Source organism: Seriola aureovittata, chromosome 22, assembly GCF_021018895.1.
Source record: "Seriola aureovittata isolate HTS-2021-v1 ecotype China chromosome 22, ASM2101889v1, whole genome shotgun sequence".
NCBI classification, from domain to species: Eukaryota; Metazoa; Chordata; class Actinopteri; order Carangiformes; family Carangidae; genus Seriola; species Seriola aureovittata.
In genome coordinates, this window is record NC_079385.1 from 10,238,021 (window position 1) to 10,382,199 (window position 144,179).

Consider the following 144,179-nt stretch of genomic DNA (forward strand, 5'->3'; position numbering starts at 1 on the left):
GTCAGTGTCACGCCTCATTATTTATAGTGCTTTGCTCATAGATAATAACAATCACTTTAAATATGTATAAAGACTTGTCCTGTCCTGACCTATCAAGCTTTCTGTTCTAGCACGGTGCATAGGCAGTTTACGATAACAGAGGCAGATTTACCTCTCAGTATTGTAATCTCAAACAATTTGGGTCAGGGATTTTACACAGGGGTTTACAAAAGCAGGCTTCTGATTTCTAGCCAGCGTCGGTTGATTTTGCCAGTTGCAATGACAATCGCAGATAGCAAAATGAAACTTCTGGCCCAACAAATGCCTTGGTCCTCGGTCTGAGTCTGGCCCATATACTTCCATATCTGGGCAGACTCCGGCTGTTATCCTCTGGTGTTGGCTGACGGCCGGAAGATTTTCTGTGTGTGTGCCAGAATTGGTCCAGATGCGGATGTAGCATCTGAGAGTCATGCTGTATATGGGCCAGACTGGGGCCATGGACCTGGGCGTATATTGAACCACACAACACACAAGCACGTGGCACAAGTATAGGCTGGATGTATTTCGCCATCTTGGAACTGCGGCTGGCAGATTTTGTTTTAGCTGTGGTAGCTAGCTAAATGATGTTAATGTCGTCCCAGGTCAGGGCCTAAAGCTACATGTCCAGGGCAAAAAGACATTATCCTCACCAGCTGATGATCATGTACAATACATAGAAACAAATAAGAGCAGCTATGTTTTTCTATTTTTTTTTTTTTTTTTTATGGATTCTCAGTGTTACGCCCTGTGTGGATACTTATACAAAGGAATACTACGGCTTATAATACAGTTCCATTCTTTTGCTGTTTTGTAATGTAAGGTAATGAATTTGGCGGGGGTTGTAAGTGTACTTGCCCAAATTCAGTACTGAGCTGGCCACAGCTGCCAATGTTAGACTCAACTCTAATATAATAGCATCAAGTACTGGCTCCCACTCAGTGGATGTGTCAGTCCTGAGTAGGGACTTTTTAACGTAACCTTTAACCCAACATATTTCATTAGCTAATGACACTCTTTGGCCTTAGTTAGAGGGGGGTTAGCTAGCTTGGTGGGCATGCTAATCAGAGCAGCTTATGTTAGAACTATATTAAATGCATCATTTAATGCATTCTTTATAGTTTTACAAAGTGTTGTGTTGATTTTTGGAAATTGAACAACCAGTGTTAGTGGGAGGGTTTTAGCAAATGGTCAGTTGATGATCAGTAACACACATAACACATAATCTTATCACCATCTTGCTTCATTTGTCTTTAAATTAGGGTATGAGTGAGGTAGTGCATGTTTTTAATTGATACATTCTGTAGTAGTGAATCTAGCCTAAAGGTTGGTAAAGGGTGCCTCTGTGTAAAAATCTGCCGGTTTGAAACTCTACACCTTGCGGGAAAACCTCAATGCTAAATGAGTAATAGCCCCTCCTACCTCTAGCTGCTACCGCTCAGGTGCCCTTGAGCATGGCAATTTACCCCCAATTGCTCCAGTGAAGTTGGTAAGTGGTAAACAGCGTAAGCCTGTGGTTATACTGGGTTGCTCCCAGGTATGAATGTGTTTCACTAAATTAATTTGAGGAGGGGACTACCGAAAAGACGCAAAATTAGGTGGGAAATAAGAGTCTCCAATACAAACTCTCTTTCCATCATACTCCATGTGTTGTGTGTATTGTAGAATGAGCGTCCTGCAGATGTTGATTTGATCAATCAGTGATGTTGTCAACAGCTAAGTCTGTCACATATGTAGCACCATCAAGACTTATTATGGAATAAATGACTGATTAAGGTTTTGGTAATGACTGATAATTTTCCATTCATTAAATTTCTATTTATGGCCTCAATTATATGCAAATGGCTCATTGAGACTTCTATTTAGCAAAATGGATATTTTTTTCACTGTCCTTTCCCCTTAAAGGACAATTAACTATAGTGCTGTGGAACGTTAGTCACTTTCAAACTCAGAAATTTCACCACTATCACTACATGTAGATGATATTAAACACCCAAAAATGAAGCATGCCATTCTGAAATACCAAAATAAGTTATATTGTATGCAACCATATGTTCACTGAAGACCAGAAAACCTCAGTTTATGCATATTTTCTGCTTCACTAAACCTCATATTTCTTTCAGTGTAGATCAGTAGTTAGTTTGAGTCTACCTTTAGCAAAGTGTCTGTTAAACATCTGCCTTCAAAGACCACGCAGCATAAAGAGATGATATTTTAGATTGAAAACTCATGCTGAGCTGTAACAGCAACACTAACGATTGCTCAACTCGTGCGTAATGAGCGAGATGAAATATTCAAAGCCCCGGCCCCAATGCAGATTTAACACTTGAGATAATTGGAAGCGGATACGTAGAGAAGAGGTAGTGGGGAAGAAAAAGGCTGTAACTGTTCCTCTGTGGGACGGTGGAGGGAGATGATGTTATATGAATGAGGGGTGCCAACAGTCGTCTAGGATTCTGTTGAGTGTGGCACAGTAGGTGTGTGTTTTGGAGAATATTGCACAACTCATGGTTCCCTTTTGGTTCTTGTAATTTCACCTGAGTTATTACATGTTCCTCAATGGCAGGTTGATGAACCTCTAAAAACCCGCAACAGGGTTGAATGGAGAAAAAAAATGCCCAAAAACAAGCTGCTTTTTCTTAAATCTTGAAAACCTGACAAAATGATGAAGAATTAAATCACATTCTGAAGCGTTGTAGTGCAGTTGTTATGTTTTAAGAGTTTTGCGTCAAATGTTCCAAGATGTGAGAAAACAAATAAAACAAAAACAAAATGACGATTTATAAAATATATATGTTTTTTTTTGGTTTTTTTTTTTTTTTTTGTAGCCACCTTATGTACAAGCCATGTAATATCAACATAATGCTTCAGCAGCAGTGACAATAGCGATGGCGGTTGCAGCTGGTTTCATAATCCAGCCAATCTGACACCTGGTTTATCCTGAGAGACAAACATATTCTGTTTCAGTGTCTCCTGTGGGGCGAAGGCTTTGATTAGCTAGTGATGTGCTCAACTATTGATCTGGCTGACTGCTCCTTATCTTGCTCAGTTATTACTGGTTTACTGCAGGCGTCCTGGTGGGCTCAGTGGTTTAGAGTGTTGTGCTGGGAATACCATCTCCCCCCTGCTTTGGGGGGGTCCAAAGCTCCCTTGAGTAGAAAACTTAGGAAAACAGCTTTTCCACAAACTAGTTTTCTCAAATATTCTAATGAAGGAGCATTGAACAACAAGCGTGTCCAAGCCAGGTTTATGTTTTTTTGTGTGTGTCCCCTGGAAACCATGTTGTTTGGTTTTGTTGTGGGGAATCTGTTGTCAAACTGATGAAAATGTTTTTGTTTTTTTTCTTGTGTTTCATCTATTTCCATGTTTTTTCTAAAGTTACAGTGCACTGAACTCTCTCAGCCACCGTAGCAAACTGGTTGCTAAGGTAATTCCGATATATGACATGAATGCGGCATAAACACCAGCGTGTTCGCATGCCGACATTTAGCTAACTGACTGTACTACTAAGCTAGCTTGACTGCAGACTCTAACGCTAACACTTAATTGTTCCACAGTCCGTTGTATTGTCATTGTATTCTTACAAATATATTATCAATGCAGTTGATTGAATCTCTGATTAGGTTTTTTGGGTGAAAAGTTGTTGCTATATTTTAGAGAATACACAAATGGGTTTTTGGACCATAAATGGATACAAACAAGTCAAATAAATGAGAAAAAGCATTAGTGGATAAATAAATATGCACTTTATATAAAAGGTATATAATTTTCACATTTTAAGAGATGTAATTAGTGTGTGCTTTTCTTTTAATCCTTTTAGCAAAGGCTGTTGACCATACAGATCACTGGATATTGAAGTGTTTTCACCAAGTTGCTCCATCCTCCATGAATAGCTCCCTGAATATCCTACTTGGAAATGGAAGCCCTAACCAAGTGTCATTACGCCTGATGAAAGCAAATTGATTTCAGTGACAAGAGGATTTCCGAAAGAACAAGTGCCTCCATGAGATTATCTTAAACACGGAGAGAACATGTTTTCTTTTTATTGTTTGGGCAAAGGTGCGCAGATGGTGCTCCCCGCTTATACAGCCCCTGTGAAGCTGTGAAAAATGAACACAGGAAATGAGACAAAAATCAGGTCCCACTCGGAGCAATTGATCTGGCTTTATGAGAAGCTGCACTGTGAAGTGTCAGTTCAGTCACTGTGGGGGCAGTGGCCCAATCATGCTGAGAATAATTAGGCTACTTAAAGCTGCACTATACAAATCTGTCTTAAGTATGGCAAATTAAAATTAGAGCAATAAACGGTGCTCAATATGAGCTGGCCGTTTATTTGTGATAAAATTACTTATTCAAATGAGAAAAATGTATTTTCATAGAGATTCAAATATACACCATCAAAATAAAGAACACATAAAAGTAAAATTGAAAAACAACTGACCATTTTCTCAGCCCCACCAACTGTAGTTACTGTTGTTACCGCTGTCAGGACCCGTTCGGACATTGTATGTGCTGTTTGCAATCTGCAGATTTACTATTTGAAATTTAAAGTAAACATTTGGTCTTCAATTTCCCAAAACCATGAACTTTTTTGGCTGAAATGATTTTCTTTCTCAAGCTTGTTGCCTTTGGAAATAATGGTTTTACTACTGTCAGTACTGAACTAGTTAGTTGGGCGATTGTAGCTAACACATAAACTCACAGTTCAATCAATTTCTTATGTTTTTACTTTAGTTTTTGGTTTTCTGTGGGCTAAAAAATTCATCACCCTCCAGACTCTTTCATATCAAGCATCACTGTGGAAAAATCCAAAGCTTTACAGCTTGACGTAAGTACAGCTACCAGATTAGACAATCTGTAGAGGCGTCTTTAGCAAACAGTCACGGTCACTTCAAAAAATATAATCAGATGCAAAAACTTCTTGAAGTCAAACTGAAAGAGAGAATCCAAGGAGCTCCACAGAACACAGCTCTCTCTCATTTGATGAAAGCGGAAAATTTCATTTTCCATTGTTCCTTTCCATCATTCATCCATTTAATTATTCATTTATGAAGTCATCCAAGAGGATTTCAGAAATGTTTCCCCATCTCTCCTCTATCAAAGTGCCCTCAGCAAATCTGAAAAAAAAAAAGAAAGACTTAAAGGATATGTACCGTAGATCCTCTAAAAAAGATGTTACATACTGACAAAGTTGCTGTATGTTGCTGCCTCCGTTTTCTGAGTGTATATGACTTATTTAGTCATAAAGGTTGAAAACAGGCTCTAACTTTTCAAAACATATAAAGTACACCTCTAGACTTCCACAGCAAAGGGAAGACAGTGTTTTGAGGGTTGAAATCAATAAAAGATTCATCTGAACGAGGAAAGTAAGTTGGTGTGGAAAAAAAAAAAACTAAAGAAAAGAAAACGCAAGAAACATCGAGGGATATCTATAAAAACAGCTTAACACCAAAGTGCCTTATTTGACAGCATGACAGAGAAGTGGATGCCTTGGGATCGATTACGCTAATTAACTGTATCACACAGCAGAGCTCTGTAAATATCAACTGAAAAAAAAACAGTTAATAAAGACAAACTCACTGCACTCTGCATCTTGCGTGTGTCTCCCCCGCTGACTTAACTAACTTACATTTGCTTCGTGCGCTGATCGATTTAGTGGTTTTATGAGAAAATTTGTCACACGAGTCATCACCACTCGGCTGCATCGACACATTTCAGTTACAGGCCCCTCTCGTGATCTGATGGAGTAGATGTCGCATAAGTAATTGCCATTTGACAAAGTGCGACTGAGTGGGGGGAAAAAGATGCACATGAGCTCCAGAAATGGCTGTGGGCGAGACACTGTAGCAAACACGGGTTAGAAATGCATGTTATGTATTTCCAGGCAATAAGATGCTCTCCTTGTGCTTGGAAACATCAGGCACTCTTAATGTCATAACACTTATACACTTGAGTCAAAACGGCTCTCTTGAGTAAATGGTTTATTGCAATATTCAGGACGACACTTGATTTTGGGGTAAGTTACGTAATTATGAGGGTCAGGGATTCTACGTCTTCATGAATGCCGTGCAAGAGGGTGAAGAGGTCCGGTTTATGGTGCAAGAAAAGCCAAGCCTCGTACCATACAACTGTATGTCCGCTTGCTAACTCATGGCCTGAAGGTCCACTGCGATGTACTGCAAGATCACAGAGCTAAACCGGAGAGAAGCTCTGCAATATCTACTGGATATTTACAATGTGGTTCACATAAAGTGGTTTAAGTGTGGATTTTAAAATCTTCAAGCTGCAGTAATCTTTTGTTTTATATTAACAATGGATCAATTGACTATGTGAAAAGTTGCTGCACCAACATAGCACCAGTGCAGTAACACTGCGTCTTACTCTCAAAAGTTTCTTTCACATCAGTGCACATTGAAGGTGTCCCATCTTCCTTCCTCTGCTCTCTGTATTTTCATGTTTTTCCTTTTCCCTGCTGGTTGCCTCTACTAACACCGAAGCCCCCCTACAGGGCTCTTCATAATCATGTAATCCACCCATTCACTAGATGGAACCTCCTTAAATTCTCCTTATATTTACCTCCATGTTCTCCTCGGGGTGTTGAGGCCTCCTAATGAGCAATAAGCTACAGTGGAGCTAATGCTATGAATCCTCCAATCCTTCATCGCTGATAGGGGAAAGACCTGAGGAAAGCTGTGGGGGAGAGAGATAGACGTGGTTATTAACACTGGACCACCTCAACCATGAGCACGTACAGACATCCATATGTGCATACACACACACACACACACACACACACACACACACACACACACACACACACACACACACACACACACACACACACACACACATACATACATACATACATACAAACACAAACATACTAAGGGCCTCCATAGACAACTTCTATCTCGCGGGCCCTCTCTGTCTGCCTCTGCTTTTCCCCTTCCTATGTCTGATTCACAGGGCCATATGTCTATATTGTGTGTCAACACACAATCTAAATGCAAATGGTTAATCCTCTCTTCTGTAGCCCACAGCCTCCCAGGAATCAACGCACAGCCCCAACTGACATTCATGCCATTATTAGGTTAGTAGGGAAGCGATCACAGGTACGATCAAATAATTAAACTTGCATTTTTTAAAAGCCTCCATCGCTGCGCCTTGCCTCCAAATTGCCAAGGGACACTTTTACTACATTTCTGTGTAAACCATGACTCCAACAAGGGATGCAAGTACCATTTTAAAAGCCTATTACATACCGATGTCTACGGATATTTTGTGTTTGTCATTTTGCAATTTTATGTCTCTATAACTACAGCATTATATAAGGTGGAAGTGGGGTGTAGAATAGTCAAGAATGTATATTTAAGAAGGTATAAATATTTGTTTTTATGTTGGGAGAAAAGGTTAATTACATTTTAATGCCAGTGTGGGTATTTAACGTCGCCTGACACCAGTGCATTAGCCGGTCTCCTTGTTCAGTATAAGCACCAGGGAATAGATCCTCGGAGCCCGAGCAATTATAGGTGGGTAGTTTAAGTCTGTGCTCGCTTCCACGCTGTGGGGAGAGAAGCGAGAGGAGAGTGAGTCCCACATACTGGAGCTTACATGGTAATTATGAGGGCAGAATGCTACAGCACAAGCTGCTTTTTGTGGGTTTTATATCAAGACACAATCTAATATTAAAAGTAAATGTTTCTTCATGTGTAACCCCAAACACCCTCCACTTGATGCTCGTTAAAAGTACTTTCCATTACACTGGACTGAAGCGCGAAGATTCCAACACTGATTAATATTTTATATCCCCAACATTTTAGATGTTTTGTCTATATGATGGGTCATACATTGTGCTTTACCCTGGACTGTGACAAGAGGGAATAACTGAATAATTCTGTTTCCTCTCACTGAAATCCCTTGAGAGAAGGGATTGTGAATATCTCAGACATCTTCTGCATATCCTTCAGCAGACTTAGCCTAGAAATTTAAGTTTAAGTGCACATGATACCGATGATAACCTACATTTTTACAGATAATTTTCGGCTAGTCTAAGGGTGGTGATGTGTTCTTTTGGAGGAGGGGCAATTGGTTTAATGTGCAATTATGCAGGAAAAAAAAAATCAACTCTGGAGCGATCCCTTGAGAGCACTAAACTCAAAGTAAAGGCTACAGCATTCACCCTGTGGCTTGCAGCCTTTTCTTTTTGAATAATTCCCCACTTCCTGCATTAATTATTTCCATCATGATCTTACTGGAAAAAAAAAATCATAATGCTATTGTGTCAAGAAAAAAAAATAACATAACAAAATCCTACAACTTATTGATTTCAATGCTTTGGGCCTTGGACTGCTGTTGATAGGAAAGTGTTTTCAGAGCTGTTTCAGGCCGTATCAGAAAGGCAGGGAGGCAGCTTCCTCCTGCGATACTGTTTTCTTGCATTTTGGCATGAATCCCTAAAGACTGTGAAAAGTGCTGGCTTAGTTAAGGAGCTACCAGAGGGCAAGAGAGTAGTGAGAGAGAGAGAGAGAGAGAGAGAGAGAGAGAGAGAGAGAGAGAGGAGAGAGAGAGAGAGAGAGAGAGAGAGAGAGAGAGAGAGAGAGAGAGAGAGAGTTTAATGTACTTTGAAGCATAAGAAAAACAAACCAGATTGCTGCCGTAAAATTGCTGAGACGCTTCACCATTAAGCTCCCTGCCGCTTTGTTTAAACAACTCGACGCATCACAAAGGCGACTAATTTGCCTGGAGGCGCCGAAAGCGTCTCCTGCTCAAGGCCCCGCCCTTTTTAGTGTATGGTACACATTCTCATGCAGAGCATCTGTCAAAATACATATTCTCCCCGAAGCATTCCCAGACACCTCCATTCCAAGGACAAATCAATTAGCAGTGAAAGACAGGCAGATGGTTTTGAAGGACGTCGCTGCCTCTGCCTCAGGTGAGAGGCATCGGATGGCAGCGAGCAACTGTCAAGTAGGATACTCGTCTGAGTGATTCCCGGATGTCATGCACACACACATACATTTCCCAGAGAGCCTCTGCCAATATCCGACACATGCTTCCACAAAGAGGCAGCTTGCAGCTTACTGTAGGATGCAGAAATCAACGCAGAGAGAGGGAGAGAGAAAGAGGGAGAGAAGTGTGAATATTTCATATACATATTATCAAACTGAATCCTCGATGAGCATTCCTTCAAAATTACCCCAGGTGATGCTAAAGAGGCTCCGTGGAAAGGGTGCTTGAATTTTTTGTGCACCTAGAGAGCAAAAATAGGAGATCAGATTGTGAATAATTCAAAATAAAAAAGATTACAAAGATGCAGGGAAGAAAAAAAAAAAATCAAAAGCATATTGTTAATCCTGAATTTCAGCAGCAAAGTAACCAGCAGAAGGCTAATCTTTCTGCTGATCGTACACTTACAAAGGGACAATACATCAATGTGGGTAATTAGGTGATTTCCCAGCCTCTTTCATTTTACCATCCCACTGATGAGATAACAAGCTAACTGAATTAGCCTAGCTGCTTATCTGCAGGTAACCACGGCGACCGTTTGGTTTGTTAATACTTGAAGCATGGAGTAAGCAGGTACAAAGGCAGCCATTTTGAGAACCTGTGGCGGGGAATGATAGAGAACCTGTAAACTGAGAGAAAGGCCTATCAATTAAAAGGCCCATTATCTCCTATTCAGCCATAATTAAGGCAGACAAAAAGCATAGGATACAGTACACAGTGGCTACCATGGACAGACAAATGGATATAGACAATGCAGCAAAGATAGGAAATCATTAATTATAAAGATAAAGAGGCAGCAGCTAAGAAAAAACACTTGGTTTAGTATAAATACAATCCAAAGCCTGTAGATCAACAGATTTTTATTGTATGAGGGTAAACCTCACTCTTAGCAATCACTGCTAAACGTCTTCCTGAAGTGAAATTGAAATGCCATGTTAAATGCAATGCTGAGACAGTTCTCTGGTGATTTTCAAAAATATTCCCATCACTTCGGTAAATTAACTCTGGCTGACATGCAGGCAGCATCCAATCATGGAAATGGACTCCACATAACTACCAAGATCCTAATGCTTGCTAATTGTGATTCATGGCTTCAAATACCAATCAGATAAAGTGATTAAGTCTTGGCTTGTCCAGATCTTTAAATCATAGCTTCCCCTCCCAGTGCATCATCCTTTGATATAGTCCATGTCTCATCATTTCATTATTAATCTTTCTTTGTTTTGGAGCAGTGTTGCTCCCTCGAGAGCTCAGACTTGGCACAATTAGAAGATGCAATTATTCCTCTGCAGAGCCATAAATCTAAACAATCTATATCTGTTCTCTGTCTTCAATAAGCTTGAAGCATGTGTGTCAGTTCCATACTGTACAGTGTTTTGGGCATGTAGATCGCAATTACAAACATGCCACCATGCATACTGACAGTGAACTGGTCGATTTTTGCCTCAATTTTAGTTTGACTATTGTCTCATACAAATCCATTAATTCAACTGAGTAAACTCAACTGCTGATGAAGACCATGGGATATGATTGACAGCCCCAGAACAGGGGGATTAAAGTCTCAAGAGGGACTGATTAAAGACTATGAAAAAGTAATGACTGCTCCTGTTCAAATTAAATTTTGATGTGGACATGACTAACAAAATACCCTAATGTTTCAACTACTGAATGACAATTCTTTCCCCAAAGTGGTGGACAGACAGATTGACAGACTGATAGATTGACACTGTCATCCCTAGAGCCATGGCGCTATCATTGTTGTGTCCGAGACAAGCAGCTACCTCCGAGGCTGAAAAATGAAGCCAACACGAAGTACCTAAAACTGCAGTTCTCCGAATGGCTCCAAAAGTGAAACTCACCTGTTTAAATTTTACTAAGGCTTAAAGTTATACATAATTGAGGATGTGCCACTATGAGTGACACGTGGGTGAGTGTATCCTTGCCTCAAAACGGTATGTAGCGAAGTCTCAGCTCCAAAAGCCTCCCTCCTCTTTGGCTGGGGGTTGGGTGGAGTCAGGCACTGTCAAGATGGCAACGGCGGAGCAGCCCTCTCCGAGATTCAAAACCACTCTTAAGAAACTTATGGGAGATGTCACGGAGGCTACGCCCATTATTTACAGTCTATGATCTGAAATCACTCACTCATTCACTACTCCCCACTCACTATCTAGGCAGTTTTATGTAGAGGACTATATAGTGAGCCCATGAGCAAAATTTCAGACACTGCTCGGGTCATCTTCTATGCACCGTTTTTCTTTTTTTTTTTTTCAGGGAAAGCACAATGCATGATGGTCTTGCTTGGTCAGTGACGATTCATTGTACACCAATTTTTACGATGCATTGTCCACTATATAGGGTATAATAATTCTCACTATATATTCTGACAGCGCTACAAAATGGCGAACTCACTATATAGGGGACTACAAAGGGAGTAGTGAGTGATTTTGGACACAGCCACATACTCTTCATTGTGAGAAACACTGGAAAATCCAGATAAAAAGAGTTCTTATTGATTTTCCACATATTTTGATATTATATTCTTGGCATTTCACCTCCTTTGGATCATGGACAAATTACACAGGGACAACGTTCAGGAAAGGGTTCAAGTGCCTCACATGGCACATGCACATAGATGAGAGGACTCAACATCTGTAAAATACACCAAATGTACCAAATATTAACAAATACATTGGCTCAAGTTCGTTTCTTTCATTTGCCAGTGTGATTGCTGTTACATACTGAAAGGACGTCAGCGAACGAATAGCGGTCTGTATCATTACCAGGAAGCGGAAATGACCTTGCCCTGCTGTGACAGCTTAATCACTGCTGACCAGTAATGAGAGCCTGAATCATCACTGATCAAAATTTAAAGCTTTAATCACCACCGGCCAATATAACGCTGAAAGTAAGGCTGTAGCTGGCCTGACAAGTGAAATACTGTTCACTTCCACAAAGAGTGTGTCTTTTTATGATGGCACTGAATCAAAAAGGAATTAACCACTTTGCAAACACAACATTACTGCGATGAGCTCGGGGTAAATTATGACTAGAAATTGTCATCGCACTGCATACATGGATCATTTTAGTTGCCATCTGTTTTTATTACTCCCCTGTGAACAAAGAAATGGAGGGGTGTTTATAGTTCGCAGTACAGTGACAGTAAGTAAGTCTTCCACCAGCTGTCAAATGTGAGCTCATATATATGTGGCGTAGTCAAATAATATAATAATGTCTAGGTCAAAGTCTCTGGGCTTTTTCATTTTCAATGCACGATATCCATCAGTACATCTCAGACCAGCTGTGCTATTGAAGACATGACTATCTTTTTGGCACCAAAATGTTAATTAAACCATAAATTGAATCTGGCTGTGAAAAAAGCAACAGCTCATATCTATGATTGGTAATGGAGTTCACTGAAGAAGGGAGGGGTCCATTCATCTTGACTTTGAAGAACATTAGGCTGATGGCTGAGTGCAGTCCATCCCTCTTAACACACACACTCACAGGGAATGTTCCTTTGGACATTAAATTAATTTCACATTTCGTGTCATTAACCTCTTAATGAAGAAAGTGGAATCATTCCACCGGACAGTTAGGGTATTCACGGCATCGATTTCACTTTTATTTCACCATCCGATCAGCGGGTATGCCGATATTCGGAAGTCATCGCGCTGTTGTTTGACCTTGACTGCGGTGTGACTGTTGTGTTAAATTTGAAATGCCCCAGACCTCTCCAACATGCCTCTTCAATTGAAATGTTCCACTTTCAAAACCTGCATGTGTCAGTGTCTTTTTATTTTGCTTTGCTACCCCTGCCTTTCCCCCCAGCGTGTCTCCACATCTGCACTCTCGAAAGCTCGAGCCGCTTCTTTCCCCAAAGTGGCGGTGATCTGAGTGACAGGCTGGGTTCTGTTGCTTACATAAGCTGTCAGTTCTGAGGACCCTGTGTATTCCCAGATCAAAGTGAGGCCTGTCTGAGCAGCTGAAGTGCCCTTAATATGTTCGTCTCAGCAGGAGGATCCATAGACTGGTTCTGTCTGACTGTCTCACTGCTGCCGATTCGTGACTTAGGGGGGGAAAAACAAGTCTCAAAAAGGACAGATTCAAGACCATGAGGAAGAACTAAAATAACCACCCAATGAAAGCATGAAGTTACCAGTGTCCTGCACTTTCCTCCATATGACTTGCACAATCACATGTATGTTGCACCTCCTTTTATTATTATTCATTTCTTTTACTTGTATCTTATTCTATTTTACCATCAGAGCCAATGCTACCACTGAAGACAGCAACGACACGTTCTGTCTCTGGGAATCTGAGGAGGAATTTACATTGCAAAACTAACCATGAATGTATGACATGATGAAATACAAAGAAAACTAGCTGCCAAGTTGCAGGAGATATGGTCAAGATATCCCCTTCCTGAGTTAAAGTGTAAAATGATGGCCAGGATTGTTTTTGCAGAACGTTATGATGTCACATTGAAGTTGACCTTTGACCATTTGATTATGAAATGTTATAACTTCATTTTATCCTTCTAGACATTTGAGTTAAATTGTGTCATAATTTGTGTATGAATTTGAGTTATGGTCAAAAATGTGTTTTGTGAGGTTATAGTGACCTTGACCATTGACCACCAAAATCTAATCAGTTCATCCGTGAGTCCAAATGCATATTTGTGCCAAATTTGAAATAAATCCCTAAAGGCATTACTCAGATATGGCGTTCACAAAGCCAATGACCTTTGAACTTTTACCACAAAAATCTAATCAGTTCTATGAAATGAATGAATGTCTGTCCCATTTTTGTGAATGCGATATCTGAGTAACGCCATGAAAATTTCTTCAAATTTCGCACAGACAACCAAAAACCAATATGCCTCTGGCTGTGGCCGTCGCCGTCATGGAAGCATAAAAAACTAAATAAGATAGATAGATATAAATAAGAATCAAATAGTTTTTGAGGGGGTGGGGTTGTGTTAGAGGACTTTGGACCCATGACCTCAGTTTTTCTAAAATCCTGGCCCTGCATATATACATACTCTTCATTGTGATATTTTTATTTATTTAAGCTATATTTATATCTATTTTACTATGTAAATCACAACAAAGTTACTGCTAATTTAGCGTCATGCTATCCTATAACAGAAAGCTGGTGGGATTTAATTTGGCTCTCAAGCAGTCATTGACAGGAGACGTGACTGTTGAGAGACAAACTGTTGTGAAGCTGTAACTCCTAAACACTTCATTACCTTGTACTGTTTTGGTACTGACCCTTCATTTCACTCCCCCCCCTCCCTTCCCACGTCTCCCCAGACAGTATGAATCCATCTCTGTGGTAGATAATCATGAGTTTCCCCAATTATATCCTTTCACCGTGTTCCTCTGTTAGGACACCTCGTTAGTCCCGTGTGATGCTATCAGTGATTGATCACAACCATCAGCCTCATATCCTGTCTCACATCCTCCGCCCGGATCATCAAGAGAACTAAGTCTGATAAACATCACTGATAAACTCTGAATGCATTTGATTAAGGAGACGTGGAACGCTGCCAAGATGGCTACCCATTAGTCGCTATGTATTTTACTCACTGACATCATTAAGGAGCCACAGGGTAGTCAGTGATGGAGCGTGTACGACGGTGGATCATCTTCATGCGTCACAGCTTTTACCTGGGGAAATAATATAGCTGTAAACAGACTGAGAGACAAAGAAAGCATTTAGAGTCTTTCACTTTAGTCACATTACTGACTCGTGGTATTTGTGTTTGTTCTCCGTGCATGTGTAAGCCCTAATGGCAGCATTCACACTCTAACCTGTCCATCACATAACATAACCGGGAAGTAAAAGGGCTTTAATTAACAGAGTGGATCCTTATCGTCATGGGAACAGATGTGATAGGGTGTTACTGACGTGTTTTGCCACCTTGAGAGGTTGGAGAATTATATGGTGTGAAATGAACACGAACACGAACACACACACACACACACACACACACACACAAACACACCAATGTGTAGCAGACATTTTGTCTCGTCTTAACAGAGCTTTAAAGCCTTACATGTGTGTCCAAGCAGATCAATAGGTGCTCACTATAAAATGGGCGCAGGCTTAAATTAACACACCAGGGAGCAGCCAGAACAAGACACCAGCACAAGATCCACCAGGGTGTAATTTGGACAAATACACTCCTCCCACCTGAGTGCACAACAAGTTGTTGGGAGTGTTGTTTTATTTTCATATTAAAGACAGGAAGTGAGCCTTTTTAATGTGATGTGACTATATTCAACCTCACAAGTGAGTATCTGCAAAGGAGCAAAAACTTCTCCACTTTTCTTGGCACAGCTTTTCTTTGCATTGATCTATTATACATAAAAACACCGCTATTCATTGGTTGTCAAAATATTTAATACATAGTATATTTTCCAGAGCACTGCGACGCTGCTTCTCCGTGCTATTGGATAAATGTAATTATGGTAATCTAACGCCTTGTCATCCACGCTTCACTTCCACTTGTTATTAACTGCTTTAGATAAAATGTCTGAAATCTCCTCTGTGAGTGTTCATGAAAGGAAGTGCGTTCAAAACAAGGCCAACGCAGTAAAAGTGATACATTTCACTCCACATTTGTATTTCGATGCACTGACGTCATCAACGGAATAACAGAAGGGTCACATTTCACAAGCTGTCATGTCTTCCAATTAATGGAAAGGAAATGGAAAGCAGGATGTCACATATTCAAGAACAACGCTACCATCCTTGTTGAGTTGTGCAATTTTTTTTTTCCAGAATTGCTCAACGGGGGGCAACATACTTTTACAGCTGCAATGGAGATGCCTACATGTTGTCAGTTTTTTTTAGAGTATGTCTTTCTCTCAAGAACAGGAGATTTATAAAACTTGTTGTTTTAGGGTATTATCTGAGGGCAGATGCCATGTTTCCCATTAGCAGCTTGTCTTACTTGAAAACACATTTGAAATGAAGCGATGCACCAGCAAAAAGCAGGGAACATCATAATGTTTTATGAATCATGAAAACAAACAAAACTGCACATTACTAGCCAATTCAAATTGTGTGTGATGATGCGTCAAGTTGATTAAACCTCCTTTATCAATCTTAACGTCACATTTTTGCAGAGCGCAGATATACAAGGGCAAATTTCAGTCGCAACTATTTCTGTGCCCTGCTCAGGAGCATTCTGTAAATCACTCCCAAGTTTTCTCGTCGCTGTTTTCTGTTTCCACCTCTTGCTCACAGACAAAACCAAAGCAGGACCTAAAATGTTAACAAAGTGCTTAACAACGTGGAGAACGTGCTGCTCGTAGGCGGCGGCGGCGGCAGTATCTGAGCCACTATGCCCTCCAGGCAAAATGATGATGATGTGCTCCCACTCACGCTGCTCACACACCACCCATGGTCTCACTGGCATAAAATATATACAACCCACGTATTGACAAAGAAAAACTGGTTGATATTATAATGGTAAGCATGAATTCAAGTAAAAATAGATTTTTTTTTAAAAAAAAAACTCCCTCCATCACTGCCACTGAATATTATTAAGTGCAACCTCTTCTTGCATGATGTCCGCTTTGACACACACACACACACACACACACACACACACAATGAACTCTTTAGAGCTGAAATGGGTGTGCACACAAACACACCTGTGTAGACGCACATACAGTGAAGACACATACAGACACAGTCACAGATTCATACACGCACACAAATATATGCATTCAGACAATAGCCTGAAACTCCCCTACAGCCTGGCAGGTAATTGCTGTCTGTGGGGGGACAGGTGCTTCTACAATAGAGCGCCAGTGTCCAGGCAGGCTCTATTCACTGCCATTGTAATTACCTAATTGAAAAGCTCACAGGGGAAAGAGTGTGTGAGTGAGAGAGTGTGGAGTGTAGGGTAGAATGCGGAGAAAGGAAAAGATAAGCTCTGGGCTTTTGGAACATAATAAAGCTATACACTAAACACCGCACACACACACACAGACACTGTACATACACACACAGTCATACACACATATATGCTTCCATAGAAGTTTTTGGACCCATACACAAAAGTTCACATAACCACGTGAAGGACCAGGCACACAGAGAAGCTCACGCTAAGGTTTTTTTTATTTTCTGAATCAGATCATTCTGGCGGTAAATATTCTCGAGCGGTGATTGAGGGATGGAGTGAATGAGGGAGCAGTAATGGGAAATCTATTGTGGCACGTTGAGGATGCGGCGCAGAAAAGAGGAGGAAGGTCAGAGTATGTTGGGATATAAAAGCGGCAGGGTCACTCTCATTTCAGATGTCAGTCCCCTATGCTTGAGCTATAAGTTTTACATGGGATCTGTATACAAGGGAGAGCAGACAGGGTCCATGTGTTAGTGTGATGTGTGTGCGTGCATTTCCTATGTGAATGCACATAGCTTTGAGTTTCCATCCGGCGAATATTCTCTGAAGAAAATGTACTAGAAAAATTTTTATTATGAATAATTCTGCCTTTGCTGCAGCTCTGTCCAAAAGGTGACAACATTTACCTAGGAGCACTTCTTAAGCTCACGAATGAACACTATATGTCATCTATCAAACATTTCTATCTAAAACTAAAGTGTAAAAGTTGTGTTGTGTTTTTAAACTAACAGGCTACTGGCTACAGCTTTGTATTTAACAAATAGATCTTCTCAGCTAGCTAGAAACAGTTAGCTTGGCACTGTCATGGATTGCTCCTGAAAGGATTATATGCTCTCAGCTGCCCAGCTGCATCACCTATTCCAGTGTCGGGGGTCCCATTCGACATCGTCTGTTCCCAAAGTCAGCGGTCCGGCCAACACCTGCTCCTCATTCCCAGTTGGCGGTTTGTTCCGACACCTGCCCTGATCTCCAGTCGGCAGCCCAGCAGGCTCCTGCTCCTGGTTTCCAGCCTGTCGATACGTTACCTGTGTACCTTAACCTTGACAGGCACAGTCCACAAGTAGGAAAAAACACCTACCAGCACCTCTAAAACAGTGATTACCTCACCAATTAATAAAATTTTTATTTGAACAAAACCCAAAAAGTGTAAAAATGACCGTTAAGCCAAGTTAGCCAGCTGCTAGCAGTAGCTTGCCATACACATGACAGTGGTATTCATCAAACTCCCAGTAATGAGGTGAATAAACATGTCCCAAAATGTCATACTTTTCCTTTGAAACAGAAGTGAGGAGCTAATACCCTGGGGAATCGTCAAGCTGTTGCTAGCTTTTATATTATTAGCAAATCCAGAGACTAAAACCACTTCTAACCGCCACTGAACATCCCGTTTTGTTGCAAGCAGCAGCTCAACAACCTGACATGGGTTTAAAAGACAATAACGTCTACTTATTGTCCTTGGAAGCGTTTGTCTTACTGTAACAGCCTTGTTTTGGCTCTCATGTGCGCCTGAGGTCTAGTACAAAGGGAAGGAGCTCATATCCCCGAGGCTAGCGTTACACAGATTCTGACGTTCTTTAAATGTTTGGAGGTGAGAACTTCTGCAACACAATCTGTCTTTGAAAACATTGTGTTACCATTTCTCGAACAGCCAAAAAAAAAAAAAATGAGCATGTTTGATGAGCACATAGGTATTTTTGTATTCACTGTGTGGTTTGTCTTTGGAAGTTTGTGTGCCCTCTGATGGGTGCAGGAGAAAAAGAAATAAGGCATGAGAAACTGGGTCAGACACCGAGGTGGATTTCAAAAGGTGGATTCTTGTAGAAATAATGTGAAGAGGTAGGATTTTAGAAACACAGGAAGAAAATCACAAATGAATACGAAGTAAGAAAATAAACATGCTTACAAAGTGATGAGGACAAAAACAAGGATGTGGACCACATTTGGCAGACAGCCTGATAAGGGTGGGAGATTCCTGAGTGCTGGCTCCCTTGAAAGCAGCAAGATTTACACAGAGAGCTGGGCAGGCATCCTTTGGCTTGGCTTTGTGGCTTTATGCCGTGTCGAATCTGACAAACACACTCGCAGAAAATAAACTGTGAAATAAACAAACCAATCTGTTAAAATATATATGTAATATCATCACTGTCTCTCTTTATATGATGTACGAGTGAATCGCTGAAGCAAATTCGGTGTCAGCGTGAGCAAAGATGTCAAATTCCATCTCACTGGGCATCAAACGTACCCTGGAGTCGCACACATGTAAATAAGAAGTGCAGAACATGACATTCTGTTTGTGGGGAACATTCAGGCCTGTGTGACTCTCTCTCTCTCTCTCATCTTCTACAGCAGTGATATGTAGACCCTATTACAACATGTAAATGACCCCCTGCTGTGCAATCTAAGAGTACGATATGACATACATGCTCAAATGTGCGGAGCAGAAGTCATATATAGATATATATGTGTGGTGCTGCTCCACCTAATTCTTGCTCGCAGTGGATATATGTGTTTGAACATGTGTGCATAATGCATCCATATACTCTGTGTGTGTGTGTCAGATTCAAGCTGTCAACATTAGGTGCTGTCTTGTCTCTCGAAGGCAAACCTTATGAATAAGCGGAACTTTAGATCAAAGTGTGCTCAGTATTAATGACAAATATACACAAGCACAGCCAAAGCTCACAAAGCCCATGTTGAAATAGTCACCACTCCCTGCTTATAAACTTTTAAGGGTTTTTTTATTCTACTAATGCTTTATTAATGGTTAATATAACGGTTTATTAATGCTTTATAGACCAGCAGCAAGTCATTAATAACAATCTCATTAAGGCTCCAATCGACGGTTCGAGAGCCACAGAGCATCTGGAGCACAGTCTTTTTTTTTTTTTCTTTAAAGCTGCCCTAATCATTATATTTATAATCGCATAATGTGATGAATCCACGCAGAATTATTACCCTGTTTTGCACCTTTCACTCAGCTCTATGGATAGTTTTAGCACCTTTAAGCTCATTGTTTTGGTTTTATGGCCCACAACTCTACTGTAAGTTGTCTTCCTCCACTGATTTTACACATCATGGTCTGCTTACAGGTCTTGGAGAGTACAGCCTCAATATTACTCCCTCATGGATGTGCACACGGACACCAAGGACGCATAGTTGTTCTTATTATACTACTTTCTAGTCCACTTGGACTGTCAGCGGTGCCATTGTAGACTGGTACAAGGACGTCTGCACTCAGCCTACCATACACCCTCTGATGATGAAATTCACGTCACCCTGACCCTATTGGACCCTTGGCTAGTATAAAGCTTATTATGGCTCCAGACGGAGTTGCGCAAAACCTGCTGAATTTATCCCGCTCCTCATCCCTGCTTGAGGATAGCAGCTCAAGGCAACATTACATCCATAACACGCCAGAATCCCTGAATGAACTGTCATCTGTCATGGCGGTGCATTGTTGGAAATGTAGACATCAGGTTTTGACAAGAAGGAAGACAAAAGATGGAACTTTTAATAAATCCATTAGTTTACAATGCCTTATTGGAAAGTGAAAGTGACACGGGCATAAAATCAGCCAGAATCTAGGGTATGTTGGTCATGTATTGGCAGGTATAATAGATATAACATCAGAGTGAGACAGGGCATCAAACTAAGTGTCTCTGTGTTTATAGACTCACAGCATCAGTGTAGCCAACATTGGAGTAGCAGGTAAGGTTCTCCCTTGACGAGTGGTGATTTCTCATGCTGCACTTCACCTCTTCAGGTTCTTCTAAAGCTTTTCCATAGCTCAGTGACTGTCACACTTTTCTTCATATTTGTGCTTGTTTACTCTATTTGATTAATGAACACAGTTCTTAATTAGCCCACTATTCATTCACTTCTACACTGTACTTCCACCAAATTGTGCACATGCCTGGAATATGTTTCTTTCTTTAGAAATCTGTTTCTGTTTTCTTTCGGTGACACAATGTTGAGGGCCAACTCTGTTTTCAGGCAAGCAATATCCAAAAGATAGAGCTCTGAAGCAGCAAAGTGCTCTAATTGCTATATTGGCTGTGGCAGCCTTGTTCTTTTCTTTCATCACCAACACACTCCATCAGCCTTTTCTCTGTCCTCCCACTATGTGCTCACCTCTCCTCTTCAACATTTTGTCCTGTTACAATGGGGAGAAAATAGCCAACCTTAGTGGGATTTTTATTTATTTATTTCTCTTTTGTCCATCAAAAAAAACCAGACACTCACACGGATGTACATTTAATTAATCTGTGATGTCTCCATTTTCTCCTCGTCTTCCACTCTGACCCACTCTAAACACCGGAGGTCACATATTTATTTTAAATAGTTTCCCTTTCCAGCCGGGATGGTACAAAAGAAATAATATGAGTTATTTATTACAACATAAAACATGTAGTTTCAGGAAAATGAAACCATGGAGGATGGACGATATTGAATTTTTCACCATGGTGCTCAATTCAAGCCATTGTCTCTCTCTCCCTGGGGACCTGGTCTGTTACGTGTTGCATTTAAGCACACAGGTCAATAAAGGTAATTGATAAGCTCTCATAACGATATATAGTGATGAATGAAGGATGTTTCTGGTCCAATAAATCAAACTAGCTCCAGAACAATAAACAGATGGTTATATCCCCCACCTAATGGGAATAAGCATAAACTCATTCCCTATAGTCAGTGCCATACAGCGTCACAGGCAGGCATCTACGTGGCCGCGCTATTGGTCCATCACTTACACTTTATGAGCACCAAGCTGGGGCAGAGATGGTGCTGCATCTCAGGTGGCCTGGTCATAGATTATTGGCAAGTCCATTGATCAGCCCAAGGAGGTGTTAGAAACACAGCATCAATCTTCTTCAACTTAGATCCTTCTAGAATAAAGTAGCAAAGATGCCTTATATTGGTAAAAAGAGAAAAAAACAAAACAAAAAAACAAACAAGATTTGTATTTGTATTTGTCTGATCCAAACCCATGTAAGTCCCCTGTTACAAGTCTCAAAAGTAAATACTATTAATTCCAAATTCATAAATTGTTTTATGATTATCTGAATGACTTTTCCCTTCGATTCTGTCCATGATAAATTATACTTTCCCTTCCTCAAAACAAATACTCACATTTAATTCAAAAAAGCACTAGTGGACATATGAAAAAATGCTACCCTCTGGTGGTTAAATATAACACAATGCTGTACAAATTTTACAAAACTGATATCATCTTTAATGTAAAAAAAAAAAGAACACTGCAATTTAATTTCTTGACAGTGACATATAAACAAGTAAACACAGTAATGTCACAAAGGATATCCTTACTTATACCATCCTTTCCCATACCAACATAATGTAAACACTGACATTTACTTCCAACATTTCAACCCTTAGTGTTCAAAATACATTCACTGGTGCAAAACCCATAATTAAAGTAATAAAACAAATACTTTGGCATCGGGAGAGAACTTGTAGCTTATTCACATGTTCAATAGCATAGTAGCATTTTTCTGCATTGTCTAGGCTAATGTATGTCAGCTATGCTGTGAATTTTAGATTAACAGAATTTTTATCATATCTGTGTCTAGATTGACGCAACACATCCTTTTAAAAAAGGAGTAGATAGTATCGTATTATTCAGCAATGTCTGAAACATAAGGAAATGTATCGATTCATTTCACAAAACAAAAAAACAAAACATGTAACATGTCATCAGAAAAACAGAGACTGCAAAACCGACATTGTACCACATTAAAAATGACCTTCTCTTTTTTTGCCGCTTAGGTCAAGGTAACCTGTAACATAGCAACGAAAAGACCAAATGTTTACACAGGCAAACAATACTCTGATGGAGGTTTCATATGCTCCACCCATGCCACTGTAGAAATAAAGCCCAGCATTAATTTGCAGAATCACTTTGCACTGAAATAATAAAATATCACTTCACTGTCATTCTCTTAAATGACTGTTCTTCCATGTTGCTGAGTGGTTTCTAAAGGCTGAAAAAAATGGCCCCGCACATACATCTCTCAAAAACAGGCCCTGCAAAAAGCCTTTTGTCCAGTTCTGATATGGTTTGTCTCTTTTTAATAAGAGTGTTTTACAAGTTCATAAATTCTCCAATATGGAAAGTCAAGAGCTTCTCTTCCAAACTTTTACAGATCTCTTGCACCTTCAGTCAGTAGCCAGAGGCTCTGAAAGAAGCAAATTACTATGAGGAAGACACTAGATGCTTTTTGGTTTAAATAAAATCTCCAGTTGTCAGTGAAATATAAAAATGTAATAAAAACCACCCAAAAAAAGAAAAGCTGGACTTAAGGAGAAAAGTTGTAACAATGTGACAAAGTGCAATGCAAACAAACGAATCATGACATACATGAAGCATGTGGCTTTAAGATTTACTAAAGTTTCTGCTGCATTTAAGAGACAAAAAGATGGCGGTGGACATGAACATCAAATCTGTTTGGACCGATGAGGAGACTGTAACGTTCCTCAAATTAATGCATGACACAAATGACTAGAGAATTAGTGCCACCACCTATTTGTAAAATCGAAAAATGGTAATGGATGGAAACATGCAGAAATTCTCATTTTCTTTTGCAGATTTTTCTCGGAATCCAGTGAAAAAAAATTATTGAAATGTTTGGATGGAAATCTAACCAGTGAGCATTAAGCAAATGTTCACCAAAGTAGTCAAAAAAACTCCACTTATTCCACAGTGTCATTTTTTGTATCTCAGTCAAAAAACCCTGCTGTTCAAAGCAGGCAAGCTGCAGTCAGCTTGTAGGATCAGAAGTTAAGAGTTCAATGTCTTGCTCAAGGCCAGCAAGTACGAATGGTTAGCTCCAATAAGCACTGTTCCTTATCTTGGTAGCCGAGCTTGTAAAAATCCTACTGGCCTCTATCCCAGCTTACATTTTGTCACCGTCCACGTGGAGCCTTCCTGTTGGCATTTGCCAGGCTGTGTGCCAGTTTCTTGGTGAAGAGTGCGTGGGATTTACCACAATAAGTATGTGTTGTCTTCAACAGTTCCTCTTCTAAAGGATCCAACAAAGAAGTCACTGGGTCTGCGCCAAATGAGTACTGGAACGACAAAAACAATTTGTTGGTTAGGTTTAATGTGATGACTTGTTTTCAAAATGTGGTTGCAGCTGGTCTAAAGCATCAAGATGGTGAAAGCACAAATACATTTATATTATAAAGTATTAAAACACCGTGGATGAAACACAGCAGCTGCATTTTGTCAACAACAGTCTGTCTCTGCTTTACTAGGTGTTAACTGTAGTTCCAATTATATCTACTTGCCCAAAAAAAGCACCTCATTCTTTGACATTAAATTGTGCTTTGAAGAGCCTCCACAACCTAAATGGCCTCCAGTTGGTAACTCCCTGTATGGACTCTCAAACCCATTTCTTTCATTGAGTTCCATGGTGACTCGAACAAGAGCTTTCTGTTTCTTTTCCTCCTTTTTCAGCTTCTCTGTGACCTCCAAAAGTGCCTCACTTCTTTGAACAGCCTCCAGTTTAGTCGCTCTCTTTTCTCAGATTTGGGTTCCGCTCAATGCTGCCCTGAGACCCTCTGCATGTCATCAAGTTTCTTAAAAAGAGTCTCAGTAATTTCCACAGCCTGTTCAGCCATGGTGAGCTCAAGGGCAAGCATTTGCTCTTCAGCCAAATGATGCCAGGTCCGAACAGGGCCAGAGTGTTTGGAGCTTTGCCTAGAGGGTTATTCCTTTGTCTTATCAGACCAGAGAATCTTCCATTTCACAATTACTGAAGTCACTGTGCTCCTGGGAACAATCACAGCTTTTAAAACAGTTTTATACCCTTGCCCTGATCTATGCCTCACCACAATTATATACTAGTTCCTTGGGCTTCATGACTTTATTTTTGTCCTGACATGCGGTGTGAATTGTGGGACCTTATAGACACAGGTGTGTGCCTTCCCAGACTACGTCCAATAAGTTGAAATTGCTTTAATTAAAGGAAACAGGATGCACCTGATCAGAATTTGTAGTGGCACAAAAAAAGGTCTGATTTCTTTTGTTAATAAGAGATTTCAGTTGTTGTTTTAATACATTTGCAAAAGTTGTTTTCACTTTGTCATTATGGGTTATCGAGAGTAAACTAAAAAAAGATTTTAAAAAACGATAAAAAAGATACTAAATTTAAATGTAAAGATCTGATATAATGAAGCATTGTGATAATAAAGATCTTTTTTGACGAAAAACTACACATTTTTATATCCTATAACAAGGAGTTGTACTGACTATAAGTACTCATACAGTATGAGGGAGACTTTGTTTATCCATCTGGACTCGTGTTGCCAAGTAAGATGATTTGTACTCTTCAAACGCTCCCTGTTTCTTAGGAAAGCTGGAAAATGTGAGTGGTGGTAGCCTAAAGGTGGTAGGCGTATGCCTGAAAACTTAAAATGAGCAGATAAAATCCCAAACTAGTGTCAAAACTCCCCTCAGGACGACTCTCAACCCCCTACTGTTTCAGAGGAATTGATCAGATTCCCTCAGTGAGTAAGCAAAGTGGTGCTCTGGGCAGCATTTGGGCTTGGAAGATATCGTTCCCTGGATAAATTAAAAACTAAATCCGCGAGGCATGCTGAATTCAGACGAGGCTCTAAATCTAATCTGATCGGTCAGTCGGGCAAAACATAAAAGCAGTCCACGTTGTTGTTGGAACCAGTTTTATGCTATAGGCTTACCGTCCAGTGATAACCGGGGATTACAGAAGAAATTTCATGTCTTCCCAATAATGAAGGAGCCTTTACAATGCTCTGAGGAAATCAAAGGGGAATTACCATTTTTTTATGCCAGCTCATTTGCTTGTGGTTGGGTCCCTGATATTGGGTCACAAAGAGAATGGAGTTTTTATGAGCGCGTACTTGCGCACACACATGCGCACGCACGCACACACACACACACACTCACACACACACACACACACTGGTCATAAAGTTGCATTTACAGTTGGTGTATTGATTTTGTGTGGCTGATGGGGCGCTGTTGGTGTGCACACTCTAACTCTAAATGTACCATCGGCTGTAAAATTTTACTGCTGCTTCCTGGGCTCAGCTTTTTTGCAGTGGAGGGAGGGAGGAGATGCTTTATAATGGATAGATTGCTGTGGTCTGCTTGAGACAGAGACAGGCAGACAGACAGGGAGGAGCACTGCTGTTTCTATTCCACTTTCTTTGTATAAGGATACAGGGCACTGACACTAATCTACATTGGTTGCCACTTTAAGGATACAACAAAAATAGACTAACTTTAAAGCTGCAGTTATCATTTGTTTAACATTAAGAATATATAAGTGTGGCACGGAGAAAGCTAGGAAAAGAAAATTATCGGATTAATTGCTTGATAAATGATTTTTGCTGGTTCCAGTTTCTCATGTGCGGAATTGCTGCTTTCAAGCAATCTGAAAACATCAGTCAAATAGCTATTCTCCTCAATTTTCAGATGTCTTTTATGTAATTTAATCAAAAAATTGAAGAATCACCAAAATAAGAACATTTCTTGCAGCCCAACATCAGTGACATGTTTATGCGCCTTTGTCTTAACATTTTTACCATTGGCAGTGGGTCGGTACATGAATTTGGTGAGCAGCAAGCTCAACAATCATGTAAAATTAAACTATCAATATGTGGAAGACAACTTGTTCAAAAAGAATTTCCAGAGATTTGTTTAATGTAGTTGGGCTTCAGGATCAGGGATGAGTGCTGGACTGACCACATAAAATGGCAGCAAGCAGAACTAATACAGGGCTAACAGGGCTGATAACAGGGCTTCGATGTCCCTGTTGTAAAATCAAAAGTCCCAACATGTACATATCATCAAGTCACATGATACGTCACAAAAGTCCGGTCCCAGCCTCTCGCGCTCAATCACTCACCAGGTGCCGTCAATTAAGTCTGACAGGGTTCGGGGCTTAGGCTTTCAGCTCGTCACTCCTCACCTGTGCTCTCAACATCCTCAGTGTGTTTCCCGCCTCAAACCCCTCACCTGACTGGTCACCTGACTACACACCTGCTCCAAATTAGTAATCACACTCCAGTATATATGGGATCTCTAAGCAGTAATCACCATTTTGCCAGATTGTCACTGTTGCCTGTTCATTTTGTTGGCTTTCTGTGGCAGCGTTGCACTTATGCAAAAGTTTAAGAAAACTGCATAAAAGATAAACTTTGTTCTTTTACTTTTGCCTTGTGAGTCTGCATTTGAGGCCTCTTTCTTATGCCAGTTTTCTGAACTGTCATGTTTTTTACTGAGCGGCCGGTGTTGTATTGTCCTCTTTGTTATTCACTTTCATAACACTGCACAGATGGCCTGAGGTTCTGCTGCAGATGAACAAGCTGAAACAGATGAAACTGTCTGTCCAGTAAGATTAAACACTCACAGGATCAATCTATACTCGCCCATCCTCTTGGCAAACCAGACTTAATCACATATCTATTAAAGTATCAATACCTACATAAGGTATTGGGGGGTGGAAATGTGTGTTTTCATGCATGCTGTGGCCCTTGTGTTGGGGTTTCAGGCTCAGCATATTCAGTGCAGGTACATGTGTCGACCGCCACCATTGATCCTGTCGTATAAAGCCACAGTCTTAACTGCAGGCTATAGAAAAAGGTATGGATCAGCCATTGCCCTGATCTATGTTTAATAGGAAAGCAATGAGACAGTGAACATTCATGGCTTCATTAAGCAAATGCCACTCCTGCCATCAATACCATTACACTGCTGGTAAACAACACATAAAGATCCTCATGGGGGAAATTAGCGCTCACTCCAACATTCTGTCCTTGGTGGAGATTAGTGTTTCTCAGTGGAGACAATCTAATGTCACCAACACTCAAGTTCTTTGGGGTCAGCACCAATCCAAAATCTCATCTAGGAGGGTAAAGAAACGGGGCAGTGGAGGGAGAGCAGGTGTGTGACTGGGGTTATAAAAGGTTGTCTCCCATCAGATGTTGCACTAAATTACACCTTCAACACTTTGAAAAGGCTCAACATACTTTGTTTAACCTTCATGTACCCGAGAGACATTAACCGGGTGCAATCGATTCTTTGAGTCACTGTTTTAAAAAGAGGGCAGTTACAGGAAAAACATGAAGGAAACTTACCGACCTCACTTGTAAGGAAAGGAAAAATGATGATGCAATAAAGTGGGTGGTAACAACAAAGCGGGTGTTTCCAATAAAAAAAAAAAAAAGAGTTCCATTCTTTTCTCATGATGAGCTGCGATATTAAACTTCCTTTGCTGCTCCACTTCTACCATCAATTTATACCTGTTAAACTGCTGTGGGTTGTTAAAACATAAAAGTTGAGAACAGAGCCTTTTGAAGACTTAAATTCACAGGGGCAGACACTAAAAACTGACTTTTTTTCCACTTAATATTTTAGATTATTGACATTTTTGGTTATTAAATTTCATTGCACATGCCTTATTTTCACTTGGTCTCAATAATAACAAAAAAAAGATCATTGAGCTGCCAATAAATGCCAGAACATCAAAAGCTTTTTTTTCTCTCTTTTTTTTTTTTTTTTCCCCCCACATGCTTTTCAAAAGGTGGCTATAATGAACTATAAAACGTTATTAATGGAAGTGCAGTTAGTTTTATTCACTGGGGGCAACATTAAATAACATTCAAGCAAATAAATCTAAAGTTTTTTTTCTCCCCTCTTTCATGTAGAGACTTCTGTATTTTAACGCTACCTTTTCCAGTCTGAACAGTGTTTAAATACTGCTGTGTACAATCCATAAACCTGGCTGAACACGGAAGAATGTGTAGAAGAAAATAAGAAGAGCATAATGCATATTGAAAACACAGGGGCTAAATATGGAATAGTGTACTGATGCTTCACTAACCACCCCAAGGCGTTGCCCACCTTTCGTATGGCCTCGTAAACAGCTCTGAAGGCGGGCTGCTTGTGGTCGTGGTAAACCCCTCTGTTTCCATGCATTATGTAGACGCCATCCTCCTCGGCCGAAGCACAGTTACTGCCATAGATACAATGATCCGGACGATAGTTCCACTGGCACGGAAACTCCAGCAACATCTCTGGGGGTGGAAATGCACACAAATGTTTAAGTTAATAAATCAGTGCAACACAGCAGGCGTCCAGTAGATTTTTTTTTTACAGGTCTGATATGCTGATGTCTGACATGTTAAAGCATACATTTGAACAATCGATGGTAATTCCCCTTTTAATTTTCCAATCTGCAGCTAAGTGTTTGTGCTTCTTACCGGGGTTGTGATGGAAAATTATATTGAGAAGGTCCTGGTCCCCCCAGGTTATGTTGAGTTTGTATTTCTGGAGTAGTGGCATCAACAGCTCCTCCCAACGCAGTCCCACAGACGTCATGTCATTCTGTCAATACGCAAATAAGTATTAACCATATTAATCTTTACAGTGTGCACAAATGTTAGTGTTTAAGTGTTGGGAGCTTCAGTTTGCAACAGGAGCCTTGGTGCACAGCAACTGCAGCAGGAGGAGGACATCTTGTGGCCAATAAAGGTGGTACACTAATACACTAAACCAAATATCAGCTGGAAATGTGTCTTCACTGTTCGGGCCTACCTTGAAGAACGTGTTCCTCATCTTCGTCATATTCATGAGCATGACCCCTGAGTTGATGCCCGTCGTGCCGTAGAAGGGGTGGCGGGCGAAGCGGCTATACCAGGCGATGCGGGGCTCCTCGTGCTCTGGGGCCATGGCCGCCAGCTGAGAGGAATTGAAGCGAGACAAGAATGCCCACAGCTGGTCCACGGGCTGCAGGAAGAGGATGTCTGAGTCGACGTACACTATCGAGTCGATGTCCTTCAGGATCAGCTGCACAGATTCAAAGAGACACACAGACATTTGCCACTTGGGACGTGGATGCTCTGTGTTTTGAATAGAGTATGCTATTGGTATGTTCTGCTAAGGTTTAACAAAGTGACAAAGGGAAAATAAATAACTGAAAAGACCTAAATCACGTCAGATATGTATTCTAGTCTATTTGAAACTCACAGGTAAAAAAAGCCTTTGAGAAGCGCAGGGTTTGAAGAGTTTCTTCCACTCGGCTGCATTGTCACTGGGGAAGCTGATGGAGTAGACTGTGTAGTTGAATCTGGAGCGAATAAAGCCAGGCCACGACTCCAGCTGCAGCAAAGACGACACATTAATTGCAACCAGAGATTTACAACACAGGATATGGTAAACACACATTCTCAGTCCTTCAGTCAACAGGAAGCAATGCAGATCAGTTTTGAGACTTTAATACTCACAGCTTCCATGAAGCTAGCGTGTAGCTGATCTTCAGCGAAGATGTGCAGGCAGAGGCGTTTGATGCTGAAAAGTACAGCGGACTTGATCATGGTGAGAGTCTCCTCCAGCCTCTCCCCACAGGCCACTACGGCCAGGTGCATGGGAGGCTCGGGTGTGCTCTGAATGCTGCCACCACCCGCCTCCAGCTGACCCCGCTGACGCATAATGTACCTGAGTGAGAGGATGGAGAGCCGGATAGATCTTATAAGTGATGTTATCAAATTTTCTGAGTCATGCTCTGAGGTGCTTTTTCCACCTGTAGGAAGCATACAAAGATATTTTTAAATTTAAAGCATCCCATGGCCCTCTCCTGAGTATAAAGATACACTTCTTTATTATGACCTTTGAAACCAAAGGAAACATGATTTTAAAATGTAAAAAAGAAAGAAGCTTTTATTGCATAAAAACACACACTCCAATTTTCTCTTTTGTAAAAGAGATTAACAAAATGTCAAGCTACCAGAGGATGTTTTGACATCAGCATCATGCCATTCAGTGTGTGTGACATATGTGACATATCCTTGAATCTGTCCCGGAAACTGGTCATACTGTTCAACCTTCCAACACCTAGAACTTTTTACGTGTTTACTTTTAAGTACATTTTCTTCATACTTAAATGACTTTTCCTCAGATTAGAGATTGGCTGTGTGACTGACTGTCTTTGAACTGGTTTAAACTAGTCGATTTTTATGCAAAAAATACCATCACACTCCAGGTTCCAGCTTCTCACATGTGACAAATTGACAATTTCCTTTGTCTGATGTCATAGTAAACGCTGTTTTATAATCTGGACTTTCGGTCAAACAATAGTAATTTGAAAATATCACTTCAGTGATTTTTTTTTTCCCTGACCAAACTGAACAATTCATGCAGAGCCGCTACACATATTATGTAGTGGTAGTCTACCCTATGGATTTTGTCTTTCCTCAATGGACCCAGCCTGGCCTACATCCACACTAACAGTAACCTGTGTCTCTTCCTTTGAACTTTATTTGCTACTCCTCCCATTTACCCTTCTCCTCAAATCCGTACATTTGGTGGAGACATAAACAGTCAGGTGTGAAAAACAAAGGTGGATTCGCAACTGCATTACACATATATTACACATACATTAAACATTTAATGATATCATACATGATGAAATGTTCCTTTTACTTTTAAGATAGTCTATCAAATTTACAATGAAAATTTGCCAAAATGTAGGGCTAGTTTGGCCTATGTCAGACATACAGTTGTAGGCCATTTTTCCTATACCTGTATACTTTAGTGACGTATTAATGAATGAATGAATAAACAGGAGGGCTGCAAGTTAAGTCACACACCTGTTTGGATAGGTCTCACGTCATTATAGTCTTCAATTAAGGAAAGTTACGACTGAATGAAGTGTACTTCGTCAGCACGGGGCCGTTCAGTCACATTCCTATACATCACTAGTACCGTACAGAGTAAAAATCTACAACTGTGTCCACGTTTAACATGTGAAATGTAACCTTTTCCAGTTGAGCCCGGTTAGAGCAGTAAAGACGTGAATATCCAGTCCTACCTATTGTACCAGTGTGTGTTTTGGGGCCCAGTTTTGTCCACGGCCCCTCGGCTGGCTCCGGTCACTCTGGGTGGGATGAAACTCCTCTTTGGTCCGTTCCCACCGACCGGTGCGTCCGAGTAAAACAGCTTACTGTAAACATACAGTCCCGAGAACACGGCAAACACCATGCACAGCATCAGTGCACGTATGTAACGCCGCATTATGGAGTGTGTAAACGCAACTCGGAGCTAAAGTCATGACACAAAAACAGGCATACAATAATAATGTGACGCCACACGCAATGTTAACGCACTTCCGGCCAAAGTTTAGAAAATAAAACTCTTACTTGGGTTTAGAAGGCGTCGCAACTACGCCCTCTGGCGACCGTATCGTGGCGCTGCAAACCTTTCCACCCACATTTATTTATCGAGCTTTGGGGAAAATGCTCTAGTAGCTTAATTTATCTGTACGTGTTTCTTCCCTTTATCTGTAGCATGGCATGTTGCAAGGTTCCAATACAATGTAAGAAGTCGAATGTATCAATTTAACAGTCCGAGGGAAGAAAATGTAACAACGCACTGTGGCTACTCTGTGGCCATGGCACTCACATCAGACCCTACAATTTATTCGTCGCTGTGAGACCCAAGTTTTCATTTATGCACAACCTAATTGGAGCCTTTGCTCAATATTAAAAAATGATTTAACTCAACATTGGAACTTCATACTTAACAGTTTATATACAAAACTGACATGGTTCATTTAGTAGCCATTCCTGTCCTTTTGATTGTATTGCACCATCTTCCTTAGCAGACGGATTGGTTCAGATTTCACAGAACAGTATATGTTTAATGAGGACCCTGTCATATTAGCTTAAAAGCCAAAGGTTAATTCTTCTGGTCAGTTGTTTTTTAACAGACGAGGAACAGTCAATGATCACGGTGTCATTTGATTTCATGAAAATGACTGGGAAGCATGGCTAAGGGATATGACAGTTTTACTTTATCTCTGCATGTATAGCCATGTTGGTTTTCCTTAGTGTTTAGCCCTACAATAATAATGAGACAAACTAGCAACAGCTTCTGAAAGACGAGTTTTAAGTTGTATACCTAACATCTTAACTCTATCATGATAATCATTTTCTGATTAATTTTCTGTGGTCCTTTTATGCTTACTTTGATCGAAATAACTTTTTCTATCTCTGTGCACCCACTTTTTCCCTTTACACCATTCTTCACTCTTTTATTTTGAAAGCAAGAACACGCTTCCGGCTGCTCTCTTTGTTCTATTAGTTTCACTTGATGAGCTTCATGCAACAGAAGCAGGAGGTCGAGACCCCCTTACATGGGGGAAGGGTGGGAGCGATAAGCAAAGTTGATTCCTCCCTCTCCCTCCCCCCTCAGGCTCTGTCTGCTGCAACTTTGAATTGATTTCACCTCTGAAAAGACCCATTCAGCCTGGCTTTAAGTGACTAGTCGTCTTTATTGAGGTGGCTGCATTAGACAAACAGACCTGAACGTCAATTGCATTTTCATTTAGTGTGGGGAAAATGAGGTTATTTACTGATGTAGTAGCTAATTAATTAGCATGTAAACCATACCTTATGCTCAACTGCTGCATGCCTAATATATTTATGCCATTTTGATTTTTTTTTTTTTTTGCCTTAAATATTGTGTGGCTAAACACAGTTTTCAAATGAAAAGGTGGGTATGCAGAGTTTTGCATGATGGGCCTGATCTGTTAAGTAAACAATGAAACTGCATGCATTGTTGAAGATAAGTTATCGAGTCATTCAACAGATGGACTTAAAAGACACAATAAAACATACTCTGCATAGAAGGCTACAAACAAATCAAAATACAAAAATGTGTGCGTGCATGAATCTGTATGTAAAAGAGACTGACAAAAATTAAAATTTGTGTGCATAAGAAAAGGACATTTTTGTTTTGAAATTTGTTATTTTCTTATTCAGACATGTAATAAACAAGTTCACACATTTTTAAAACAATTGAGCATGGCAAAGCAAAACAAACAGTAAAGTATCAACAAGTGACACTAACACATTTTAAGTGTCTTCCATTTTTGCCACAACCAAATAACAAATGTCTGTCCGAACAGTTCTCACGAGTCCACACACCTAGTCCCAGCTAGTGTAGTGAACCTATGAGAGTACATCTCTGACACATTAAACAATACTAACTAAGAGACATAGCCTGTCCCACAATATACCGAGACCGCAATATTATCATGCCGTGACAGTTCTCAGGATGTGTGCTAAAATGTTAAAGTAAAAATCTCGACAATAACACTGGTATGATGGATAATACAGCCACATCAAGACATTGTAGTACAATATTTTAGAAATATCAATTATCTGTGTAGTTATTCTACAGGTTTTATAAGTTATTGTGTAGTTAGGTTGATCTATAGTTGTTCTGCTGGGAGTTTAGTATACTCTAAAGCGCCTCCACTTTGTTTTGTCAAAATGGAGGAATTAAAACAGTCTCTGAAGTCCATCGCACTGCAGGATATCCCCTGTACAGCTCATAAATGTGTCCAAAAGTCAGAACTCTTTTTCCGTTGTACAAGCACCATGCTGTATCCAAACTGGGTCCCTTTGTGGCAGCAGAGCAGTATGAAGATCCCCTGGTTTTCCACTTGGTCACCGAGTAGGTACTGCCCTGTTTGTGCAACAGAGATTAAAAGGAGAATACCGGTGTCATTTACAGCTACGGCACCGTTGTCATCTTCTACAGTTGGTTGACGATCGCTCAATCAACATGCAATCAACGTTCCTTTTTCCGTCTCTAAAACAAACTTTACTAAGATAAACCTTGAAATTGGGTCTTGTTTTAAGAAAATAAAAGTGAAAATATAATGTGCATTTGCAAGGCTACAAGAATTGTTGTCTAATTTGACTAGATATCTCTTTTCGATTGACAGGAACCATGGTATAACATTATCGCGAAGAATGTCAAGTTTTGTCTACATCATGTATTTACAATGATTGACAGAAAGAGTCCAGAAAGTTTCACGCCGACTGTGATGAGTTAAAAAGCTTGGAAAATTCTTAAAACTGCATTAAGTTATTTTTTTGACAACTAGAGGGCAGAAAAGACAATATCAACTTTATGAAACACGGCCCTGAGATATCGATTTTAGCTGTTAAAGCTAATACATTGGCAATTTTATAGCAATTTACTAACAATTTTTTTCCATACCTAGCAGACACATACCAACATTAGTGTAACTATTGATGGATGTTTCTGTTGTTTTCAACAATCCAATATTCACCTGACTGTGGTAGCTCTGGTTTGGTCTGCACTTAGCTAGTAGCTAGTTAGTACTGGTTAAGACTGTTATTATCAAGCTACTACGTAACTTAAAACCTGCTTTTTCATGCTACCCAGGTAGCATAACAATACCTTGTCCGAACTACTTTTCTAGTAGCTAGTTAGTTTGTCTACCAGCTACTAGCCAATATCAAGCTTCTGCTGTTGCATGTTAGCCAGGCAGTGTAACAGTAGCTTGTCTGAACTGGTTTGCTGAACGTGGAGGAGCTATGGTTGGTCTGGTCTGTGAGGGTCAGAAAACGAAAAACTGCTTATAGCCAGAGAAGTCTCCATGTTCTAAGTTCAGGTTTTTACATTACCCAAAGTAATTAGATTTATGTTTTGTATCAAAAATATCACTTAATGCAGGTTTATGATTGTGGTTATATAGTGAACAAAATGAATGGCAGCCAAGATAGATAAATAACTTAAGTCCAACTTAGCTGACTGTGGCACAAACTTGAAAAAAAAAAAATAACACCAGTATCAACCTTTTAAAATTACATGCTGTACTTTTCTTCCAAGTGCCATTGTACGGACATAATTAAGCATACCTGAACTAGACAACCTGCTCCAAACATTATGGAAATCACCAAATGGTGACAGAACAAGTATAGCCACTATGCTGTGTCAAAAAAGTCACTCTTCAGCAGAGGCAGTCCAGAAGTAAAAGCTTGGAGTATCAGGAGATCAGGAGCAAAGGTTCACTGTCAGATTGAAGGTTCAGTGTAAGGACACCGAGAAACCGTGTACTAGATTATTCAGGTTTATAACATGTAGGTAAAGAATCCAGATAGTGGCTGAGAATTCCACATGGAGGAAGAAGAGGTCACTCTGCCGGCCACTCAAGATGATACCAAGGGTGGGGCTGCACATTTCGCTTAATAAAAATATCGAAGACAGAAAAATCTTGATAGGTAGGTGCATCTGAAGGAAACCATAGAGGATTTTAAAAAACTGATAGCGTTCAGCACACTGTCCAAACATTTATTTGTAATGTAGATGACAGCAACTTCCAAGATGGAGTAAAAGTTAATTCATATTGCTTTCTAAATGCAGAATTCCAGTGCTGAGGAGAATATTTCAAATGATTAAACATGCCAAATCTGAAGGCTTGGCATCTCGTTCTTTGATAAATAGGTCACAATTCCAGAGGAAAGTAAGCAAAAAACTGTTTTTGTGCAGCTCTAAAGTAGAAGTAGGGTTCCCCTCCAGTGACCTGTGGACTTGCAGATGAGATGTGGCTGGAGGTGGATGGGGGCGTGACTCAGTGGGACTCTCCGTTGACTGAGCTCCCCTCTCCCCGTGGTGAGGAGGAGCGGGAAAGCCCCTTCTCTGTGTTTTCTGAGCTGGAGCCATTCTGGCTGTGGTGGTCGACCAACGACGATGCTGCGCTGGAGGACGTGGCCGAGGTGGACGTGGGCTTGGCCTTCTCCTTAAAGTCCGTTATGATGACCGTCAAGTCCCCAACTGTCACCTCCAGGTGCTGGGCGCTGCTACGGTCGATGTTTTTTAATCTCGGCCTGATGGGTGGGAGAAACGTTCAGGAAAGTGACAAAAAAAACAGACTGTATTTAAGAATATTTGTTTGAAATCCTGCATGACCTAGCTTCAGGTAGCAACATAAACAGCATCTATAGAGTCTGGTGTTTATTCATGCATCCCTGTAATATCTGATTCCTGTTGATCCCCCAACCTGGTGTCAGTTTGTTTACCTCATCTTCTTGTGACTGTTTTTCTTGAGCGCAGGCTCTCTGTCGCTCTTCTCCCTCTCTACCCTCTCCTTTTTTTCCTTTTTGGGCTGCGAGGGCAACACAAACTGCTGCGTTACCTGCTGCTGCGAGACGAGCTGGGAGACGGGACGAGGCTTCCTGATCCAGGAGGAGGAAGTGGGGGAAGGGGAGGGAGGAACAGTGAGTAAAGAGAGAGACATAAAGAGGGAGAGAGAAAGGGGGGAGAGACAGAGTGTGGCAGATTAATGAGAGGGAAAATCACAGTGAACACATGGCTTCATGCTAGCGTACCACCATAATCAAGAGCCAATAATCACTGCCAGTGTTGGTTAGGATGGCGCTACTGAAGTGTTCTTAACACTGGCAGCAAGTGGCAACACACACCGAGTGCATTCAGAATAAAACCCAGGATTCAGCCATCTGTGAGATATGTAGAATACCTGCACCGGCTTGTTTTTAGCACTCGCAGGGATACACATTGACAAGATGAGATTTGTTTTGCTGAAAACAAAGGTGTGATAGGAATTGTAAGTCTGCAAAATACACAGATTTCAGAATGCATAACATGTATGCAAGCTTACTCCAGCAACAAGGCAGCAATCCCTCACCAGCTTCCCATCTGTGATCACCGTGTGTTGTGTAAGCGGCTTCTGTCCTAGAATAATTATGCCTTTCCTGATTTTTATTTATTATTAAAGATTTTGGTTACAGATAATATACAACACACATTAATATGTTTGGAGCCTTGGATTGTTTCAGTACTTGCATCAACATTCATTTAGTCCAGGTTTGTTAATAATGGCAATGCTTGTACCTTCATACACGGGTTCAACACAATGCTAAACGTACATCTGATATCAAATAATAACACAGTGGAACATGCTTCACTAAATGTTCCTCCTCACAGTCACATTTCCACCCTCCATGAGTGTCAACTGTCTCAAAAATGATGCATTATGCAATTGGTCTGGCAACAGTTTGCATGCATGAGGACTGCGATCGTATTTCTCTGTATGTGTGTGTGTGTGTGTGTGTGTGTGTGTTTTGGGGCTGGCAAGAGCCCTAGCTGAAAGGCGAGAGTGTTGAAAAGGCCATCTGTTGAGAGTCGACACACACATCTTGGGCCTAATTCTGCATACACACGCATACAAGCATACAAATAGTCAGTTACATGTATGAAGGCACCTATGCACATCACGGCATGCAGACACTGCACCGACAGCCAAATGGGCACACATGAAAACGTTTGCAATCCAGACGACATGTACACTAAGGCACATGACTGCACACATGAATACGTACACACACACACATACAGACAGCAGTGAGCGGATGAAGCATGAGGGCATGGTGAGGACAGCAGAAGAGCACAGTGTGTGTGTGTGTGTGTGTGTGTGTGTGTTTTCTGAGCCCTGTTGTGAGCACTTGTACTTGTAATCAGAGCTGTTAAAACCAATTTCATCTTTCATGAGCGAGTTTTACAGGTTTTGAAAGATATTTCCCTCACCTCGCCTTGTTGACGCATGACATTTAACCTACTGCTCAGAAAACATAAAATATCTACCATAGAATTTACAAGTATTAATGCTCTTTTCTAATTCCTAAAGCCCTGTTGGTAACACTATACAACAGCTTCACTCGAGTGCACTAACCTGTGTATGAACCCTTTTTGAAAAGTTTTGCAATTACAAAACATTGGCTTCCAGGTGCTTCATGAAAAATGTCCTTCTGTACTTGCCTAATGTAATTATAAGGGTGTAATGCAGTACAAGGACAGCACGTACAAATCTGCTGGACTAAACAGAATCCATCCACAAAATTAGTCTGAGCACCTGGCCAAGAGTTGCGGTGCTGTGTGCCACATTTTTGCCAAAAAGGAGCCTTGGTGGCCTATTTAGTTTTTAATTTAGAGGCTTCAATCTCATTTTCTAGGAGGAAATACTGTGTATGAGGCGAGTCTGCTGGTCTGCTTTCTTGTTCTAAGGGCAAAGTTGTTGTTTAACAGTTCTGGGATGACCTAAATTGGGGCCCAGCTTCAAAAGAGTCTCTCCGAGAGTCAGTTTTTTTTTTTTTTTTTTTTTTTTCCCCGAGTTATCACTGCCTTCACAGAACATGCAGTGATGCTAGTGAGGCTAGAGTGAAATGCAAATGGGTCTCTTGGCCTACATAACTGTCTGATAGGAAGGAGATGTAGAGATCCTCTAATATGTCTGTCTTGTCAGCACGATGCTGCAGAACTGCTGACACTTTTAAATAAAGGCAGAGGCCTCTCAAAGTCCTCTGTTCCCCAGCTCAAGCAATTTGCAGCTCTCCTTGACATCCTTTACCACAGCACTCCTCCTACAGCAACAAAGCAGTGTCTGGTGTTCTGAATTTACTGGAGCTCACACACAAAGCAGCGACTGTCACAACAGAATCGACCGTCCTGCCCTCAGGACAAATGTTAGCAGCTTCCAAAAATAAAAACAAGACTACAGGCTGCCTCATTCATACCCTCCTTTTGGTTTGTGTTTGAGTGATGAATTCAGTTCAAGATGTGGTTTTGCTGTGATTTACTGTACGTAATGAGCAGATGAATTACTGCTGTCTCATTAAAGCAGCAAATGAGCACGGTATGTTTTTGCTTAATGTGCGATCAAGGACAAAAAAAAAAAAAAAAGTCAGCTGAGCCTAATAATGGTCTTTTCTATTTAAAACGAAAAGACTCGCTGTGCCTGAGAGTAATGAGGGCCAACTATAAACATATTTTGTACATCCCATCTTCCTCATGCATTACAATGAAGTAGATTCTCTCTAATAGAGCCAGCTCAATAACCTGGAGGTGAAAGAGGAGACAACCTAATATTACAGTGAGGCAAAGCAGCAAGCCTAAACAGAGCTGCCTCTGTTAACCCAATCAAATGGTTATTATCTTAGCACTTAGGCCTTCGCTGCTGGCCTCAGAAGCTGAGAGGGTGTGTGTGTGTGTGTGTGTGTCTATTGATTCCAACAGGAATTTCTGTGCCTAATGTAACGGCCTATTCTTTCTGACATTAATACTGCGTGTTGGAACTGTTGTTCCAATCGATATTTGCTCCACTCATGCCATCTATTCTACAGCAGCTAATGGAGTCCCACACTGGGAAATTAGGATGTTACGAGGAGGGCTTAAACACATCGAATTGTATTTCCTTGAAAAGGGGGAGAGTAAAGACAACAATGGATGTTAGTTACAATCTCTTTGATTTCTGGCTTTTAATTCACAGAATGTGATCGGGAAAACATGTTGTCTATCTATGAGGACAATAGGGAGACTATACAGACATGTTCCTTGCTATCAGTTCCACCGGTTTTCTTCTCAGTAAGAACATCCCTAATTTTCTAAAGCATAAGTGCAAAGCACAAAACAAGCATAACTCTCTCTCTCTGAACCGTTCCAGCTCACGATCTTTTACAGCTTTAAGACAAACTCGTCTAGTCCTGCAAGCTAGAAACGCCGGAAAGTACAAATGCTGTCACTGATCCCTCACTGCTTCACGGACAGGGGAACTCTGGCTGACCCCTTCCCAAGTATGTCACACACACATATGCACACACACATATGCGCACACACACACACACACACACACACACACACACACACACATCTATCGCTATCTCACTCCTCTACCCTTTTGCACTCTTCTCCCTCCTTCTGGTGCACCCACTGACCTCACACTCTTCAACCTCTGGCCTGTGCTCAAAAAACAGAGGAAAATAAGTAAATAAAGCACTCGATGAACCAGCACACTACTAGAAAATTAACTCCTCTGGTCCTGATCGGGTCACAGTTTGGAATTAAGTGTTTCTACGTGGCAGATTCAGTAGGCGGTCAAATTATGAAACGGTTATGTTTCTGCCACAGTGGACAAACAGGTCAACACTACTGCTTGATGTGACTCAGCAGTTAAAACAGATGGTGTGGTCGTGTGTTTGAGCCAGAATTTCTCTTATAGACAAATATGGTATCAACAGAATTTATAATAAACCACTTCGCAAAGTACACCTAGCAACTGTTTTATTGAGTTTCCTTATATTTTTGGGTGGACAGATCCAAATAAAACTCAACACTGGTACCATAATGAATCCATAAACTTCACTGCAGGCAGTAACTCAGGAGGTGAAATGTCTATACAAGGACATGAAGGTCTACAAATGTGGTGCACTGATGTCAGATGTAAAAATCAAGTGTCTTGCTTTGAAAGTCAAGGCAGTCTTTTGGAGAAAGAGTCATAGCTCTGCGACCGTGTTTTTTTTTTTTTTTATATTTTAAAATATTTTTTAAAGGTCAAAAAGGTGTCTCTAGTCTTGACATGACAGCTCTGGCCCATTATTCCAGGCAGTTTAAAATGTTGAAGAAGTCATGTGTTGCATCCAAAAGGCGGCAGCAGCAGCGGCGGCGGCGGCACAGGGTTGTGCAGATGTTTGGACTGCTCGCTAACATTTGTCCAGGACGTTGTGTGATGAGCAAACAGCCCACAGGACAGCTGATGGACTGCAAATAAGCACTGTATTGTGTGTGCAGCTATAAACAAATCTCATCTCACTGTTCTGTGATGATTGTAAGATCATTGTGAAATATTGTTTTTTTCCCTGTTGAACACCCCTCAGTTCAGGTGTAGGTGTGTGTCTGTGTGTGTGTGTGTCAGGTTTTCTATCAGCAGGTTGTAGGCTGCTCCTGGGAGCTCCTCCAACCCGATGATTAATGTCTCTCCCTGCCTGTACATGCTACCACCGTGTATGTATGTATGTGTGTGTGTGTGTGTGTGTGTTTGTGTGTGTGTGTATGGAAGAGAGAGAGAGAGAGAGAGACAGATGGCTCTCCACGTCCTGTGGTTTATGACACCTTCTACAGCCTGCTAGCCATACTCTACCACATTCTCCTCTCACACACAAAGGCCCGCCCGCACCCGCACACACACGCACACAGAGCAGTATGTCATGCATCAATGTCACTGTAGTAATTACAGGCTTATCATGTAGCCATAATCTTCAGCCACAGTGACGTGATAACAGCCAGCTTCATTGTCCCCGGTGTACACTCAGTGGTTGTAGGCTGTGTGAACACTAACACCAGTAACCCACACGACTGAGCCCACTGTGTGACTTATTAGACGGTGTAATATTTTAGATGGGATTATAAAACACTGATTGGTTTGTTTTACATGCATCATGTTTATAGATGCAATTTACATCAGTCATTTTACTTCCTTTTTTAAATTGGTTGCAATAATAATCCCCGCTTTACTCTACTGCAGATTTGACCCAGCTCATAAAACTTGTTTATCAGTATCTGCTGTTGCCTGTTCTAATGATCTCATTTGACATAATCACTCGTGATCTGAGTACTATTTCAAAATCAAAGAGCGCACACAAGCAAGAATGGCTGAAAATACCTGGATGTATTTCATAATACTTTTCCCGAGGAGACTTGACTCAACGTTAAGCACCAAAGCTGTTGTGGAACATTAAAAACAAACCCTGCGTTTTCATTATCGGCACTTAAAGTGAATGAAAACACACCGACTCTAAGGTGAGAGTCAAATGTGTTGCTCTCTGCTAGTAGCGCGTTTTGTGTAATCAGAGTGGGAAATTAACACTGGCATTAACACAGCAGCCAAATAGGGGTTCATTTTTGTTGTGTCTAGTAAATTAGCTTTCACCCACACACCTTTACAGCTTTTTACAGATTACATTCAGAGAAATAACCTGTTTTTTTTCGCTGCAAAGTGAATGGAGGAGGGAAAACCTTACTAAGAAGCTAATAATACACCTAATAGACATGTAAGCATAGAGCAACTGGTTTTATTGCCAAAAAGAACATCTTCAGTCATGCATTCATGTCTTGTAAGTATAACTGCGAACACAGGCAGTGGAACAGTACACAAATACAGCTATTTCACATGTTACACTATGAATTTCAATGATACATTTTTCTCCAGGCAGCATTTAATGTATGCATATACAGCGTTGTATTGTATATAACTATTCTACAGCAGTTGCACTTATTTTTTACCAATGCAGCTATTTTGAGAGAATAGAAAAAAAGAAATAATTAATCCTGTTCCTTTTTTGCATTTGAAGTTATTCTCACCCCAAATTTTAGAACCAGCTCGGTGCCACAGCTCAATTGCACATAAACAGACAGCTCCAGCAGGCTGATTGTTATCTCATATTTATAATGCATATCTACTGAAACCAATCACTGGCTGGCTTCATGCAAAAGCTTTGAAATGGCAACAACAAATGGCAACTATATATGTAAAATTGTATATTGTCAACATCTGCATCTGAACTTTGGGATTTGTGAGAGCTTTTATTTCACTCATCTTGTTTACATGTGACTGATCACTGTCTCCTTTTTTGGTAGCGCTGAAAGGATTAGATGATGGGCAGAGAATTATTGTGCAAATATTTTGATAATCCATTGATCTTTTCCACCATGTCTCAAGCAAAAAAATGCTCACAATTGACTGGCCAGGCCAAATCTCAAGATTGATAAGACTAAACAACACATTTGATGATGTCTGCTTGGACTTTGGGAGACTGGTAGACAATTTTTGGACTAAACAGTAAATCCAGAAAACAATCTGAGGATTAATAAATTATTAAGTTAGAGCCCTACTTGTAGGTACTGGTTTTATAGATACTTGCCCACTGTTCTTCCTCAGGTTTTTTTATTCATATGTATCAATAAACTCACCAGTTATGCTGCATTCGTGCTTCTGATAATTCAGACTGTATCATACTGAAAGCTACATTTTTTTTTTTTTTTTACAGTGACTAAACTAACTGCAGTTAGACCAATTTTGAGTGTGAGCACTGCACATGAACTGTGAGGGCGAGCTTGTGTGGAGGATGATAAAACAACATCTAAACAGCCAAATGCTGACAAGTTTCCAGCCAGCCAGAAAAGCTTGTGCTTGTTTAGGTGGAGCCGGTGAAACCTGCACATCAGTCAACCTGTCACCGAGAGACGCCCTAGGTTAAGTTCAACTTCTGGAGAGAGAGAGAGAAAGAGAGGGAGGGAGAGACAGAAAAGATCGCTGAGAGGAAGAACGGATAAAGGTAGGGAGAGGGAGCAAACGCAAACAAGAGAGAGAGAACTAATAGGAACATGATCAAGCTCACTGTCCTGACCTGTAGAAATATAATGCTGCCAAACATGCTCTTGAAAGCAGAGCATGCACACACTGAGTGTTTCCCTGGTGGGCCTGACTTGTCAGAGCTCAGCTCAGTGAACAGATGCAGATAGTGGAGGCGAGACACCAGAGAAGGTCACACACACACACACACACACACACACACACACACACACACACACACACACACACACACACACACCGCTCTATTACACCCAGCAGTATTTGCCTAAGGATGGTGTTTAGGTTTGGGTTTAATAGCTGTCTGTCGGCACCACTTCACATGACATTTTCAGCTTTCAGTCCAAACACCTGACAGGTGCATTAACTCTGAAACATGTCTGATCCTTCATCTTATATTTTAAACATTAGGGTGACACTCTAATCCAGGACAAATTTTGATGGGTGCACTGGGAGGCCTTTGGTGTCTTGCTCAAGGACGCTCTGCCTGGGTATTCCAGCTGATGAAGGAATCAAACCTGTGACCTTGCACTTATCAAACAGCCTGTTTTCTAAGTACCCCCCCACTGTACCATGACTTTCATCCATCACGCTGGTTATCAAAGGCTGGGACTGAGGCCAAAGAGTCACAGGAAGATAAAATGGCCACTTTTTCTCAGAAAAGTCTTAAGGTAATGAGCCTGTGTTGTGATCCAAAAGCTCCTCTAAGATAGCTTTAATTAAATACTCTACGCTTGCAGCTCGCCGTAGAAGAGCACCATATTTTTTCACATTAATTTGCACAAATGACTAGGTGTAGAGAGAATATTTAAACACACATTTCTGTTTTATGCCTTGATCCACTTATGTTTCTTTACATTTGACTTCCTAGCTGCAGAACTTTTCCGAGCCACTCGCAGAATTAGCAGAACGTCGGCCAGTTCCCTCTTTGTCAATCCATTTCTCTCTTCCATTTCCCTCCACCTCCGACGATAAGTGAGTCCAATCTCGCTGATGTATCCCTGTCTCCAGTCAAACTCCCAGCCTCAACAGCGTGCGCTCAATCAGCCCGCCGGCTTGGGGCCCCTGCAGTAGATCATCTCTCCACATCAGTCGGATCAAGGCGGCAAGATCTGCTAAACCTCGACTTCATAAAACATTCATCTTCATCTCCTGACGGCTATCTAGATGCAAACTCTTTCTCCTAAAATATTGCTCTACCTTGTCCTAAAACTTTCCCTTTTTTTATTTATTTATTTATTTTTTAGCTTTCGTAACCTTTAGCACTGGCTGAAAAGACACAGATCCCGTCAGCAAAAGTGAAATTCAATGTGTTGAGTTAGACCTCTGATAAGTGATAAGATGATTTAAGTCACTTCCACAGAGCCCACCCTGGCTGTCAAACCGGTGACCTTCAGGCTATGGGACACTTCCTCCAGCCACTGGACACTCCATGCTCGCCCGGGCCAAGCATGAATTCATTACTTCACAGTAATAGCTCAGTCATGCTTGTTTAGTAACCAGCGAGGGAATTTGCCGTGTCCTACATTTATATTCTGCATGTCGTTTGCCCTTTTAGCACCTTCGGCTTGCTCGCTGAGAAACCCACTTGTCTGTTGTGTTCGGTCATTAACAGCTGCGACCACCTGTGTGGCCATTTTGCTGCAGTGTTAGCCCGCGTTTGAGTGTTTATGTGTGGCCTTGTGTCAGAGCATGACAACACTACTACTACAACACTTCTGCAGCACTGCAGTTGGGAAGACATGGGGTTATTAACATTAAATGAGACCTTCTTATTGACATTTATTAAATTTGTCGCTATAAGTGTCAGGGGTGTGGCAAAGAATTCTGGACCCTCGTGTCCTTGAGACCTTCTCCAAAAAATAAACAAACAAACAAAAAAAGCCCAGATGGGGAGGACAAAGAGTGTCAAAGCTTTTGGTAAAGATCCAGGCAGGTTCTTTGCACAGCTGCAGGCCGCTTGTTTGTTACGGCAACACACCAGAGTCGCTGAAGTGTCCTCAACAATCAACGCTCAATTGCAATAAGCTGGACTCTACGACAACAGCATGTCTGCTGCTCAATCTCTTTGTTTGTGTGAGCAGCAACTGCGCTTGAGTGAGTGTTTAGGAGTGTGCGCATCAAGAACGTGCATTTGTGTACGAATATGTATGCAGTCATGTGTAAAATTTGCATGTTGAGTGCATCTGTACATCAGTGTGTGTGTGTGTGTGTGTGTGTGTCTCTGATGACAGCAGGCTGATTAAGCTGTTGCATAGTAATGAGCTATGGCTGTCTGTCTGGCAGCTGCTCTGACAACCTCTTTCCACAACTAGCCCTCCCACACACACATACACAAGTGAGATACACACAAAAAAAAAAAAACAGATACACACAGGCATATATTGTGTAATTGCGTGCACCAACACAAGAAATGCCACAATTCTGAAAATGCATCAGAACTGACAACTGCACTGATGTGCTGTTGCTCTCAGTGAAATCACTGAGAAAGTTGTGCTAATGCGGAAGAAGATAACAGCCACACTTCCTCCTCCTTCACCCTTTTTGTTGTGTTTTCATCCTGATAATGACTGCTCACTAAGGAATAAGTCATTTCCTGCTTCAAATCACTGATGTCAGGAGAAATATCATCCACAGGCGCAGAGGGCACCGGCTCTGTGTGTGTGTGTGTGTGCGCGTGTGCGTGTGTATTGTATGCTTGAGTACCTGTCTAGCCCCTGGGTCTGTTACAAATATCACCGGGGCAACTAGATTGATGTGTGTGCTTAAAGAGAGCGCCATGCCTGTCCCTCATTTCACTGAGGTCAGTGTCAGCACCCGGGCAAGAAAATGGAGACTAATGAGATTAATGTGCTGCTTAGAGGAGATGTGAAAAGACAGAACTAACAAATTTACATGTTGAGTTTGTGGATTAAATGGATAGGAGTATAGAGAGACAGAATAAATGCTATTATGCCTAGAAAACTACAGAAAAAGAACCACCATGTTTATGTTTACTGTCTGAACAGCATAGAGAATGGCAACAGTGGGAAGGGTTAAATACCTAATAGATAAATGTACAATTACATTAAACCATCTTCTCATGGTACAAGTACAAAAATTGCTTAGAGGGAGGGGATGGCAGTGAGATTAAACTGGTCCTTATTTTCCTGTGGGGGGCTAGCCCCTCAGTCCCAAAGGAACCCCCCCCCCCCCACACACACACACACACACACACACACACACACACTGGGACCCGCTAATGGAAAAGCCACCAAACGTAATGTATGTCCATCGCCTTACCTTGTTGATGTCCCCTTCCTCACATCACACATCATGCACTTGAAAGCCTCGGCCGTGTTCTTGTACGTGCACACGCTGCAGTCCCAAAACCCCTCGTCGGAGGAGGGCTTCGGTTGACGCTTCGGCCTTTAAAACAATAAATGTGAAAAAGAAAAATCAAAAATTAACAATAATAAATAAAGGAGATGGTAAGAGAGGAGAGGAAAGGGGGTGAAAGGAGACAAGAGAAGTGAGTTCAGCTCGCATCCACGGAGGCTATCGATAGCAAACATCTGGGTAAGCCTATAGGATTTAGGAAATCATCTGCGAGCGCGCTGTGATCCGACACTGTAATTGGCGATGAGGTTTTAACACCCGCGCGCGCACACCTCGCACGCGCGCACACACACATGCGGCGCGAGAGAGGGAGAGAGAGCGAGGGAGAGAGAGAGAGACCGTGGAGAAAACCCATTTTTTCCCTGCGCTCGCCGATGTCCGCTCCCCTCTCCTAGCTTGAATATCTAGGGCGCACCAACTCCGCCGTTTACCTTGTGGGACTCCTCTTGTCGCCCATGCCAGACCAGGGTTTCTCTGGAGGTGCTGAGACGAGCAGAAGTCTTGTTATTTCCAACAATTTTAGCAAAAGAAGCGATGCGCCTGTGCCGCTCGGCTTCCAGCTGTCGTGGAAACTCCGCTTGGGAAATGGTCACGTGACTCGCCTCGGCCAATCAGAGGCTGGGTTACTTCCCGAGGCTGACATTCCTCTTGATGAATCTATGATACCTTCACGTACCCACTGAAAGCGCGGACTTCTGTATACCAAGGGTGATAAATATATTATTTGATTATTATGACAAACGTGGCCCAGAAACACACTGTTCTTCACCTAAATGTAATAAACAACCGTATGTACGGTTTGCTTTCGGTTCTAATCTAACACTGTAGCCGATTTCACATACTTGCACACATTAAAACAGGCGGAAATACTGAGCAAAAACCACCTTCTCGTGCAGTACTTGATTTAAATATCCTTGTCACATAATTGCTTCACTTCGGTTACAACTACAGAGCAGCGTTCAAAAATTGAAGTGTAAAACAGATCTCAGGGATATGAAAGCAGAGCACACAAAACAAAGCCTACATTTATATGTAGTTTTACATATAATGATTACACAGTGACTACTAGACGTCGCATACAGCAGTTACCTCTTTCTCCTTGTCATGAGCCCTACAGCATTTTCATTTCCGACAGTACTCGAATGCATCAAAAGACACAGTAGCTAATGTTGCGTCTACGGCAATGTGTTAACACGGTCCCACTCATATCCGCTCACTATGATTTAATATCCCTCCATCTTCGTGTTAGCGTCGCAGACTGCAGACATGCGGCAGCAGTTTAGACTACAGACGCGTAAAACATCGGGGAATCCCTCGCTTTGTTTGCGTGCTGACGCAGGAGAGCTCCAAAGACCACAATCCCAAGCGAACAGACTGAGGGAACCAGGGGTTCCCAAACCGTTTCATATCAAGGATAACTAAGTGGGTCTCCATTATCTTCTGCCGATGGGATTTTCCCGCAGAGAAACCTCAATTGCAGCAATTTAGCTAATGCAAAATTTGGGATTCTGATTAGACATCAATTGGTTTAGAAGTGCTCATTCCAGTTTTGATAATCGTTTTCTAATTGTTAGGAATGTATCAAGAAAAAATAACAACTTTGTTTTATATTAAATTTCAATTGACTTCAAATTTTTGGCTGAAAATAATACAACCTTATGCTCATGACATTTCTTATAGACATTTTATAGACAAAATGATTCAAATATAAAAATTGAATATTGAAATCGACTGACCTTTAACTACTCTATTGCCATTCATTTCATTGAACTAGAAATAGTCAATAACCTCGTTTTAGTCCTCAGCATTCTCTATCTGATTTTGCATTAACACTGAAATAACTAAGTAATTTAGTTTATCATTAAGAAAGAAGGCTTTATTCAATCATATAAAAAAAGTTTCACACACAATCATCAGTCAACCCAAGAACAATTACACAGTATTTTTAGAAACATAAAGATGTCTCAGCTCTATATAGAAGAGGGAAAAAATGGAAGCATGTTCTAACACCCCCACTGTGACACAAAACACCTTACAAAGCTAAATCCATTATTATTATTATAATTATTATTATTATTAGTCACTGAGCTCCTCCTCGTCACTGAAGTATGTGCTCTTTTTGATCCTTGGTTTTTTAGAATCTGAGGATGTTGAAGCATGTGCATCAGCCTCTTGAGACAAAACTGCCTGCTTCCTCTTTTTCTCCTCCTCTTCCTCAATACGGGCTTGCTGGAAGGACATGAGAAAGGAAGAACAATTCAGTAAATTTTAGTAGACAGAATTTCCAACTCCAATAGCTTCGGTCTCAGTTATTTATATTACCTCCTTGCTCTCCTATGTTTGTTTTTTTTTTTTTAGGTAGTATGTTTTATTTCAGTAGAGATGTTACAAGTGTTGTTTAGGTCACAAGGACACTCAAAAGGATACATATGTTCCCTAGTATTATTCAATGAATTATATGCAAAACCTTAAAGAAGTCACTGTAGACATGTGATTTTAACTGTTTTCTACAGTGTATATATGTACACTTACCTGAAAAGCTATAGCTTGGCTCAGACTATCTAAGGCTGGGTCCTCTCCCTCTTCTTCACTTTCTTCTTCTTCCTCTTCACTACAAGGGAAAAGATGTAGAAATTACAAAAACAACAGTCTATTATACAATATCTCACCATATTGGTTTTTGAACACTTACACATGCTCAGGTTGTTGAGCCTTTTTCTTCTTTTTCTTCTCTTTCTTCTTCGGAGGTTCCCTCTCTCCCAGCACATTTTTGGGGCATGCGTAGCTCAGATGACCTGTATCCTGTGATTTTCATTAAAAAATAACACAAATAAAATTAAAATCAGACATCAAACAACTCAGACAATGGAATAATTCTCTACACATCCCATCTTATTTTTCAATTCAGAGAGGACAGAAAACAAATTATACTTGCAACTGTGATTCAATCAAATTTGATCTCACGGGACAAACAAAATCGTCACTAACCCCACATTCATAACATTTAGACTTGTCTGTGTAGTTCCGCCTTCTAATAAACTCAGTTGCTCGTCCATTGTCTACTGCAATGCTTGCCTTCACCGTTCTGCCAAACACCTGGGATACAAATGCATTTGTAACTCCGACAAGTGAATATCCTTAACCACAACATGTGAAAACTACTGGTGTTGATGTGAAATAAACTCACCTGTTTGTTGTTTATTGCTCTTGCACAGTTATGTGCTGATTCTCTATCCAGGAAGAGAACAAATGCCACCCCTTTGCTCTGGCGAGTCTCTTTGTCCTTTACAATTGTAACCCTGAAAATGGTTTTAATAACTATCAATGCTTATTTTAAAACGGCAGAGAGAAATATTCAGAGCCTTTAACTGATTGTTGTGAGTTATGTGCTCCGGCTACTGTTCAGTGTTTATACATTGCTGTAAAAATATGAATAATAAAAAATAAATTACGACAGTCATACTTACTTTACAACTTTTCCATATTTGGTGAATAGCTGAAATGAGACGAAGTGATCTGTTTTAATCTTATTTGTGTTCTTGTTAAACAGAGGCATTGTTAACATTGTTTCATAATAAAAAAATTACCTTGTGCAGGTCATTGTTGGTCAGAGAGAAAGGCAGGTTAGACACATACACAGTGCTTTTGCTTGGTGCCAACCCCCCGCTCATACTGGACGCATACAACACTGCAAGACAAAAAAAGACAGTCAAATGATCATAAAACATTCAAACAGCCAGCTACTCAGCTAGCCTTTATACGTCCACCATTAATTAAATGTAGCATTAAACGTTTTAACTTTACTTCAACCAGCTGAGTACCAATTTTATACAAATTATATTAATCAAACGACTCACCAATGCAGCCTCCAACATTAGAATAATGTCTAAATTTGTATAAAATAGCAGTATTTTTTGTTTTTGTATGTAGCTAGCTAGTGCCTAACAGACAAAAACAAACGTCATATCTGTACGTCGCAATTTGATGACGTACTTGTATTCCTCGTCCAATAAAAAAAAAGCCGTTGACCAACCTGGAGAGGCTAGGCTAACTAACCATCAGAGGGAGGTGAGATTGTTTTTGCTATTTTGCGTGCAATAAATTACCCTTTAGGTTAGGTTATTTAACTTGCATTTATCTACCGGGACCCATAATTCGTCTTAATCATTTATTTGTGATTTTTATGTCGCAGTAACGTAAAGCTAACTTGCACCCCCAGATGAAATCAAACGTGCGGATGTTTGCAACATATATGGAGGCTAGCTAATTAGCAATGCTAGCTTCCCATTCTACATGGAACAACTGTAGTTAACAGTAAATTCAGTAACACAGAGAATGTTGTGATGATTTTTGTAACTTGTTGGTTTGGTGCTGTCCTGTTGTATGAGGGTGTCGTTGGTCAAATAGACATTTATAGTCTGCAGAAAGTAACCTCATCCGTCTCAGTTGCAGGATCACATCTCATAGTCAAACACTGGTCCCTATCTTATCTCATGTCACGCTTTATTGTACTTATGGCAAAATAGAGATGTTTTCCACCTAAATTAATTTATGAAGACTCCCAAAATATAGGCATGATAATGTATTCCAAATGTATAGTGTTAACACCTTCTTCTTTTAAAAAAAAAAAAATCGTTTTACAGATTGTGGTGAAGATCTTATATACTACACAGAAGTCCTTAAGTCAAAAAGTAAGTTCTTAACCAACTCCTCTTTACAGTGAAACAGTTTAACATTGGTTTTGGGTTAGGGTCAGACAGACAAACAAAATGCTTCTTATGCAAAAGTACATCTGAAACAAAACATGATAATTTATCAGAGAATCTTTCAAGTGGCACATAAACGGATTCAGACAACATTATATTGTAAAGAATATTTAAGCATAGGTGTTTTTTCTGTTGCCCAAACCAAATTCATCAAATTAAATATTACCTTCAATACTATGTTTGTGCATTTTTAATAATGCTATGTTTTACTGGAACACTGCTGCTCAAGGAAGCTGGCTGAACAACAACACCCTTGCTTGGTGAAATGTTTTTGCCTTTTGCAGTGACATACAGGAGAGACAGGAGCATACGAGAGGTGTATGATGAACGCTTTTTAACAGAGAGACCGGTGAGTGTGAACCATGTAGCTTCAGGGTCTATTTTCCTTTCTTTATACCGCTTTTGAACTTGTCCTATCACATTCAAAAGTGTGCACATATAAGCACAAGTAAGAATACTGGTTGTCTTCCAAGCAGCCAGTAAAGATCATTGAGGGAAGGAGGGCTAAAATATGCTAAACCAAAATATTTTTTTCAGTGGTGTTTGTTGTTGTCACGGTCATTTAGTGAACAGTATAGAAAAATAATAACACAGCTTGTCTAAACTGAGAACAATCTCTTCAGAGATTTTTTTTCTTTTTTTTTTACCTCAGCTAAAGAAGTCTTAGCCAACAGGTTGCCATAAGCTGCAACAAAGTTTAACAAAATAAAGTTCATGCAACAACAATTTTTAAAAACCATTGTTAAACGGTATATGTCAAATCCATGAAATGTACTCATCCTCGTAGGGTCCGTACCCACGAGCAGGAGGAGCGGTTGAAAGGAGGGGCCCCTTTGGCAGGCCAGAGGATGACTATGGCCGGGGCGTGTACGATTACGAAGGAGGTCCCCGCTTTTTCCCAAATGGCGGCGCCCCCCGAAGTTACCATGAAGATCAGAGAGGCTACCACGGAGACGGTCTTCATTTCCCTACTGAACGCAGAGCAGTACCACCTTCAAGGAGGGTGAGAGCTATATGTCACACATTACTGCATAGCTTATTTTATTGTATGCATAAAAACTAATTAGATAAAGGGTATAGGATAAAAAGATGTAAAGACGAGATAAAACAAGAAGTGGCTAAGGCTGCTTCTACAGATACAATTTCATCATTTAACAAACTAAATCAGAAAGAAATTAAAACACATGTTCAGCTGCAGAATAGAATGTTCAATAACTGCATATGGGAGCTAAAAAGTGACTTTTTAAAGACATCAGAAATTTCTATCCATCTTCATTCTAGTCCAAATGCAAATTATTTCAAGTTACTTGAAACTTGCATAATTAATGCAAACACACAATGTGCCCCAAACTCAATTATTGGCACACTTTTTGATGAATATCCACACCTTTGCTTAATTTTCAGTGTTCACATGACCTGGATTGAAAAATGAATTATGGTTTTACTGCATAAAAGGGGGGTGATTGTATCCAGTGGCCAAGATAAGAAAGCATCAGAAATGCTATTATCAAAAATCATAATTCCGAAGGCTACAAGGCAATCGCCAAAGATCTTTTAAATCCCCTTTCAATAGTTTGTAAAACATTTACTCATTACTTGTTTAATCCATATTGACTTACAAGTGAGGGGTGCCACTAAAGCTTCAGTGCAGTAGGACACCTTGGAGTAAGCACTAAGTACTCAATCTGTTCAGTAAGATGACGTGATAGGAGATCATGTAAAGAAGGGCATGGTAAGTGAAAGTTAGACATGTTACAGTGTTTGAGGTGTTAGGAGAATAGGTGCTCTCAGAAGAGATGAGTCATCAAAAGATTCTCAAAGAGAGAGGGACGCCCCTACTCTTTTATTAAGAAGTTTCACAGTCATAAAGCTGTTGAGATTCTTCCAGGATGTGGTGCTTAATGGAAACTCAATGAAAGGATCTACAAAGCTAGGTGCACATTGTGCAAAAGCTTCAAGCTGCCATGGTGCAATGTTGAGTGTTGGTTTCATCCTGTATCATATGCTGCACACTAAACAAAGTAGGAGAAAACCAAAGAGGACACCCCTTTTTAAAGAAAGGCACAAAAAAAGACTAATGTTTGCAAAAACATTCATAGATGAGCCATAGTCTTTCAGGGATAATGTTCTATGGACAGATGAAACCAAAGTAGAGGGCTTTGATAATGCAGTGCATCAGTCTGTTTATAAGCAACAAAATGAAGCCCGTAAGGAAAAGACTAACACACCTTTTCTGCCTCTGGTACTGGAGGCAGTGAATGTAACAAACAAATGAAATCAGAAGATTGACAAGGCATTTTAGAGCAGAGTGTGTCACCCAATGTAAGAAAAGATGGTCTGTTTTTAAACCTGAGCAAATGCCATTGAAAACTTTTGGACAACTAAAATCTGCCACTGCAAAAGGGACTAATATTAGCGAAGGGTGCCAATAACTAACTATTATGCATTTCCCCTTTTTTTAAATTTTATTTTGACCAGTACTGAAACTATCACTATACATTCATGGTGATGGTAGTTGCAGATAATGTGATATTGTTAGTTAAACATGCACACACATAACTGGCCAGCTGAGGGTGCTAGAGTTAAAGGATCAACTTGAAATATGTTAAACGTTTTTTCTTTAACACAGTGTGAGCTACATTGTAGCTATTAACTGTGTCAGGTCATTTAGACTTGTTTTTTTTTTTTTTTTTTAACTCTATTTGGCTTCTGTTGTTGTGTGGTACCTTTAATTATTGTATTTTTCAGTCAATTTTGCCCTCATGAATCCAAGAGATACAATTACATAAACTGTAGGGGATGTATTTCAGATGGATGGAAGTTAAACACACATTTTAAAAAAAAAAAAAGTGATATTGGTTGTTGTTTCAAACAGACTATTTATAGCTAAATTCCAGAACATCTTAACTTTAGGACACAACCAAATAATGCAGAAAAAAACGGTGTTGAGGATCACTCTCACTTTTTGTTTTTACATTTTCTCAACTGTGTGTCACAGGAGGACTATCCTTACAGAGTACCCAGAGAGGACCCTCACGCAGGACGACCTCTGGAGTTTGGGTAAACTTCTCCTCCTCTAGGGCTCGCCACAGAACCACCTTGTGTTTAATTCAGGATCTCTGCAGGCCTCCGTCTTCAGTATCCCTATTTTAAAAATGTGTTTACATAGCAGCAATCATAAATCATGGTCTGCTCTGACCCATATTGGCCTGTCTCACCTTATTCATATTTCTTTCAGCTTCAAGTCTTGCCTGGCTCCACACTGTTTGACAACTGTTCAGACCAGCAGTGTTAGCTGAACACTGTAGAAATTTAGGCTACATATTTTAGTCATCAGGTTTACAGTAAAAGTGTTATAGTTTCTTCATGGGCGAAGCAACAGTGAACTGAAGTGACCACAGATGAAATTAAAAAGCGCAATCATTATTATGCTAAGTCATTATATATGATCTGTATATTAGTGAGCATCTGTGTGCTGGAGTATTATAAAACAGTCTTCCTTCTTTGCTATTGACAACATTGAGCAGGGTTTTCAGGTCGCACTGTGCTGTTTGATGGTGCCAAAATAAAATATGAGTTCATATTACCCGATTGATTGATGACATTTGACTTTGCAGTTAGCTGGAAAAATCAAAGAGGTGAGATAAGGTGACACAACTCATCATGACACTGAATACTCACCACTCTCTGACTAATTTTGAGTGTCAAGGGGGATTGAAAGGGATTAAGGCTGTTCACCTTGCTAACACTGAACTACAAAGACCAATAAGCTTTGTGTTACAACACCTACCTTTAGGCGGGGCCCATTTTAAAAGCAGTTTTATACAGTGGCAAAATTGAGAGTAGTGCATGGGGAGTCTCAAGTGATATAGGGAATAGTGAAAGCTCTATGAAAGCAGTTAAAAATGATTTTGCACATATGTAATGTAATGTAAACCTGGTTACCACACAACTGGCATTATCACATAAAACTGAACCATCGGTACACAAAATGAAAATGACAGTATATATCATTTAACGTTTCTCATGCATATTTTGACCCTCGGATGGTTGAAGTGCAACCTTTTTATTATATCTGCTCTCATTCATTATCGTGAATGACATTTAGTAAAAAAAAGATCCTCTTTATCTTAGTCAGACTGGTTGCGTCTGTTCAGCCTGGATAAATGTTTCATGTCAAGCTAAACCCTGACAGATAAAAGAGATGGAAGCACCTTTGTCTGCATATTTAAACATCATCTGGCTACAGGATGAGTTCCACCTCTAATGTGGAAATATATTGTATTAAGTCGTAACCATATTAGGTTTTTTTTAGCTGAGACATTTTTTACATATTGAGAAAGATGCACAAGCCAAAACTGTAAAAGCATGCAACCAGTTTTCTAGAGGACTGTGTGTACACTCGAATGATGATGTGTAAATGTCTATGAACAAAAGGACCCGATGGCGTGTGTTTTCATGTTGTACTATATTTGCTTGTGTATTTATTTATAGCTGAACCACATGTGTGTTTTTATCCCCTTAGCGCCCGAGCACCACCTCCTCATAGCGTACGAAACCAGGGCATCTACCCAGCGCCCAGGTCCCTCCCAGAGAGCGGGGAAGACACGCTAGTGCAGGCCATCCTCAACCTGGACAGAGGGTACGAGTGAATACACACTTAATCACTGCTTAGGGCTTCCATGTGCCATCATTGTCTAAGTGCATGCAGCTTATTTATTGCAGCCAATGTGTGTAATTAGTGAAAATGATAAGTACAGTCTTTGGAGAGAATGAAAATCTGCCTGTGTTTGGGACTCATTAGTTACATTGTTTAAGCCCATATACTGGAATAAACAGTATGTCAATGATGCAAATCAACTGCGTCTGGTTAAATAAGATGGACTGCTCTCTCTTGATTGTTGCTCTTATTTTCTTCTGTCCTCTTGCACTCATCTTTTAACAGTGATTATGGCTGTTTGTAACTGTAGCTGTGACATACTATAGGTTTTTAAAGCAGCTGTCATTGATGTATGAAGTATGCATTCTGTGCAGTGACCTTAAAAGAAGCTAGAGAGCAGCATTGTGCTTTGTCGGCACAGGAAAAGGAAAGAGACTGATTTTCAGCTGACATTCTCTGAAACTGAACAATACCAGTCGGTTTAGAACTGGAGATATGTTTTTGTCAAATGATTATAAAGAGGTAATTTGTCATTAGCTGCAACGCTTTGAGTTAAACACTTGAGAAACATTCGCTGTGCTTTTCCAGGGAGGACAGAGACCACTACAGGAGAAAGGCAGCCCCGTTCCCTCCCCTCAGAGAACGTTCTCCCGTGCGCCGTGAGGTGGCCCGCTCCCCCCACAGTCGCTCCGGTTCCAGCGTCAGCAGCAGAGGCTACTCGCCAGACAGAGCCAAGAGCCTGCCATTTCCCTCACAACAAGGCAAGAGTATGTAGAATTCATAGTTTCCCCTCCCCTGATGGAGTGTGGAGAGCTTTTTCAGTTTCAGGACAACCACCCACAAAAGCGTCTATTCATTGTTTAGGAACAGAGCTCTTTTGTGTATGTTCCACATCTGTCTTAATACTTCACTGTCCATCCATAACTGATAATCTGGCCGACTGGCTTTTCAGGTGTGGACGCCCCGGAGGGTCACGTGGGTGTTTCTGAGCACGTTTGGGGAGGACTCTTTCCTCAACAGAGCGGACATGACACTCTGGGTCTGTACATGGCGCCATGTGAACGAGCTTGGACCTGGGTGATAAGCTCATCTATTGTTCCTCACACGTGTCTTTCCATCCTTGTCGTGTCCTACACCTCAGAGATGTCTGCCACTGAGCCTTGAGAGGAAGGCAAGGATAGAGGACAGACAATAAATTAAAGGCCTGTTGATACTTAAAATGATTAACTCAATTCTTGTTAACCCTATAGAATATAATATATATATATATATATATATAAGCTTTATCATCATCTATAAAATGCAATTTAAAAACAGAATATCTTTTTGACATTGAAATTCTTTCACCCAGGTCTGAAGCAAGTTGCATCATGACTTTTGTTTAAGTTTGACTTTGCTGGTTTTTTATTTATTTTTTTATTTTTTTTACATAAACCATTTCTGCTCCCTGTTGTGGAGGTACATTAGCACTTTCCATGGTTCCTACACTGATCTGTTAATGTATGACATTTAAATTCTTTTGGTCTGGAGCAACATGTGACGATTTACAGTAAATGTTCTTGTACAGACCAAATGAGCAACATAAACTTGTGTTGCCCTGTATTATTCTCAGTTGATATGTGATTCAGTGTGTATCACACTGAATTAAAACAATTTCATTTATCCACTTAGTCTCCTCTGAAAATGAAGGATGATGTTTAGGAACTGTGGATTTTACCGTCCATGTCAAAGCTATATGACAAATAGCATTTAGACAAATTGCTAACTAGCAATTTTAATCCATGTCAGATCTATATTATATACATTTTTATTAATATTGCTGACACTGGGCATGCACTGTATGGGTCCCCAAAACTACTTTCCTACCAAGCTAACAGTACATTGGACAGTAAAATATCTAAGTGCTAAAGTATTTCTTTGTTCACTGCATGTTTGCAGGCTCTGCAGCTGTAAACCTTCCGACGTCCCTGTTTCTGCAAGTAGTTTCATTTAGATGGGCTACCATCTTTAGCGCTCTGCCATTTTCTCCTTTTTTAAGTTTCCATTTGTTTGGTGCATTTTACTTGTGAACCGAGGTAAGTGGACAACGGGACATCATCATGCTAGTGTGGCCAAATTACAAATGGTTGCTGAATGGTTTTAAAAAGTTTGAAATGCATGACTGCAACCTCTTGAAAGTAGAGCATAACGCCCGTACTTTTAGTGGAGCATCAGGGCAGTTAGCGTGCTTGCTAGTTTGCTGTAGCACAGTGATTATGTACACAGCCAGTGACCTTACGGTTTGGTCTTCCTGCAGGGTATGAAGAGACTTATACTCAGAGCAAGATTGCTGGTAAGTATAGTTCAGTATAGTAGTTGTCTTTCAGGCTAGAGAAGTTGCATCACATGCAGTGTGGCAGTGGTTTAAAACATTTTACATCTTGCTGAGGAAATTTAAACACTGCTCCTATATCATATCATATCATACCATACCATACCTGGTATAGTCTCTGTACCGTGTCTGTCATTGAACGCTTTCCAATTGAAATAAATGAAAACAAAATGATATGACATGCAGAGGATTTGTTTCTGAAATATACAAAGGTTACAATCGTTAAACTTAAACCTATCCCCAGTCTGCGTAACCCGAGAGAGACAGAGAGCGTTTCTAATGCGTCCAGCAGCCAGCCTTCCTCCCCGCTCTGTCTGCCACTTTGTCAGGCCTCATAAAGATGCCACCAGGTCGTGTGTGGATGAAGAGGTAAAGCGTATAGGGTGTCTGATGGATGTTCCTGAAGCCGACATTTCCACTCTGGGGTGTTTTTTGTTTCATTGCTATGTGCTTTAGAATTCATATTTGTTGGTAGGACTTCACTATAAAAAATGTCGGGTTTCAGTCGGTGGAAAGTGAGTGACCGAAGAGGAGGTGGCGTCCACAGTGAGTGGGTTACAGTGAATCCACCCGCTGGAGTTCGGAGCACGATAGCAAACCATCTGTGTCTTGATTGTTTCAGATGTTGTAGCACATGTACCTGGATCCTGAAACCAAACCTCGACACCTTTTTACAGAACCCTGACTACTAAAAGTCCTGACATACTCACCCACTTACTCACCAGACAAACTAATCATCCACTTTTTCCCATTGAATTCCTGCTTCCTGCTGTTACAATCCTTCTCTGGTATCTTTTTCTCTACGTGAGTGTGTCCCTCACTTAAGTTTCACCTTGTCAAACTTTTTTTTCCTCATTTCTCCAGACAAAATTCCTGGCTTGTCAAGAGAAGGCTCTCCACACAGTGCAACGTCAAACAAGGTGAGCTCAAGCAAATGAGATCATTATCTTTTAAGTCAGATTGCAGATTTGGTGTTTTTGTGCTTAAATTTTATATCAAGTTGACTTGAACAAGCAAGAACACGTCTTCTCTTGCTTTCTTTTTTTTTTTTTTTTCATGCATTTGAGCCTGAAAATTATAAATGCAGCAATTCACTCTCCTATTTTTATTGTATACCGCCTTTGTCACTGTACAGCAGGATGCATCTGGAACTTCTTAAATTCCATCCTTCTAATAAGCGTTTAGTCCCATTGAAGTGTGTTAATGGGTTTTAAAGTGGCACTCACGCAGAGCATGAAAGCCATCAGGCCCGCGCTCTGTTTACCTGTGGTGTAAGCAGACCTCAATCACAAGAACTTGTAATGGTGTAGGGAAAAGGGGGCTCGAGTGTCAACGAAAGTATGGGTCGTTCCTCTTGTTTTAAAAAGAAAATACTTTTACTGTTTTGAGTGAGAGCCGAATGTAGATATCTCCTGCCTGTTTTGAAAATAATAGCTTGTTTTGCCGATAACTACTCAGGGGAGTGTAAATAGAATCAGATGTGATTAGGCGCAGTGCGTCTGGCTGTGGCCACCCAGAAAGTGAAGAGGCTAACTCAGTAGCCCGAGTCATAACTTTATCACAGGATCTGAGCTTCAAATCCAGGAGAAGTCCCCGTGGAACACACTGGGATTTGTTTAGACCATTTTACAATGAACAAAAGTTTCCTTTTTCTGTGGAGTATGACTGAATAGGTTTGGTAGCTGTGATTTGTCTTGGGAAAGGTCTCGATGTATGCAACAACAGCCAGCATGCCTTACGCCACATTCACATCATACAGGATGGATGGCAGAGAGGGGAAAGACTCCATTGTCAATGACATGTGAGCGTTCACATCATCTGACAATTTAAAGTTGTATAATTACAAAGTTGAGTGTGTCAGGGTTTACAGCACTGGGCATTGACAAACTTGCAATAGACCCATTAAATTTGGGCTTAATTACACTGAATGATGGACCGGCATGAGACGTTCACGGTCAGTGAAACTAGAGCGCTATAGCAAGTGATAGCTAATCCCAGCTGGTGAGATTGCCATGGCTACTTTTAGTCCTAAACTACTAATAGGCACTTTAATCAACTAAAGTTTAAAAAGCATAAAATGAAGGTGCAGTTTAACAGCTAGTCTGAACTTTTAAACCTTTTTTTCTTAACTGCACTGCTTTCGTACTTGTGGCTCTAAATGCTTCAAATGAAAGAGGACGCAGGACAACCATCTAACATTCTCCTGATGAAGTCACTTTGATGAAAAAGCCTATAAAACTATCTTTAACTGTTGCTTTAATGCCCCTGAAGTCTCATTATTTATCTCATTAGCAGCCCTTAGATCTTTATAAGAACATGCTGGAGGTCATTTGAATGTTGCCATTCTTTGTTTTTAATGGATCATTCTTTTAATTGGCGTACTGGGCTCTTGGATCTCTTTGTAAACCCATGCACATGCTTTATATATCAGAAATTACAAGATGCAACATAGAAACAAGGTCCTTTCCTCTCCTAATGTGCATTTTTTTGTAAGAACCACCCACCGCCACCCTGTCAACCGCTGTGATGAAAGTTTTTTACCAAGCACTCCACCCTTCCACACACATACATACACACTGCTGCTTCTGCCGCCGTGTTTGATCTAGCCTGTGGTGGTGCATTGTTGTTCTCTGTTCTTGGGGGCACAAACCCATAACCTTGGCCAAGATGAAAGGCCTGTGCTGTGCCCCCAGTAAAGGGCGCACTAATGGCCCCGGCCACTGCCTGCTGCGGGGATTCAACAAATACACACGCAGGCTTTCTGGAGCCACCCCCAGACAGAATAGACTAAAGGAGTGGACCTAAAGAGCAGCTCCGACTCTGGCTGTGAGTCAGGGTGGTCTGGTGGGTGGAGAGCATGTCCTGGAACTGGAAAAGGTCACCAGAAGGTTTCATCCCAATAGAAAGCAACAAATTCCTGTCGGTTAACGTGTGATAACATTTTACCAACCAGGACTTTCCTTCTAGTGCCACCAGTATCTATTAGAAGACCTGACTTAAAATTTAGCAGAGACATTCATAGTTCCAAGACAATAAATCCAAATGGATTAGATAATCTCCTCCACTTTTTTCATGTAGCCATGGTTTTGAGCATCAGTGCAGGGAATGACCCTCAAACTCGAATCTTTCCCTGAACGTGTTTGGCAAATTATCATCGGGAATAATAAGAATATTGTTTCAATTATTACGTTTTTTACAATGAGTAAGAGTATGAGTTAAGAAAATGTAAAAAATAAAAAAACCACCAAACCCATGAATGTAAAGGTTACTTCATGGCTCAGCAAACCCAAGCAGGCAGCAGCAGTATGTAAGACTAATTCAGTTCAGTTTTACATTGAGAATAAATGACCCATACCTTCCTACTGATGATATATTGTTTTTGTCTAGTATACCGTGTGTCTGCCAAGCTTTGTATTCAAACTAAAACATCCCTTCCAGGTTGCGCTGTGCCTGGCCAGCTGAAGTGAAAGACACAGACAGGGGTATTTTTCCACAGAGGCTGAAGACTGACAAACGCGATTTTTACTTACATGCGCGAGTGTACACGCTGGACTTCTCCCAAGTATAGCTTCAGGGAGGGAGTTGGAAGGAAGAATAATTGGCTGATGCTTTATTAGTCGTGCTTCTTTATTTTAGACCACACTCGGCTTCGCGATGTACCATCTCCTGTAATTTCTCTCCTCAGTCATCTTAGAGATGTAATATGATTAAGTCTGTGGCCTGTTTCCCTGAATGTATGAGTGGACTGAAGTCATGGCTGGGCAGTTCTGCTCCCTGGCCTTCAAATAGTAATAGTATCAGGAAATGAGCAAAAGAAATTGAGCGGTGATCCAAGTTGGCCTCATTTCTCCCCTTCGCTCTTTCTTTTGGCTTTCACAGTGATACTTATGGGTACTAGAGTTTCCAGTCTACCCATTAGATAGCTCATCACGGCCTGTCATGGCTCATCACGGCCTGTCTGGTCAGACCTCCTATTCTCCTTAAGATATAAAAACAGCTGAAATGTCAGTTTCTACGATTTACATAGAAAAATGAGCTTGAAGTTAAACCAGGTTCTTGTCGTAATCTTAAGTAACAGTGCACAATAATGAAGGTCATGTCATATGATGTACAGTTATATCTTAGTCCTATCTCCTATCTCAGAGCTGTAATCTCTATAAATCCCTAATTCTTTAAGTAGTTTATAGATGCAACTACAAATCCAGAGCAGCCAATGTCCATAGAGCGTACTCCGGCTTTCCAGCTATGTTGCTACTTCAGTATATCTCGGCTTTATCCTTAGATACGCCTCATCAACCACGTCTTTCCTGTAAAGTTAAAGAATCAGTATGTCAGGTCGTAGCATTTCATTCACTATCTGTGATTGGACCGTAAGTCGCTGACCTTCATTCTTTGGCATTTCCCGTTCTCTGCCCTGTGTCATTTCTGTCATCTTGGTGTATTGATTTTGTTTAGTAAATGGTTCCGATTTGGCTTCAATCAGCAACATGAACGGAAGGAGTCAATTCCCTCTGTAGGATGGCTTGACTGATTATGTTATCAAAAGATTTTGTAGGTTTATCTTGAAAACAGATTTTTTTTTTTTCTCTTAACATTTGCCCTAATTAATTTTTTTCACTTCACAGCATATTTTTGATGCTGTCCAATTTAAAAACACCCGCTTTTGATAGTGCTCCTCAGAATGATAGCTAACTCTTTCCTCCTTCCTTTTTCAGGAGGACAACCATCCGCCAGAAGTAGAAAAAGAGGAACCACCTGTAGCTCCTGTCGTGGAGGAGAGCCAAAAGCCTACAGAGAACTTTCAAGAGCGGCGAGCCCTGGCCATCGCAGCTAAAGCCCAGGAGATAGAGAAGGTACTTTTCCATCACTTGGACATGTTAAACTTATGTTTTACTGACACCCTCTAGTAGCTAAGATTCTATATTGGTATTCATGTAGCATAAAGAAAAAAAAAAAAAAAATCCAAATCCATATAGTGTGTCAGCCGCTCTCGGTTTTCCCTTTTGGAAAAGTCGCTGCGTTTACAATCCTCTCTTTTCAAGTTGGTAATTTGTAAGACTTCTCTATAAATGTCAACATCACAGTGTATGCGTGGGACACAGTGTACCTCTGGCACATGTTGCTGTACATATGGTGGCCTTGGGTTTTCTGACTCACACATGGCTTATTTTACTGGATAGGCATTACTGGAACAGTTACCTATTATATCCCTAACAAGGCAGGAAATTAACTTTTCTGTCCACCAGTCGCACTGGTGGGTACATCCTAAAATTTGCCATTACCAGCCAGATATTAGCTTTAGCACAGTATTTCAGTGATGGGTAATTAGTAGCTGCTTGCCAAAATCACCAGCATTTTCCTGGTGGCTCTTGTTAGTCTCTCATCCTGACTCCCCTGACTGCAACAACTGCTCATTATACTTAACAAACGCACACACACACACTTAGACCCGCATGCAGGGATTTGGAAACATATATATATATATATATATATATATATATATAATATATATATATATATATAAGCTAATATATGAACATATAAACGAAAGCAGAAACACAAGCGCAGGGATATAGGTTTGTGCATACACTAAATTGGGAGGTCGACCATTTAACAGAGCTAAAACCACCCGAGGCTTGAGGCTCCAGCTCTGCTCAGTTATCTAATGAAGGCCATTCCTTCACCAGTGCGCGCTACCGCTGCTTTACTGGGACCATTAAACCTGAGCCAGCTCTGTCCCGGAGCAAACACTGCGCTCTCACATTGAGCCGCGCCACAGAGCCTACAGGCTGTTATAACACTGATGCTGACGCTGCAGCTTCTGGCCTGTTTTATGGCCTGTCTATTTCTCCTCCATCTGTGTCTCCTCTTGTTCTATTTATAATACAAACTATACAACATTTAAGCTCTGTGGTGTGAGCTTTATTTCATTTTCAGGTATTATGAAAAGTTTAAATGTTGTCATTTCCAACGACGTTGTCTTCCAGCTCATATCCTCCTGTTATAATCTTCAAGTCTGGAAAGAGTATCACAGTTTAAAATGATAAACGAGCAGGAACAGCATATTCCATTTTCACATGGATATGAAGTTTCGTGTTTTCTTTCCAAGATTTCTCAATCTTAGATAACCATCCATTTCCCCTGACAAGTGTTTTTTCCTCCTCCTCTTCCCCTTTCTCTGGTTTGGTTTAGTTTGGTTTGGTTTGGTTTTGTGAGATTCAGGAAACTCACGTCAAGACTGCTTGTGACTTGGCAGTCCTCACCCTGTCTGTCATGAAAGGCTGGATTGTTCAGTCATGTGTGTTGAGTGAGATATTCAGCCAAAAGAAGATCAGAAAAATCTAATTTTGCCCGACGTCTGCTTATTCTTTTCACAGTTCTAGAGGGGAAAAATATCTTGTTTGTTGTTAAACATTAAACCCCTATAGACCTTTTGTGAACACCCATCAAAAGCTGAGAGACTTGCCTTCTCATCATGGTTGGTCACCTGCCAAAGTGGCTCACAAAACAGAGCCTGGAAATTTTACAAGCACTTGTCTGGTGGCTGGTATTAATCCCCCCCATCATGCCCAGAACACACAGCTAATCACTCCGAAGTCCGACTTTCTTTTTTTCAGCCAGCAGCATCACTTTCACACGTGCTCTGCAGAATCACAGCAGCGTCTTTCTGTTGCAGTGGGCACTCGTGTTCAGCCGCTTGTCAAGTGTCGGCCAGATGTTTTGGCTCCCTGCACCCAATCTGCTCTAGCCATCTCCTCCACACACACACGGGCACACACGGGTACACATGGGCACAAATGTGCTCCAGTCCAGTAGCTCCTCAATAATCCCACCAACTGTCTCTAAAAAAATTTCACAGATCACAAGCTGAGCTGAGGTTTCCATCGTCGACCAGACATCGTGCCGGGCCACGTTATACCGGTGCCTGGGGGTGGGTGTGTGTGTGTGTGTGTGTGTGTGTGTGTGTGTGTGTGTGTGTGTGTGTGTGTGTGTGTGTGTGTGTGTGTGTTTGTGTGTTTGTGTAGCTAAGCGAAGTTGGTCTGCTGAAATTCAACCTGAACCCCTTCTCATTGTCAGAGTTGACTTTGGCTGCAGTACAGACTAACTGCTTATAGTGAGTGACAGGGCATGAGAAGCAATAAAGGGTATTATGTTTTACTCCTCGTAGCCCAGGCTGTGATACAAAGGGAGTTTTATTTCATTTGTTGAGGAATATGAATATATTTGGCTGCAAGACAGACAAGTGAGACAGTTCCAGCCTCACTGTAGGTTTCCTTAATGTACAACGATGACAGAACCTGGACTCCTTCATTCTTCCGTTTCTCTCATTTCTGAAGCCAGGCCGGCACACACACTCCCTCCTAACCTTCCTGTATAAAGTAATACTTCTCAGCCACTATCAGCGTGCAGTTTTAACAGCCTTTAGAAAATCAAGTTTAAAGAAGAATACATTTTTAGAAACGGGACAGTTCACGGGCGAACCACCCACTCACCCACCCAACCACCCAACCACCCAAGAGTCAAGAACCGGTCCTTTCCTTCCTCATTGGATAACAAGGGAGGGATTTCAGGAAGTGCATTTGAATACAGGATGTACATTTTAAGCACATTGTTATCTAGGAACAACTTTCCCTGTATTCATAGAAGTTGTTGTCAGCGCACTTGATTGGATACTTCCTCAGCTGATAAATGAATTCACTGTCAGCTGTTGAATAAGATAATATTTAATGTATAATAATACATGAAAAGAAGATTTAAAAAAAGGACACTGCTTCATTACTCCACTCAGCGCAGTGAAGAGACTGGCAGCCATAAGTACATGATGTGTTCGTACTGCTTGGCTGGTCTGACGCTGTTGTGTAACATCATCCACTTGATCATTTACTGTACACGGGGAATGTATAGGAGCGCCCAGAGGAGATGCCGTCAGCATTGTTTCCTGAAATTGTTACGTTCCTAAACAAAAACACTTGTCACGGAATTCTGTTGGTGTTTGCTGTAAGTCAAGAAGAAGACAATTAAGAACCCTTATTATGGTTAAAAAAGCTGGTCTCAGTCCTTCACCGGGACTCCTCTTCAGTAAATTCTCATGTTTGGCAATATTATGAGAAAATGTTTTTTTTTGTTTAATGCAGATTTTGGAAAGCTGCCATCTGTTGTTGAAGTACATTAACTCTGTTTGACAGCAGATCTTTATTTGAGATCTCTCCTCTGCTTTGACCATGCTTTCTGCTCTAGGAACATTGTGACGAGCTATAAATAAGCCAGCGAGTTAGAACGCCCTGCAGCGCCGGAGCCACTGTTGGTATCCGGTGAATGACTGAAACTCACCCTTGTCCGGCCTAATTTTATATATACACACACACACACACACACACACACACACACACACACACACACACACACACACACACGCAAGCAAGCGCACGGGCTCATGCATAAACACACCCATCCGCGCACAGCCCTTGTCATTGGAAGTGCCCTTGTGTGTCCGCCTGCGGCATCTAGACGTGATGCTCGGCGTCATAAGCAGCGGTGTTGGTCGTTCAACCCACTTCCACTGAGTCAGGGAAGAGTTGAATAAAAGCTGGAAGTTGTGTGACAGTGTGAGGTAAAGAGAGTCTGACAACAGATTAAAAAAAAAAAAAAAAAAAAAAAAGTGTCAAGAAATAGTGGAGGGACAGACGGAGAAAAAAATGGAGTGGCATCAAAAACAGTTGTGACTGTCCCTGAAATTTATCAGTGTGGACTCTGGCATTTCTATAGAGAATCGGAGCCTCACGCTGTCCATTTAGAAAAGGTCCTCAGCTGTCATGCATTTGTAGTTATTTATATGTGGAGCATTTTATGCCTTTATTCAATAGTGGGAAAATAACAGGAAACGAGGGTGAGAGATGAAACAACAGTTCCCGGCTGGGTTACAACTGATGTTGCAGTTCATGGTTGAAGTCTTAACCCATAAGCCACAGGTGCACTGTAAAGATGTCTATTTTCACAGTTGTGTAAATTTCATAGCCTCTGGGATCTTTTTAGGATCATACAATTTCCATATTTTTTTTTTTTCCCCCCTATCCGACCATTTTCTGCCACTTATCTGGGTTCCGGCAGCAGGCGAGGCAAGTTAGTCCAGATGTCCCTCTCCTCAGCATCGTTTTCCAGCTCCTCCTGGGAGATCCCGCGACCAGATGAGAGATAATCTCTCCAGTGTGTCATGGGTCTACCCAGAAAATTTTTTTTTTTTTTTTTTTCCCGTGGTCAGTTGACAAAATATTTAGTGGCAGCAATTTTCATCGATCATTCACAGAAAACAAACTATTCACATTTGAGAGGCTGGAACCATGGAATTTATGGCTTTCTGTTATTAAATAATTGCATATCTTTGTATTCAGGACTAATGCCTGGCATTTTTTTTAAGACCAAAAGATTAATGAAGAAAATAATTGGCAGATTAACTGATAATGAAAACAATCATTACCTGCAGTCCTACTTTTCTGAATTGCTTTGTCATCGCTCAGAGGTATCTTATATTCCTGATAATCCCCCATGAAGTGCTGCTTTACGATTACTTTACTACTACTGTTACTTCATTTTTAAAGCCCTGAGGGGAACAAGCATTTAACGGGGATTTAGGCACAGGATCTGTTTCAGTTTCTTGTGTACGGACGTCTATCCACAGCATGTCTGGAGCATTACCAGATGATTTTGACTTTCCCCCTCGGAAATGTCATTGTCAGCTCACGTGTGGGATCATGAGTTTAAAACGAACCTGTTTTCAGTATTTTGCAAATCGAACCACTTTGTGAGGAAGCAGCGAGCTCCCTTCATTGTTTTATGAGACATTTGAGGCTCGGTGTGAAATAGCAGCTTCCTAACAAGACTCCAGCACCTCTTCCTCATTGTCCCTCTAACACCTATTAAATGCCTCTGAGCCTCTATTAAAGTGGGGGTTTTATTGCATCTTGGGCTACCCTGTCCTATATAAAGAGCGCTCATTAAACTTGTGTTTATCTTTTGACACTACATGATGTGGGTTAACACTAGAGTGATCAGCTCAGGCTCAGTGACACTGGAGTATTTACACCTAGGCGACAGGTAGAACAGGAAGGAAGTAACTTTTCATCTCCTAATTGAGACCTTTTCTCTCATAGCTCATAACCCTCTGCCTTTCTAAACTTTGTAAACCTAAATCTACATACAGTTGGGTGTAAATGTGTCTCTGGGAAAGTTTTCACACTGTTTGTGTGCATAAAGCAGAAATGCTTGTTCTTTTTTTTATTTAAACTTATTTTCCTGTCTATGCCCAGGTGTACCGTCAGGACTGCGAGACGTTTGGCATGGTTGTGAAGATGCTGGTGGCCAAAGACCCCAACCTGGAGAAGCAGCTGCAGGTTCCTCTCAGGGAGAACCTGGGGGAGATCCGCGAGCGTTGCCTGGAGGACCTGAAACACTTCATCAGCGAGCTGGACGAGGCGATCCGGCAGCCATAACCCCTCCGTCTGTGACTCAACCGCTCCATCTACGTCCCTGAGGGGTGGGGGTGGGGTGGGGGGGCAGGGGAGGGTCATAAACTTTCAAAGACGGTAGTGAATCACAGCTCATCTTACTGACACATTGGCCTCATCTGCTTCATTAGATTGTGAGTCTGATCATGGGAGGAATGACTGCTGAACGTGATGAATATCTTGGATACATTGTGGATTGCCGGAATGAAGCTACTCTACAGCACATCAACCTGAAGAACAACTTGGCATGGAGAGAGGGATGCCGTGTTGCACATGTGTATGTGGGGATGAACAGTGTTAGTTTTGAAAAAAGAATTTTTACTTTCGAGTTACGTGTTGAAAGTTGTTAATTATAAAAATATTGACAGTTGTTCTTCTGTAAAATGTTGGCAAAAATACATTTTGTCTATTTAAAAAGCTACTACTCTCACATCACATTGAAAATGGGTTTCATTGTTTGTTTAACATTTTTGATAAAAAAAAAAAAAAAAAAGTTGACAGTTGGCATGAAAGAAATACCGTGTGAGACGGTTTGTTTTGTAGTATTTTCATGTAAATTTGTATTTTGTAGCAGTCAGATATGACTTGGTGCTGCTAAATTTATAACAGTTCAATATTGTATAAATTTGTACTGTCTAGAAATGCCATTTCGGTTTTCATTGTGTTATCATATTTTGCTTTTCAAACTTTATAACCCTCATAAAAAGCTGCACAAAGCTTGGTTATTTTGATTAAATGGAGACAAAGCTTTGCACAAACTGAAATGTCTCTGAAGGTTGTAGTAAACATGATTTCTGTTAACGTGAAAGTTATTGTGATCAATTAACACAAGTTGCATATTTTAAAATATTGGCATCACAGACCTAAGTTACTGGCGTTGCATGTATCAATGAGACATTTATTTAGAAAAACACACACACACGTACAATCTGAGGGTAACAAAATGTAATTTGTAAATTAAATTTCAAAATTCCAGCAAACAAAACAATCACTCTTGAAACTTTGGCAAAAAAAATATTTATTACAAGCACCTTTACATCACAAAGCATTTAGCTGGTTATGTCTGAGCAAGGGTAGTGAACAGTTGGGCTGAGTATGGAAAATGCGGGTGTTAACTGCCATTCTCTTTATATTTTGTACACCAATAGTGAGCATTGTGAAATATATGTTAAAATAGACATTGTTACTGAGTAACATGGCACTTTACTGTGAAGAACGCACTTTATGAAGTGCCACGTTCTTTGTTTGTCATGAAATATTAAGGAGGTCTGTTTGTTTACCATTACAACTGCTATTTTTTATATCATACACTTCAAAAGAAACAATTCTTTAAACTGAGGATATAAAAATACCGGTATTAAAATCTTAACTTAGTATATACATTATCATTTGTACTATTATGCATTAAATAATTATTTGGTTAGTTTCTGTTTTCTACTTTTTCAATCTCTGTGTACAATAGTGTTGCCATTTTAATGCACACAAAGATATTGCTGCAAACTTTTAAGTGAACATCTAAAAACAACAACTTAATGGCAAATGCTGAAATGAAAGAAAAAGTTTGATGTCTCCACTCTGCCAAACTGCTTAATTTCAGTCAAAAAAAAGGCTTCCACATTTACCAGTCTGTGTCATACTAGTGCTACAATTCAAATAGACCCAGTATGTAGGCCAAATTTGCAAAATTGATTTTCTGACTATGTTGCACAGATCTGGTCTTTCCTTTGCTGAACAGTTATACTTAAATATTTCTCCTTTCAGTAGATTTTGACCTAAAATGATATGCATCTTGACATGTGGCCATGCACCTTCTATTAGCACATAATAAACAGTTTGTGCACATGCGTTTGTTTTGAACTGCCTTGATCTGTGTAAACCATCAGAAAATCTGACTGTATTGCTTAGTGTAGTGCAGATTATAATGTAAATACACTTTGAACTGTTAAGAGATGATGCAGTTTTTGGAGCGGTGGCTCTTTCTGCGACCAGTCTGTGAACCATGAATCTGGGAAGACAGGGCGGTAACCCTTGTTGGGTAGTCCTCAGCGTAGTAGCGCCCAGCAGCTCGAGGCTGAGGGATCGGCTGCCCCAGGAAATAGCCCTCCTCCTCGGAGTCTGATGATGAGGAAGAGCAAGTAGAGCACCAGTCATCCTCATCTCTGTAGAGACCCATGAAATTCTCAACCCGTGGGTCTCCTTGTGTTGAGCCCTGAAGCATATAGTCAGATCGAGTTTGGGAGTAGGCCAGGGGCAGCCTGTGTGAGGGATGCTGTAAGAGCATGTCACCACATGAAGGGTTTACCAGGCCCTGCTGCTGTGGCTCATACGGCCTCTGTGCTTTCTCCAAGGGCACCATGTGAAGGGCGTTGTCCGAGCGGGTTTTGCGACTCCTGTGGTGTCGGCCTTGCCGGTGGTGATGCTGCCTGCTGCGCCCATGGTGGCTTGTTGGGCGGCTTCTTTCTCGGCCCATCTCATCTGGGCAGTACGCCCTCCGCTGTGGCTTCTCACTCATGGGGTGCTTCCTTATACTGACATCAAACGCATCATTATATCCATTGTCCACAGTGTCGTCGGAGAACTTGACCATCTGAGGAGGCCTGGATTGGGACTTGCTTCTCCTCAGAGCTGGGGCATGGACAAAGGAGGGAGGGAGGCCTTCAGAATGCGGGGACAATGAGAGAAGTCCTCCTGGTGTGCCTCCCCTCATTGCCAATGCTACCTCCTCCGCCTCTGCGTCTCCCTTCTCCATGTTAAGGTTCAGTGAGTTGGTACTCTGGTGATGATGAGATGAATTAAAGGTCCCCATGTTGCTCATCTTCTCACAGTCATCTGCCACCGAGGGATCCTGCATAGCAAGGGTGTAGACTATAGGTCTATCCCTGCCATCTCCATCCACTGACGCGCCTAGAAAGAGTGAGAAGGAGAGAGACATTTTGAACAGATGTTCGACATAAAAAGACTGCACAAGTTTTACTGAATCCATCTAAAGAGTAGTCTCCTTACCAGTGATGTTTGAGAGTGCCAGGGAGTCCATGGAGTCTCCAACACCCTGCTCGACCTTCCTCAGCTCATCAGCGATACACTCAAGGGAGTCTTCATACCACTGCCTCGTGTCTGGCCAAAAGGCCGGTCTTCCTGTGCCAGATTGGTCCTGATCCAATTCCAGCTCTTGGATCTTTCGGGCACTGGCAGGACCTGGATGACTCCCATAAGCAGAGTCTCCCAACCCATCCTGGGACTGGGCCCAATACATTTCAGGCAGGTGCTTCTTGCTCATCAGTCCAGGACTAAGGCTGTTGGTTCGGGACTGATTGGAAGCCTGGCTCTGGGTGGGGCTGGCAGGGGTGGGAGAGGAGGCGGTAACCCCCATGGATGTAGTATCAGGTTTAAGCCAGGGATCAGAGACACTTATGAGCCCATTTCTATCACTGCTGGGGCTGGGAGATTTTAGGGATGGCTGCTGAAGTTGATGTAACATCCCGCGGTCACCAAACTTGAGCAGGAGCTGAGTCATATAGTCTTCATGCTGGGCCCACTCTTCTGGATCCTCCTCTGCACAGGCATCCTGCTCCTCCCGCTCCCTCCAGAACCTCTCCTCCTCCATGCCAAGACGGGCCAGCTTCCGCCCTACAATATCAATGTCACCATCAGCATCTCCATCACCCTCGCTGTACTCAAATGAGGGGACGGTGGCAGGGGGATTAAACAGTTGTGACTGTCTCCACTGTTCGGCAGGCTTGCTGCTTTTGCCCATGCGGACACTGCGCCGTGATTCCCGTGAGCGGGCAGACTGGAAGGCAGAATCAGACGAGTCGGAGGCATGGATATCCTCTCCCTGGCTACAGGCCTTTGAGCAATAGATGCGACCCTGCTTTGGAAGGAAGGGGCAGCCCAGCAAGGAGGTCTTGCACTGGGCACAGCAGAAGCACTGGTCTGTGGCATGCCAGTGTACACCTTCGTAGGTCATTTGGGCATGGTCAACACCTAAAAGATCATGAGATGAAGAGGGGAATAGCCTTAGGTATAGCACTTTCACACATCAGCAGAATCCTGTTCTCAATCTTGGCTATGAAAAGTTTAGTCTTTCTTGCACCTCACAAATATAACTCACCAATGTTTTCACCACAGGCCTCGCAGTACTCTGCATACAGTGACTCGAAGCAGCCACAGCAGTAGGGCCGGCCATCTTTCATGATGTAGCGCTGCCCACCTAGCATTATCTCGCACTCGAAACAAGCGAAGTGCTTCATATGCCAGTGACGACCCTCTGCCTCGGTGCACTCATCCGCAAAGATGATCTGAGGGAAAACATACATTCTGCTGTTAGTTCTGTTGAGCTATGAACACTTTGCCATTGCCATTACTACTACTACTTACTGCCACTTACCTCGTCACAAGAAGAGCACCGTGGTTTGAGAAGCTCAGCGTGGTGTCTTCCACAGAGGATCTTGCCATTTTGGTAGAAATATATCAGATCCACCAGCAGTTCTTGACACGTGGCACACACAAAGCATGCTGGGTGCCAGCAGGGGCTCGGACCTGCTCTGGAGGCAAAAATTGCCATCTCCCCTCCGTTGATGCCTCCGCCACACTGACAATCAGACACAAACAACACATGATCCGTGAGATTTATATATATTTAGATATATATACACCAATTGCAGTGGGCTATAATGAAGAGTGGGGATTCAGATAGGCAGAGCACATTCATCATCGAGCATATAACCTAAATCTGGTGATAAGTATGCTACCTTGAGACAAACGCATTTGGGAGTGACATTTCAAAATAGATGTCACACAGTTAATGCCTGTGACACATGAAGAATGCAACATAAACCAAAGAGATATTATGGAGATAACTATTCAAAATATGCGCCAAAAGGAATATGATCCTTTCAAAACACATCAGTGAACCCTACAGTGATGACACAGGCACAATGCCATTTTATCTTTCACTGCAACAAAAACAGTTTGATTTCACTTGTGATGACCCCACCCACTCTTTTCCTGAGTAGAACTCTTTATATTAACATGGGGATAGATGCACAATAACAATTTTAAAGTGAATGGATAAATTCTAAAACACAGCATAACTATGTTACCAAAAAAGATTATGGGCCAAATACTTATCTAAATTAAAAATACTTAATTTTCTCTCTCTGATTCCATCGGTGGCTGTTTCACTTTGGTATAAAAGTCATCAGTTATTCATCTGGTGTGGCTAAGGAAATGGACTGCATTTTTGTCCTTGACGCTTCAACTGAATACACTGGCCTTGGTCCTGAGTCGAAATATTGTATGACTCAACAGAGATTGTGCGATCAAAGCGTGTCTCAACGTGCAATCACGAGTCTTTATATAACCCAGCGCAGCTATGAGACACCCACAGGCAGCTAGGGGATAGCATGCCCAGCTGTTAACCATTATTACCAGGGTGGACAGACAGGGGCCTTGGATATGAAGGTGTTGTGTGTCCCTGGGAGTTACGGCACCAGGAAACCAGAGTCTGACAAAGTGTGTGTGAACGTGTGTAAATGTCTTCACAATATATCTTTTTGACAACATCAGTATGTGCGGAATGTTTGCGCGAGTGTATGAATGTGCACATGTTTGTAGGTGTGTGCATGTGTGTGTATGTATGAGTGAGTGTGTGGTTTCAGAATGTGTGTGCGTGTCCATTGGTGTGTGACCTTGTATCCCTGTGTTAGCATCTGTGTTTGAGTGGTGACAGGCTTCATCTGCCTGTCTGGGGGAATTAACATGCCCGGCCCGCTTTCACCGGATGCCTGGCAGAGGATGTGGTTTACTCACTGGTCAGGGGTGAATTTGCCAGAAGCCATATAACACTAATATTTAGTTTTGTTGCATCTAAAGGAAGTTTTTCAGAAATATGATCAAGGTCAGCTTGAATGGCACTGCACGTTTTGTTTAAAACGCCATCACCAAATCATAAGTAGGTCAGATTTTAGGATTCTTTCCAACGTTGTGTTTGTGCATTACTCACTATGACTTAAAGCAGGATGTCAAAATGGAGTCCAGGCGTCTCTCTTTTCCAAGAAGCCCAAAATGAGTTTGAAAAAATAGCACGCATCTCCAAAAACATGTTGCCCTGTCCACAGAAACTTGCTTACTCCCTTCAAGAAAGTCTTCAAACCAGCATGTACCTGCATGTAATTATACCAGTAGATGAGGAATGATCTGCAACTTACTGTGGCTTGTTTGGAAAAAGTAGGATTTTAAGACTCTACACAAGAATTACTTATTAACCCCTGCAAGTTTTTGAAGTCTGTCATGCTGAGCCATAGATTGGTGGCAGGAAATTGGCCGGATTCCTCATGAGGAACTGGCTTCTCTGCTCGGCTTGAGCATGAGCCTCCTCAATTTCCCTGCTTCCTCTCTCGCCTTAATGAGGACGTTTATGTCCGTGATTAAAACCATTGCATTAGCCAATCAGGAGTGTGCCTCGGGGTACCATGCGTTGAGATTGGACAGTGGGTGTTAGCTGTTTGTGATATAAATAACTTCAGACCCACCAGTTGGTTTCCTAGCTTACCTTATGGCAGAATGAGCACTAAATGACGCAAGTGGTTTTAGTCTATGTGTGTGTGTGTGTGTGTGTGTGTGTGTGTTTGCTCCTGGGTATCCATGTGTGACACCTACGTTTTCACAGCGGGTGTGTTGCAGAGCTCGGGGCAGGATCTTGGGTGTTCCTCTCCCCAGTGCCTCCCTTTTCCTCTGGGCACTGAACATGTGGAGCTCCCTCTTTTCCTCCTCAGTCAGAGTGTGGCAGTAACGCACCTGTTTTAAAAAAAAATAGACAGATGAGTTGACAGAATAAAAGAACGGGGGGGGGGGGGGGGTCAATGTAAGGCTAAAAGGGGGAAGCCAGTTAAGAGGATAAAGCAAAATAGCACTTAAAAACATCCAGTCATTACTGCTTTCATCTTTTGCATGCAACACTGGGGAAGTGTATCACATGAAGTCCATATATGGCTGGAAAAAGGTTTAATTAAAGCCAATTCCCCTCAAGGCTGCGTTGAAAGGATGGCGTGAGTGATACACAAACCCTTCCTCTGTGTTTAGAGATGGTGATGAAGGCCCCAGATAAAAGACCAAGACTATCCTAACAACCAGCTCAGTTGTTCTCTAAACAACAGTAAACGATGCCGGCGTGTGAGCACTCTCTACACACACACACACACACACACTTGCCATCTCTCCTTTTCACACACACACACACACACACACACAAACAGAGAGAGAGAGAGAGAATGCTTATCCCTCCTAACCACTGTTACGCAAGGAATCTGCCGGCAGTTTGTTTCTTCAACCACCAGGTCTGCCGACAAACATCATAAAACTGCTCAGTCAAACACTGTGTGTGTGTGTTTGTATGTGTGTCGAGTGTACCTATTGTACCTTCCATGTGTGCATACAGAGACCACCTCCGTCAGACAGTAGCCCCCCTGTCCCTCCTCTCGGGTGATAACCCCTCCACCATATCTCCTAATGTAAACTCTATTAACACAGATGTGAAAGGAGTGCTGGTTTACACACCATAAAGGTAGTATACAGAAGACATGGCATGTGCTTTATTGTCACAGGAGGTTTTTTTTTTTGTCAAACGGTTGAGAGAATGTGTCCATTGTTTTAGTTTTACTATAAAACCTGGCATGATTGTCTCAGCTTTACTCAGCTGCTGGCTTTAGTTTAGTTGGGGATGGGTATCATTTAAAAGTCATTCTTGCCATTAGAATCCAACACTAATATCAAATAGCAAAACTATATGCCCTTTTTTTAAAACTCGCTTTTCATTTAACAAATACATTAAATTTAATGTTAAATGTTTTTAAATAGAAGCAGCACTACAACAACTTCTCCAATTACCTTTTTCCCCCAACAGGAGCCACGACTTTCAGTATAGTTTTATACTTTGTGCTACGGAAACATTTCAGTTTGAATCCAAGTCGAGTTTACTTTGTTATAAGCAGGACTATGTACCTTATGAAAAAAGAAGTAAAACATTGTTCTTACAAATTAAAAGTGGTATTCATTGCTCAATGCAAAGCACTCAGGGGTTGTGCTGCTGCAGCATTACTTAGCTAATGTTAGTTAATGTTAGCCAACTCTAGCTAGCCGTTGCTGTACAACAGATAATAAGTACGGTAGTCAGTTCGCTGACTTTATGGCTCGACTTTACTTGCTACTGTTACACAAAGTTTTAACATTTAAGTATCATTCTGTAATTGTCACTTGTTGCCATAATAGATGCTTTTCAGCAAAGGTTGCAGGGAAAAAGACTTTCACTCTTTCCTCTCCTTCCTTTCTCTAGCTTCAGTGTCTCTGAAACCACTGATCAGATTTTGACTAAATGTAAAAGAATGATTCATCTTAATAGCTGAATTAATCCCTCTTATCTCTCGGCTTGACTCTAGTCTTTTTATTCCCTACACTATTGCTAATATCGTTGGTGTTGACATCTTTTTTTTTTTTTCACATGTGGATCAAAAGCAGCAACTCCTGCGTCACTCTTTGCTGCAGACCTTCCCTTTCACCCGTTCTCACACACCCTGTCATCTCATTATCTCTACCTCGTTGTCATGCGGCGGCAGCTGGTAGAGGAGCTGTCGAATCCTGTGCTTCTCTCCGGGGCTGTTGACGTACGGCACCCTGTCCTCTGGTAGACAGGAGAAATACATCTGGACCTGCAGATGGAGACGCATGAATGAACTTCAGCAGACAGAGAGCAGTGAAATCTTGTCAACCCACTAGTAGTTTCGTTCATTTGCTTCAAGCACAATTTGAATTTAATGCTTAAGAAGACATTTCTTACAGTGTGGATGGAGGAAGAAACAGGTATTGGATAAATGGCCCATGATGTAGCATTTTACAACTTAGTTTAATATGACTCTTTATTGTAATTTAGTTTTTCTTGTATGTTCCTTTAGACCACATAAATGAGTGAGACATTTGCAGCCACGAGGTCAACAGTGTTATCAGTCTGCTTGAGGGGAAGGGAGGAGGGGAGGAAGGGGAAAGTCCAGAGGAGAGGAGAGAAAGCACGGATATCAGTCAAGAGGGACGGCTGCCATGTGTGTCCTTATTTTGTGACACTGTGGGGGGAAACATGTCAATCTCCATCCAGTCACAGGCGCCTGAGTCTGGGACCAGACCTGGGACTGGAAATGTTAATGTTTGCCTAGGCTAATTCCCCCAGACAGGAGAAACGGAAAGGAGACATTCAGTTTGTCAGCCCATGAAAAAATGTGTGGAAAAAAAAACAACATTCATTTCCAACTGAGATGATCTGAACATGTGTATCTTAAATAAACGCTAATGAATGTGAAAAACAAATCCATAGCCAGATGTTGAGCTTCGGCATGTGGTACTGCTAATCCGCTAGTATGGCATAGACAAGAGAATGTCTGCATGCATAACCTTATTTGAACTAAAGCCCTAATGCTGTTAGCATACAGGTTTATAGTGTCATCCTGTGAAGGAAAATTCCACCTCCGGGTAAACCAAACTGTAATGTGCAATGAATGTGTTATTTTGTGCTGGGTTTTTACATTTCTACCCTGCCTACAACTTTAAATTTTTCCTTTCCTTCTCATACAGAAAAGAAAAAGCGTTGAGGTCCTACCTGCTCAGGCCTCAGTCCAGGTGGCACCCACGCATACTCCTCCAGTGCACATCCAGAGTCATCATCTGAGGTGGAGCTCCTCTGAAAGCCCACGGATATCTTCCCCATCTTTCCCCCAGTACGAGCTTCCATGTCCGCGCCTCGAGGTGAGGGACGCTCCCCTCTCTCGCTGCGCTCCAGATTCATCACACACGAGCGCTGTAAACAAAATGGGAGGATTTAGGAATCACATTTACAGAAGTCTACCTCTCTTTTTTTCTTTTTTTTTTTTTTTGCTTTTTGCTTAATATGTTTTCTTAATTATACCCAAAGCTCTGGTTTTTACCTTCTGCACTTCTTGTCACTGATTGGCTGGGATACTGCTGATCTAGGATTTTTGTAAATACCTCTCCACTTACTTTTAAATCCTCTATTTCTCAACAAGAAAATTGTTTTTATCCCAGCAGTGACTTAGCAGTTCTACAAATCAGCTTGAAAAAAAAAAAAAAAACAGGAGGAGCAGACTGTTACTTTAAAAAGAGGAAAAGGGGGAGAAAGAGACAACCTCTCCATACCACTGCCATCCTTTCACAATTCAAACCTCTTGAGTCACATTCAAGAATGTTTATGCTATTTTCCATCCCATTAAGGCTCTATGTCATACTTCCTTTGTTTATCCATTACAAAGTCATTCTTGATAAGGTGCCTGAAACAGTGTTTGTCCACCTTCAAAGGGGACGTCAGACAAATTTAGGATGATACATAATGGAAAGTTATACAAGGCTTTTTCCAGTACGGTGCACTCATTCAACCAGACTCTTGCCTTATTGGGTGTATCTCACATTTTAGGAAACAGAACAGAACATTGTTGGGTACAGAAGCTTGAAAGATCTGTATTTCTTCTTAGACCCCATTATTTGGAGTAGTGTACAGATTTGTGTATTTACTGCCTCATCAAATACATTTGGACAGTTCTTTTAAACTGAGACTGTAAGGCTTTGACATAACATGATACAACAGGAATTTCCAGCTGTTCCCCGACCAAACATCTGTTGCTCTTATCCCCTTGCGCTGCAAAATACTGAACGTTGTGAAACACATGAAACCGGGACAGAGATTTGCAGCTACGTCCAGGAAGTCGCCATTGCATAAATGTTCAACTGTGATCTTGAAAATGCAAAAAAAAAAAAAAAGCGGTGACAATGCTTACAAAAATCTTACAAATGATTTGGTGCATTCGTCCTCTCAGTCTGCAGCGTGAATCTACTTTCATCAGCGTTTAAAAACAAGCTTATTTCCCCCCTTCCTCTTTACAGGATGATAACAGTTGGACTGTTACATGAATAGGGATTAATCAGTCTCGTGGTTGTGTGCCTCCCACCTTCAGCAGTAGCCCTCTTATCTCAGCAGCCATGTTCTTCAGAGCCTTCTCAGCCTGATAACAGTGCTGTAGTCTCAAGGTGTTGAAAAAGCCACTTGTGATTTGCCCCGCTCAGCTCTGCCTCTTTGACATGCAAATCTGGACCAGAATAGAACTTGTTTGGGTGAAAACAGTCAGAAACTTCACACAGACCCCTTCTTTTTTTTAAAAAAAAACTGTAAGTAGGTCTGAAAAGCAGCACTATCAGGGACATTAAGGCCTTGATGGCTTCTATTGACCAATCATTATGCCTGTTACCTGAATCCAGAGCATTTTCATTTCAAATCATGCTTGTTCCAGAAGATAGCCAGTTGCTGAGGGTCTGTATGAACATGACTGGAGTGGGGGACTCAAATTGCACACTAGAACTGGAAGGAGCAATTTCCAGCATGATGGTAAACATAACAAATGGTGCTGCCTGTTTACCGAGCGCTCTAGAGTCTTTACTTTTGAACCAAGAGCTACTAAATAAACCGTTAGCACTGTCGAGGAATATATATTCATTCATATATATATAATATGAAAAATATACATAATCTTCCCTCTTTTCCCACCCCACCCGCCCCCTAATTATTGTTGTACAGACACTCATCAGATAAAATAAGCTGTTAATGAAAAACTGATATCCTTGTTATATCTGTGTTGAAGTTTATAGTAGCACTTTGACACCGCTTTTAAGTCATAAATTAGTGCCATAAGAAAATGCGATAATGTACTGATGCCCTAAAGTAATGATTTTCTTGCTTGTGCCCCCTCCAGGGGTCAAAGGTCAGCCGCAACTGAACCCACAATCCAAACACTCGTAGAAATGTCAACCGTCTGCTCAGCTGACCCTCCAGGCTTCCCACACCTCACCACGTAGTCAACCCCCAGAAACAAGCGAGGGGAAATATTAGCATTCTGATTAGCATACAGTTGAATGAAGCCCAGGGCCTCAAAACACTGAATATACAGATTTGAAATGCTGTTAAAAGTCAAACCAAAGCTCTTATCATGGGACAAAAGGGTATTTGACTGTTGCTTTGTTCCTCAGTGACTAATCTATCAGGTTTTATGGTAGAACAGATAATGTTATCACTCACTAGCTTCTCTTTACCTGTTCTGCTTTATCTCACCTAACCTTGTTAAGACCCGTAAGCTGTGCAATTAGATGAACCCAGTTTCCTCAGAGATCATTTTGCTCACCCATATCAAAGACATTTTTGTGCAGCTTAGGGTTTAGGAGTAGTAATGTTTCTTTTTAGCTGATAACGTGGGTACAGGTTTGGTTTGCAGCTAAATTTATACATGACATCTGTTAATAGACAGATATGGGCTCAGTGTGTGACATCCACAGCATCGGGCCTCATCACTATGTCCCATTTAACATGTTCAAAAAGGCATGTGCCTAAAAAAATCAAATCTGGGCAAGTTATTGCAACTGTAATGATCAACTTGTCCACGAAATAAGTGAAAAACGTCACCTTCATAACTTCTCAGACGATACAAATTCTAATGGACTTGTTTTGTCCAACCAACAGATCAAAATCACAAAGATACTCAGTTTACTGTGTGACAAAGTGAAGCAGCAGATCCTCCCTTAAAAGAAGCTGAAATGTTTGGCTTTTTTGCTTGAAAAATTACAAAAATCATTATTCAATTGTCCAAATACTCAGTCAACTAATTGATTAATTGGCTAATCGATCCGGCTCCGGTTTGGTATCCTTTAAGGACTGCTGTCTTCCTCTGACCTTCAGCTCTCTGGACTCTCATCCCACAGCTTATGGGGAAAAGGTGACTGCAGATTCCTGAGCCAACATACACAGCAACTCACATTTCACCATGTCACCTCTTGGCAATAACACAATGGCTTTCTTTGTCAAAAACAAAATGTCCACCTATCCCTCCTCCAAACTTCAGCCACGGTGGAGATGTTACAGATTGAGGCTCAGGGGGTTAAAAAATAGAAACCTTTCTTTTTTTTTTCTTTTTTTTTCCAAAGACATAGGGTCTGTGTTAAGACGGCCAGATGCAGCCAGCTAACGATTAAATGCATGCTCCTCCACTGCTTAACTGACACTTCTTAAAGAGGCTCTCCTTCACCGAGGATTTAGCAAGTCAAACACGTGTTAAATTCAAATGAATACAACCCCAGGGTAAACTGAAGAAAGACTTCCTGTTTTATGGAGAAGTATGATTTTTACAGTTTGAGCCAAAGTGTATAATATGTCTCAGTGAGTAGATATTTATTCAAAACTGGTGCATTAGTTGCAGCTTTAATTACCTGCTGCAAATTTAGGAGGACAGATTTAGAGATATTAAGTACTTATTGGAACCAACAACACAGTTAAAAAGTCTATTTTTCTTAAACATGATGGGATTTACTTTAGAAAAACCATTAAATTGTGGAGTTCAAAGGCCGAGGTCATTGCTCTTTGACTGCTGAAGAGTGTTATTTTAATGCCAAATGGGTTTCAGGGGGTGCACAGGAGACTTAACACAGCTGGCGTGAGACCACCTGCACACACACACACACTCACTTCACTGCTGTCTACGTACACAAACACAAGAATCAAGACCTGGACATACATCACGAATAGGGCAATACACACATGCAGGATCACCTCTCAGACAGTCTGCTCAACTCAGTCATTCATTCTCTTCAACTCTTTTCCAATGCTTTCAACCAAGGAAATCTCCCACAATTCCACTGCAATACCTCTTCATCAACACATCTAAGTAATGGCGGAACTTAGGTGCAAGCATTTTCCAAAGTGGAGCTGCAAAAGTGCTCCTCATTCAACAAAGTCTTTCTGCATGTACAGGTTTACTCATCCATGTTCCTCTTACCTCCAGGAAAAGCATCTCTCTTTCCACCTCCACATAAAGCTCTCATTCACTTCCACAATGCCCCGGCCACGCAGCGCTCCAGCTACATGTCTGTGGCGTCGAGCTCAACGGATCCACGTTCTAAATCAGAGCCAGATCCCACTCAGTCGGGATGTATTCCCACCCCCCCGACAAGTCAGCCTTTTGAAAGTCACTCGTGACGCGACTCTCACTCACTGTGCAGCTGGGGAGCAGCTCACTTGGCCATCCAAAATTTCCAAGGTCCAAAGAACAAGGAGGGAGGGCAAGAGAGGTGACGTCTCTATCTGGAGTGTCTGTGATCCCTCTGAGTGAGTGGGAGTGAGTGGATGAGTGTCTGTGTGTGAGTGTTCTCTTGGGGGCAGCCAAGCCTTGTCGGCCCCTCCCTCATTCCTCCCCTCCAGAGCAAATCACCCTGCACTTCAATCTCACACACACACACACACACACACACACACACACACACACCCCATCTCTATCCCTATCTTACCCCTTCCTCCACCAGAGTGACATCAAGCCCTCCACCCCGTCCCCCGACCTGGCTGCAGGATTCCTGAGAGCCAGATGACATGTCCACTCAACTCTCACACTCTCTTTGTCCCTCTTTCTTTATGTCTTATTCTTCCTTCCTCAAGATTTTTTGTTGGCATTCCTTTCTGAAGCAGTGTAAAAAAAAATAATACATTTTTTTAAAAAGCATACATTAATTTGTCATTATTTTTATTCCCAGTTTAATTCTTAATTCCACTCCTCTTTATCTCCCACCAAGACAAAATGTCTATTTATAATACAAGCAACTAAACATTCTCACTCTCCCTGTCATTAAATGGTTCCTGAGGTCATCCAGTCTGATGCATCTCGTGTCATTTGCTCTACTAATGTCACAATAATTTGTACTCAGCTGTTAATTAGGTTCCATGGCGGTTAAACGCAAATGTTCTTGCCCAGCTGCTTCATTATCTCAACAACACTGATCATTTGTGCACACATTTGGGGAAAAAAATCAGAGCACTTAAGGGATTTAATCATAAGTGCTATTTGATGAAAATGAAACCTCATTTTACAAAATGACTGATGAGTCATTGCTGAGCAACCAGAGTGACGTCTCCCTTTTTTTTTTAAGGACATTAGCTTACTCAAACTTGTAATAACAGATTTTTTAGGCACTTTGGGGCAGAACGCAGCTATAAACACAACACTGGCATACAGTATTATCACTCTGAGTTGATACTGTGAGCTATTTGTCATGTTCATGTTCACCTTTACTCTCCTTTTAGCTCTGTTTTGCTCTCCACCACCTCCTGGGGAAGCTTAGCTATTTTCACCAGCTTGTTACTAACTTTGTCTGCCTGCTGTTTGCTGTTGGTTTTTCTCTGAGAACAGCTGCGTGCTGCAGCTGAAAATTATGCTACTGAGACCCAAAACAATAGTTACAGGTCAGAAAACCAAAACAATGAGCTAAAAGATGCTAAAAAGCTTCTATAAAGTTGAGCTAGGTTGATAATTCTCTGTGGGTTCATTACTGTGAGCGATCGTTTTCACATACAAGTAGTCATGTGATCCATTGTTAATATAAAAATACTGATAAGTGCAGCTTTAAGTCTTTGTTTGCCAACATATTAAAACTTGAACAAACTGGATTCCCGATGTCGGAGGCAATGGATCATTTCAAAGCAGCAAATCATTTTTCTTTCCAAAATCCGACTCCCCATGTCTTGTTGGTGTTCTTCTGGTTAAATATTGACTGTGCTTCCTCCTGAGTCAACCTCATCCATCTCAGGAAATTCTCACGCAGGGGACCTGTTTGCTCACCCCGTCACTGATGCTGCCGCCACCCCCCCCCCCCCCCCCCCCCTTCCTATTTTGGAGATCTGAATGAGTGCGAGGAGAGGGGTCCCCTGCCCTCATCTCTCACTTTAGCCGGTGACAAAGAGGTTATTGTCATGCGTGTATTGTGAGCACTCCACTTCAGGAAACTCATGACAATCCAGTAGAGCTAAAAATGAAGAGTTTTTTTCCATAATGAGACGTGGACCTCGTGAAAAAGCTGACGCCTGCATTATTAATTACAAAATGTGAAAAGTTGCATTTATTGCTCATGAAAAAAAAAAAGTGCAGGAAACCTACGCAGAAAAAGAATCTGCAGACAAAACAGTGGACGAAATAGTAAAAATCCACTTGATACTTTAGTGGAAGTCTGATGTGATTTATTTGGACAAGTTGTGCATCGTCAGTCTTTGTGAAAGCCTGAAAAGCCGCAATGGCTTCATTTAAAGAGTCAAAAATGACAAATGAGTTTGCTCAATTGTCCCGCAGACAAAGACGCTCTCTCCCCTGACAACCCCACAAAGTGACTTGCACAGAGGGCAACAGAGCTGTTTGTCACATGCCAAATTACCTGTTACAAATGAGAAACGACTCCGCGAGCTAAGTAGTGCAGAAGAGTGAGATAGACGGAGAGATGCTCTCTTGTGCATAGAGATGAGATAGTCTATTTGCTTTCCTTCTTTCCTGGCATGCTGACACATATTTGAAATTGAGACAGAGGAGAGGGAGGGAAGCTTGGCAGTCCAGTCGGAGGGTAAACCTTTCAGAAAAGCTCTCAAGTTTTCCAGCAGCCTTGGCACCGCTCTGCAAGTGTTTAACCCTCCAAAAGATGTGCATTGAGTTTCCTGATATTTATCTGGATACACATTTTGAAAGCTCTGGAAATCTTATTTCAGGTAGAGGGATGTCTGTGGCAGACAAGTACTTAATTCAAATAACAAAAACAGACAATGAGTGGGCGAGGAATGGAGGACACGTCCGAGGATGAGCGGCTTTACCCCAGACAATAGGCAGATATTGGCCCTTCAGACTGGGCCTGGGCTTGTCGCCAAAGACCCATGGTTCTTTTGAAAAAAAACACAAGAGGACGGATGACCTTGCTGTCTCCTCAGCTTCCTCTCAGTAAAAAACAGAGGGTGTGACGGAGCAAAAAACTTCTGAAAGTCTTTTTAGTGTTGAAGGTGTCTGTTTGTTTATCTTTCAGAGCAAAAGAACATAATGGAAAAGGGTTTTTTTTTTTTAACTTCTAAGAAGACCAGAAGTTTCTGTCACAACATGGGAAAGAACCTCCAGATTGCCTTCAAGATAACATCAGGATGTGATAAGATTATCCTGCAGCTTCCTCCTTTCACAATATAAGCAGGGGTTATTAATGGATCTTCACCATTATAAGGCAAAGACATCATGTATCAGCACTCTGCCAAGCCACTGGACATGTGCTAAATGGATGATGCTCTGGTCTCATTCACATGTCTGAGGCTGATGAGCACCAACTAAGTAATGGAGGGTTTATGCAGTGACCTTTAACCCCAGTCCTCTACACCAACAGCGCATGTGAACAAATGCACAGTTTCCCCAACAGCTGGAGCTGCTTTAAATATGACGTTTTTAATGTTGGAAAAATGGCAAGTACTCCGTGTTATCAAAACTTCTGTCACTTCACTGGCAGCTTCACATTTCACAGCAGCTGTATGAGACTGATTGATCCACCCACTACTGATCCAGGACAAGAAAACACCCTGCCTTGAAATGAAGCATGAATCTGATTTCATGGGTCCAGTATTAAATGAAAGGCCAATATACAGCCCAAAAATATTGGTCTAACCCTAAACTCAGTGATTTCAGAAGTAAATTGGACTGAAATCTTTGGATCAAGTCTCTCAAAGGACCTTTTCAGCAGAGTTTTCTTTCCATGGCAGAAGCTTTGGACTGGGGTTCAGACAAGATCTAGTGGCCTTTTCTGTACTTGAAATCCAAGACCAAGTCTAGACTACACGCTGCCTGAACACACACACACACTCTCTCTTTCTCTCTCTCTCTCTCCCTCTTACATACATACACACACACACACACACACACACACACACACACACACACACATGGCACACTTACTAATTTCTGGCTGCACATTTCACCTATCTTTTGGAACAGAACTCAACTTGTAATTTGTCCTTTGCTTAACCTCTATTGTGCTGAGCTGACATGCTCTCTTCTCCAGCAGCGTTGTGCTTCATTTTCATTTCTAACAGTCATTCACACCTGGACTCGACGACCAGCCCTGCATGCGTTTCATCCCCAGGGGGCAAGAAAGGGTTTAACTGATCCCTTAGAATGCAAATATCAGGGGAAACATCCCTCTGGTTGTTCAAAACAGAAATCAACAAGGACACTGACATGTCTCGACTTGTTGCAGGACAGTTTGTCATAAAAAGCCAAACTCAAACAGAGCATGGAGACAAATTCCTGATACTAAAGTAGCATAAAGTGCAAATTGATGATGAAATATGCAAAATTGTGCAAATAAATCTCCTACTCAGTACAGTTACTATCCTTCAATGGTGACTTTCAGGGTTGATCCATGTTCGTGTTATTCCACAAAAGGTAAGGGTGTGTGAAAATGATCAGCAATTAAACATAATTTGTAGGAAACATGGGTGTAGACTGAAATTACTATTGGATTACTATGGGATGGCATACAGTGACACAATGAAGATGTTATTCTGTGATATCACCATCAACAGCCATGTTCCCTGTCTCACCACCTTTAAAGGCTGGGGTATGCTCGAAACAAACAAGTTTGCACGGAAAATCATGTGACCACGTCTAATTGCAATGCTTAGGTTTCCTAATGGCAACACTTGAAGGCAGAGCAAAATGTCTGAGTTGCAGGGTTACCCCATGCTTCATAATAAGAGGGTTTAAAAAAAGCTGTAATTCCATCTGGCCGGCACATAGGACTGTTGCTGTGTGTGTTGTGTTAGGCTAGCATCAATGTTGCACTACTTTCACCAGTGTTTAATATGTCATTGCCAGCATTGGCATTAGCTTTAACATAGTAAGCTAGTGGTAACAGTTAAGTCATTTTATCTTGCCAGGTTATACAGTGGCGTCACAACCAGTTGAAGATGTACGAACAAGAATCACATACTTTAACTCTACAGTCATTTATTGAAATAGTCTTGGGTTACACCAAGGGGTTTGTCTGTGTTCACCCATCTGTTACCAGGTGCATGCAGAGCTCCCTGGTCCAAATGTCAAACAGGAAGTGGCAGGATCCAAGGGCTTTAGTAGAGGGTGGGGAACCGGAATGTACCATCTCTAAACTAGTGCTGAGCGGTTGTTTTGTTAAGTAGTGCATCCATCCATCCATTTTCTACCGCTTATCCTCTGGTAGGGTCGCGGGGGCTGGAGCCTATCCCAGCATCTTTTCGGGCGAGAGGCGGGGTACGCCCTGGACAGGTCGCCAGTCCATCGCAGGGCAAACACATAGAGACAGACAACCATTCACACTCACAGCCACACCTATGGTCAATTTAGAGTATCCAATTAGCCTAGTCCCCATTTTGCATGTCTTTGGACAGTGGGAGGAAGCCGGAGTACCCAGAGAGAACCCACACTGGCACGGGGAGAACATGCAAACTCCACACAGAAAGATCCCATGGCCGAGCCGGGACTCGAACCCGGAACCTTCTTGCTGTGAGGCGACAGCGCTAACCACTGCACCACCGTGCAGCCTTAAGTAGTGCAGAAATGCTCTTTTAGGGCCAAAGTAAATCTATGAGTAAGCAGTCATTATATTAATGTATTAGGATAGGTTGAGAGAGAAATGTATTTAGATGTAAATGTTCTGTATATTGGTTGATTGATTACAATTACCTGTGGTTTGTCTCATAGGAGGGGCTTCTGGTATAAAGCCAGGGTAGAGGCAGTCCTCTCCAGAGTGCAGCTTGGGCCCTGAAGGGCAACAGGAGCAAGAGCCCCACAGTCAAGGGCCTAGTGTTGGATGTTTTTTTGCTACAAGTTCACTGTTGCACCACTGCACCCCTCATCTGACTGGCGACCTCAATTAAACAAAGCACCAGGTGAACATTTTTGCCTCCTTCCACCACTGTGTCAAATCCCATAGTCTGCATTTGCAGAGAAGGAGGAGACATGATAAATTTTACAAATAGGGGTAATGAGGGTGCACACTTTTGGACAGTCTTTCCCCAAGGGCATTCACAGTGTTGTACTCGTTTGTATGCAAGAAATGTGACGGAATAAGTTGAATAAAGAATGAATAACATCTGGCCAATCACTGCATGAAGTGGCTGCACTCGTCAGGCTGTTGCTTTTTGAAAGTAGCAAAAATCATCAGATGTATAAACCAATTTTGGGGGTCATACACTGTATGACTATCTGTTGAGCGCTTCGTTTGAAGTACACTGATGCCTTAAGCAAGAAATTCAACTACATTCTACTCACTGATTGAAAACAGTGATAGCTACAAGAAAAAATCCTGAAAACGTTCTTAACACAACAAGTTACACTGTTGCCAAAGCTGACAAGCCCAGACAAATAAATCACCATGGGGGCATTTTAAACTCTGAAAGTGAAACTTGATTTTCTACTGAAGATTGCCCTCCGTGACTACATCTAAGATTATTTTGAATTTTTAGTCTTCTGTATGACCCTGTGTCATGTAAGCTAATTTGTTGTTAATATAACGACACCAACACCCACAAGACAAATCCAATCCACAAATAAGGGCATATCTGTAGCCTGATTGTATCTGTTTCTGCTTTTAATAAGCAATGTCCCACTTACATAGGCCATATGCACAGTGGGTGACAAACCAGCTGACACACATATTTGCTTCACAAAAAGACCCCAGTTCCGCGTCTCAATTCATATCCATTATGATTCCACCATTCAGCCCCATTCACACTGACAGACGCCTCTCAGCAGCCTTTCACACCAGGAAATGGATCTTTAGCCATCACCAACAAGGCCGGCCAGCTCGACTCGCTGCTGCTCTATCAGATCTGTGGAAGTGTTGCTCTGTGGTCTCACCAGTTCAGTGTTAATATTCCCTGACACTCCCAGGGGAGAGTGTGATTTAAGTTCCTAGTAATAAAACCCTCGGCTGAGATACGTTAACCACTGCAGGGTGTTACCTACACACCTTTGGGACAATAGGAGCAGCAATAAAAGTGCTATAAGATGCAGGAAATTGTCAAGTAACTGGGATGGGAGCTTTGGTAGAGACTGGGTGGAGAAACTCAGAACTCTACTTTTACCATTTTGAAGGAAAATGTGTAGGGGGCATTTTTGATGTTGAGTTTGGGGAATGGCAATATTGGTCGGTCTGTTCATCACTTTGGTCCAGACAAAAATATCTTGACAACTATTGGATGGATTGGTGGAGATGATTCCTACTGACTTTGTGGTCTTTGTGATCTTCTGCCTTTTCATCTAGCGCCACCATCAGGTGAAAATGTTCTTTTTTTTGGTGAAATATCTCAACATCTACTAAGTGAATTGGAAAGTGCAGTGCCTGCAAGATGACTAACAGTCATCAAGCTGTACATTTAGTACTATTAGCAACTGTTAGCATGCTAACATGTTAGAGTAACAAGGTGAACATAGGATTGCCTGCAACATATTAGCATGTTAACGTTTTTATTGTGAGTATGCTAGCATGTTGATGTTAGCTATTAGCTCAAAGCACCGCTGTGCCAACATAAAGCCTCACATAGCTGCTAGCCTGGCTGTAGACTCTTAGTCTTGTCGTTTTATCTTCTTTATTGAAACGCAAGGCAAAACGTTACCGCAAATTTGATGAACTTTACCTGGGATTTAATGTGGATAGATGGAGCCTGTATCCTCGTTCTCACAAGATCAAGAAAGCTGTCTGGGTTTGAGTTTGGAAACTAGGGCTAGACTCCAGTCATCAGCTTACATCCAACAGTTGCTATTAAATTCTCTATTCATTCTTTTCCAAAATAGTAGGTATCTCATTTTGGATAAATCATTGCAAAATGACTATAATTGCTACTTCAATGCAGCTACTGTTCAGCCTTGCATGTGTATCTGTCAATCTTTATCATGCGTTTTGTCCAGCCTATATCCCTGCATATGTAGCCAATTATTCTGACATTCAAGTGGATTTTCTGTAAATCCATTCACTACTCACAGGCTGATTAGAGTCTGTTGAGGAATTATGCTGTTTCAGGGCTAAATAGTTGTCAAAAACAGTACTGAACCTTCCGTCCCACATGTGTAGAGGTACGTTATTCATTATTTTCATTATTTTGCATGATTTGGCAAAGTCAACCTCATTTAAACTGCTTAATACTTGTCATTACCTGAGTGTGACGTAAAAGTCTTAGAGGTCCCTGAAGGCTAAAATGCCTTGCCAAGCCAAAGTATCCGGGTGGATACAAACTCTTTCATCAGACTATTAGCCTCTGTGGAAAAACAACTTCAGTTATGCTGGAGACATGTATCCTTGCATTATTACAATATTTGTTGGCATGTATCTCCAACAAAAAGGCAAACTCTTGTAATTCTTTAATTAATCGATCATTATCCCCTGTGAGTGTCACCAAAACAAATTAATTTGCTAGGATTAGAAGCTGCACTGCTCCTCGGGTGTAGATTTTGTATTTATTTATTCTTAATACTGCAACAGGTGAGATTTCAAGGCACACACTCTTCTTCAGGCCAGAACTCCTCTGCAATGTGGTGTTGAGAATAAACAACAGACGCTGTGAGCAACATTCAGTGTGCATAGTGTTCTTCCCACTGTTTATATTTTTGCACAGCACATTCAAGGATTTGATTTTTGTTTTTGGTTACGTTTTGCCAGGCACAAGTGAGCCTACACAGTCTTGCTCTCACCGATGAGCTAAACTGGCAGCTACAGTAAACTGACTCCCTCTCCAGCCCACCACAGTGTGAAGGAGCTTTATAATACCAGGAATTTGCATGAGATAGGACTGTACTTTCACATCGTCTTAACACTTCAGCAAGGAACTGGAATATAAGTGAGAAACACCACCACAAAACTGTAATACATACTTGGAAACAATAGAATCCTATTGTCATGATAGTACTGTGTGTGTGTGTGAGAGAGAGAGAGAGAAAGTGAGAGAGAGAGAGAGAGAGAGAGAAGGGAGAGAGAAGAGTCTTGTGCATCCCATCCAACACTAATTTGATATTGTTAAGTGATGCATTCCTTCTTTAATAAAAACCAGAGGTCACTGCAACCGCCACTGTGAAAGGAGTGTGTGTGTGTGTGTGTGTGTGTGTGTGTGTGTGTGTGTGTGTGTGTGTGTGTTTGAAGCGTCTTAATAAAATCCCAGGCTGCTGCGATCACACTCACTCACATATAAAGTGAGGTTCAAAATGATCTTTGAGAGAAGATAAAGAACAGGCAGATATTTATAGCTGGAGGGCTGGAACAGAGGGGAGTGATGGAAAAAAATGAAAAAATGTCAAGAACCTGATTGTCTTGTTCTCGTTGATGGGCACAATGTACGAATCACTGCAGTTTTGCTTCACTTGAATAGTGATCTAAGCATGGGGGGTCATGATCAGGCCACTGATTGTAAGGCCCACAATCTGTAATAACTGAAATAAAAGACATACGGTGAAATATTCCAGTTGCTCTTTTAAGAAAAAGTCACAAATACACTCTTACTTGGCCACACACGTAGTTCCAAAAGACTATGGTAAAAGATAAAAAACTGGTTTCTCTTGTTCTTGTGAAGAGAAAAATAAAAGCAACGCACTCCAGCTGCTTCCATTAGAAATAAATATGTTATTTTTGTTGTTGTTTTTTTTTGTTTTTTTTACTGGCCTGAAGCAGCACTGTTACTGCCACTCCGTGAAGTCCCTCTATCAATCTACAATAGGCATCCATGAGGCTGATTTACAGCGTGTCATGTTTCAGCCAAAAGAAACAGATAAATTAAAGACTTTTAATGAGCTCAAACTAGAAGTAAGCATCTCCTATGAAAGAGAGAGAGACAGAGAGAGAGAGAGAAAGAGAGAGAGAAATGTAAAAACAGCTAAATATGATGACATATCACGCAACACAAGTGGGAGCGTTGCATCACATTGAATATGGGAAAGCTGTTATGTTATTGTAGTAATGTGTGTGTTTGTGTGTGTGTGTGTGTGTGTGTGTAAATCCCCCATGAATATTGTATAGGAGATAAATGTAGGCCAGGGATTGGGGTTGTATACACAGAAGCTTAATGACAGGACCCTGGAGGGATGTCGCATCAGTCAAGCGGAACAGACAAACACACGCTTATACACACATACACTCACACACACACACACACACACACACACATGAACTGGCTGTCTATTACACAACCAGCACCCTCACTTTCCCATAATTTAGCACTGGAAACACAACAAGAGCTGGGAACGGCGGGTCTGACCAAGTTCGCAGCCTCCGGCACTTTGTCACACTCGGGATACAGTTTGGCCTACATGGGCTGGCACAGTTCTCAAGGCAGCACAGTGTCGAAGAAGGGTGTGTGTGTGTGTGAAACCATATAGCCTTTAGTTCCACATCACATTCCCAAGGCGCTTCTTTTTTTTTTTTTTTGTTTAGCTTTATATGGGTTACTGAGCCAGTGATTGAGAGCGAAGGAGATTTCTTAAAAGCGACAGATAACAGAACAGCTGAGTGATATCAGCTCAGCTCGGCACGGCGACGCTAACATTTTGGTGGCGGGTTTGGATGCCACGGGGGCGACAGATATTGAGGCTATGTGTTATATGAAAGTCGCCTTGAGCTCCGTGCTTAAATAAACTCACTATCACAGGGAAAGTGGCGTGACTGGCCATTTTGCGGAGTGTTTGCCCCCCACCCCCCCACCCCCCTTGCCTCTTCTCCCAGGGACTGCGGTTGAATTTGGCCAAGCAGCCGCTGTTGGCATTCCACACTGACCCTCGAGTAGCGGGCCTGAGGTTCATGGGTAAACAGACGAACCGTTTGGTGGCCTGGCTGTGTAACTTTGGAGCCTGTCTCACCCTCTCGCTGCCTGTCTCCCTCCTTGTCTCTCTTCTCAGCCAGCCATATCCTCAGTTGGCCTCTGTGTTAATTCAGACCTACCTGACAGTTCTGACTAAAACCTTCTGGGTTTACTATCAGTCCTGCTTGGCGACGGGCTCAGCTCTCTAAACATACACTGAAGACTAATCTGCAACAGATGGGAGACGGACCGGGGAGGAAGTAGTATAAGGAAATACAGCATATTTGTACCCCTCAGAACCAAACGATAGGGTTTCATTGATGTCCCAAGCAAAGCCGGAGGACGGTTGTAATGATGTGCACAGCGGCGGCTCCCGGGGGCTTAACTGGACATATTACTTGGAGATATAAGCTGTCCATCCACAACCAGATGTCTGAATGTCCCGGAGGGGGATTCCTTAGAGTCCTCTCTGAAGGGAACACACACACACACACACACACACACACACACACACACACACACACACACTCATTCACACACTCCAACAGACATATGTGAAGTATTGAATAAATAAAAACATGTGCATATGTGCACAGATACATACGCAGTACGCGCGCAAACACACATAAACAAGCCCGCACATGTTGGATTTCACGGGTGGCTGGTTTGAGATAATGAACGCCTTAGCCCCCAGTTTACTGTCTGGTTTTTGAGGTCATTAGTATAAACACAAAAGACATTTATTTACCACCTCATTAATGCAAGTGGCAATTTAAGCTCCCTTTCACAGGCAAAAAAAAAAAAAGAGGAACGGATGGGTCTCACAGCGCCGAAACCCAGACATCAGTCAAATCACTGTTTGTATTAGTTTTGCAAAGAGCACTTGGGAAGCCCCAAGCTTTCATCATCTAACCACTACGGGTGCATATCTGTTACAGTCTGAAATTGTCCTAGCTGAAGGATACGCTGCTGCTTGATTGCTTGCCATAGAGCACAAAGGCAGTCAGGGACTTGTTTAAGGAGGGAGAGGTTATATAAGAAGACAGTATACCTACTTGTAAGAAAGTGCAGTTTTCACTTTAAGGAGCACTTGACATCCAGAAATGTCTGGTATGGTTTGTGCATGAACAAATAACAATAACAAGCAATAACAGATTTTTTTCAATTTTTTTTGGCTGTGAACTCAACACTGACATATTATCACCTTTTTAAGCTGATATCTGGAACGTTAGCAGCCTATTTACTCATCCAATAGATACGTAGCAACATCAGCGTTCATTTCGAGCCACCTGGCAAATATAAGTTCAACACTCATTCTTCTTTACACTGTGTTTTTGGTCTCACATTGTCTCCTGTATGGTGCTGGGCAGGTAGCTGAAAACCTCTGCCTGCTGTGGCCATAAACAATACGAGAGCGGTGACAGTCAACCGAAACAACCAGCTAAAAGACGCTAAAATTAATTTAAAAAAAAACTTCGGAGACCCCTGCCTGACCCCTTTTACATTATACAGTCTTTTGATCCATTGTTACCCTATCAAATATTGATTATTGCAGCTTTAATGAACATTTTGTACTTTAAGCAGGACTCCTGAAAGTGCTCAAGTAAAAGCAAATGTGCAGCTTTTGGCAAATTTGGTGAAAATCCTGTAATTTTCCCCACCCACACTTATAAAGTATTTATCACAACAGGCCATTTCCTGACTCCGGGTGGCATCAGATTGGATGCAGCAATTTCCCCTCTGGATGGCTTAAGAGACTGGTATTCCTCTGGGATGGTGTGAGGCTACCCACAGATACAGTGACAGATAGGACGCGTCCCCAGAGACCCTCTGAAGAGACAGACGACCACCCAACAGCCAAAGGTTTATGGAAATTTATAGAGATTTCTTCCTGCGATTGTGCAACCTACGTTTGTCGCAAAGCTTAAAAATTCCTCTCTACCTCATCTGCTTCTGTTTTTATTTATTTATTTATTTATTTTCGAAGCAGACTGACGGTGATTAGCCCGCGGAGAAACCGGAGACACACAGGCTCGTGCGAACATCCTGTGCCATCTGAGGCTTCATGCATATTGGAACAGAGGTGAAGTGGTGAAAGAGAGGGGACGTGAGCAAAGGAAAGGAAAGGAAAGGAGCAGACTGTCCCTGATTAGGGCCTGAGTTGAGACGTTCTGCTCAGGAGCTCGTGTTAGCCTCAGGAACACCCCGTCCAACATGTTAGACCACATGAGACCAATTTAAGAAGGGAAGGCTGAAGTTTAGTCATGTTTTCCTGATGTACGCACCCTAACACTGATCCCAGACTCACAGATAGAAAGTTTCCCTGTACATCCATTTTGGAATATTTAGGAACAATTCTGATTATGATGTTTTTGACATGGCTCTGCACTTTAAATTTAGCTATTTTTTAATCTAATGGTGGCCCAATAATGGCTTTCTGCAATTATTATCCATAATATACTTTATATCAGTGGGTCCAGGGAACCCAAGGGATCCTTGAGGGGGTTCCCAGCAAAAAGGGTGATAATTTTCATTATAATTTCATCCATAAGTAACACTTTCTAAAAGCTAAAATGGGGGTTGGTGGTCTACTATATGTCAGTTTGAGGGGTCCTTGGTGTGATAAAGTTGGAGAACCACTGCTTTATATTCATGCACAAAAAATGATGCAAACATCTGCAAGTTTATATGCTTTGATGCGAAAGACGATGTTTTGATCCCACTTTCTGGGCTCCACAATTTCACCACTGCATGTAAACTGTGTACTTCCAAAAATTGTCAGCTTTTCACAAACAACAGAAAGATCAATTTTCGGTACCATGGCGACGGGTGGTCCTTTAAACTCAAGTAAAAACCTGAAACCACCAAACATCAAACGGTGAAAAAACGATCACCCGGACTGGGACCGGGAGGTTTTCCACATCACAACAGCAATATTGTGTGAGTGATGTAGCACCCAGCAAACCAGAATCTGTTATGGAGACCTTTAATGTTTTTCCCAATCAAAAACAAAACTGAAAGCTATCATTTGTGTTCTGCCGCAGGGTGGTCATTTGACTGGGAATAATTACGTGGTTGTAGCGCAGCGATCTTGCCTTCCTATACGAGACTGTGCTGCTATCTATACTGTTTACCTTTACTTGAGCTTTAAAGCCTTTTAATTATTATCATCTAATAATCATCACCTTTAATGTCTCCATAACCACCGCGACTGGAGACTGGCAGTGTCTGGGCAGGTGTGTGTGTGTGTGTGTGTGTGTGTGTGTGTGTGTGTGTGTGTGTATATGTACATCTGTGTGTGTGAATGGCTTTAATCATCATCAAATAGAGCTGTGTGTATAGGTAATTAAGTTGGTGCCAAATCGACTCTCACTCGCAGGCACGAGTCAGGAACTCCCAACAACATCTCAAGCTTTTGCGTCGCTTCGCAGGCGCTGCGGGCAACTTTATTTCAGCTGCAAGTTTTAACACAGAAAAGAGTGTAACTCCCTCGCAGAGTCCATTACTCAGTGTCATAAGCCCTGGATTACTTACTCTTCCCCACAAGCTGACCATAATACCAGGTTGCGGAGCCAGTGCGGCCTGCAGGGTTTGGTCTGAAACCACTCAATGAGCACAAGGATCACGATTAGCATCTAGATCAAGGAGTGTCGTCCCAACCCCCGCGCATGCTTTCACACACTGCATCCTTCACCTCCTCGCCGTAGCAATGGTTTGTGGCGACTGTAAACCTACACACACACACACGCACGCTTCTCTTTCACCATTTACAGTGCAATATTTCCTTCCAACATGAAGGGCATGACACAGAGTATAGTTTTCCATGCCATGTAGAGAAAAAGCAAAAACCATTTGCACTTAGGGCTTCAACTGATTGTTATTTTCCTCATGAATTAATCTCTTGATTAATTATAAACTCTATAAAATGTGAAAAAAAGGCCCATCACAGCTGCTCACAATACTAGCTGACATCTTTAGTTTTGTTTAGACGTCTTGTTTTGTTAAACTGCGTCCAGAAAATAGATATAGAATTACATGGAATAGAGAAAAGCAGCAAGTCCTCATATTTGAGAAGCTGGAATTAGTTGGAGTTTTTTTTTTTTTTTTTACCAGTATGATTAATAAAGGTTGGTTCCAGCACTATTTCCATATAATCTCCCACTGCAGAAGTGGAGATGCATCTGTCAGCTGGTAGAACTGCGTGGTTCCTCTCTAAAATTCAGAGCATTTACCTTGAAATGTCTGTTTTTCATTGTTCACTGTTCTGTTTCTGCTGTTCAGTGTTCGGCCCTTCACACACAACTACAGGGGATAGCTGCTTGGCAAGCTAATGTGTATGTGTGTGTACATATATATATATATGTGTGTGTGTGTGTCTGTGAGGGTGTGTTTTCTGAGGTTTGGAATAATTTACACAACCCCACACTCGATTAATTCCAGTATGACAGCACAAACCTCGCCTGTGTGTACACATGTTGGTCTGAGGTATTAGGCTGACAGAGACGCACAGAAAGAACAGTGTTGACTTACTAATAGATGAAGCTCTCTCTCTCTCTCTCTCCCCCTCTCTCTCTCACACACACACACACACACAGAAACTTCGCATTCATGTTTATGTTTCTTATTGGTTCCATTTATTTAATCTAATGTCAATCTGTGCTCCAACTCAAACACTGGGACACAAGAAATCTGTGAATACTTCTCCACGATCCCCCCTGTACCAGAGTCAGCCAGCAGCAAACCATCCAAAGTGCAGGCTATACACTATTAGTTTATATTATATATTTGTCATGGGGGGGGGGGGGGCTGTTAAATTAAGATAACCAAAGATTTAAGCTCTCCATTAAAACGTTGCAGAATTTATCCTCGTGTTGTTTTGAATACTGTTAATCTCCTTTCTGGAATTGAATTCTCAAACAAAAAGAGGTAAAACACAACACATTTTTTGAGGTCTTCAAACGGTTTTACTGCTGTGATCAGATGAGGTGTTTAAACCGAGGAGCCAGTGGCTCTAAATCCAGAACACCATCGGTCGCTGAGCAAAAAAAGGTTTTCCAGGAGAGTGTCCAACAATATCAAAACAATCTCCAGGCTGAATTTCCTCTCTGGCACTCATACCCCGCTGGAGAATGAGAATCTGGGTTGCACATGAGAAAAACGAAGAGCTGTGGGACCAAGCCCCATGTTTCTAATCTAAAGATGCTGAAAAATGAGTCTGTCAGTTTAGAAATCGTCCCCTAAACAAAATGTCAGTGGGGAATTTAGAAAACGAGATGCATTCATAATCCGTCCACTCCAGTCCGTCACATGTCCAGTCATCCTCTGTCTATCTCTGACACCTGTGAAGGTCATCTCTTCAAGACCTGCTTCACATCCTCCCCTCTGATTCACATCCTCCTCTGCTCAAGTATTTTTCTCCTCCTCGCTCCGACATGTTTAAACACAAATCAACCTTTTCACCCTGGCTTGCCTTTGTTATTCGCAGAAACCATCAAGCCTTACTGTTATAAGAACACAAACACCTCTAATTGTTTTTTTTTCCCCCCCTGATGCCAGTATTCATGCTGAGCTAGGCTAACCGGCTGCTAACTCTAGAGTTAATGCGAATGCACAGACACAAGATTGGTCACAATTTTCTTGCTATCTTTCAACAAAAAAAAACTGATACATTTATTTAAATGAATTCCTCTGTTGCACATAGGTTACTCTGGATGATAGCATTACTCATATAAATTATACAGATTCGAGACACTGTTCAGCATCCATTAACAGCACAGAGTCAGTGTTATGTCCCATAGAAGTCAAACATGCCGATCATTTCTGCTACTGGCTGATTTGACTCTCCCATGTGGTCCAAATGGCTGACCAATTAACAGCAGCTTAACTCCTGAGACCAAACACCTATCTCTCTCTCTCTCTCTCACACACACACATACACACACACACACATCCATGAACACATGACCACCGTCAGAAATGCAGATACACATAAAAACACATGTGTGAGCATGTAACAAGCAAAGTAACAGACATGCAGATATCTATAAGCAGTTGCACCCAGTACCACACACAGGCAAGGACACACACACACACACACACACACACACACACATACACATACACACACACACACACACAGATACATATACACACACACACACACACACACACACACACAGATACATACTCATTAACAAAGGCTTAGCATTGCAGCGTGTATAACCCCCAGCAAAGTATAGCATAGTCTGGCTGATTGGCCTCCCACAGAGGTGGAATACACCTCAGTCACCTGATCCCTGGCTGCTCTGATCCTGGATCAGCTAACTACACAGCAGTCACTTGCAGTGGCCGAACCTACACGGCATTGTGTAGTTCAAAACTTCCTAAAACATCCCTAATATCAAGATTTTGAATTTAAGCTACAGAAATGTCGCAAACAAGTTTCATACAAATTTTAAGACAGGGTTTACTCAACTAACACTCATATGGGCGGCTTGTTCAATCACAGCAAAATAAAAACAAACATGAAATGGAGCTTAGAAATGAGAAGGAAAAAAACTAGAGTGTAGCATTCACACAAATGCAAAAACACAGCCAGATCCAAAGGCCTGCAGCTCTCACTGCAGCATCTTCACCAAGCTCCCCAACCACTAGGTGCCACCACTGGCTTCAATACAGATCAGGCTGCACTGTGAAAGTCCATCTTAACACGTCATTATAGGACTCATAATCATATGACTGAACCTACATGAAGAAAAACACTCAAAGAAATCTTGAAACTATATATTTATATTGAAAAAGACTAAAACCTAAAGTTAAAGTTAAACTTTTTTTCTTACACCTGTTTTAAAAGTAGATTTAAAGTCTGAGGCATGACTGATCATGGGGGAAACGCCGTCCTTGGTCAACCGTTGTGTGTGTGTGTGTGTGTGTGTGTGTGTGTGTGTGTGTGTGTGTGTGTGTGTGTGTGTGTGTGTGGCTGAAGTGATGTGGCTTCACTTCGCACTGTTTCTGCGGATCTGGGCTGTGGTCTGTCAACACTGATGCGACTCCGAGGGGTTCAAGAAGAGAAGCTGAGCGAGCTCGTTAAAGCGAGGAGAAAAGAGAGGGGGACAGTGAGGGAGAGAGAGAGAGAGAGAGAGAGACCACCTGAGTGACAAGCAACAGCTGAGTCCACACATCTGGAAACCAAAACGCAAACCCCTCCATTAAAGTGCGTCTTTTACGCACACACATACACTTTCCAAGCCCCTCAGTCTCCCCCTCCCACACACACACACACACACACACACACACACACACACACACACACACACACACACACACACACAGAGCCCCCCCACAGCCACAGATTCACTTTTTTTTTTTCTCAGTCCTTCTTCAGGGAAAATGTGTCACAGACTCAACTCAACTCTTTTCTTCTCGTCCCGTGTGTCTGGCCATGAAGTAATGGAGGGACAAATCATTTCCATATTTGCCGATGCATGAAGATCAAGGCGAACAAGCCTCTCTACACTTGACCTACAGTTCTTGTGTTTTTTTTTTTTTTTTTTTTCATAATCACACATTTAATGCAAACTCCTGCTTTCATTCATACACACAGCTTTCTGTAAGTAAATTAAATAGCAAGAGGGTTGCAACATTTAGAAAACTGAATGAATCTGAGCCCGAAGCCTTCACACTCACCTCTCAGATGCAACAACTTTGTCCGGGGTCGGGCTGAATATTCCGTTTCTCAAGATATAATCACGACTGTGGAGGCATCCGGGCTGGCTGCAACACAGCGAACGCAACTCTGTGACGGTTTCCAGTCCTGAATCAGCTCAGTGGATGTAGTCTTTCAGTGCATGATCATGGACAGAAGGAGAGAGAGAGAAAGAGAGAGGGACGCTCACCAGGGCTGAGCGCTGCGCAGCTCTGGCACCAGGTTAAAGCGTTGAGAAATGACATTAGCTCTGCTCTGCGCCTATTGGCTTAAACATGAACCCCCCCCCCCCCCCCCCCCCCCCCCCCCGCCACCCACCCTCCTCCACACACACACACACACACAGGCCTCCCTCTCCTTCTCACTTTCCGGGACATTATACTCTACAGCCTACATCCATGCCATTTGTTTACTGATATGTTCTTGGAGCATATTTATTCCCCATAAGATAGGAGGAGCTCGTCAGAATCTATGTGTTAAAAATACCATGAAGTATGATGAGGTCACTGTAAACTCATCATCCACCACCATAGAGATAATACAGCAGCAATTATGTAATAAAACGTCCTTTTGGGTTCACCTCTTTCTCAATACACATTTTCCGAGGACCATTTCATCTGATTTATGACGGTTATGGAGGTGGCGGGTGAACATACCGGTTTACCCTATCTATGGCATGTATGACATACCGTATATTCACTTACTCCATGCGTGCGCCACGTGGTAACCTCCTGAAACTCAAAACTGACCCTAGGTCATGATGTGTGGTGTGGTGTTATTTACTGTACACTGTGTTATTCCAGGCCCTGTCTGGTATACGAAACCATATAGCCTATATGTCAAGTATTTCAATTACCCAAAGTGGCTTCATTTACTTGCAGACACCAATGGGCCATTAGTCAATATACAAGGGAGCAAGTGTCAGATGCTCATCTGCTGTTTTCCTGGAGAGTGAATGACAAGAGTTGTATCTTCATCGACAGCTTCATCATCATCATCAGCCTGGGCAGCTCAGGTGGGTCTGTGTAGCTTTATGGACAGATGGAGGTTTTAAAATAGGTTTGTCCTACTCTGTTGAAAAAGGATTCACTTCACCAGTGAACCCAAGAAGAGATTTCATGTTTTACCCTGTGGCGCAGACTCACTGAAACACTGACCTCCCAGCAGTTGGAAAGTTTAAAACTTGTCCGTCTTGTTCTTGGTTTCACTGTCTATGCGGCTGGAAAGCTTTGTGTCTTTTATGTCTGAAATCTATGGTGGCTCTGACAACGTTTCACTCAGTTTGGCTTGTTTTGTTGCTGATTTCCACACTGTTAGAGTAAAAATGGATTGTTTTTTACATTGGGGCTGGTGCCAGAGTGTTTGCTTCCAAAATAAGAGCATGACAGGAAGAGGCTGAGAAACACTGATTTATATCCTCAGCAAATCCATCATATTCACTAAGAGCATCAGTTGAAGTATTAACTAACTGACCTAGAACTCAGTGGTTAGATGGTCATAAGCAGGCTCATAACCTATTACAAGGCCAGTGTCGGTGTCATCGTTTAATGAAAAAAGCATCACAAAAGTGCCATTATTTCGTTCATGGCTGTCAAAACTCTTTTGGACACAGAGATGAAGAAAATCAAGAAATATATGTTTTCAAAATGCAGCAGATGTCTGATTTGTGGAGCAGAGTGTTTGGATTGAATTTTTCAGTCTCAGCTGTGGAGTCAGGGGAGCGAAGAGAGCCGCTTGAATGTCCGTGAACCTGGCAGTGTGACAGAGAGAGCAGGTCAAACAGTATGGCTTATTGTCTGTGCCAGCGAGTCAGTCAGCCCACACAGCGTGGGGACCCATGGACGCCCTTGTTCACCCTGCTGGCTGCTGCTCTGACAGCATCTGACAGCTTGATTTACAACTTACATTTCACATTTAAGTCTTTTAGCTTCGCTCTTATCCAGCGGCGCTCACTCTGGAAGTCAGCAGTAGAATAAGCCTCAATTCATAGATCTCCAAACAGTGAAAGTGAGCAGCGGTATGGCTGCTAGAGCCATGGCAACAGATGTAAACAAATATTTCATTTGTGCGTAGAAAATGTGCAAAACAGCTTAAGACTCAGCTCTGTAACTGAGCAGCGATTCACTCCACTCAGTTCACCTGCTGTGCGCCACATCACACACACACACATACGCAACTACACACCTGAAAAACCACACATAGCTGCTGAACTTTTTTAATGGGAAATCTGATCATCTTCTATGTCCCGATTGCTCTCTTTCCACCTGTTCCCTTCGCCTCGACGCAGAATAGAGCCGGTCTCTGTGCTTCGCCTCGGCTCTTTGTGCTCGCACACAGACATCTGTAACATTAAGCCTATTTACAGCAGACACAGAAAGAGGGAGAGGGGTATAAAAGGTAAGCCTATAGGCCTACACATGCAGCCAGAGAGGAAGCGAGGATCAGTGCAGCGTGGAGAGCACAAAAGGGGCCTCTGGGTCAGTAAATCCTGCCCCTGTCACCTTCTGCTGCGTGGAAACACAGTGCGGCTGATGAAAGTGTCAGATCCGGGCGCAGCACGTTGTACATCTCTGATCCTGTCTTTTATCTCTGTCTTTTCTCCTTCTCTTTTCTTTATGGAACACCGCTTTGAAAGCAATCCAGATTGATGTGGGACCACGCGCTTTGTGACGACAGCTTGGATGTCATGAGCAATGAATAGCAAACCACTGCATGCAGAGGTTATCTTCCTATCAGCGTATCTGGTTGTTGGAAAGGCATCTCATCTGATCTATACCAGGCTCATCTGTCCTGCAGTGGCCTGGTTAGTTATCCCAGATATTTGTCATATTTATTGGATTTGGGAAAATGAAATAATGATTTAGCTTCTCTGCTCATGATTGATCATTAAGTTTAATGTGGAAATGTTAACTTGGTCCAGGGTAGTATATCTGACAGCAGTGAGAGTGAAACTAAAAAATGTGGCATATGATTTCAGGACTGGTCTGAAAGGTGATATCTGCTCATTAAAAACACTGGATAACCTCACACCATGTCGTTAACGTGACTAATGAATTTCTGCATTTAAGTGACATTTAACCCTGTGAAACTATGTCAGACAGAGGAGATGAGTTGTGTCTGGGCCTCAACCAGCTGGAAACCTCCAAATAGCCATAAGTCAAGTGCTGTGAATCCAGATATCTGGCATTAGATACCTGGGATGCTGGCTAAAATTTAGCTAGCTGGTAAAATAGTTTGATATCATTAAGCAATATGCAGAAAAAGTCTGCTTCCTCTCCTGGTTGTGACCCACCGGGCCCCTTCTTTCTTTGACCTTGTATAACCCAGCTCCAAAACCTCCAACCCCCTCTGTAAGAATGAGGTAAGTGGTTCCAGATTTGGCCTAAAGGAAAACTGTCAATCAAGCTGTGGGAGCCTGGGCCGTGTTTCGTAATGGCCCGGGTTGTCCACAAAACATCATCTGGAGGAGACAGTGAACTGAATCAGCCTCTCCCTTCTAACTGTCTCACTAAAAATAAACTCAGGGCAGAGCTTCTTTTTCCCTTGTAATACATCTTTCTTTTTTTTTCTTTTTTTTTTTTGCGTTGCCATAGTTTTTTGGAAAACCCGTTCACAATAGCTACAATCATGTTTGGTTAGTCACTGTCACTCATCACATTTATCTACCTGTAATCTATGTTGTCTTTCTCCCCCTGTCATTTGTCTATCTAGCTGTGTCATCTCGTTACCACAGGCCAAATGGGCGGTTGGGGAGGTGGGGGTGGGGTTCATTATTACCACTGCACCGTCATCAGATGCATCAGCTCACTTGAGTCAGGGAAAGTTTGGTTACTTACTGGAAGGCTCTCCAATAGCTACAGAGTCATCCATTTTTCAAATTCTGTTGCAACCACATGCATAAACTCGTTTTTGTTTCTGGAATGGAGAAATGACTTTGTTTTTTTTCAACAGTCACAATAAATCATGGATTCAATTGTCACTTAAACAAATGTCGACAGACTAGGAAAAAACAAAGAAAACCAATTGATTTGAAGTGATGTGATGATGCATCCGTGAGAGCTGAAAACTTGAATCCCGAGGCATTATGAATCTTCTTAATACACGAAGAGAAAGGAGAGAGTGCAGAGCAATAACAGAGAGAACTGAGAGAAATTAAGTTACTGTGAGCTCCGAGGCCATGGGTTGTAGCTAGCTAAAGTGTTTCTAGCTAGCTTACTGTAACAGTTGAGACTGGCTGAATATGAAGCTGCAGCCAGCTGCCTGTTAGCTTAGATTTGCACACTGGTGTATTTGTTGGGGTTATACATGCTGAATAAAAGGTGTCAATGGATTTTGTACGGATTAAACACGCTGTAAAGTGTTCATCAGAGGTGCTGGTAGTTGGATTTTGTGATTAACAGAATTAAGCTAGCTGTTTCTCCTTGCTTCCAGTTTTTATCCTAATCTGAGCTAAACAGCTCTTGTCTGCTGCTTCATATTTACTGACATAAGAAAAACACATATTTCACAAAATGTCTTTTAAACTAAACTAAAAATAAACTAACATTTTAACAAACAACATATTCTCTTTAGCCGAGTGTCCTATCCAAGTGTAACTAAGGTCAGCAACTAATCACTATTAGCATGCACAACATAAGTCATTTTAAAGAGGAATACGTAACTGAGAATGACAAGTGGACCTTGCAGGGTGAGATGAGGTATGACACTAGAGAGGCTTAGCCAACTATTTAAACTAATTCAGGTATTTTTATGAGAGGAAAGGCTCTGAGTGAATGGACTGGAACACAGTCTTTCCTCATTTCTGGAATTCCTGCCACCTCTGAGTGGTAATTGTTGAATGAAGTAAATCAACAGTCGTTGCCCCCCTACAGAGACACTCACACGCACACACACATGCAGATACACACAGCTTCCTGACTCACTGGTGTGGTGTTTTTTTAGACAGGTGTGTGACAGCGAGTGAGCACTAGTTAAATGTTAATCCCACTAAGTGGATGTGCTGTTCGTTGCTCAAGTCCCTCCACACAAAACAACATCTATGATGATAGCTCTCAAAATGCCCTAATTAGGCTAAAGACACACTTCACTTCCGCCGTGCTACCTCCAACCTGCGCAGGACCTCCAGCAGTTAAGCTACCATAGCTGGCATACCTGAGCACTTTGTCAGGCACTTGAACCCCTGAGAGCCTAGCTGTTTAACTCTTGAGTGTTTGACCATATTAGGTCAGGTGGTCATTAAGCTCAAGTCAAGTAGATGGAAGTCGCCATGTCGCTGCTTGTGGCTTCCTGCTGCGTCCCCACTCCTGAACACAATTACTGGACATGTCAATCTCTGTCTGGCCAAAAGACCCATACTCAACTTACGTAAAGGATTTAATGGCAGCCCTTAAGAAAGGCTGTGAAAAGGGTGTATCAAATATGTCTGAATTGCAAAGTCTGAAATGTTTTAATGCAAATAAATTAAACATTTGAGTTTGGTATTGAAACATCTGGTTTTTGATTGGTATTTCATTGGATAAATCATTTGGTAGAACAGAAAAAGAACTGGATTGTTAACATTTATTACTGATGAGCAAGAAGCATTCTGTTGTGCCTATAATTGCTTTCATATTTTAGACATCTGTATGATGCTTTTATTCTTAGTGAATTATGTGATTTTGGGAAATACGAATAAGACCGCCTTGACATGAAAGTTTGATAACGGGGATCAAACCTTTCCATCAAAACTGTCGCTTTTACTACTATAGTGCACATTTCTGCCCGTTCCACTGATTGGGCACCAGCAGATCCACAATCCAGACCCTTAACTCAAACATCTGTATTAATCCAAAGAGGGTCATTTTTAGACGGACCGACCTCATCTGCATGCACAACTGCAATGTAACACCTGACTGTGTCTCTGGAGTGGAGTTTCCCCCTCAGGGCTGTATACTGTAAGACGGTGAAATCCCAAACTCAGCAGCATCAGTGTTGGTCGTCCTGTAACTCAAGATTTAGGGTTTGGGCCTTCACAGTGCGTGATGGAATTCTCAGTTATTGCTAATGAGGTTTACCTTTGTAAAGCGGTGTCAGTAAACTTTAATGGTGACAGGCCAATCAGATACACAGTGCGTGAAATATTATAAACAGTCATTATTGTCATCATTTGTAAACAATGTCCAAATACTAAGAGTCAATGAATCTACACAACTTTAAATATGAGAAAGTAAATGTATTATCAGAGTAGGTTTCCTAAGTGTTAACAACTTATATTATATTTTACTACAGATGCAAATATTGACAAGAAATCTATGTTAGGCTATCCAATCTCAATGGTGTCAGCTGTTTCAGATAAGATTATGCATACACCACTATCCCACCATCTTTTGATATATTAATTGCAATTTTGTCATTATAGTCTGGACACTGTTAGGACTATCAATGCCTAATAATTAATGCCATTAATGCCTGGATCAAATCTTTGACCATACATATGACTGCTCATCTACTTCTCTGTGTATAGATTTTAAAGTTAGTACCTCACTCTTTGAGTTAATGCTAAACTTCTCCTATATGACAGTGTCTAATATTTAAGCCTTTGCTGACCCAAAGACCACCACACACGATCAACTCTCCACGGCAGTCAAACAAAGGAGTGTATTTTACATGGATTCAACATTGGGTGTATTTGAAAGCTGCAGCCTATAATTTTAATGATGATAGATTCACCTTGTGTTGCATTTGTTAAGTTACCATTATTTACTGAACTTATTTACTGACTCCTGTGACAGTTATGTCACTTATTTGTGTTAAACACGGTTTCCGAGCAGGAGCTCCTCCGAATACAAACTGAACTGTGTGTGTGTGTCTGAGAGTGTATTGGTGAAGGGGGTTAAACAAATGAGCCTTTTGGCTTGGCGCTTACTGAGGCGAGCTAAAAAGCAAACAGCATCGGGAATTTAGGCACGATGAAAACACACACACACACACACACACAAACACACACACACGCGCATGCATACATGCAGATAGAATGACAAGGGGTGGGGAGCCTCACTGGTATGTTTCAGTCTAAGAAAGAAAGAAGCCCGCATCAAATCACCAGTCTTTCACATACATCAACTATACGTGCGCACCGGAGGTTCTTGTTGAATTTTATGTGCGTTCTGGGTATTCTGTAATCACAACTAAAGATTTTATGTACCTGTGCATCTTTTTATGCATTCTTTGAAAGTATTTCAAGCAGTGAGCCAACCTCCCTCCTTCCCCTCCTCAGGGGTTTTGGCCTCAGGGAGGAAGTGTGTGACAGCACATAGCTCCTGGACCATACTGAGGAATTTGCCTCACACATACACACTCGCTTATGTACGAGCGCGCGCACGCACACACATAAAAATCCAGGGGATATGTCAGCCAAGAGCAAGACTGGAGATCAGAGGGAGGGGGAAAGCGAGGAAGGAGAGGAGGATGAGGGATCAGGGAGAGGAAAGGAAAAGAAAAGAGAGGAGAAGAAAGACCTTGGGTTGCACTCTCGCCTTGGGAGGCCAGATAGAACAAATGTCTTCGACAGTCCAGAAATGAATTTTCCTGCCGTTGTAACAACCGCCGCCAAATACGTCAAAGCCTTCCTACAGTCCCCAGACCACAGCATGTCAAAGACAGATAAAATATTAGGAAAATACTTTATTTGAAAACTCTTTGAAGGCTCCCTAACTGAGGTGTCCCAGGAGACTCTGTGTCTTTCTCTTGCAGACGAATTGTTCGATTTTAAACAGCTGTATAAAACAGTTTGGTATCCACTTGGAAACAATACCATCATTTTGCCCATCAAGTTGCTGACTTTACGAGATGATGCTCTCTTTTGGAATGGCCCGCCTGACATGAAAGAAAGAGTTAGGCATTTTGGGAAATTTACACATTTACCTTTTTTAATTTGTGAGCTTTAGAGTTGCTGGAGGGCAGATTTTATTTACCTTTGCCTAGCTGTTTTCATGTACTTTGTGCTAAGCTAACCCACTGCTAACAGTAGCTTTAGATTTACTTTATGTTCAAAGTTTATATTCATATTTATTGAAAACTTTATATTTACTTGGAATAATTTCTCATAAGCCAAGAAGGGTACTGTGGGTGGTCAAAAACTGTCGAGTACTCCTCCAGCACCCCTCCTCGCTGTCGTTCATTCACTTATACTTGCAGTCAGAAGCATTATGCTTCTCTTAAGCCTGTGTATATTCTCATTTGTCCAGGTCATAGTATCCTAAAGGAGTTTTTTAAATCGAAAACAACTGGACTAGGTTATTTGTCTGTGAAGACGTTTCACCTCTCATCCAAGAGGCTTCATCAGTTCGTGTACGCATCTGACCAGGCTAGGACTGGTCCTACTTTCTGGTGTGGAGACCCAGGTATTTAACCTCTTGTGGGCGTTCACAAGGATGATGATGTCACTGGTTCCCTTTTGTGCTCCAAGTGTCAACGACAGTCGTTTGCATGACTGTCGTTGGTGGAAAATTGGTTTCAACTTCGTTAGTGCTCTATTGTGTTATAACGACAGTCGTTGGAGTCACATGCCACTAAAACTATGCTTCTCTTCTTTGCATCTACCAGGTCATGTAACACTAGAGGAATCTATTTTTCAAACTTGTCTCATATCTCCATTTGCACATAAACCCAGCGGCTTTAGAGGTGAGAACCTGGCTCAGATTGGCAAATGAAACTCAATGGATCCCAATGAGAAACACATGTTACACACACAGACAGTCTCCCTAATGTACAAATGAGTGCGCTAACCCACACACACTTGCGGAAACTCATAGCCGTGTTTTGTTTCAGATGATATATGCGCAGAAAGTATATACACAGGGCGTAATCAGTGATCCAGCCCTCATAACATACAGGTTATGATAAATAAAGTGATGATGCAATGCTGTGTTTTATGCCTTCCTATCAACCTACACCCAGGGAAATGTGCGCTGTGTGCCCTTAACTAGCGCTCACAGCCTTGTCCAGCAGAAAACCAGGCTCCCACAGGATCAAGAGAGAAAACAAGTGCAGATTTGGGCCAGATAATGCAGTCATTATTTTCCTTGAGGAGAAACAAAAAACTTTTTGGCAACGAAAATGTGCCTGGCAATTTCACGGAGTCCTGCACCAAATCATATTGATTTAATATGTATGGTTTCAGGAGTTCAATGAGTTAGTTTGATGCATCTTTTTTTCTGCATTATGTCTGTTGCTCACCAGTTTAAATTACTCTAGAAACTGTCATCCGGTCCAAATCTTTTAAAAAATATTTTCATATCCGATATCAGTTGCTTGATGACAGCAAACTTATTAAAAGCCCAGGGCTTTCCAGTGGCTGTGTAGTGTTTAGCAGAAACATTTTCAAATATAATACTCAGAGTTGGTCTGTATTAACTGCCAGATAAGGCACAGTTACAAGACACAACCCAGATAAAGATGAAAAAAAATCGAAGAATACTATTTCTCTCATATGCGTGATCATATTAACACAAGGGGGACATCCACTCTCCAAGTTCCATTAATCATAAAGAAATCAAGAAGGTGGAAATAAGCTCAAAACCAGATGAAGGTATCCGCATTAGCTGGCTTCATTATGACTGCTTCAAACTTGACTTGCAGAAACTTTAAAGCTACACAGCTTTGGCCCTGTCTACACTTGGCAGTAAAATGGATGATGAAGTCACAACAGGACAGCTTTGAACCCTAAGAAGCAAAATGGGATTAGATCACTAAGGACAGTAGTTCTCAACCTTTTTTGCTGGTAACTCCTTAAAACAAACGGCTGTTCATGTGAACCTTTTATCAATGGTAGTAAGCAGTTGGAACAGAAAACGATCAATGATCATGACCCCTTGTGTTGATCTTCCAAATTCAATGAACCACTTACTTAAGACACAATCGCAGGTCATCAGACATGCAATTTGTCCAAATTTGTAGTGTTGTGTGAACAAGATAATCCTAAATGATCAGCTTTTCGTTTCAGTACCATTGAATTTCCAAATCTTCTGGAAAAATGTATCAAGTTGAATGCAGATGAAGGCACAAACGTCGAACTGCGTAGATCTGATGATTACTTAAGGCACATCATGTCAGGTGTGAACTGCTGTTGTAACTTTGGTAGGTGTGTCAATGACACCTCACTCTGTTATCAATACAACTGGGGCTTATATTGAGTAACCCAAGAATGTATTTGCTCACATGGTCGGAACAGGGTCTCCGTGGTGGAGCCCGTGGTGTTTGCTTTTGTACAACCTCACATTTTGGCTGAATTTCAAGGTTTCATTTAGCAGCCTCGTGAACGGCGGTGACAAGACTTGAATCGTTTTTAGACTGAAAAACCAAATTTGCATGACATCAAGGTCAGTTCGCTTTCTTGCTGAGATTAGATGTACAGATGCCACTCTTATATCTGCATGCCATTGGGCGATTAGCTCAGCTTAGCACAAAGATGCAGCAAGAGTGCTTAAGTATAGTTCCTAAAATGTTGAACTATTCCTTTAATACGAATTAGTTTTACCGGCACTGATTGGCTTTTAGTTACAGGAGAGAAGGCCACTCTACTGTAAGGGCAGACAATGCATCAGCACACACACAGGGACAACATGGACATCACAAAATCTCATTGAAGAATCTTTCTGTACGACATGCTGACTGGCTCTGGTCTTCACTATATATTCCATCACAATCTCCCCAGCCCAGGTGGGTACGGTAGGGTTGAATTAATCCATTCAACATGTGTTCTGCGTATGGGTGAGCATGTGTGTTGGTGTGTGTCCAGAGGCTCTTGAGGTTCGTCTGTGCAACACGTGCCCGGGAAGTTCTGTCATCACCTCTGTGAAGAGTGGAGCAGAGAGGGAGAGGAGCGGCGAGAAGGAAAGGGAAGAGCGGAGACAGATGGAGGAATATCAGGGGAGGGGAGAGCTATAAAAAGAGAAGGAAAGAAGGGGGAATATGAGGGATAGGGGAGATACTGGTGGGGCGTACAGAGTCGTGAGGAGGGGCCGGGACTCTCTAGAGGAGGATCTGAGAAAGCTCTCCCTGTTGCTCCTCTGACAGAAATCTTGGCTTGTATCCACTGAGTATGCCTCCTCAGTGCCTGGCCCATCTATCATTCTGTCTCTAACACCCCCCGCCCCTTTCGTTGCCTCGTCTCTCATCCATCTCTTGGAAGTATTGAAAGCAGGGCCGAGCCAAGTCCGGACACTGTCATAATCAGACTCTGAATCACTCTATTTGCCAAGTGCAATAAATGAACAAGGATTTGTTTTGGTTTAGAGACCGAAGGAGAGGCAGATCAACAAATAATGAGTAAAAACAAGCAAACACTGGAACGCTTGGCAGTGGGGCATCAGGATAGTATAAAATATATAACAGACAGAATGCTATATATATCTCTATAAATACACATTCAAAATTCAAACTGTCGTTCTGCAGCTGTAGCGAAGCTAGTCTCCACAACTGACTTGGACAAGGGCAAATTGTAGTCACTTACTGTACACTGAGCCTAACCCTAACCCTAACCTGCTAAATATGTAGTTAAATTACATATAATATTTTTGTAATTTGCAGAGTGTGTTTGAAGACAAAGGGCATTTTTAATATTGACATGTTGTATATTTTCCACCAATTTTCCACACACACAAAAAAAAAACCAACTGTTGCCAGGGCAGATAAACTAATAAAACAGTATTGAGACCCTGTGGGGGTTCCTTACCATTACTAGCTTTGAATGAAGAATAAATTAATAACTTTACGGAACAGTCATATGATCCAGTCATGTGCAAATACAAAAAATAGTTGCAGTCAGTGTGTAGCTGCAGTCAGTGATGATTCCACGTGACTGCCCTGTGGGAACTTTATATAACTTTATCTGGGTTTTGAGTCTTATCCTGGTTTTGCTCATATTTGGTTCAGCATCTGATGGTCTGTGTACAGTTGTGTCATCTCAGCCGTTCCAATAGAGAATGTTCAAAAAAACCGGGATAAGGTGTTTACGTGACACAGGATCCTGGTTTCCCTTCTCCTGGTAGTATATACATGTTTTCTCATAACTGGGATAAGATGTTTACATGCACACATATTGGAGGTGGGGTGAATTTATAATATAGGGTTTATCTTCCACTGCACTGTATTATAAACAATGGACAACCTACATATCAACAATGATGGTGCAACATTTTACCTCACCATACCAATATACATGTCTCCTCTTGTCTCAATCCATGGATTTCTGTCATATAGTCCAGCTAAAAGTTACAACATGTCGTACAACATGCAGATTTAACGCCACCTATTCTCCAGCTGGCTCAACAGAAAACACCTCACATCAACATACTACAGTTTCACAAGTCAATGAGACTGACGGCTCAGCTTTCAGTGAAGTAATAACAACTTGGCAGAGTTAAGCGCACAATTTCTCAAACAGTGATTAGTGAGTAGAGAGGCGCCAGTTTACTCTAATGAGCTGTGGCTAATGGTAAAGTGTGTCAGTGATGTAACGCTACACCTGCCTGAGCTCTCCTGGGGCTGCTGCTGGGGGTAGAATAACACACTCGCAGGTGGGCTCTGGTGAGTGTGTGTGTGTGTGTGTGTGTGTGTGTGTGTGTGTGTGTGTGTGCGTGCAAGAAATCGAGCGAGAACTCTTAGTGAAGGCTGCTCTCAGTCATCCACAGTCCCACAGAGCATCTCCTGACAAATTACCTTTAAGTAAAAGATGCCACCCTCGGGAACCCATATGTTGTTTACGAGCTCGTCTCTGCGGCGCAGGGGAACACGAAATAGGTGTCATAATGACTCTGCATCTTGTCGGATCGTTTCATTTCACTCGGTCGGTATCTGAAATTGTTTGCATTTGTAGTGTGTGCATACCGCAAACACTTTCATCACAGTGATTTACAGCAGAACAGCCGTAACTGTGAGTGAATACTTTGCTCTTTATGGCAACAAATGAAAGGCTGTTTGGAGTGAACTTGTGACCTCTATCTTACAGGAGAGTTTGCACCTTCTCTGCATGTGAACAGTACGTCCAGTATGATTCACCATTAAAGCATCTAAAGTGGTATCTACTAATGTCGAAAGGGATCTAAAGGGTAATCAGAGCAGGCCTTGCAATTTTCAGATGATGACTGATCTGATTTTGTGCAGACGTTCTTCATTTGAGATAAGTCCGCTCCCTCTACCTGATCAGTGCTGCAGCTCACCATGCTACATTAGAGTCCAATGAGGCATCAAGCCACCAGAGAGGAGCCAGAGCTATGCTGTGCTGTGCTAACCAGCCGTGCTCCCCTCAGCTGACGTTCACAGGTTGCCCGAGTACTGGAGAGTAGGGAACAGTCATCGATTTTCCAGCTTTATCACGTCTTTAGATCATTAATAGGGGCTTTTAATGCGATCTATGAATGCTGCCGTGTGCATGCAGGCGCACAGACGCTAACATGCACGCACACATTTGTGCATGTGGCGCACCACCATAGATTTCTGCACTCAAGCACAACATTCCCACTGCCTCAAGTATGTAAACAAAGTGATCACCAGGAGGCTTAATGCCGCCTTCTGTCGAGGTTATTTGTTTGGCTGATTGTTCGCTGGCTGTTGAGGCACGGTGTTTCAATGGGTTTGAACTCATGGAACTTGTTGAAGAAGAAATAATTACACACAAAGAAGAGAGAGAAATATACAAACTGACGGAGACAAAAAGATGGAGAATTTAAGCTCATTAACGTACTGATTCGAACTTCAATCAGAGAAACGTCTGCATTTGCACTGCACCTGGTTTCTTCCCTGTCTGGACCCCTGTGGTGTGTGTGTGTGTGTATGTGTGTGGATGTGTGTTTGTGTGTGTGCGTGTGTGTGTGTGTGTGTTATAATGACTGGGTGCCATGGCTCCATGCTGTGTTAGCTATGACTCACAGTCACTGCCGCACCAGGCTGCTGCCTTGGCATCACACACACTGAGCCACTGTGGCAGCCAGCTCCCACGGAGTGTGTGTGTGTGTGTGTGTGTGTGTGTGTGTGTTATATGAGTGAGAGAAGGAGAAAAAAATAATTTACACTGAGAGAAAGGACAAGAGCTGATGAAAAATATATTTTTGCTAAAGCCCAAATCTTCCACTCTGATAAAGGTGCTTTTTAGGGAATTGTTTGAAGAACATAACCATCTGCGTGCAGCAGCAGGAAGACAGGAATTGAGATAAAAACCTGCCGCTGAGATCAATGAGTCCCTGAGGACCGAAGCCATCAGAAGATGCCCCTGTGGATATGCTCTTAATTTTGTCCCAAATGCTATTCAATCCCCTGCACCCTTTGATTTACATCTAATTTTGGTTCATTTGCTTGAGAGGTGTTTAAATGTTGTTTGGCTCACAGTGAGTGCAAAATACAGAAAGGAGGCATCTCAATAATACAAGTAATTGTTTGGATAGTGCTTTTATGCAAAACCAAAGGGTGCTTAGTAAAGATACAATCATCAAGACAAGTCAGTATTGTGTATTTTGTTTTTGCCAATTTTCCATATCTCAGTTTAACCTAACCCTGGCTTTAGTATTACATAAAGGAACAGCTTGAAGGACAGCTTGAAAATAAAAAAAAAAAGAGGCCAGAGATGGTTCAGTGCAGCAGCAGGACTTAATGATTAATTTACTAACAGATGACAAGCCTACAGGATATACACAGATTACATAAGGTTAGAGATCCCTCTGTCTACACGCAGACACGCACACACACACACACACACACACACACACACACACACACGGAGAGACTCGCACTGTTAATGATGAACTGGTGTTGTCTGCAGTTAATTGGCTGCTTTGCACTGGCGCTGTGTGACTGTGACCGAGAGAGCATTTGTTATAGTTTTGTCATGCATGCGCTCACTCACTGTAGCTTCGTCCACAGGAAGCTAAGCAGCAAACGTGTAGGCAGAAAGCAATTGCATACATTAGCATTTCAGTGAGATTGTGCTGAATAAATGAATGCGTTTGTAAAAAGGTCATTTTCAGTCATGGGGCAGGTGGCCTGTAAAAATATGAAAAGTGGATGAGGTGTTACTCAAAGAACCTCTTGGAAGAAATTCAGAAAAGTAATTCTTGCTAATACATGAATTTCTGTCATTAGCATTTTATGGTGACATTTGATTCAAGAACCTAGTTCATGAGTTTACAGTTATTTTCAAGTCAGTTTAAACATTGTTGACCTGAAGACTTTCTCCATTCAGTTAGCCTAACCTAGCATCAGCATGCTAATATGCTAACAACTGAAACTTTTCCATGCTGATGTTTAGCATGGTAGTATGGTATTTGGGGGGGGGGGGGGTCAGGTTGGTTTAACATGCATGCTAATATTTTTCATTAGCATAAAAACACATCAGGGAATCACCAAAGATATTAGTATTCATCCTCTGGGGACCCGGAATGTTCGAAAACATTTCAAAACAGAAATACTTATCTAATAACTGTTGAGATATTTCATCCTGGACCAAAATGGTGGACTGAATGGCAACATTTCCATTCCTACTGCTAGCATGGCTAAAAATGGCACCCGTGCCATTAGCCTTGGACTTTGGTTTCCCTTTAAAGGGGAATGTGACAGATTATACACATCAAAGTTTGTTTACAGGTCTTGGGGAGTACAACTTTGTATGTGACAAAAAGTTGTACAAAGCATTTTGGGACTGCAGAGAGAGCTGCGCTAAATCTGATAAATAAAAGGATGTAGCAGAATGCATTGAATAAAAAAAAATATCTCTGGTTTTGCTGATTTTTTTTTATAGTCCATCTGGCAATGTTATAGGAGTGCAATGCAAAAATCAGTGGAGTACTCTTCTTATCTAGTCTTTGTAATTAATAGGTCGATGGAGCCAATATAGCAGAAGCACAGAAAGGTACAGTCATAATAACCCAATTTAGCAGATAATGAACACTTAAAATATAAACTTGATGGATTCAAACAAGTTGAATTAAGCATAAATGAATTTCAAACTCATTTTAATGTTTTATCGCCAAAATTTTGGGGGTATTTTTTCCCCATCTAGGAGTTATTCAGTATTTATCACGGTCTTAATTTAGCTGAATGAACAGATAATAACCAGGCAGAGAAGCAGAGGGTGCAGGAGAGCCCCTTGGGCAAAAGGCATCTTCTGTAGAATTAACCAACCACATTAATCAGATCCACTGAGTAAAACACTATTGCATCACATCAGCACATAGTAGTGCACTGTACTTTACCAAGCTATCATTAAAGCCTTGGAAAATCTTCAACCTGCTGTATAAAGTGCTGCATGTATTGTACACATAGCAAGCCTGTAACCATGAATCAGTGGACTGCAGCTTGAGTGTATGACAAAATGTAAATACTGGTAAATGAGGTAAATAAACTGGTAAATGAATGCATTTGAAATGGAAACATAGCGGAGGAGACAGATACTGCAGGAGACAGGTTATGTGAGGTGAAGCAGAAATGCCCCTTCTGAAACATACAGCGCTTTCACTTTGACCTGCCAAAGTCATCAGCGAGGTCAGCACTTATTTGAAAGGTTTGGTGGGTGAAGGTGAAGCTGGGAGGAATGAATGAGAGGTTAAGATAGGGGAAAAGAGAGCGGGGAGGGAGAGGGGGGGAGGGAAGAAAAAGTGTGAGAGAGAGAATTCAGCCTAGGGTTGATGAAACTTGTGGTTTGTTGCCAAATACAGCAACCCTGATGAGAGAGAGCGAGAGAGACAAACAAAGCCAAGTGAATAGGTACACATACACAAGCATGCGTGCGTTCTGTCGTGTACATCATGCTGCCACAACACAGACACACACACACACACACACACACTCACACACTTACTCACCTTTCACAACCAATCCTCCCTGATTCCTAATGAAAGCTTTCATTATGTGTATATGGCCACTACTTAGAGCGTCTCGCAGACTAATGATACCTATTTCCACCACTCTAAACCCTGACACCAAAGACTTCGGCTGTAAATCACTCGCTACTCATTGCGTTAATTAATAAAGCCGTGCCAGACTTAGTGACTCTGGGGAAATTTAATAATGTTCACACAAAAAACCTTCAAAGTCAAACTTGATTATTAAAACGAGGCAGTTTGTTTTTGTTGACTCAGCAGCAGAGCGCTTGGGAGGTATTTTAAATGTGTTTATGCATGTGAATGTGTGTGCATGTGTTCGTCTGAATGTGTGTGTCTGTGGCTTTGGGGTGGGGGGGGGGTAGGGGGGTTGCAGGCCTTCAACCCTCTCAGTGGGAATGCACCCTTGTAACTGCTGAGGTCAAAGCGTGATGACCCCCAGGCTACCAGGGGGGTCAAAGGTCACCCGTCCTCAAGAGAACCAGTGGCGACAACCCAGACCTACAGGCTTGACTCAACAGTGTGAACACTACATCGAACTTGACAGCCCAACCAAGGAGGAAAAAAAAATTAATCTCATTCATCCCAACAGATTTATTAATTGCATAAATTGCATGGTGTAGGACCAGGTCTGCTGAATAATCAGCTCTGAGACCCTTCAGATGGACTTTTGTCCTCTTTGCAACTCACCGGGCTCATTTAGCTCGCTATTAGCCTGGGGACAAAACACACAGTGACCTCAGTTCACCACAACCAAAACAAAGACATTTACAAGGTCGCGTGTGTTAAATTAAATGGTTTTGAAATGTTTTGGAGCCAACAGAAAATGCAGAGGGAGCAGTTTCCTGTTTCCCTGCCAACAGTTCTGAGAAAAGAAGAGATTTCAAGTTTCATTCCAAAACTTTTGGAAAACATTTGAATATTTATTGGTCTGTATTTTAAAAGTAGCGAAGGTAATGCACTTAAAATGATAATCCTAAAGACTTTCATTTTTCATACTATTTGTGATCAGCCTTTTATTCTGCAATAGCCATTTAAATTTCTTTCTATATAACAGCTTTTATTTGTGGTGGTGGAATCCGCCATTTCTGTGCTGGATTCCTGTAACCCAGCACACGTTTATCTCATTGATACTCTTTACATGTATCAGAGCTGTATTAATTACTGCAAACAATTCTCTTCCTAATGCTGCTGCTCCACATTAAAAACATTCAACTGGTGAAACAGCCTTTTATTGTGAAGCAGCCACAGGAACCATAAAGTGTTAATACAGGAAAGACAGGATGAGGACGAGCCTGATTTGGGCTGTTTGTCGAAACATTGCTCTTGTGAGACTTTCCCATTCTTTAATTGGCTTCTTTATATAACATGAGTTTGTTTGGCAGAAATTCAGTTGATGAGTAACTGGTGGATCTGTTTGCAGCCAAAGTAGTTGCTCAGTGAGCTGGCATTACTATTAAACCACACTTTCTGTCAACTTAGTAACCATGAGTGTCACAAAATCAACCAGGATTAAAATTTTGTGGAATTACAACGTAAAGGTAGTTGATAAAATTTACATTCCCACTAGCAGTGCCAACTAGTGGGTATTTTATGTTGGAAAAAAAAAACCTAAATGTACTTGTTTTGAATGACCTTCAAATGTCCAAATGCAGTAACACAAAGGAAGGCTACTTATTGCCATCACGTGCAAATTTCGTTTGCAAATGCCCTTTTGCAAAAGTCAATCAAATTAGACACAATTTAAAGTGTTTTGTCAGAGACTAAATAGGTTGGCTGTTGGTTTGATGGATGTGCATTTCCTGCCAACCGGCTCCCAGTCCGACACAAAACCATACATCATGTTTGATTATGTCTTGCTTTCTGTGCCCTACAACTCTGACACCTCCTCTAGTTAAACAGATTGCTATACCAAGAAGTGTCAGAATCAAAATTCTGCAGCTTTTAAAGTCACATGTATGTGCCGGCCAACAGGCTGGTAATCGCATCACAGCTTTCTAACATTGTTATTGAGCTTCCTCCAAACGGCAGTTTTCAAGGCAACCTAAAACAGGTTTTATGCACAGCTAATCTTGTCATTTTGAATAAAAAGGCGAGGTTTCCGTCAGTAATTCACTTGACGGCTACAGTCCGCACTTGAACCGAGACCACCTAGGAGATATTTTTGAGTAGATCTTTGCTGCAGCCATCCAAGTGGAATAAAGGCAGTATTCACTGACTTACTGGCCCAATTACTGTTGACTTAGGCAGAGGGGGAAGAAAACACGAAAACATATGCTGATTTAGACTCCCTGACAACCTCCCTGCCCTGCCTGAAGTAATTCCAAAGTGAGTCCTGAGTAAGCTAGCTCAAATAATACAATTTCTCAGTGCTATCCATTTCATATGAATTAGATCAAAAGCACTAATGCACGAAACAACATTACTACAAAGACATGAAGAAGAATGGTTTGTCTGTAATCCTCTTCTCTTTGACCCTTCTACTGTATTGCGTGATCTTTTAAGTGTGTGTAAACCTCTCCAATCCTGCGCAGTTTGTCCCTCACACCCTCTGATCCTTTGTTTACTGCAGATCATCACTTAATGCTCAACTGTGTCCTGCAGAAAGCCCATGCTTGTTATTCACACCCCATTGATTCACAATGGAGCCCAACATTGGGCCAAGCACAGCATAGAGCAGCACAGCCATTCTCTGCAGGCCCGGGGGGGCGGGGGGTTCAGTATAGAAAGGAAGGAGGAAAATGACCATTGTGAAGAACACATAGTACAGCCTGTATGCTTTTGCTCCCTCTCGCTCCACATCATACATGTCCTCTTCTGTCAGCTGGCACAGCTGGGGAGGAGGACATCTTAAGAGATTTCCAGAGAGTGGGCTAAAGGTCACAGAAAAGCTGTCTTAATGTAAATGTAAAATCAGTGTAATGCTCCTACTTTGCCTTTCACCTTGGTTCTCAGATAATAATTTGGCAACACTTAACAACATCCTGGAATATTGTGATGATTTTTCAGTATACTCAAATTTACTAAACCCATCCTCTAGACAGAAGTTAGCTTAGCACGGTGGCTACAACAGAAGAAAAATCTCATAGGAAGAAAGGTTGCCAGCTGGGAATGAACTGCTTTTGTCTACCGCTGTCACAAAACAAAAACCCATTGTATCAAAAAAAATGGAAAAGGATTTCGAGTGATAAATACGCCACATTTATTGTAAACCGACTATGTCGTGTGAAAATCAGAAGCTTGACAGGTGTACCAACTGTAACTCAGGGGGTGGGTGAGATAGGGGAATCAGCTAATCGTGTAAAGTGCCCAAACAAAGTGGTAAAGATGGAATCAAGCAACCCAGCTTCACCACAGACTGAAGAAGGATGCACTCACAACAATTACAGCAGAGTGGGGCTGAATAATGCTTGCTCGATTAACCTGGTTTGCTTGAGTGACCACGAGTGTGTGCACCACACGCATATGTGCGCTTTTCTCTTTGTGCGCAGCCTGGGTATGCTGTCTTTTGTGTGCATGCAAGTGTGTGTTTATGTGCGTGTGTAACTGCCGGCTGTTGCAGCAGCATTCATTAAAGCCGTACCGGTGGGGTGGCTCCCTGCAGCTCAAGGCATAATGTAAATACAAGAGCTGGGAGCTAATGGGGGCTCTTCAAATGTCTGCTGGGCTGCAAAGCATGAAGCTAACCGCACATCCATCACATCAAGCGACGTCAAATTTATTTATAAAGCATTTTTAAAATAAACAGGTTAATTACAAGGTGGTATGTAGAGCAACAGGCGACATCACTCCACAGCCTGGGGGACTATGTCAGCCAACATCAACCACATTAAGAGAGGCATTGTAAGTAATGTAAGTGTGGCGCAGTTCTGAGAAAGACAGTCTTGTACAGTGAGCTCTTTAATACAAAGAGCTGCTGCACATTAACAAGTGATGCTCCAAATTCCACAGAGCCCCAGGATTAGTCGAGACTTTGTTTTATAATCTATGCATTCCAGATTAAGGGTGCCGCACGTTCATTATATAGATTTACTGTGCATTGAGTGATTATTTGGCAAGAAGGGCAGGAAGACACAAAGACTTTATTATGCTGTTATTCTTAGCACAAACAGAAGTGTCTACAGTTTTCCACCACCACCATGTGAACTCTCTCTTTTTGTGAAATGTGTTTATTTGGTAATGATATAAATTATATGAGCAGTTTCCTTCCAAAATAAGATATCCTACGTTTCCTCACTACGTTTACAAGCACTTAGGTAATTTCGTTGTTGTTGTATTTCCACGGATAAAGCAGATTTCTTAAATGCAAAGCCTGGTAAATTGGAGTAAGGGATTAAGAGAAAGTCTGGTGTATTCTGGTGTCTCAAAAGGGTCTTTTATCATGTACATGAGCATGATAAAAGAAAGTAGTACATCAATGAAAGTCATTTTAGAGATGTTAAATGATGATTTACTCACATTTGCTAAAGAAAAATGAAATTGCACAACCTCTTTGAATTAAAACAACAGGATTAGTCATTTTTTAGTTTCCTTTTTTGTTGTTTAGAGGATAAAAGCTTCTTTATTTGTTTTTGTCCAACAGGGCTCCACTTTGATGCGAAGCCTTTACATGTTGGATTAAATCATGTGGAATTCGCTGTGGAAAGCTCTTACATTGGCAGCAGTGTGTATCAACATCAGATGAATCCATCTAGTCACATGTCTGCCCAGATCAGCTAAATCTAGTATCACCATGAGAGCTACAAGGCCAATCCATCCAGTCACAATGATAGCAACAAGATGGCATGTTTTTACCTTCACGCACACACACACATACACACACACACACACACACACACACACACACACAGAAAACAAATTTCCCCTATCTTGGTTTCTGTCCAGCAGAAATAAAGTAATCATTATATGCAGGCTAACAGCTAATCTGGTATCTATGTGTGTGTGTGTGTGTGTGTGTGTGTGTGTGTGTGTGTGTGTGTGTGTGGGTGCGCTTCAGAGCCTTGCATCAATAATATCCTTTCCTTCACCACGCCCTGTTATTATAGTCTTGCTGTGCCCAGTTAGGCCTACTGCTGTTTTATAATGCTGCATATAGTTGGTAAAATGTCAATATCACGCCATGGAGTTTGCATTCCCGGCTCACCAGCTTCAGCTATTTCTGGAGTCTCACTGGGTTTCTTGACATTTACTCCTTTTCCGGTAATGATTGTTTGTCTGGACTGAGGGGGGACTGATCAAGAGACATATCAATCAATAGAAAATGTATTTATCAATGGTTGACCGCTGTTGTTTTATTCTAAAATTTAGTGTCTGACCACTCTGTTTTGGAATTACCTCACTATCATCATCATCTTCTTCTTCTTCTTCTCAAAGCTACACATTAAACATTTTGTTTTTAAGTCCTGTCAATGTTTTTGGAATTTCTTAGACATTGATGGAGACAGACAGATCTACAAATCATTGCGTCCGCTTCACATTCCTAGTGAGTTTTCCTCTAACCTTTTTAATATGTGTGACCTTCGTGGCACTTGAATGCCAAAAAAAATTCCCCACAGTTTCAGTACCGAGCTCTCCTCAGCGGGACACACTGAGCTGGAAGTACAAACCTTGTTGTTCACTTTTAGCTGTGCCCTTTCTGCACGACTCCGCTGAGATTTTCACATTATGCGGGAGAACACTTCGCATCGATCATCTTACAGACAGACAGACTGACAGCTGTGTCTGAACTCCGGGTGACTTTTGGTTCGTCCTGAAGCAAAAAGCCCATCAGTCTCAGCTTGTAACTGTCAAACTGCAGTTTTACTCCTCCTATGACACATTGAAATTCATGTGCACCTGTAAGAATGATGCTTTATTTTTAACATACTTCAACCCGTGGCACAGCTTTATGAACTTCAGGCATAGACATAACAAAATATAACGTGATTTATGATCGAATGCACACCTGCTGTTATTATCATGATTAATTCATGATAATAACAGCAGGTTATTAATGTTATGTTTTTTTATACAGAGGATATTTTTCACTCCACTCTTCAGTGCGTCCCTAGGCCAATGGCATTTTATTCATAATGCAGTACAGAATTTAAGAATATTTTGTTTGTATTTATTGTGTATGACCTCCTTTCTGTGAATAGACATCCTGAATTAGGATAATGTGTTGACTCGTCTGACCACAGTGGCCTTCATACAAATCTTTTGTGACAGGTTCACCAGCCTCACCTTCCCTGATTACTCATCTCATTACCATGTCCTGTTTGGTGAAGGCAAAAATAACTGAATCTCATGGGAAATGACAAATGTTACCTGAACCGCTTCAGATAAATCCCCGTCCCGCAGCTTAGAATCCGGTTTAAAAGTGACAGAAACATCATGAAATTGTTTTTAATTAAAGATAAGCTCAGTAGGAAGTACGCAAACATGACATCATAAGATAACAACCCAAGTAGCCAATCGAGGTCACCAGGGCGATGACTCCTCGTGTTCAGGTCACCATGGAGACTGATCAATTGTGTATGTCATAGTGTGGTTGTGGCTGGCATGGTATTGACACTTCAGCAGCATCACATGGGAGGAGAAGGCCTGCGGCAAGGATGTGAAAGCAATCATAGGTTTATACGAACCACATATTCACAAGCCCGGCAAACCCCTAACGCTTACATGACTATGCACAAATGACAGAAAAGAATAAGCGCATACAAAAACAGTAAATAAAATGAAAACTACTTCTTCACAGTTATAAAGTTTTGCTACCCAGGCTCATGCAAAGCAGAAAATGCTGATATTTTTGCACATCTCCCCCCAAAATGACAAATAATAAACTAAAACTTTGCTGTCTGTATTTTGCTGATGTGAGGGTGCAAAAACTTTCAAACCAGCATCTTTTACTCTTAAATATCCATGAAATACAAATGATTTTCTAGGCTCCTTCAGGCATGGGCCACCTAAAGCTCCTGTGTAACTATTGTTGAAAATCCAATGTCAATACAGAGTTCAAAGAGTGTTTTGTCGTGGCCGTGGTTACAGAGAAACACAAAAACCTCAGTACTGTCAAACTGACAAACTGGTTCATTCTTTGTGAGAACTGTGAATGTTTTAAGGTATAAACATAAAAAAAATATATATAGGGCACAGTCGATATGACTTACAGAAGAGATGAAGTTTCCTGAACTTAATACCCATTTCCTTTTTACATGCACAGAGAAGATTTCCTATGAGTCCCTGGAGGTTTGCTGTCAGACACGGTCCAAGCACCGGTAGGTCAAAAGCCCATCCCAGAGACCTGCATCTGCTGGGCCCCACAGAAAAAAGTTTTATCTCACGGTGAGATTATCCACCAAAGACAAGACCTGTCTTTACAAAATGACATGACACAAAATGACACATTGTCACTAGGTTCTAGGGGTTTTCTAAATTCCTGAAATATGTCTGGAGCAATGAATAAGCCAGTATGTTTTAATGAGGCAGAATCCACAAACAAGTGACTCAGTTCATCCATTTTCAGCGATGAATATAATCATCCTGTGTCCCACATACAGGAGCCCTGTCTACTGTTTTTCCTCATTATCACGGATTACACAAAGACTGCGAGCAAGCAACCGTCCAAACCCCCTCCTTCCGCTGACGACTCACCCTTATACTGTACACTTACTTGTGATGCCCATCCCCCACCCTCAACCTTTTATGTTTGTGACGCTGCACCCTGCTATAACTGGTGGACCTAGTTTTCTCTATAGCTCTCATGCTCTACTTTTATATTTTTAGATATTTTGCAGACACTTTTATCTAAAAATGACTTTCAATGAGTCACTGAGTGTCAGATCACATGTCCAAACCTTGCTGAAGGACACTTCTACTGGATATACATTAAGGCAGTCTATCTAATCACTAGACACCCCCCCCCTCCCCATCCCTCCATCATTATCTGCCTTCATCCTAGTAATATACAGACTGAGCCTCAGCCTTAATTTGACCCCGGTCGCATCCCAACCCCCAACCACTGTCTGTATGTCCAGATGATGTGGGACAGCTTGAGAAACAATAGGGAAGTTTTCGAAGGCCTGTCTGTGCCGTCTCTTTGTTTACATCATGCTGGTTATGTTACACCTGATAGATCGTATCTCAGTATCAAAACAAATTAAGTCCTGAGGACGCTGTCAGTGGGTTTCTTAAAAGCCATGAGTCGTAAACCTGATCGTAAATCTTCAATTAAAGTAAATAAAGTCCAAACATACTACAGAAGATTTAGGTGACTGTAGTTGTGACCATTAGCGAATGACAATTATAAAAAGTTAGTGGCTAGATAGTAAACATAGTGGAACATTTAGCAACTGAAGAGCTTAATATCTCCCTCTGGGGTTGGATTATAAAAAGAAAAAGTTACGTTTAAAGTTAAGTGGACACAAATATGACTCCAAATGAATGCTGTATTCCTTTGCAACTACTGTATGTGTAAATCAGGGCTGCCAACTCTAACGTGAGTGCCGATTTTTGCTGAAGTTTTTGGTCTTCACTTCCTCTGATGTGAAATGTCTGATTTTCACGTGAATGAACAGCAGTGTGTGCAACAACAAATCATTGTGATGCGCTTTCTGGAGGAATAACCAATCACAATGGTTTTGCGGTTGAGCTACTAACCCGCTGAGTGTGAATGGAGAAATGTTCATGAGAGCCGGACTCATTATATCAAATGATTATTTTACTGTAGGTGGCAGTAATGCGCCAAATGGTGCGTAATCTGCCATTAAACCTGAAGAAGAAGTAACTAATTCATGAAGAAGTTAAGTGTAATGGTCATCTTTTGTCTAATGGGAACAAATCCTAGGCAAACTGAACCCAAAAGTTGGTGTAAATAAGCGACCTTTATCTAACATGTTCGCCATACTGTATCAGCTTTATAAGCTTTTATGTGAATGCTGTGTTAAGAGCTGTTTGTTGTGCTGCCTTGAAGTGGCTAAAAAATGGGTTTCAAAAATGTCATTTACCAAAAATACTAGAATCTTTTCTTAAACTCAGCTGAGCGACGATTAGTTTATCCACTGTGTTTTTAGCTGTATAGACTAGCCACTTAATTCACTTATCATGGAATCAAGTATATTTTTTATTGATGCTGTATTCTAAACTTTCCAACTCCTTCACAAAACTGTCAAACATGGATTCATTCATTATAAAAGTATCTTTCAGCCTTGCTGCTACAAGTTCTTTCTCACTTTCCAGACAATATTGTTACCCATTCTTTGTGAATGATCGATGTGGGACATATGGGTGACTTTGGTGCCTGAGTTCTCATCACTTCACGGGGATCCTGAGCAGCAGTCCTGAGCATATTTCTTTAACACAGACATGCATCTCAGCAGACTCTCTGAGGACTGGAGATTAACGAGGAGAGAGGCTGAGTTGGAGAGGTTTTGGTGACAGCGCTCTCTATCTCTGTCTCTCTCTACTCGACCCCCTGGAGTCTCACAAAACTCAGAAGGGCCCCAGTTGGAAGCAGGAGTTCTGCATGAAGCCATACCGGACACATGACGGAGGCAAACACACATTGTCTTTTCCTCTGTCAGACACACTCTCCTCTTGAGGCAAGTATATAAAACATTTAATTGCAAGCTTTTCGAGGCAGGGGATAATCCTTGAGTGTATCTGCCCAGCAAGGACATATTTTGTGGACAGCTGGAGGATGAATCACTAAGAGAGAAAAATAATAGGACAAGACCAAGAGAGAGAGAGACAAAAGAGAGAACAAGCGAGACAAAGATCTCCTACATGTACGATTAGCAGAGGAAGAAACAGTTTTGTGAATGGATAGAGCCTCATGTGTTCTTCATGTCAATTGTCATTTGGCACCAGAGCACAGGAAAGACATACAGCTTTAATTTCAGTTGGTCTCGAGGCCACTTTGCCCTGGCCAGTGTTTGTGCTCCGCCTGATAGAAATCAGTTACATGTGTGGAACATTTGTAGCCTAATCCCCCAATGATCCACTTTACAAATATGGAATATATGGTTTTAATTGATCCCAGGAAGCTTTTCATGGCTTTAGATCAATTATAGGCAAAGGGATCATTGAAGGTTTGTATTCTAAGGTATATCTATATATCAAGTGATGGCAATGTGATTGTGTAGGTGCGTCATGGTCATGAAATTCACAGCCATTCATGGTCCCCAGATGATGAAACCTACCAACTTTGGTGCGAATGCATTCTTATGACTTTCGTGATCCCTTGACCTTTCCTCATGCACCACCAACAGGTGATATGTTATTCACAATCTTAACAACTATTGGGTGGAATTTGGTACAAACATTCATGGTTCTCAGAGGATTACTTATACAACTTATAAACTAGTGACATCCCCATCAGCCTGTACTGTACTTTGTGCCCATAGTGCTGATTAGTGATTATTAGCATGCCAAGCTAAACTGAGATAGTCAGCATGATACATTCTAAGTATTAGCATGTTAATGTTTGCATGTTAGCATGCAGACTTTAGCATTTAGCTCTAAGCACTGCTGTCTGTAAGTACAAGAAGATTATAGTCTTGTTCTGATACAGCATATATAAGAGTTAACATTGGTATAACATGGACAAGTGGAAAGTCAGTTTGTAGGACCATATGTGTAAATAGTGGTACTAATGATGGGGTTATTATTTAATAATATTAAATATCTTGTGGATATATTCATACCGTATGTATATCTATATGTAGATAGTGGTTATTCATTACCAGAAACAATAGCAACAGGAGTAACAGAGATAGAAGCAGAATCACTAACAGTGCTGAAGGTGCACTGAATATGCTTACAAGCATGTCAACGAGTTTGAGTTTACATGTACATTAGTAGGTATATGTACATATGTGTGCATGTACATATACGCATGTGCTGTACATGCTCGGATACAGATAGAGGCTGTTCTCAGGACCCTGTCCCTCCCCATTCCTCTACAAGTCCACATGTGTTTTATTAGCAGGCAGGCCCATCAGACTGTAAATTCCAATGGCGGGCTGGCCTGGGGATACGCACAGCCCTGAGGTTGAGAAGCAAAGATCGCAGAAAAAAAGAAAAAAAAAAAGACAGGCATGGGAGGAAATCATTTCTCTCCTGTCTTCTCCCCATTTTCCTTGTGTCTTTTTGCATGCCTCCCTGCTTCTCTTCCTCTAAATTTTCCTTTATTTTTACTCTTTTGGATCGTCTCTGCCTTTCATTACATGTATATTCCCTCTCTGCTTTTCCTCTTTTTTTATGTATCTGTCTCTCATTTCTCTCTCATATAGTTTATTTAATTTCCAACTCTGGTTTGCATGCAAATTCTTTTTGGCTCTTTGTCTTTCTGTGTCTCATTCTGTATGTGTTTTTCTCATATTTTCTCTTGTCTCTGCAGCTCTCCCTCTCCCTCTCTTGCTCTCCTGTTCCCTCCATCTGCTTTCCTCTCCTCATCACTTTGTTTCTGTTTCCGTTAGTGTCACACTACGTTCTTGTCCTGTGACTCCAAAACCGCAGCATTCCCACTACAGCAAACACTTAAGAGACAAGAGCTGTGGCTTAAACAATGGTTTCCGTTTGCCCCGGGACAAAATAACTCACTCTCCTCCACCCCTACGCACACAAACTCTCTCTCTTGCTCTTTCACACACTCACACACATAGAGCACTCAAACACGCACACACTCCCACATTCAGATACACATAACCACAGCCCAGTACCTATCATTAAAATTTATGTTAGCTTGCTAATTTTCCAGTCTCTTTCCTCTCCATCAACATGACAATCACAATTAGAGCGTGACATAGCAGGTCGTGACCTGCACCCCTCTGATGCCCCCTGAACCCTGACACCCTCCTTAGGGTGATTGGCTTACACACACAGAGAGAAGAGAGCCTCTGGGTGCAATGGTGGGCTCTTGCTTTGACTGTGGAAGTATGGTGCAGGCAAAGTGTGAAAGAAAAAAGTGCAAGTGATAGGGTTTAATCAATAAACTGGATGCTGTTTTATTTCTCTGCATGAAATTTGAATATATGTTTAATAGTGAGCCTAGCTTATCTTAGCCCAGTTAGTGGATGTCTATGGATGCCAGTGGCAGTTTCACTTAAAGGTAGCAAGATACATCTTTACACCTATCCAAAAATAACTTTCAGTACAATAGAACTTTATTGTTCACCTTGAAATTTATCTTCTGAAACAAAGACATGGAAGTTGCATTAATGATTTTTTTTTTTAATTGGTACCTATTTAAACATCCACCAGACACAAGGAGTCTTTTTTCTGGCCAGCAAATAAATCTAAATCCAAAATTCACTCTGCTTTTAGCAGGTTCCGACTGCTGCTGGGAACAAAGTTCATTAGAGCTGTCAGAGTGAACCTAAACAGTAAAGTTACAGGTTGTAAAACCAAAACAATGATCTGAAAGATGCTAAAATGTCCATAGAGCTGTGGAGAACAACAGTTGGGTGATAATTCTCTCTGGATTTGTCACGAGGGGCAACATTCCACAAAGTCACTTCATCCATTGTTATTATCAAAACACAGCCTAGTGCAGCTTTAATAATATCATCTTTAACATTAAAAAATAATGATATGTACAGTGATTTCCGAGATGTTATGGTTCCGGTTTGTATTTGAGCATATGTAAGGACACCCAGTCATGTTTTACACTGCTGTAGGAGCTGAGATTCTCCACTTCTGAACATAGCTACTACTTGAATTGCAACATAACATACAAGACATCCAGTTATTTGGCTAAACTTGGCAAATCTTATCCTTGAATGGTCTTCCTCCAAAAACTAAATTGCAAGCAGATATGTAAAAAAAAAACTGCATTCATGAATTTGACTAATAGGAAAAACAGTAACATTCATGAAAAACCAAACTATTTCTTCAAATCCTATCTTGGCAGAGATTCTTTTCGTACAACAATATTTCATTGTGCGGAGGTTCAAGTTAAATATGTCAAGTCATAATTTGCGTGTGATGATTTAGAAATGAGAGGATAAGAACAACTGAAAGAAACTAAAAAATGAAAAAGAAAAACAACAGCAGCAAAAGTGATCAAAACACTAGTCCTCCATATTTTGCTCTACCTTAGAAAATTAATCTTTATCCAGGGACTTAGTGCGGATTATGCTTCCTTTTGCACTCTACTATTAATGATATTAAACTGAACTCTGTCACCAGATTCAACGTAATCCCTTCTTACAGATACACCGGAGTTGATAGGAAAAGTAGGAAGAGTTGGGGGGGTAAAAACTTCTCTTGAAGACTTTATAAGTGGTGACGCCATTGTGCTGTGCAGTTTAATTACCTCTCTACCAGCAGGTCTGGTTCCCATTATGTCCGCTAACAGCCAGCTCTCCTCTGCGCTGCTTTCCTCCCCGCTGCCTTGTCCTCAGTTGGCATCTGTTTCGCCACAAAAAATACTCATCTCAACAAGTATTTCACTCTGGTATTCTGACTTACAGTCCTAATGTAAAATGTCATTCACTATGGGATACCTGCATCATGCTGTGCCATAAACAGCGTTAATCAGAGCCGTGATGCTGGCTCATGAGTATTTTTCCATAAGACAAACTTGGCACTGGAGAAGGTATTGCATTGATGATGTGTTTGAAGCTTTAAATGTGACAGTTCACTGGCACGAACCCAGAAGATGTTAAGATGGACAGTGTGTGGCTCCAACGTACATGCATGTGAACCAAACAGCAAATGCATGCCCCTCTCCATCTTTTTCTCATCCCATACCAACTTCAAAGACGGGATGTGGACACAGTGTTATACCACTAAGCTAAAGACAAACAGCATTGAGGAGAAAAATCAAACCGAGGGGATTTAACACAAGCCTTCACTGACAAGAGAGGATGTGGTTGCAACATCGCTTCCCTGAAAAAAAATAGTGTTATTTCATACGATATCTGAGTGACGTATGTATTGACGTTTGCGACACTGCATCCTGGAGAAGGATGCTTTTGTTTTCAGAGTTTGGGACAATGAACATTTGTTTGACTTTTCAATGCATAGACCTATGTTATCTCAGTATGTCGGTTGGCCACCCAGTTGGGCTCAGACTGAAATATCTCAACAACTATTTGGTGGGTTGCCATGGAACTTGTACAGAGAATCGTGGTCCCCAGACGATGAATCTTACTGACTTCCCTGATACCCTCATCTTTCCTCTAGAGTGACAATGATGTTGACATCTTAACTATTGGATAGACTACTATGAAATTTGGAAGAGCTGTTCAGGGACCCCAGGGGACGAATCGTAATAACCTTGCTGATCTTCTGACTTTTCTTCTTGCACTACCACTGGGTCAGAAATCTCCAGTGAAATATCTCAAAATCTGCAGGATGGATTTGTACAGAATTTTTGTACAAACATTCACGGTCCCCGGAGGATGAATCCCACTGACTCTTCTTGTAACACCACCATGAGGCTGTCATTTGTGGTATTGAGTAAAAGGTCTAAACAACAATTGATGAATTACCACAAAAATGTATATTAATGTTCCTCACAGGATGATTTTTAATTGTGTTTGTGATCCCTTAACTTTTAATGCTGCAGGTCTTGATGCTGCATTTAACATCTGTGATAACACACATGCATATACCTCTGTTTGTCATTACACACTCAGCTGGGGGGAGTCTCCCCATGCAAACAGTAAAATAGTGTAATTACAAAACTTTTCCACAGGTTAATACACAGGTTAATGAACTGGAATAAAGCCACAAGTTAATATGCTGTAATAAAATGCAAATAAAGACACTTTCTCTCCAAGTTAAAGCAACTCCTCTTACACAGTCTGCTTAAAATTGTCTTTAGGTACTAGGAAGGGATGTTTGGCAATGAATCTTGCTTGCCCATGTCATCTCCTGCTGCCCCTTTAAGAGGTAACACCACCCCCTGTCTCATTACCTGCAGGGCTTTAGGGTGAAGAGGATGTGGTCTGCTTAGCCAGGATTTACTAATGTTTTCCCCCCAACACAGTGAGCAGACTCCAGCTGTGTGCACAGACTCACAAGTTCATGTACCTCTGCATGTACTGTATGTGCACACACACACACGATTAGTCCGTGACGCATGCGTGCCAAACACTGACCCTGCGGTTACCTGTGGGGGAGGAGGAGGTGTAAAAAGACAGCTTATTAAAAAAAGATAAAAACCAAAGATAGAGAGGGAGAATATGAGGGAAGTAGATGTGCCACTATGTCCTGACCTACATAGTCTAATCACAGGTAATCTCACACATCACAGTACATTATTATTCAACTGTGAATGTGTGTTTATCAGTGTGAGTGGGCATGCATGTGCGGGCAGCTATTAGTTGCTGTGCCTTTGCATTACAGGATGGTCATAGCAGGGTCAGCCAGCACTGTGTGGGCAGGCACAGGGATATAATTCATATACCCACATGAAGGGCTGCTCCTGTAACAAGAGTTACACTGTGAATCAGGGTGTCACAGGGCATTTCCTGACTCTTTCTTTCTTTTTTCCAAGAGTGTGAGAAAGACCCAAAACACATCAGGGAGGTAAAAAGGGTAAAAGTGGAGGAAAGGGCAGGAGAAAGAAGACTGAAGAAGGAGCGTAGGATGTGAAAAATGGAAGAGAGAAATGAGGAGTGCGGTGTGGGAAAGAAAGGGGAAAAAGACACAGATATGATTGGTGCGTTGCTTTAGCTCTCTTTGTAGCTTGTCCAGGCCTTCTCCTTATCTGGGTTGATGCCACATTCCAGACAAATGCAGCACTATGTCTCCTCTCTCTGTCTCTGAGATGCTGCTAATGTAGCCATTATCTCTGTGATTTGGTGATAGGGGCTGTCCAGCAACTCTCTTTCCAGTTAATTACAGGCTAGCTAACCTCAGCCAGGTCAGTGTAACTCAGCTGCCTTGTCAAAATGGTGTATCTGAAGTTTACCACGAATGAGAAAAAGTTGCTTCCCTTGCTATTGATTGTCACATATTTCAGAAAATATGCAGTACATGTCAAGGGCAGTCATGTAACATACCTCAACACACTTTAAAAAAAACCAAACAAATCACAGACATTGCAATTTTAACATGACAGTAACTCGTAAGTGAACAGTAATCGCTATAAACTCCCTGAATGTGAATTATTAGCAGCAATTTGTATGAGTCACTGACAACGTTACCAAACTTTGAAAAAGGTCAGACATGTCTAAAGATAACTTTTTAAAGCACTGAGAAATGGAGCTAAGTGGGAAATATGGCCTCTGTGCAGGAATACAATTACATTCAAGAGCTCATCGCTCATTCCCAGGAGGTGAAATGTGGCCATGGCCAAAAGGACCAGCTTGACCCTGCAGTTGTCTAAATAATTGCCCGAGTGAGAAATGTCTTTTTTGATACTTGGGATGAAAGAAGAGGGAGACAAAGAGAGAAACAGAGTCAGACAGGTGGAGGCGAACAAATTAACCACCATATAAAAACCATTAGAAGAATGAGAGACAGAGAGATCATGGACTAATGGACTGGGATGGGCTGTATAATAGGTCTGCAGGTAGGGCTGATACTATCTCTCTGGCAGGCATTTTCCTCACCACAGTAGACCGTAAAGCACTCACACTGACTCAGAAATGCCTGGGGTTATCGAGCTTTCACAAATGCTAAATCTTTAACGTTACAATGTGTGTATAGTACAGTAAAAGCACAGTTTGACTGGGTGTGTGTGCTTAGCTGTCTATACTGAAAGTTTGAGGTTCTCACAATGAGTTAGATGAGAAGATTGATACCATTCTCACACCTGTGTGCTAAGTATGGAGTTGAAGCCAGGAGACGGTTAGCTTAGCTTAGAAATAAGACATTAACAGCTAGCTTGGCTCTCAACACTCAAGCTCACTTTGAACACCAATTAACAAATTGTATCTTGTTTGTTTAATCCGCACACAAACTGAAATGTAAGAATAACAACTTGTGGTTTTACAGGGATTTATGAGTTGTAGCTATGACTTCGCAAACAGTAGCGGTATGCTTAGCTAGGCTACTTTAGCTCTAGGTCCAAAACGGACAGACATGAGAGTGATATCGTCTACTCATCTCTACGAAAGAAAATGGATGAACTTATTTTGCCCAAAATGTCAAGCTAGTTCTTTAAGGTGCTGATACCAATGGGTGATTATCATGAAAAGTTCAGTGTGTTTTTTCCCCTTGGTCACTCATCAAAAGGAAGTGAATGGACTTCTGCTAAATTACTGATGGTGTTGCTTGCAGCAGGAACATGAAGTTCAGCCTTGTCCACCAGCCACCTCTTCTTTTTTTTTTTCTTCTTTTTTTTAGCTCGCAGTGTTTAACAGATGCTTGTGGGAAGTGTAAGTTTCAAAGTGACTACTGGAAGAGCTTGGATCTTGTTAAAAAATATCATACAAGATCAATTTTTTTTGATAATTTACTTTTCTTTGAGAAAAGGCGAAAACTACAGCACTGTATAGATATTCCTATAGTAGCCTCACAGGGGTTCATCCCACCACAAGATTCTGGCTCCAGACTCCAGCTCTCACTTTAACACATAAGTGAATAAGGACACAGTTGGTTGACCAACGTGTATGTGTTTTTTCATGACTTGCAGGAAAGAGTTGTGAAAATGTTTTTCACATTGGTCCAGGCATCCTGCTGGTTTTCTGAGTAAGTGTGGAGAGGCTCATTGCAGAACACTTTGGAAGGCAGTATTTCTTCTTTTCAGTCAGCCATGAACGTTTCACGTCTGCCCAGAATCTTCTAGCTTGTGTGCAAAATTAATAATAAAAAAATAGAATAACAGAGGGAGGTGGATAAAGACAAGATAATTTAGAGCAATAGAGGGGGAAAAGATGGATGAGAGAGAGAAAAATTTAAGTGGAAAATGCAAGAAACAAGACAGTGAACTTTTTATTGCTTTGATTTAAGAGGCGGTGATCCATCCAATGGGAGGAGGATGTGTTTTTTTATAAGACAGAGCAGTAAAAGTGAACTGGATACCCGAGAGCACTTTAAATCAATAAAGATGTTTGTTACAGAGTAGGCTACAGAGGATGTGGATGCTGAGGACACAATCTTGCTGGATAATGAAGGTGGACTTGACTGATATTAGATCAGAGTTAACTGATTCTTGCAAGTTGTTATGTATAAAGGGTGATGCTTTGCTAGCATAAATGATAACGCAAGCTACGGTTTTACTTTGCACTATGGTTCATTTGGTTTCATTTTACGTTTTAACAACTTTTACGTTCTTCAACAAATCGAATGCAACATAAAAGGCCAAGATGCACAGACTTTATGTCTGATGAGCCGGTAAAATTAACACTGAACCATGAACATTGCATGATAGTGGTACAATAGAAAAACACCATCTGATTCATGTAACACGGCAGCAGGCACGAAGCAGGGCTGGGTAAGACATACAATGTCAGCTGTGCTCTCTCTGTGTGTTGTTTTATAGCTTCACCATTCATCTCCCCATTCACACAACTATGCACTACCATTTGTCTGTGTTATGTTGGAGGATGTCATAAATCTGACCACTGTGAGTGTGTACGCACATATGTGTGTGTTTGTATGGTTTAAGTTACAAAACAGACATGATATCACTTACTGTGTTTTCTTGGCTGTTTTAGGATCCTGTTTTCTCCAGTTCCATTAGCCCTATCAGTAGGTTGCCTGGCAACACCTTGGCTAAAAAAAGAAAAAGAAGAAACAGGATTATGCTCATTTGTCCATTCAAACACAGCTTTGTTTTAATGACTCTGAGGCCCATAATTGTTTTAAGATGCGCTTGTACTTTCTGGCCATCTTGAGAGGCTTAACAACAAATATCCTGCAAGATTTAAGGAACACAGAAGGATTTGGAGAATGTGAATGGAGGAGTTTTGTTGGAAATTAGAGAACAACTAAATAAAGTACGACAGATCAGATTGATTGGTAGCATGAAATAAAGAAACCGATATGGCACTTTTTTAAAACTTAAATCCTAGCTTGACGAAACTGCAGAACTTAATTGCTTTAAAAACTTGAAAAAAACTTGGTGAACTACTGCAGCTGGAAAGCTAACTGCTAACATGCTGGAAAGCCAGGACTTTCTGAGCTCCGAGCATCTGTTTACTCCCACTTGTACTTTGTTTCTAGAATTCACTCATTTCATTCATTCATTCATACCAGAGTTATACTAGAGGAGGAAAAAGCGCTCAAAGCTAGTGAGCATAGCCTGTGAATCATGTGTCTTTTGTTGAGCGATTTATACTCTGGCTCATCTTTCTTCATCCCAAACTTATTTGTTTCCTAACACCGCTTAAGAATTCTCTGTCATTGTGGCTTTCATGTCAATACCACTAATTTCCTTTTCACATTTTTATGTTTTACACATTTAAGAAGAAACATGACAGGATGGACACGCTGGCTGTTACAGCAATCATGCTTATGACTTTACAGGCTGACCTCTCTCTCCCTCCTTTTTTTTTCTGTTATTACCCCTCTGTCTCTGTCTCTCCCTCTCTCTCCACCTCTCTGCGTGATCGTCTGGTATGGCAGGAATGTCACACATCACACACGCAGACGCAGCAGCCTTCACGGCGACCGCACACTCTCGAGTTTACTGCCAGTTGACAAGTGGATTATCGGACCTTGAGGTACAGGGACACCAGGCACGTACACACACACACACACACACACACACACACACACACACACACACACACTCAACAGCTATCTATTTGGAATATGAGATGGGAATAAGAGCTCTTTCCCATTTGCAATAATGGGAAACCCTTGCCGGGAAAAAGATCTAACCTTTGTAGTATTATTGACAAGTACCACCCATCACGATACACACGTATGCAGAAACCAACCAATCCTTCCTCCAGACACTTCAGATGATAACTATCTCACTCTTCAGTGTGCTTGTTGGCTCACTGCTACACCCCAGACACACAACCCTTGGAGCAGGTCAGCAGACAGGGGTCAAAGGTCAGTCTGTGTACCTACTGAGAGACGAAGACTGATGGAGTTACCACACCAAAGGGAGATGATCTGTATCGGTGTGACATCAAAGAAAAATGTCTTGAGCCAAGAATGTTTAATCTTCAGATCTCATTTTGAACGTTGATCATTGGAATTTAGGGTTTAAAATCTCATCCATAATATTTGACTGACACAGGGACAGTCTCTTAGTCAAGAGGGCCACCCAGCTGGAGGTACACGGAGCAAAAGTGTGGTTTATATCGTCAACATCATGGAGCGGATCACCGCCCAGTCATGTAGATATGTTGATCTTGGAATTAGCCGTAGGAAATGTCATCATGCTTACTTAAGAGTTCAGCTCCCATCTGATGAGGAGCATATAGCCTCATGTATTAGGTTAATGTGATTTCAAGAACCACTTTAATAATATGGGAGTGCACAGAAGAGTCATGACTCCTGCGCAGAACTGGAGAAGGAGGAAGGAAAAAGATACATGAAGATAAAAAAGACAGATTTATATGTGGATAGCTAAATTAAAAGAAGAAGAGAGGAAGAGATCACAGGGGAAGGAGAGAAAACAAAAGTGGAAAAATAACTAAATGACATGAAATGAATTCACTGGGACGGTCACAAACTGAAGCCACAATGGGACATTTAGATGAGACCATACAAATGTTTTTCTCATTCAGTGCCGCCTTTATGGCTTTGTCTAATATTGCGTTGCATATTTCCGAATTGCCCATCTCTTTTTCCACTGCACACAAATGACTTAATGTTTTTCACATCAGATACATTCCTTTAAGCCATGCGGGCATCATCTGTGCTTCAGTGTTTCCATTGTTGCTGTATGGATTAAAAAGGAATGGGATTCTACTTGGATGAAGACAATAGACATGTAGTTGCATCATACGGTCCTCAGCAAAGTACTCCAAGTGTAGTCACTTTACTTTGAACCGTTGTCACCATTTTTGCTAATGACATGGCTCCGGGAAGATTGATTATTTGGTCTATCCTGAAATATCCTGAAACAGCTCTGCAATGGATTGCTATAAAAATTTTGTACAGACATTCCCCAGAGGATGGATCCTAATGACTCTGGTGATTCTCTGACTTGTTCTGTTTTGATTGAAATATCTCAACAATTATTTAACATGTTACCATGAAATTTGGTAAACACAGTCATTTCTCCCTTAGAATGAATTGTAATCAATTTGGTGTTCCCTTGACTTTATCTAGCGCCATTGTCTTTGATCAGATACCTGAAAAACGAATTACATTTCCATTTCCATTTACTCATTTGGCAGACGCTTTCATCCAAAGCGACTTACAAGTGAGGGAAACACTAAAGCTTCAATGAAGGAGGAAACCTTGGTGTGATAAGTGCTACAGCTATTCAATAAGTGCAAGGAAATCATTCACTGAAATAATATTCGGTGTCATCAGCATAAGATGTATTTGTACATGTGTGAAGTGATTAGTAAATAGAAAATATTAACAAAACAATTAGTCGAATGTTGAATATCAGCATGTTTTCATCAGCACTGTCATTATGCTTATGTTAGCATGCCAACGTTATCATTTGGCTTAGCTTAGGTACAGCCTCAGAGCTGTAGCATGTACGTAGATTCTCCGTAGAAAAGAATGCCTATTTACCAAAAATGGCTAAAGAGACATAAATAATGATCATCTAAAAGAATTTCTTCTTTTTCTCAACTGGAAAAAATTATAGATAGATTCCCATTCTACCTAAACACATGTACTAACACATGTGTGTATAGATTTACTTGCAGGTATGCATTTATTTGTAATACCTATATCAGCTAAAAGGGATAAACTGCATCAAGACTTATAGGCATGTGTGTTTAAACTGCATAAATCCATTTGTGTTTTGAAGCATTTCTGTCCTTCTGAGGACCAGTCCTCTTAAGTAATAAAGGACAAACACACTACACGTTCACACAAACTAAAAAAAAGGCAAGAATATTTCCTGATTTATCACTAAGAATGTTTTGAAGTTGGAAAGCTGAGAAAGGAAAACATTTTCATTTATCATAACCATTAACATCAACGATAATATCAGTCATCTATTAGAACACAGTCCTGCTGCTTCATGGTTATTGTGTCTGCCACTGAAATAATATTCAGGGTCTCACTTCATGGTGGATTTATGGAAGTGGAAAGAAATAGTTTTCTGGTTCACCAGGATCCAAGGGGGAGTGGAAAACTGCATTGTCCTTTATCTGCAGATCATATACACTCACGCAAATATATACACACACTTGGGCCTCTTTCAGGGAGATCCCTGCAGTCTGTCTGTCATAAAGGTATGAGTTTGGACCGATGAAAGAGGAAGAGATAGTCGCATTAGATGGTTTGTCATTATATCACTAGAGAAGAGTAGAGAGGAGAGACAAGTCGAGGGGAAAGTAGGGAAAACAGTGGAAGGTCTGGGGAGGGGGAGACTGAAATAGCCCTTGGGCATTCCTCAAACATCCATCAAGGCAGCAACATATGATTCATGGCATTGCCAAGAATCTCTCCCACTTTAAACAAAACCCCCAGCAGCTGCTCAGGAAAGACACTGACAGGCAGACGAGCCAAAGCCAGTCTCCCTCTTTCTGCTGCGTGGAAGATCTCAACAGACAGAAATAGGTTGAAAAAAGATAATGAGTGGCAGAAGTTAACAACTGTACTGACAAGGTGAGTGACGTAGAGAGAGAGGTCAGACCAATAGAGACCGTCATGAAGAGGTTTACATTTAAAATAACGACTGATGAGATGACAGGTATATGGAGAGGGTGCAAAAGGTGATAAATCTACTAATGTGGTCGTTTGTCAAACATGCAAAATAGTACAATATGTAGAATTGTTATGTGGTTATACAGTTGCATCTCTGATATTATTCTGATGGAATTTTCTTTGTTTTTAACAATTCATAAAAATGAAAGAAAAGTTACTTTCAGCCCTGCCTTTACCACAGTGTCGTTTTTGATACCACCACTGGGGACACCCAAGGGGAGAATTTCCCCAATTCTTCTACTGTGTCTTTAAAGTGGCTCTAGAGGGACTGTTTATGCATCCTTGAGGTGTAACAAACATGTCAAATGCATTTGGTTTTTTCACAGAGCATCTAGTTTTCTTCTTCCCTGCCTTCACGGATGCTTGTCTGAGTAGCCGAAAACCGGTGATGTCTTTTATGTTTCTTTCCAACTAAGAGTGTTCTTTGGTAAGAATTTTCTTTTCTTTTGCTATTGCCATTTTGACGTGGAGCCCTTTAGATGTAAACATAGTGTGTTGTCTTTCTTTATTGATGAGAATTTGAGCACTGGAGTGTTTTGCAGAACATGTTTAGCAAACACACTTATCATACCTGTGTGTGGAGTGTGTGTCTGTTCTGATCTCAGAACTCACAATCACCTCTAGCTCTTCCTGTTGTTTTCCTCCAGTCTCTTTCCCTCTCTTTTTTTCCTCTGGTGTCTGTTTGTTCATTAATTGGAGTCATAGATCCTTGGTAAATACTTTAGCTGAAGTCGAGACATTTCACAGCTCAGGCAAACAGCTCAGTCTTCACCTCAATTTGTGCTTGCGTCCACCTTTCGCGTCTTCACATTGACTTCACATGCAGCTGAGCCGCCACTGAAATTCCCTCCACATGCGGACTGAACAAAACTTGAGAAACATAGAAGTTTTTAAATGTGTGCTAACAGTTTGCAGCAATTTTTTTTTTTTTTTTGCAACTAATGATCATTCTACCTCTGACTCTCTGTTTAAAACAAATCTGGATACATTCATAATAAAAAATTAAAAAAAAAGGTTAACTGAACTATTCGCGAAGAAAAAGAAAAATCTTGTGAACTACTGCCAGTTTCTTCATTAGGCCCTACATTTCATGCAACTCTATTGCAACTTTGTATTCTTTGTATAAACATTTACATCTTAGGCGTCTCCCTGATGCTCTTATCCAAAGTGAGAGCAACAATGGAGCGAGCTTCATTTCTCAGATGTCCAACTTTGCAGCCAGCCAGAGAGCTGAAAGTACATGAAAACAAATATCCCTGTTTCCCTGGAACAACCAGGGAAGTGAAGAGGTTAGAGCAGAATAAGATCAAGAACAAGAAACAAGTTCTATCCACAGAACGACTTCATTTTTTACTCGTGATAGACACCAAAAATGGAAGCAGAGTTAAACTTAGAGAGTGAAAGTGATACAGAACAAAAGAAAAGAGAGAAACACAAGAAGGGAGAGTTAAGCCACAGTCAACACAACCATGTTGAAATGATCAGATAGACCTCTCAGCAGACATCTTATCAATCAGGGACAGGAGACCGCAGCGTGTGTGTGTGTGTTAGAGAGAGAGAGCATGTGATGTGATCTGCCAAGAGATGTTTGTCTTAAGGCTGAGTACAAAGAAATGCTAACAAATGCTGTGGCAGAGGTCCGAGTCGAGTGTACACAGACTAAGGCTCAACACACACGTACACACACACACACACACACACAAAGATACACGTAGAATAAAAACACACACACACACACATGCAATGCATGTACAATCGCACTGAGAAATTGCTCTCTGTAGTCTGCAAATTTGATAGAGATCTTGCAGATTCAGAGCACTTAGCCTTGGCAGCTGAACAGACAGAGTGATTGCATCTGTGCGTGTGCGTGTGTGTGTCCACATATGTGCACATGTGAGTCCTCTTGGTGAAGACACTCTTCACAACAGGAAGAGATGATGAGAAAAAAAAACCAAAAAAAAACCAAGATGATAGATGCTCACAATGATCTCACTGCTGGAAACGTGCACGGAGCCAAGGACAGGCCTGCTTTCTTTTTCACGGCCTCCTTTCACGTCCTGCTAAAGTTTTTTTTCTAAACTTCTTCCACTAAATGTGTTGTCTGCCCTTGCATCTCTTTAAAAAAAAAATAAAACTAACACACATTATTTGGAGGTGAGCGCACAGAAAGGATTTGTCATCCTACAGATCCTGCCAAACGCTCTCTGGGAATCAATCACTCTGACACAGCAAGAAGAGAGATATTTAATCCTGGGATTTGGATTTTAACTCAGAATCCATGGCTTCAATTTATCGCAGTGTGGAGCCACACTTGGCCGGCCTTTTGACAACAACTCCATTCTTTGTGGAGAGAGAAGTTTTCAGAGTGGATGTCTGAAAAGGCAGCGCATGAAACTCATCCACCTGAATATCATCACTCAATTGAAGATCTAGACTGAAGATTAAAGTGTATTGCCTGCCATCGTTTATAACATTTAAATCCTCTGGAAACATCAGTTAAATCGCTGTCTGACTGTCATTTTTTAAGCTAGTGTACATATTTCCAATCATG

General features: G+C 41.4%; 5 protein-coding genes across 11 annotated transcripts; 1 reads left to right on the forward strand and 4 right to left on the reverse strand.

Moving 5' to 3' along the window:
- Window positions 1–21,117: 21,117 nt before the first annotated feature.
- On the reverse strand, window positions 21,118–32,309 carry gxylt1b (glucoside xylosyltransferase 1b). Its single transcript, XM_056367494.1, has 7 exons — window positions 31,810–32,309; window positions 30,227–30,437; window positions 29,970–30,101; window positions 29,538–29,789; window positions 29,204–29,327; window positions 28,845–29,017; window positions 21,118–24,022 (listed from the first exon to the last, which is right to left on the reverse strand). Exons 1-7 carry the CDS (start codon window positions 32,010–32,012, stop codon window positions 23,861–23,863), a joined length of 1,257 nt encoding a protein of 418 aa, XP_056223469.1. The 5' UTR covers window positions 32,013–32,309; the 3' UTR covers window positions 21,118–23,860.
- A 941-nt stretch (window positions 32,310–33,250) lies between these two features.
- On the reverse strand, window positions 33,251–47,974 carry yaf2 (YY1 associated factor 2). The gene is made up of 4 exons (XM_056367495.1): window positions 47,784–47,974; window positions 47,257–47,382; window positions 36,836–36,991; window positions 33,251–36,643 (listed from the first exon to the last, which is right to left on the reverse strand). The coding sequence occupies exons 1-4, from the start codon at window positions 47,807–47,809 to the stop codon at window positions 36,388–36,390; spliced, it is 564 nt and encodes a 187-aa protein (XP_056223470.1). The 5' UTR covers window positions 47,810–47,974; the 3' UTR covers window positions 33,251–36,387.
- Window positions 47,975–49,097: 1,123 nt separating this feature from the next.
- zcrb1 (zinc finger CCHC-type and RNA binding motif 1) lies at window positions 49,098–51,333 on the reverse strand. The gene is made up of 8 exons (XM_056367310.1): window positions 51,210–51,333; window positions 50,940–51,040; window positions 50,820–50,848; window positions 50,540–50,651; window positions 50,341–50,448; window positions 50,045–50,154; window positions 49,885–49,963; window positions 49,098–49,581 (listed from the first exon to the last, which is right to left on the reverse strand). Exons 2-8 carry the CDS (start codon window positions 51,021–51,023, stop codon window positions 49,429–49,431), a joined length of 675 nt encoding a protein of 224 aa, XP_056223285.1. The 5' UTR covers window positions 51,024–51,040; window positions 51,210–51,333; the 3' UTR covers window positions 49,098–49,428.
- A 17-nt stretch (window positions 51,334–51,350) lies between these two features.
- On the forward strand, window positions 51,351–70,298 carry pphln1 (periphilin 1). 6 transcript variants are annotated; one of them, XM_056367303.1, is made up of 12 exons: window positions 51,351–51,420; window positions 51,996–52,043; window positions 52,403–52,467; window positions 52,906–53,121; window positions 55,117–55,178; window positions 56,644–56,760; window positions 57,367–57,545; window positions 57,731–57,817; window positions 59,075–59,110; window positions 60,014–60,069; window positions 63,865–64,002; window positions 69,454–70,298. In XM_056367303.1, coding segments are annotated over exons 2-12 (1,140 nt in total). In that variant the 5' UTR covers window positions 51,351–51,420; window positions 51,996–52,042; the 3' UTR covers window positions 69,637–70,298. The 6 variants fall into 6 exon arrangements, with proteins under 6 accessions (XP_056223278.1, XP_056223280.1, XP_056223281.1 ...); XM_056367305.1 differs by having other exon boundaries at window positions 57,367–57,539; XM_056367306.1 differs by lacking the exon at window positions 59,075–59,110.
- Window positions 70,299–70,651: 353 nt separating this feature from the next.
- Window positions 70,652–102,278, reverse strand: prickle1b (prickle homolog 1b). Of its 2 annotated transcripts, none has more exons than XM_056367302.1 (8): window positions 102,029–102,278; window positions 79,295–79,492; window positions 78,243–78,356; window positions 76,312–76,449; window positions 74,039–74,242; window positions 73,763–73,949; window positions 72,655–73,635; window positions 70,652–72,555 (listed from the first exon to the last, which is right to left on the reverse strand). In XM_056367302.1, the coding sequence occupies exons 2-8, from the start codon at window positions 79,478–79,480 to the stop codon at window positions 71,594–71,596; spliced, it is 2,772 nt and encodes a 923-aa protein (XP_056223277.1). In that variant the 5' UTR covers window positions 79,481–79,492; window positions 102,029–102,278; the 3' UTR covers window positions 70,652–71,593. The 2 variants fall into 2 exon arrangements, with proteins under 2 accessions (XP_056223277.1, XP_056223276.1); XM_056367301.1 differs by lacking the exon at window positions 102,029–102,278 and adding an exon at window positions 83,523–83,843.
- Between the last annotated feature and the right edge of the window lie 41,901 nt (window positions 102,279–144,179).

Coding starts and splice junctions, on each gene's coding strand:
- yaf2 (XM_056367495.1), bottom strand. CDS start 47,809: ATGGGCGACAAGAGGAGTCCCACAAG. Junction 47,383..47,783: donor GACAAGAGGAGTCCCACAAG/GTAAACGGCGGA, acceptor ATTGTTTTAAAG/GCCGAAGCGTCAACCGAAGC. Junction 36,992..47,256: donor AGGAAGGGGACATCAACAAG/GTAAGGCGATGG, acceptor CTCCTGGATCAG/GAAGCCTCGTCCCGTCTCCC.
- zcrb1 (XM_056367310.1), bottom strand. CDS start 51,023: ATGAGCGGGGGGTTGGCACCAAGCAAAAGCACTGTGTATGTGTCTAAC. Junction 50,849..50,939: donor CCAACAATGACCTGCACAAG/GTAATTTTTTTA, acceptor GTCTCATTTCAG/CTATTCACCAAATATGGAAA. Junction 49,964..50,044: donor GCTCAACAACCTGAGCATGT/GTAAGTGTTCAA, acceptor TTTCCCTTGTAG/TGAAGAGGAAGAAGAAGAAA.
- gxylt1b (XM_056367494.1), bottom strand. CDS start 32,012: ATGCGGCGTTACATACGTGCACTGATGCTGTGCATGGTGTTTGCCGTG. Junction 30,438..31,809: donor AACACACACTGGTACAATAG/GTAGGACTGGAT, acceptor CCTCTCACTCAG/GTACATTATGCGTCAGCGGG. Junction 29,328..29,537: donor TGAGGAACACGTTCTTCAAG/GTAGGCCCGAAC, acceptor GCGTATTGACAG/AATGACATGACGTCTGTGGG.
- prickle1b (XM_056367301.1), bottom strand. Junction 73,950..74,038: donor GGTGCTCTTCTTGTGACGAG/GTAAGTGGCAGT, acceptor GTTTTCCCTCAG/ATCATCTTTGCGGATGAGTG. Junction 72,556..72,654: donor GGCACTCTCAAACATCACTG/GTAAGGAGACTA, acceptor CACTCTTTCTAG/GCGCGTCAGTGGATGGAGAT.
- pphln1 (XM_056367303.1), top strand. Junction 57,818..59,074: donor GAGCGGACATGACACTCTGG/GTCTGTACATGG, acceptor GTCTTCCTGCAG/GGTATGAAGAGACTTATACT. Junction 64,003..69,453: donor AAGCCCAGGAGATAGAGAAG/GTACTTTTCCAT, acceptor GTCTATGCCCAG/GTGTACCGTCAGGACTGCGA.